Genomic DNA, 144,179 nt, shown 5'->3' on the forward strand with positions numbered 1-144,179 from the left:
TAAAGAACAGGATGTGGTGCCTCCTCTGCTTGTTCAGCATGAACATTTTGTGGTGGGTGCTGCAAATAAAGATGACTCAGACACAGTCTCCACCCCGGGTCACTCATAGTCCAGTGCAGTAGACCAAAGCTGTGAATGCTAAAGGGCAGACGATTGGCCCATTCAGGGAGAGTGGTAGAAGAGGGATCATTTATTTGAATAGCTGTGATGCTACCAGTCTGACAAAGGGGGAAGGTATCTTGAGAATAAGAAGCAATGGTTTCAAAACACAGAGGCAGAATGGATAGAATGGGGTGAATACAGTAAGGTGCAGAGTGTGTGATAAACATACTTGTCAGGTCTCAGATGAAAGTGACCAAGACCTACCTCCACTGTGATTAAGCCTATAAAGAAAGACATACATGAACACACAAATAAGGCAATGTGTTTTCTTATGCAGCTGAAAGGTACAAGAGGGGACCAAGTTATTAAAAATGTCTTCAGGTAATGGGATTTTCATATCTGGCTCTATTTTATTCCGTAATTTTCAGGAAGATGCTTCCCAAATAAAACAAGATAAACACCTGCATCTCCAAGTTATTCATCTATCAGGAGAGAAAACCAATGGAAGAAAGGGCAATTTCCCTCAGTATTCTCAGCAAAGCCCCAGGAAGAGATCTCAGTGGCCTTCAAGCCTGCCCTTTAAATACTCTCTAAGAGGTGTGACGTCCCTGATTGGTCAGGCCTGGGTTAGGTGACTTCCCTGCATCCTGAGGTTGAAGTCAGCCCCATATGAAGGAGATGCATGGAGCTGCAGGGATGGTGGTGAGAAGGGAGAAGGCGAATCTAAAGAAAAAAACAAAAATCAAGTGCTAATTTCAAAAGGGGGATTAACTGTGGTAAGAAAGAAAATAGAAACAAAGACAAGCAAGTCACAGTTGCCTACTGCAAGCAGACAGTTACTAAGTAATTTTTTGCTATCTTGTGTTTATATGCAATGAAATTTTTCCCAATGTGAGGCAGAGTCAGATAGAAATCTGCAGAGATGTATGTTCTAGAGGGAAAAGTAGGATGAATGCAGGGCAGGTAAATCGTGCTGCACAGTGCATGTGTGTTTGCATTGTTTCTGTTTCATTTTACTTTGCTTTGTTTTCTCTGTAATGAAAATAAAACATTGAAGCATTCACAGAAACAATGATGCCTTCTTGAAGGAGAACACTAGCTTGGCTCAGAAACCGGTTTTATTGCCCACCCATTGTTTACAACATTGTAAGTGTAGAAGAGGTGCAGAAAATATAAGGGTGCTCTTAAAATAACATTTGAAAGATTTTGTAATGTTTATAAATGGTATATAAATTTTCAACTCCACATTTTAAGAGGAAAAAAAAAGTGATAAATACTGGATGTCTTGGCCTGTTGGTTTGCTTATCTGTTTGTGGAAAGGCTGATGTAACCACCCGACTGTTCTTCCCGCCTGCTGCACAAACAAAATCAATTCACAGAGAGCAGGGCATTGCAGCAAAGAAAATGTAATTGACATGAGGCCAGCCATGCCACATGGGAGAGAGTTATTACTTAAATCAATCTCATCAAAGGCTGGTAGACTGGGGGTTTTTCAGAGCTGGTTTTGAGGCAGGAAAATAGGGTCTGGAGGCAGGCAACATAAGGCTGATTCACACTTCAGCTATAACAGGAAATATCCTCTCCATAGGGCGTATGCTGTAAATGACTTTGTAACTTTACTTCATCCTCCCCATTTACATAGGGCGTACCCAAAGCAACCAATGGAACAAAGAATTGGACAAAAAGCACAAACAAAGCAAGGAAGGAATGAAGGGTTTTATTGAAAGTGAAAGTACCCTCCACAGTGTGGGAGTGAGCCTGATCAGAGGGGCTCAAAGGCCCCGTTATAGAATTTTGGGGAGTTTAAATACCCCCAAGAACCTGGACACCCTCCATCATTAACATATTTTGGTGACCCAGGAAAGAGGAAGAGGTAAGCCCAAAATTTGGGATTTATTCTTCTCCTTTCTCCTTTTCTTTTCTACTCCATACAGGGGAATCTCTTTCTCTCTCCTTTCCTTTCCAACCTGGAACCCTTGGTGGGCAGCATCTAAACATGGAAGCAACTTCAGGTTTCTGGCCATGGTCAGTGAAACTAAGGGGTTTCCATGTGGAGAAGCCTGACCGCCACCATCCCGGTTCACTTAAGGCATGTGGATCTCTTTCATTTTTTTCCTCTTTCTTTTTCAGTCTTTCAATGGCTGTTTCCTAGTAGCTCCTTGGAAATTGAGGGCAATTGACTGGGGTCACTCCCTGGTATTGCCTGAAGGCCTAAGAATGAATAGGAATAATCGGCCTGCCCCGAAGGGGAAGGATCTTTTTTATGTGTTTTCGGTGTGTGGTCCCTTATCCCTGTATGTGGCACAGCTCAGAGCAAACTCGCACATGTTTCAGGTGACTTAAACCTTCTTTTCCTATGCTGAATTCTTCCCCTCCCCTATTCAACTGGCTAAGGGTGAAGGAAACGCACCCAGCCTCCAGTCCTATCATTAAAGTTCATGGAACAAGCAGCATGGAAAAGCATGACCTTATCAAATTATAAGGATGCTAAAAGTTGGGGATTACACCCAGGTACCAAAGGAAAGCTCTCAGTAGGCTCTGGAGGGAACACATGCAAAGTGGCACCTGGTGCCTACCTAAGGCCAGAGACATCTGGAGCTCTAAGATTAGACCCCACAAGTGGACGCTCCAGGGGATTCTTTAGACCTCAAACTCTCCAAAGAGGATGCTCCTGGCAGAGGTTCTGAGGTCTAGTAATAAGCCCTCCTTGGAATTTTCTCCTCACAGTTGCAATGCTGTTTGGCCCCAGAATTGCTTAGAATCTGAAGTTTACTGTCTAATTGTAAAGTGGGATGGAATTGCATGTATTCAGGCTTTTGTGCTGCTGTTCTAAGCAGAGAGCCTGGTTCTAGGCAGTGACACCCTCGTTTGGTACTGTTTGGCTCCAGTGCTCCTTGGAGTCTGGGTAGGTTTAGCCTTTAAAAATCAAACTATCTTGGAGACTGATTTACCCAAAATTTTGGTTGACAGCCTTCCTTGGATTATCTACTGGGGCAAAGTAAAACCTGCAAGCTTGTATTGCTATCTCACGGCCAAGGTTCCAAGCTATTGGCTCTTTGTTTATGTGTGTCTAGATGTGGTTATTTGTATATATACTTACTGTTATATATTGTGTCTTCCAAATTGGTTATAAGTAAAAGAATGCTCATAAATTAAGTAAAATGAGTCTGAGCAATTTTCAAGTTCATATAAGTATAACTTTACTAAACAAGCTGGCTTTACAATTATTGGTGGAATAAAAAGAGAAATGCCCTCAGAATTGTCAGCATGCATTTTGTCTGAATTTTATGTTTGTCTTTGCTAGATATTTTAAAACGTTAGCGTTAGTTCAAGCTGGGAGCTGCTAGGGGCGAGTCTGCCTCCCATTCTATTCAAAGTCTCACTGAGATAAATGCATATACGATTGCTTCCTTTGGAAAGGCTAATCAGAAAGTCAAAGGAATGCAACCATTTGTCTTCCACCCATGATCTGAAAGCCCCAAGCCCCCTCCTCTATTTGAGTTGTCCCACCTTTCTGGACCAAATCAAGGTTCATTTGGTAAATGTTGATTGATGTGTCCCTTGTTAAAAGTAAAAAATTGAGTACAGTGAGGAGGATAATTATTGTAAGCAAACGTTTTGTGTAAATTAAAATCGTAAAAGCTATTTTTAATGCTCATTTGATCTATGGGTCATTTCCAATCAAAAACGAGTTGTAATATGGAGAAACATGTTTCTAAAATTGTGGAATTATTCTTATCTATAAACACCCATATCTAATAGTTCAGAGTTTGCTTTTTAGGATTTCCCTAAAGTTTTAAGTTACTAAAAACGAAATTCTACGTAGCACGTAATTCTGTATACAAAATGTGCCAGAAAGGCTTATGTTATTAGTGGAAAAAAGAATAATTTTGTCTAATTCAGAAGTTGTATAAAAGTTAGTTCAAATTACAGATTTGAAAACATTATTTATGAATCAATGTAGTAAGGAATCATTAAGTAGGGGAGAAAGGAGTGGATAAAGTTTAAATAATAAAATATTCCTCAAAACCTGATAAAGAATTGGAAACATTTCATTAATTAACATTTTCATAGTTAAAACTCTTAGTGTTGATTAAGGTAAGAAGTATTGTAAAAATGCATCGGCAGTTTCGCAATTCTTTTTTCACTATAGTTAAGCATGAGGCTGAATTTAGCGTAAAACCAGTTTCCCCACACATGCTTGCATTGCTTCCCTCTATGTTTCCCATTTTCTGTGAACAGTGCTGGAGTACTTATTGGTCATGTACCTAAAGTGGATTTCTTGGTTGCACAGAACGTCTAATGATATTGGTGAACTTAAGGATATTGAATTGTATATCAGGAATAAAATATTCATTATGTGGGTTTGGGGGGGCCCTAGGTAACACTGCAGTTTCCGGGTAAGCTGAGTATGAAAATTTAGGGGTTTTGTTTTGTTTATTTGTTTTTGCTTCTAGTTTTCATTGGTTTCCTGTTTATTCTCCTTTGGCTTTGCTTGTGTGTCTCTCTATATAAACCCATGCTAGGGGAAGGCTTTTATTTGGTTCTGTGAATAGTTATTTTGTTTCCTATGTGTTTCTAGCAAGTCGTCATTCATTCCATTTATCTGGAATTCCTAAAGCTACCTTTGTTGGGCTACAGGAATTAATGGAGCACACCAGCTTTTTATCTTTAAACAAACTTTGGCTTTTAGGTTTCCTGATACTTCAAGTGTGTAGAGTGTACTCTCCCAAATAGAATCTGAGTCATATTTCTCTCTGTCTCTCTGCCTAATTTCTTCAAAATTTGTAAAGTGTTTGTGAATATTGATTCATGGCAATGTGTTTGTTTGCAAACAGTCAGGCAGGGTCACCAGGGCTGCTCAGGGAGAGAGAACCCAGAAACCCGGCCTGCAGACAGAAGGCTAAGAATTTCTTCCATCAGTCTCTGGCCTCTTTCTCTCTGTGCAAACTGGTGACTCTCCTCTGTGAAATTTTAAATTAATTGTGTCACATGAGTCCGTGTTAAGAGAGTCCACCAGCAGACTTTGCGTGAGCAACAAGGCTGTTTATTTCACTTGGGTGCAAGTGGGCTGAGTCTGAAAAGAGAGTCAGCAAAGGGAGATAGGAGAGGGGCAGTTTTATACGACTGGGGTAAGCAGTGGAAAGTTACAGTTAGAGGTGGTTATCTATTATCAGCAGAGGAGGGGGTCATAAGGTGCATGGTGGGGAGATCATAAGACTCTGTCCAGGAGAAGAATGTCACGAGGTCGATCCATCAGTTGGGGCAGGGCAGGAACAAATCATGATGGAATGTCATAAGGTTGGTCAATCAGTTAAGACAGCAGCTGGCTGTTTCATTTTTTTTGTAGTTTTGGGTTGCCCCAGACTTCTTGGCTCCTGCAGGCCATCTGGACGTATATGTTCAGGTCACAGGGGTTACAATGGCTGAGCTTCGGCTCAGAGGCCTGACATTCCTGTCTTTTTACTTATAAAATATGAAGTTATAAGAAAAGATAAAGAAAATATAAGTTTTACTGGGGATTATTGGGGTAGGGGCGATGTGTCTCGGGACTGCTTCAAGCGTGACCAGTGACTGCACAGACACCTTAAAGAAAATTTGATAGTGAGTTAAAAGGATTAGGAATTTAGGCTGTGGGGAGATCCTGGGGCAGAGGATGGTACTGTGGGGTTGTTAAAAGTAGCATTTATCATATAGAATGATTGGTGATGGTCTGAATGAGGTTTTGCATGAATTGAGAAACCAAACAGAAGACACAAGGCCTGAATAAGAGAAGGAAAAAAACAGATATAAAAGGACTAAGAATTGGGAGGACCCAGAACATCCAATGAGAGAGTGTCAAAAGGGGTTCAGCAAAATTATTTGATTGGTGGGTGACTTTTGGGGCTCTATCCTTGAGTTTTTTTTTTTTTTTAATGTTGTCACATACCAGGCCAGATTGATGTAGCTAAAAACAACACTCTTCATTTAAAAATATAGAGTCCTCCTTTTTCAGCAGTACGTCGAGGCCTATTCCTGTCTTCTTGTATTAATAATGAGAAAAACAAAACAAAATAGTAGTAAAGTGTTGGTGTCATGAGGGGAACAGGAAACTGTTTGGTCCTATTTGCAAATTGATTTTGGGGGGTGAGGAAAACTAGTGTACATGTGCCTGTCCAATTGATAGGTAGACACATGTAGGTGGAGGAGCCACAGAGGAAGGGGAGACTTTTGTAAGGCAAAACTGGAAATGTAAAGTGAAAAGATGGGCAGGAGCAGCAAAAGAGGTGCCTTGCACCCAGAATCTTAGGGATTTAGCGAGGGCAGCAGCCATTAGAAGTTGTAATGGGGATTGATGGGGCAACTGGGTGGGAGGGGGCGTTGATTTTTATGGCGTATGAGAAAGCGCATAGTGTCTACAAGCAACCTTTCATTGCTATTCATGGGGTTGGGTATAAGTAAACAAGAAAGGGGGCTGGGAGGAGAGTCTGAAGAACAAGGGGACGGTAGCCAAGGATGGAGTGAAATGCAGGGCAAATGTCTTAAAGGAAATGAGAGGTTCTTAGTGGCATACTAGTGGCTTGTTACCCACATGGAAGAAGTTACGAAAGGCTGATACAATGGAATGAGTCCTGTGAGGCTGGAAGGAGGAATTTTCAGTGGGAGAGTAAGTAGGAGTGACTGATGAGGAGGCGAAAAACTGGCCATCAGGGACAGAAGTAGGAATACTGGCTGCTGCTTTAGCTGTCTTATCAGCATAATTGTTGCCTTGAGTAATGGGGTCTGAGGCCCTTTGATGGCCTTTGCAGTGAAGGACTCCAGCTTCCTTTGGAAGTAAAGCAGCCTTGAGAAGAGTTTTTATTAAAGAGGCATTAATGATGGAGGACCCTTGTGTAGTAAGGAAACCTCTTTCAGCCCATATAACAGCATGGTGGTGCAGGATATGCAAGGCATATTTAAAGTCAGTATAAATATTGACATGCAGTCCTTTTGCAAGAGTGAGGACTCGAGTTAAGGCAATGAGTTCAGCTTGCTGAGAGGTAGTGGAGGGGGGTAGAGCAGTAGCCTCAATGATAGATGTGGCAGATACTATAGCATAGCCTGCCTTTGCTGGTGTGTGGTGATTAGGCCTGGTGGAACTGCCATCAATAAACCAAGTGTGATCAAGGTGAGGAACATGAAAGAAGGAAATATGAGGAAATGGAGTGAATGTCAGGTGGATCAGAGACATATAGTCATGGGGGTCAGGTGTGGTATCAGGAATCATGTAGGGGCCAGCCTGAAACAGTAAGGTCAAGTTGTTTAGACACAAAGGCTACAGGGCATGGTCCTGCCTCTTGTGTAAGAATTCTGACCACACAGCCCTGTACTTCGGCTGTGTGTCATGAAAAAGGGTTGGGATGAGTTAGGGAGAGCTAGTGTGGGAGTAGCTTCTAGTGCTGTTTTTAAGGAATGGGAAGAGGAGTGGGGAAAGGATTTAGGATCTATGGGGTCAGCTAGGTTTTCTTTTGTGGGTTTATATAATGGTTTAGTCAGGATGGCAAAACCAGGTATCCAAAGGCAAAAGTACCTAAACATGCCTAGAAAGGAAAGGAGTTGTTGCTTTGTAGAAGGGGTTGGGGTTTGGGAGATTAGCCAGACATAATCAGAGGGAGAGCATGTGTGTTTTTATGAAGAATTATGCCAAGATAGGTAACAGATGAGGAAGAAATTTGGGCTTTGGAGGGGGATACATGATATCCCTTTGAGAATAGATGTTGGAGGAGCAGGAGGGTGTCCTGTTGGGAAGATATGTAGGAGGGGCTATAGAGTAGAAAGTCATGAAAATATTGAATAAGATGAGAAGCAGACGCATGGAAAAAAAGTAAATCATGAGAAAGGGCTTGACTGAAGTAATGAGGGCTGTCCCTGAAGCCTTGCAGCAGTACAGCCCAGGTAAGTTGCTGAGACTGATGAGTGTCAGCATCAGTCCAAGTGAAAGTGAATAGAGGCTGGGATGAAGGATGCAAAGGAATAGTAAAGGAAGCATGTTTGAGATCCAGAACAGAATAATGGGTTGTGGAGGGAGGTATTGAGAATAGGAGAGTATATGGGTTTGGCACCACTGGGTGGATAGGCAAGACAATTTGGTTGATAAGGCACAGATCCTGGACCAGCCTGTAAGACTTGTCTGGTTTTTGGACAGGTAGGATAGGAGAGTTGTAAGGAGAGTTCGTAGGCTTTAAGAGGCCATGTTGTAACAGGTGGGTAATAACAGGCTTTAACCTTTTTAAAGCCTGCTGTGAGATGGAATATTGGCACTGAGTGGGGTAAGGGTGATTAGGTTTTAGTGGGATGATAAGGGGTGCCAAGGAGGGAGTAGAGGTATCCCATACTTGTGGATTAAGGTAGAGAGACACAAAGGGAGGATGTGAAGGAGGCTTTGAACTGGGGAAAAGGGTGGCAGTGAGGTTTGGCTGTAGCCCAGGAATAGTCAGGGAAGCAGATAATTTAATTAAAATGTCTTGACCTAATAAGGGAGCTGGGCAGGTGGGAATAACTAAAAAGGAGTGCATAAAAGAATGTTGTCCAAGTTGGCACTAAAGTTGGGGAGTTTTAAGAAATTTTGAAGCTTTGCTGTAAATACCACAATAGTTACGGGGACAAGGGAAACAGGCCCTTCAAAAGAAGGTAATGTGGAGTGGGTAGCCTCCATATAAGTTAAACACAGGTGCTGTCCTCCATGAGGCGGTGCTGTCTTCAGAGAATTTTCCTATTTCTGTCACCTGGGCTCATCCCTGCGTGCCCTGATCTGCCTGTCCATGTGCAGCTGCAGCACATGCTTGATGCCTGTCTAACCAGAGCATTCTCAGCCATTACACTGATCCAGTGTCACTGTGGGTGGAATGAGATGACAGACATCCTGCAGGTCACAGAAGCACCGTCGGGTAAAATAAAAGCAGCTTCTGCTCTTCCTCCTCCAGTAACTCATGTTTGACTCCCAAATTGAGAAATATGTGGGTGTTTTATTTCATTTTCAAGGTTTTTCTTAGGATTTGAAATCTCCTACCTAATAGTTACTGAAGTTTAAGAAAAGCAAAATACAAAACTGCCCCCAAATTTCTGTGCTGCTGTTAATGATCTCCCCTTAGGGTATGGTGCTCAGAAAACCAATGACTAATGATCAGACCAGTTCCTATCCTATCTTCAGGAACCATCTACATAGTTTCCATGTTGTGAGAAATGCCAAAACCCCATCTGTAATTCTGCTATGGGCTGCCTGGCGCTGATTCTTAATCTTGCAACCCCTCAGCTTGGCACAAGAGACAGCGTCCTATAGTTCACCTGCTGCCACTTGTGTAGGGAATAAAAATAGCAACAGGTCTTCCAGACTCCAGTGTCCAACACCACACATTTTTAACACCCCTTGCAGGGAATCCACCTCTCTCTCTCTCTCTCTCGCTCCTCTCTTTATCTCCCTCTATCAGTTCAAACTTTTGCACGTGTGTTGGCATCGTTCATGCTTCTGTTAAACCAGAGTATAGTTTTTCTTGTCCAGAGGTTTAGAAACAAAACAATTTGAGCTGCTAGAAGATAAGGTTATGACTTCCTGTTAGAGTTTATCCATTCTGAGATTCATTTTTACACTTCTGTGAAAGTGCTTTGATTGATCTCCAGAGCAAAGACACAGCAGTTCCTGATTTGAATGTTTCAGAACCGATTGAGAGCCCTGGTTCAGCCACTGGGATAAAGGCCAAGCAGTCAGAACTTGTTTTGCTTTCTTACAGGAGAAGGCTAACGTAGGTGGGTGTGGAGGCCACAAGGCAGGGATTACACTTCCTGAAACTGCAGACTTCCGGGAGGGGGTGTGAAAGCAAGCACAATAGTGAACACGAAAAGTTTACTGGTGTTGTTTGATTGAGACTTCGAAAGGTGAGACTGAAACACAGCACGACGAGTTCATAGGTTGCCATTTTTTTATTATTTCTTTTTTCTTTCAACAGATTTTCTTTTCTGTAGCAAAGTGACTGAAGTAAAGTGGATGTTAGGAGATGTCAAAATATGAGAAGAGCTGGAAATAAAGAAATAAAGAGGATCAGTTGTTCAAACATTATAAGCAGGATTTTCCATAAAAGAAAGAGGATAGATGAATTGATTTGTATTTTCATTGATTATTATAGTACCGCAGGTATCCATGGGCTTCTCTGATGGCCAAGAATATAAAACTACGCCAAATATCATGGTTTCTTCCATTTAAAGCCAGAAAAACACCTTTGGCAGAAACAAAATTAGAAGGTGGAAAGTTGCTGTTGGATTGAGATATAATTACCTTGGATGTCCAACAACTTGTGGCAATATCATCTAGTAAATCTAAGTCAACACCAATCTGTGGACTCAGAAGTTGCCCTTCTAGGCATACCCCCAAGATAACTTTGTTCTCCAAAAAAGAAAAAAAGTGATTTCTTCATAAGAGCCACATCTGGAAATAACAAACGTGCCCACAAATAAGAAAACAAATTAACACATCACAGTGTGTTCATACCATTGAATATTGCAATATAGCGAAAACTGAATATAGCAATAGAAATGAAGTATTTCTACAAAGAGCAATGTGCATAAATCTCCCAAACATCAGAAAAAGAGCAGGAGAAGCCAAACACAAAATAATCTGTAGTGAATTATCCCCTCCATATGAATTCCAAAAATACCTAAAACTATTGGAGATTAATTATCCTCGCCCCTTCTCTGAAGGGAGAGGTAGCAGTTGGGAATTCATGGGGAAGGCATGGGGAAACATTCTGATATTCTGTTCATATTCTATATTCTGAATAATTAAATATTTTGGAAGGAGTTACATAGGTGCATAGCATTATGCAAATCTTCATCTAGGTATAGTCTCAAGATTTGAGCATGTTAATATATGAATGTTATGCTTCAGTTAAAACAGTCCAGTTTCTTTTAATTCCCCTCAAATAACAATATTAATGATAACAGTTAGCAATTACTGAAACTTTATTATGATAAGAGTTTTGCATTAATTTCATCACTTTCTCCCTAGAATGAAGCCTATTGCATAGAAATTTTTAATTCCCAATTCACAGATTATAAAAACTAAGGTTTAGAGAGGCTGACCAAGGTTCCACAGCAGGTTAAGTAGCAAAGCCAGGACTGGAACCTAGTTTGCAGTGGAGCTGATCTGAAGGGAAGCAACTGGAAGAAAAGAAGATGCAACTAGTTGGTGTTACTCTACCTTCCTCCAGAAATGATGCAAATGTGTTTTCAGGAAGGCAGCATGTTTTATGTGTTCATGTGTGTTTATGTGTATGTGTGTGTATGCCTGCCTGTGTGTAAGCCTTCTATTGCCAACACTTTCTGCCTTGACTGTAGTCAAAAAAATGAAAACACATGTTCAATTTGACAAAGTCTATTTTGTGATACATCTCCTTTTTCTTAGAGCTGAGGACACAGGTGAGCCATGTGACCAATACATTCCCAACAAATTTTCCATGCAGAGATGAGTGATGGCCAGAAGCAGGAGACGTGCACACTGACCATGACCTTGACTGACTACCAGACCTCAATCTAAGCAGGATAAGTCTTGATCACCCAAGGGTTTGACAAAGGTAGCTTTTTAAGCACATCTTCTCCATAGGTTAGGTAAATAGGGATTATGTGGAGATGAATTATAGCAAGATGATTTTCAAATACTCAGATAAGCATAAGTTTCGATAAACGTATGTTTCACTCCAAAAGTCAGTTATATATTGGATTCTTAGGACATGTTTAAAGTAAATTATTAAATTGCCTTTATTGGTTTTCATCCCCGTGGTAGTATTTCAACTCCCAGAAAGATATGGAAGTCCTTGGGGAAGTCTGTGATTTTTACACTAAGCCAAGAGCACTTTTGGCACTTCATGAATAGGGATAGGGGATTCTGAATACACTAAAGTGAATGATCAGTCCCAGACAGTAATGTCAGCCCAAATATGTATCATACCTCCTCAGAGGATCTCTGCTACAGAGGCAATGAGGTACTCTGTTCTAGTTGGAAATGCCTTACTCCTGCAGGTGAAACTACTTAACAATCTCCTTATAACAGTGCAATTACATCCATCTATCTATACATAGATCATATATATATATATATATATATATATATATATATATTTCACTATATGCGTGTTTCCAATCTTCCTCCTACCCCAACTCAACATTCCTGCATGCCTTGCCAAGTTTCCAATGTTTTCTCACATTCCTGAATGTTCCTGCCTCAACAGATGTTCTTCTTTGTACTTTCTCAGAAGAGAATCAGGGGGAGAGAAGCAAAAATGGTCATGACAAGACGCATATTTGCAGAAGATAATTTTTCAAAAAGTTGGGAGCAGACCTGGAACAGCTGGGTAAGAAGGGTCAAAGTTAATCCCCTCTTCCAAAGAGCAAGCATATCAAGTTGTTGTCGGGAACCATGAGTATTAGCAGGTGCATGAAGAGAACTGATCCCAAGCTATGCATGTAGCCAATCCAACCAACTTTTTTCATACCTTTTGTTAGGGTAGATTCCTTAACATGCTAATCAGAGAGGGTACCCATCCTATTCAGGGAGACATGGTACAGAGAAGCTTCTTGAAGCACATAGTCATCAATCAGGCTTACACATATTTGCAGGAGAACACAGGTGCTATCTTACATTTTTAGCTCTAGTTTATGAATGAGTAAAGCAACAAGTGATTTATGTGTCCTGTCAAATAAGAACCCCCCAAAAATGCATAATCTTCTGGTATCTCATATAACTCCAGGCATATATTTTATGTATGATACTGGTGATAGTCCCTCTTTTGATTCTTTCATCTCTTTATAGCATTGGTTACCATAGAGACAAACATAACACTGCCCTGGGCAATGCTTATGGAAATGTATCAGTAAAAGTGAACATCAATTTATTAGGTAATGACTTTTCCTGTTTACACAATTAACTCCCAGAAGGTAGCCTGTTTATGAAACATACATAAATAAGCCACATGGGTGAAGTCACTGTTCACGTGCTCAAGCATTCAGATGGCTAGACAATTAAAAGCAAATGACCTGTGCTATTATTCAATATTGACTCTTCTAACAATTCATTATCTAGGCTGATGTATTTCTAGATCCCAATTACTCAGCAGCTAAATGTTTGAATTGTTTCATACTCAGCTTTCAATAACTGTGAAACATTTTCAGCCTCTCGTGTTTGAAACAGGCTATGAATTTTTGTTTGTGTTGCTATGGTGATCTATAGTGTCACCATTTTAATAACCACATCAAATGCAGGCATTAAGTAGCAATGTAATACCTCTACATAATTTAACATCAACTATAACAACCTGTGATATAATTGAAAATATTTCATAAGGAAATTTAAAGTAAATAGAAATAAATTACCCCAAGACTGAAACATAAATATTTGAGGAATGAGCATGAACACTGATGATAGAAAAATCCCTTTCTAATAATTGGTGCAAATCCATGCTTAGTTGTAACCAGACCAGTTTTTGTTTTCTATCTTGCAAATAGAGAAAATTAAACACATACAAATTATTAGGGCAGGAGGCATCAGGACCTTTTTCTACAGACTTCAGTGATGCATTTATAGTCATTAACTCTTGGATCATGGGTCATTAGTCTTTGGCAATACTGAAGACTGAAGTTGTATGGTAGATTCCTTAATGAGCTGATGAGAGGGAGACTCTTGTCATCCAAGGAGACATGGTACAAAGGAGATCCAGTGGCTTAAACTAGAAATGAGGTCGTTTCATATTTCCTTCACCATGTATGTTTTCCTCCTGCTTGATGAAGAGACTTGCCTGTCTCTTCACAGCCAATTCCCAAGTGAAGATGAGTTGGCAACTGGTCAGATGTGGGGCCCTGAAACATGGACCACAGAGTGGGTGAGCCAAGGTAGGAGATACAGAAGGTGAAGCAAGATGCTGAGAAGGAAAAGAATAAAATAATCTCCTGAAAAACAAACATACAAATCCCTTTCTCATTCCCAAGGGAACCATTAATTGGATTCAAGAGTCCTCTTTTCCTTGTACTTCAGAAAAGCTGACCTAATTGCCAGCTCCAAGATGCATAAACCCAGTATCCTGTTGATGACAATGTTTGGTCCAAGAGTAAACACATGTCCTGAGTTGCCTCAATCAGACTAAAGGAAGGCACCTCATAGTTTTTGATTAGGGAAATGATTATTTCTCTCTCCTTTTGACTCTCTGTGATCAAGTGAGCACATAGGTCAAACGAAAATTCTAGTGCAGAGCTCCCCAGTCCTGGTCTATGGCCTATCAGGAACTGGGCCACACACAGCAGGAGGTAAGCAGCAGGTGAGCCAGTGAAGCTTCATCTGTATTTACAGCCACTCCCCATCATTTGCATTACCTTCTGAGCTTCACCTCCTGTCAGAGCAGTGGCAGCATGAACCCGAATGTCAACTGCATATGCGAGGGATCTAGGTTGCACGCTCCTTATGAGAATTTAATGCATGATGACTGTTATGGTATCCCATCCCTCCCAAATGGGACTATCTAGGTGCAGGAAAACAAGCTCAGGGCTCCTACCAATTCTATATTATTGTGAGTGGTATACTTATTTCACTATATGTTACAACATAATAATAATAAAGTGTGCAATAAATATAATTTACTTGAATCATCCTGAATCCATCCCCCCAACCTGCCCCAGTCTGTGGAAAAATTATCTTCCATGAAACCAGTCCCTGGTGCCAAAAAGGTTGGGGACTGCTGTTCTAGTGGACACCTGAATAGAGAGAGAAAAAGAGCCCTATGTATTAAGGATTTGGTTGAACAGCTGAAGTGACTGAAGTTGGAGGATTTCCTTCTTTGGGCTTTGCAATGTGAGCTACTGATTTTTGTGTTATTTTAAATAGGTGCGAGGCAGCCTTCTCAAGATCTGTAGCTGGAAGCAGCATCTTGTCTGCTACAAGGCTACAGCAGTTGAGTAAAATATCCATGTTCCCTTGATTCAAGGAGCTTTCAGCTCTAGGGAAAACATGACATCTTCATGGTCTGGCCTTGAGCCTGAGGAGCACTGAGAAGTCACTCTAGGGAAGATGCTGTTCTGGAAGGGAAGCAGGACCCTAAAACACTTCAGTGCACTCCATAAAATGGCTGGGGCAAGTCAGATGTGTGGAGCTGACTTGGAGGCCCTCTCTGGAGTGTGGAGTTGACTTGGAGGCCCTCTCTGGAGTGCGGAGTTGACTTGGAGGCCCTCTCTGGAGGAGTGCAGAGTTGACTTGGAGGCCCTCTCTGGAGTGCGGAGCTGACTTGGAGGCCCTCTCTGGAGTGCGGAGTTGACTTGGAGGCCCTCTCTGGAGTGCGGAGTTGACTTGGAGGCCCTCTCTGGAGCACGGAGTTGACTTGGGGGCCCTCTCTGGAGTGCGGAGTTGACTTGGAGGCCCTCTCTGGAGTGCGGAGTTGACTTGGAGGCCCTCTCTGGAGTGTGGAGCTGACTTGGAGGCCCTCTCTGGAGGAGTGCGGAGTTGACTTGGAGGCCCTCTCTGGAGCGCGGAGTTGACTTGGAGGCCCTCTCTGGAGTGCGGAGCTGACTTGGAGGCCCTCTCTGGAGTGCGGAGCTGACTTGGAGGCCCTCTCTGGAGTGCGGAGCTGACTTGGAGGCCCTCTCTGGAGTGCGGAGCTGACTTGGAGGCCCTCTCTGGAGTGCGGAGTTGACTTGGAGGCCCTCTCTGGAGTGCGGAGTTGACTTGGAGGCCCTCTCTGGAGTGTGGAGTTGACTTGGAGGCCCTCTCTGGAGTGTGGAGTTGACTTGGAGGCCCTCTCTGGAGCGCGGAGTTGACTTGGAGGCTCTCTCTGGAGTGCGGAGTTGACTTGGAGGCCCTCTCTGGAGGACAACAAATGTGTTTCCTACATTATGACCCCTAAAAGAAAGACACATAGTGGCGATGTCAGTCAGTGTCCTTTTTGTGGTTTCCAGTAAACAGCAGACCTGGAACAGTAAACAGCTTAAGGCTAGTATTAATAAAGAACATTATTGCCACCCACAGGCCTGGAAGATAAACAAGACAAAGTGGTTCCTACTACCTGGAGACCCAGAAGGCTGCCAGGCAGGAGCTGTGACTGCAGCTCAAAGATGAAGCCAGTCTTTAGCAACTCCACACGGAGGAAGCCAGGAAAATAAATACTCAAATCAATCACAATTTCTTTTTCTGCTATTTCTTGTCCATGCTCTGAATTTTTCAAAATCGACTAGAAGCTGGAGAGCAAGGGAGACCTTTGGTGAATCTACTCTGAATACGGGGCACAGAGCAACGGGGGAGAGAGGTTATCAGGAGACACCCAGTTCAGGTGCCTGCCTCTTCTTCAGTAACAACTTCTGTTTCACTCAGCGTTCCTTTGTGCCCAGCTGAAAAACTGCATTCTCCATTCTCTTACATTTGCTGTGACTATGATGTGGAACTGGAACTAACCAAAAGGAAGAACAACAGAAGAGGTGCAAGAAGCAAGAGAGGGAAAGCAGCATGGTGGAACAGTGGCTGATAGTTTTCTGGTAGAATGCTATAAAAACATTTAATAATGAGTATGCTCCGTATCCAGTGAGTTTACTTATTTTTTAATTTTGATAATTAAGTATATAAGTGTTCCTTTTGTGCCAGGGAATGTATTATGGACCAAAGAGTAATGAAATAAAGATGCTATTTCACTTCCTGCACTCACGGAATATGTTAATGTGGAGAAAGGGAAGACAAACGATATCCATATATCTATATTTATATATCCTTCTGATAAAGATGATGCCAGTAAAGCAAAGCAGAATGATGCCAGTAAAGCAAAGCAAAGCAAAGCAGAATGAAATGCATGAAAATTGCCAATCTGTAAGTGACAGATCTAAATAGTCAGAAAGAGCCTCTTTTGAGGACAAATTGTTGGCAGGTAGCTGGAGAAGAGCAGAAATAACAGCTTTCCTGGGGCTACAGTTCCTTCTTGGAATGCTATCCACACATACACACTTTTTTCCCCCTTCTTTATGTGGATCAAATACAGATACAAAAAAAATGCAATACATCTTCAGACTTGAGAAATAAAAGTTCTCTTAGAGAAGTTCAGGTCCACATTCACAACATCCATAGAAATGAAATCCACATTGTTTAGTGCAAAGGGTTGGCTACTGGGAAAAGACTTGCCTGCCGTATCAGGAGAGCCTGTGGAATTTATCAAAGAGCATTGTTGCTTATCCTGTGGTTTCTTGTATTCACCAAAGCAATATATCACCAGACGACAGAAGTAAAACTCTTCTCTTCTTTTTTCTCTGTGGTTCACTTAATTGAGATAAAGCCTCCCAGTACAGCAGCCGGTGAGGTGTACTCTTTCCTAATAACCTGATGAAAGACACATGAAAAGATGGAACATGATTGGATCAATCCCTCATCCTGGAGCAAAGTCTAGCTGATTTCAGCAGGATTCACATACTATGGACAAGAAAAATAAGTACCTGAATTATAAGCACTGGAGATTCTGGTAGTGTTATCTAACATTATTACAACAATGGCTGCCTTATAGAATACATCACCATTGCAAGCCAGTTTGTTGCTGCATTAATTCACAAAACGGGCAATATTAAATACATGTAATATTAAATACAAATAATATTAAATACATACTTATTAGACATTTTTCAGGATTAAAAAAGGTACAAAGGTATGTTTATCATAGTGCCTGGCATAGCAAGAGTTTTCTAATTGTGATATTGTTGTTGTTAACATAACTTATTTAACCTACACGCATTGTTAAACACGTTTTTTTCCTGCCAAATGTAGGGTCTTGACAATTTTTTCATCAGAAGAGGTGAATTTTCAGAATATCAAAGTTGTTCAGGCCTTTGTAAATCAGTCTGCTTAAGGATTACTTACATATCATGGTCAATATTTGGGTATCTGAATCCAAATTGTGCTACTGATGTTTCACATACAGTTTAATACAAAACTTTAGACAAGTGAAATTTAACCAACTTTATATGAGGAAAGAACAATTCGTAAATAAGGCAGCACTCCAAATGAGAAGAGGTTTAGACAGCTCCGCTCAGCAGTCGTAAGCAGCAAATTTGTACAGGCTGAACAAGTAAGCAAAGGAGAAAAGTTACTTGATTGGCCTCACCTAAGTGGCTGCCTTATTTGAGCATCATGCAATGAGGCATTTGCCTTATTTGGGCATAGTCTTGCTAGTTGGAAGCCTGTGATTGGCTGAAATCTGGCTATCTGCTACAAAAAATTTACTCCTAATTTAGGTATGGGTTTATGTACTAAATCAGGCTGTGATTTATTATGTAGGAACTCAAAATACAGAAACAACCTCAGGTTGTCTTCCTGCTTACTTAACAGTGCTGACAGGTGTGAAAGAAAATAGAATCTCAAGACCCCAAACTCAGCACGCCAAAGGAAAGTGAAGCTGGGAAACGAAGTCATGCAATACTGCTTTCCTTTTGTTTCCAAACAGCTGTAATTTCACAATCCTGTGTCCTAGATTCATCCAGAAGCCAGGTTCCCATAAAAAAAGGTCACATATCTCCCCAGATGGCCTCCCTCACACATTGCTCCCAAGGAAATTCCTTGCCAGTTGCTGAATCTTCCAGGATACACAGCTCCTCCAGAAGTTAGCCCTAAACCAGTTCTGCTGAATCTCACCCTGACGATGTCAGTTACCAGCTTATCTTCATAGGACAAGGAGAATATTAAAAATCCACCATGGGCCTGTCCTAAGAGGAACTCATTATTGACTATTTCCTCTACTCCCTCTTTTCACATGTACAATGCAGATTTACTAGGGTAAACAGAGCTTCACAAGAATGTAAGCATCTGCCACTGCCTACCCTCCCTCACTTTTTTTCCTCTCCTACTTGCTGTTTCCCCTTTAAATACTGAGGTTCCCAAAACCCTCTTCGGAAAAAGCACAGGTCACAGATGCTCCCTGTGATCCCGTATTTTTTCCTAGACGTGACCTTGACCTTGGCTAAATAAGCCTCTATGGATTGAGGTCTGCCTCCTTCATGTTTTGAACACAGGGTTTGTCCAACACTAACTGAGAAGTTGGTGACTGAGGATACAGAAGACAGGACTAGCAATTCCCTTGAATAGGCAGGAGATGATAGCCTGCCCTGTGCACAAATGACTGGTGAATACGAGGGCTTACATAGGAACATGACCCTTTACCTATGGTAACGGGAGGAAAGCAGAGGTCACCACACAGAGCAGCAGGATTGACCTTGGCCACCTCTGCTGTCTCATAAAGTAAGCAAGGCCGTAGGGTAAAATTCACACAACTGAAGTCAGTGCATCCCCAGGTGTCTTCCTCCCCTAATATGGGGTGTTGCTCCTGTTGGCTTTTCTCTGCATGAGTCCTGATCTGGGTAACTTCAAGTCTTCTTGTGTGTTTTTTTTTTTTTTTTTGCCATTTTTTCCCCTTGAGACAGGGTCTTCCTCTGTTGCCCAGGCTGGCATGCAGTGGTGCAATCTTGGCTCACTGTAGCCTCCACTTCTTAGTCTCAATCAATCCTCCCACCTCAAACTCCCCAGTAATTGGTACTACCGGCCTGCACCATCATGCCCAGCTATTTTTTGTGTACGTGTGTGTGTATATACACACACACACACACATATATATATATACTTTTTTTTTTGGTAGGGAGTCTTGCTATGCTGCCCACGTTGGTCTTGAATTCTTGAGCTCAAGCAATTCACCTGCCTCAGCCTCCCAAAGTGCTGGGATTACAGGCATGAGCCACCGTCCCAGCTACCCAAGTCATCTTAAGAGACCCCCTACTTGGGGAACTTGACCACCATGGTTTGGCCTTTGGCCTGAGGTTCAGGGAGCTCCTAGGGACACCTCGGAAGGAACAGATCCTGCCCTCTGGGACTCGCGGGCTCTGGAGCTACCTCTGCTTCAGGCCCAGGTGCTGGGACTGGCGTGCTCCTAGGCAGGGAGAGGGGTAGCTGTAGTATACGAAGCCCGTTTCTCCTACCCACGCCTGGAGGCGTGGTTTCCGGGTCTGAATCCTGGTGCTCACGGCCTCGTAGTCTTTCCGCAAACTCCCAGCCCTCGAGAAGGGGAGGCTTCCAGGAGCGCGCCCAACTCCCACCAGGGGCCAGGTCTCCCTCCGGACGCCCTGCGACTCTAGGAGGCGGGTTTCTAGAATTCACGCTGGACGTGGCCCGCAGCTAGACTCCCTCCCGGGCTGAATCCACGGTGTTGTGCTGCTGGTCTACACGGCCACCAGCGTCCTCCCCGCCATGTCTCCACACCACGCCTGATTGGCAACCCGCGGGGCGACGACTTCGTCCGCGCGTCTCCTGGAGGTACTGGGCACATCCTCCAGGTCCTGAGGTTGCGACCTGGGGCTCCGGGTCCTGGGGTGCTGGGGACCGCCCAGCAGCCCCGTCCTCTTTGTCATCGTCCTGCGCTCGCCTGCAGCGCCGCCTACAGCTGCAGAGAGCAAGGCCGGGGACTATCCGGCGCGCAGGCGCACACGGCTGCCACCACGGCTAGCAGGGCGGGGGCGGGGCCTCATGCCGCGGTAGTTCGGGCGAGGCTGGAGGGCTCCCTTGCGCAGGCGCAGACGGTGAAGCTCACGTTTCTCGCGAAAGGGTGGTGGTGGCCCCGGGTGCGTGAGAGACGCCTGCGCACAGGCACAGACGGCGGGGGCAGGGTTGGGGGGGCGGTAGAGGCGACCTGGACGCAGGTCCCTGCTGCGGGTGAGTGGCCATAGGAGCATCTGGACCGTCGCTGAGGGGTTACAGCCATCCCTGAGGGGTTACAGTTGATAATCTCATTATTACAGTCTCTGAAAGTGTTTTTGTGTTTTTCTTTGTTTTGCTACAGATGTGGAAATGCTTCTTGTTCCAGTACATCACATTCCAGGGAACAAAGAATTCCTTTACAAAGCCGGGTGTCTTCATTTTCTTAGAAGAACCACTGCAACGGTAATGAAAGTTGGCTCTGCTGGAAAGGCAGGGGAGAGGGAAATGATAACAGAAGCAGCCGGCTGTGCCATTTCTTCCATTTGTGTCTTTTTTTCCCAGTAATTTGTGCCCACGGCCGAGTTTCGAGTCACCTGCTTGTTTACCTACTCGCGCGCACACACACACACATAAAATAGAGTAAACCCTACTGATAAATCAGAGTTCCCATCACAGATTGCCTTTCATTTCTAATTAATGGAGAATTCTAAAGAGGGAAAGCTGTGAGCTGGAAGCATTCCCTCAATAGCAAGTGCATACAAAATGTTTTTATTGCATGTAACTTATATGAAGGTGCCAACAGTAAGGCTTCATCAAGTTTTAGTTTATTTGTGGAAAACTGACTTCCAGTTTAAGCCATTTATTAATTCCGTGTTTCAGAGAAACTTGACCGAGCACTTGCCATGCTTCCCGCATCCTTCAAGGCAACAGGGTTATGGTCTTGAATAAGAGAGACAGAGTTCTCATCTCTAGACAGACTGGCAGTAAGCCCGAAAATAGATCAATACACAATATAATTTCAGATAGTGACTTTTTGCTGCAACGCCAAAAGTAAATCAAGGTGAGCAGATCGCGTATTTTTAGAGGGGGTGCTACTCGAGACAGAGACGTGAGGCTTATATCTTACTCATGCAACCTGCCTTTCGAATGGAGGTGGAGTGCTGTACTTTGCATTGTTCTCATCCCAGGACTGTCAGACATTACAGAACAAAGGAGAGAATTGGCAATACTTGCACTTAAAGCTTCACTTAAATACTAATACTTAAAGCTTCAGTCCAGAAATGACATTCACCACCCTTGCACATATTTCACTGGTCAAAACAAGTTGCAAAGCTAAACTGACCTTCAAATGAGGGAGAGCATGTAGAATCCCACCATGTGCCCCAAATAAGAGAAAGCTAGAATATGTATGAGCAGTCCTAATGATTATAACAAATGAAAGCATCTCCCCAAAATCACTGCCTGGAGAGGACAATATACTCTTCTCATTTCCCCTAAATTGAAAGGCAAACTGGTTATAAATACAGAATATTTCAGGATGGTGCAGCCACAGCGAAAAATGTAACTCGAAGGAGAGGGGTTGGGGTAGTGGTGGTGGTTCTGCACATTGAGTATTTATTTTCAGACTGCTACAACCTTTCTACGCCATGCTACTATAATTTGCATGTATAGTTATTCATGATCCTGTATGCTATGGAGGGCAACAAGATAGCATCCTAAGCAGTGGTTTACAGAGGAAGCAACTGTGAATTCCAGATGCAAAGTTTGGCGTGAAGCTGGGGTTGGGAAATATAATCAGAGCTCTCACAGTGATAAATGAGGTACATAATTTTATGTCTGTCACTGGATAGCTTTGAAATATTAACCATCAAAAACCTCTCTGAACTGTAAAGTTTTGCAAGCAGATATCTCTTCTGCGTAATGAAGGTGGAAAGAAAACAGTTACATCTGGAACAAAAGCATTGCTCATGAAGTGGAAGTGTAATTTTGTCTTGTGACAGTAATACAATATTGTCAAAAACTCAGATCTACATAAAAGGAAAAAAAGATCATCAGAAAAAGATAAAACGATTGTTCTTTCTTGTAATTGGACTAAAAGGTAACTGTTAAAGTAACGATATTAACAATACATTGGGTGATTATAGTTTTTGGATAAGTAAAGTCAGTAACAGCAATGTCATAAGGGATGGGAAGGAAGAATCAGTCGTATTATATTGGAAGATTTCTGTACTACATGTGAAATAGCATAATGATATTTGAAGGTGGACTTCGATTATTTGTGAATGTATATTGCAAACTCTAGGGCAAGCACACACAAAAATTAAAAAGAACTATAATTCACATACTAAGACCAAATAAAATATGGAATCAAATAAAATGCCCAATTAACACCAGAAAACGGGAGGGGAGGGGCCAAGATGGCCGACTGGAAGCAGATGCATTCGGAGGCTCCAAAAAAAAAAAAAAAAACCATAATAAGTGTGTGAATCCTTCGCTGGCAACCAAGGTATCCAGATTCTCTTATCAAAATTGACTAGAAGGGTGGCGTGACTCACGGAGAGAAGGAAGACCAGTGCGGCATGGCAGCCCACCTGAGAGCCACCACGACCCCCTACCCCCAGCCAAGGGAGGCAGTGGGTGAGCATGCCACCCAGCCTAGGAAACTGTGCTTTTCCCACGGAAGTGTGCAACCCACAGATTGGAAGATCCCACTCGCGAACCCACCCCACCAGGGCCTAGCCTGCCAACCCTGGAACACGCAGATTCTTACAGCCTCTCAGCTGGAATCTGCTTAAGCCTGAGGAACTCAACGCCTAAGGGGAGGGGTGACCAACACCTGCTTCAGCTGCCTGCTCCCTAAGCCTTTTAGCACCTTGGGGGAGGGGCAGCAGCCAGCACTGGGACTTGCAACTGCCTAACAAGCTAAGCTCCATGGGCAGGGGAAGGGCAGACCCATTTCCATAGCTCCAGGCTGGGTTTTCTTCCTGGTGGAGCCAAGGAGGCTGGATAGCTTGGTCCCAAGACTTATCCCCACAGCTCAATGCACCAGCTGTGCCAGTCTGTGGCCAGATTGGCTCTTCAGGTCTAACCCTGACCCATCCTTCTTCAGTGCTTCCCTGCAGGACCTCCAATAACTCCAGCCAGAGGATCTCCCTGGGTCTGAGCCCCTAGGGGGAGGGGTGGCCACAGTCTCTGCAGATCAGCAGACTTAGCCTCTCCTCCTGGTAGTTCTGAGGAATCTGGGCAGCCCAGACAAGTGGGCTCCCCCAGTGAAACACACCCTCTCCACCAAGGGACAAAGTGCTTCGTTAAATGGGTCCTGCTCCCTGTGTCACCCAACTGGGTGAGTCCCTCCAACAGGGGTTGTTAGACACCCCATACAGGAGCAATCCTACAGGCATCAGGTCGGTGCCCCTTAAGGTCAGAGGTCCCAGAAGAAGGAACAGGAACACATCTTAGCTGCTTTCCAGACTCCTTGAGTGGCATCTCCAGGCACAGGACTGAATCAGATGAATAAGACCTGAAGTGAACCCCCAGCAAATTGCAGCTGCCCTACAGGAGAGGGACCTGACTATTGAAAGAAAAACAAGTAGAAAGTGACAACAACAGCATCAACAACAAAAACAACAAAAAGGCCCCCACAAAACCCCATCCAAGGGTCAGCAGCCTCAAAAACCAAAACTAGACAAACTCATGAAGATGAGAAAGAATCAATGAAAAAATGCTGAAAAGCCAAAGGCCAGAGTGTCTCCTCTTCTCCAAATGAACCCAACATCTCTCCATCAAGGACACAGAACTGGACGGATGATCAGATGGATGAATTGACAGAAGTAGGATTCAGAAGATGGGTAATAAAAAAAACTATGATGAGCTTTCCTTTTATGAGCTAAAGGAGGATGTTCTAACCCAGAGCAAAGAAGCTAAGGACCTTGATAAAATGTTAGAAGAATTGCTAATGAGAATAACCAGTTTAGAAAGGAACATAAATGACCTGATGAAGCTGAAAAACACAGCACGAGAACTTTATGACGCATACACAAGTATCAACAGCTGAAATGGCCAAGTGGAAAAAAGAATATCAGAGTTTGAAGACCACCTTACTGAAATAAGACATGCAGACAAGAATAGAGAAAAAAAGAATGAAAAGGAATGAACAAAGTGTCCAGGAAATATGGGACTTCATAACAAGACTGAACCTACAGTTGATTGGAGTACCCGAAGGAGACAGGGAGAATGGAAACAATCTGGAAAACACACTTCAGGATATTATCCAGGAGAATTTCCCCAACCTAGCAAGACAGGACAACATGCAAATTCAGGAAATACAGAGAGCACCATTAAGACACTCCATGAGAAGATCAACTCCAGGACACATAATCATCAGATTTTTCAAGGTCAAAATGAAGGAAAAGTTGTTAAAGGCAGCCAGAGAGAAAGGCCAGGTCACCCACAAAAGGAAGCCTATCAGACTATCAATGGACCACTCTGCAGAAACTCTACAAGTCAGAAGAGATTGGGGGCCAGTATTCAACATTCTTAAAGAAAAGAGTTTTCAACCCAGAATTTCATTTCCAGACAAACTCAGCTTCCTAAATGAAAGAGAAATAAAGTCATTTCCAGACAAGAAAATCCTGAAGTATTTTGTTACCATCAGGCCTGCCCTGCAAGAACTCCTGAAAGAAACACTAAACATGGAAAGGAAAAATCGATACCAACCACTGCAAAAACACACAAAAATATAAAGACCAATGACACTGAAGAAACTACATCAACTAGTGTGCAAAATAACCAGCTAGCATCATGATGACAGGATCAAATTCACACATAACAATACTAATCTTAAATGTAAATAGGCTAAATGCCTCAATTAAAAGACACAGACTGGCAAATTGGATAAGGAGTCAAGACCCATTCGTGTCCTACATTCAGGAGACCCATCTTACATGCAAAGACACACAAAGGTTCAAAATAAAGGGATGGAAGGAAAATTTGACAAGCAAACGGAAACCAAGAAAAGCAGGGGTTGTGATCCTAGTCTCTGACAAAACAGACTTTAAACCAATAAAGATCAAAAAAGACAAAGAAGGGCATTATATAATACTAAAGGGAACAATTCAATAAGAAGAGCTCACTATTCTGAATATATATGCACCCAATTCCAGAGCACTGAGATTCATAAAACAAACTCTTAGAGACCTACAAAGAGACTTAGACTCCCACACAATAACAGTGGGAGACTGTAACACCCCACTGTCAGTATTAGACAGATCAATGAGGCAGAAAATTAACAAGGATATTCAGGACTTGAACCCAGCTCTGGATCAAGTGGACCTAGTAGATGTCTACAGAACTCTCTACCCTAAATCAACAGAATATACATTCTTCTCAGTGCCACATGGCACTTACTCTAAAATTGATCACAGAATTGGAAGTAAAACACTCCTCAGCAAATGCAAAAGATCTGAAATCATAACAAACAGTCTCTCAGATCACAGTACAATCAAATTAGAATTCAAGATTAAGAAACACTCAAAATCCACAATTTCATGGAAATTGAACAACCTGCTCCTGAATGACTCCTGGGTAAACAATGAAATTAAGGCAAAAATCAACAAGTTGTTTGCAACCAATGAGAACAAAGAGACAATGTACCAGAATCTCTGGGACACAGCTAAAGCAATGTTAAGAGGGAAATTTATAGCACTAAATGCCCACTTCAGAAAGCTAGAAACTTCTCAAATCGACACCCTAACATCACAATTAAAAGAGCTAGAGAGGCAAGAACAAACTAATCCAAAAGCTAGCAGAAGACAAGAAATAACTAAGATCAGAGAAGAATTGAAGAAGATAGAGACATGAAAAACCCTCCAAAAATTAATGAATCCAGGATCTGGGTTTTTGGAAAAGTTACGTAATAGATAGACCACTAGCTAGACTAATAAATAAGAAGAGAGAGAAGAATCAAATAGACACAATAAAAATGATAAAGGGGATATCACCACTGACCTCACAGAAATACAAACTACTATCAGAGAATAATATAAACACCTCTATACAAATAAACTAGAAAATCTAGAAGCAATGGATAAATTCCTGGACACAAACATCCTACCGAGACTAAACCAGGAAGAAACTGAATCCCTGAATAGGCCAATAACAAGGTCTGAGATTGAGGCAGTAATTAATAGCCTACCAACCAGAAAAATTTCAGGACCAGACGGATTCACAGCTGAATTCTTCCAGAAATACAAAAAGGAACTGGTACCATTTCTTCTGAAACTATTCCAAACAATTGAAAAGGAGGGACTTCTCCCAACTCATTTTATGAAGCAAGGATCGTCCTGATACCAAAACCTGGCAGAGACACAACAACAACAAAAAGAAAACTTCAGGCCAATATCCCTGATGAATATCCATGTGAAAGTCCTCAATAAAATACTGGCAAACCAAATCCAGCAGCACATCACAAAACTTATCCACCATGATCAAGTCAGCTTTATCCCTGGGATACAAGGTTGGTTCAACATAAATCAATAAATGTAACATAAACAAATCAATAAATGTAATCCATCATATAAACAGAACCAATGACAAAAATCACAAGATTATCCCAGTAGATGCAGAAAAGGCCTTTGATAAAATTCACCATCCCTTCATGCTTAATACTTTCAATAAACTGGGTATTGATGGAACATATCTCCAAATAATAAGATCTATTTATGACAAACCCACAACAAATATCAAATTGAATGGGCAAAAACTGGAAGCATTCTTTTTGAAAACCAGCACAAGACAAGGATGCCCTCTCTTACCACTCCTATTCAACATAGTATTGGAAGGTATGGCCAGGGCAGTCAGGTAAGAGACAGAAATAAAGGGTATTCAAACAGAAAGAGAGGAAGTCTGGTTGTCTTTTTTGCAGATGACATGATTTTATATTTAAAAAAAACCATCATCCCAGCCCAAAAACTTCTTGAACTGATAAGCAACTTCAGCAAAGTCTCAGGATACAAAATCAATGTGCAAAAATCACAAGCATTCCTTTACACCAATAATAGGCAAGCAGAGAGCCAAATCATGAATGAAATGTCATTCACAATTGCTAAAATGAGTGGAAAACACCTAGCAATACAACTAACAGGGGATGTGAAAGACCTCTTCAAAGAGAACTACAAACCACTGCTCAAGGAAATAAGAGAAGACACAAACAAATGGAAAAACATTCCATCCTCAAGGATGGGAAGAATCAATATTGTGAAAATGGCCATATTGGCTAAAGTAATTTATAGATTCAAAATTATTCTCATCAACCTACCATTGACATTCTTCAGAGAATTAGAAAAAAACTATTTTAAATTTAACATGAAATCAAAGAAGACCTCGTATGGCCAAGATAATCTGAAGCAAAAAGAACAAAGCTGGAGGCATCATGCTACTTGACCTCAAACTATACTACAAGGCTACAGTAACCAAAACAGCATGGTACTGGTACCAAAACAGACACATAGACCAATGGAGCACAACAGAGACCTCAGAAATAACACCACACATCTACAACCATCTTATATTCAACAAACCTGACAAAAACAAGCAATGAGGGAAAGGATCTCCTATTCAGTAAATGGTGCTGGGAAAACGGGATAGCTGTATACAGAAAACAGAAACTGGAACCCTTCCTTACACCTTATACAAAAATTTACTCAAGATGGATTAGAGACTTCGATGTTAAACCCCAAACCATAAAAACCCTAGAAGAAAACCTAGGCAATACCATTCAGGACATAGGCATGGGCAAAGGCGTCATGACAAAAATGCCAAAAGCATTTGCAACAAAAGTCAAAATTGACAAATGGAATCTAATTAAACTAAAGAGCTTCTTCACAGCAAAAGAAATTATCATCAGAGTGAGCAAGCAACTTAAAAGATTGGGAGAAAATTTTTGCAATCTAACCACCTGACCAAAATCTAGTAGCCAGAATTTACAAGGAACTTAAACATATTTACAGGAAAAAAAAGAAAAAAAAAAAAAACAAAAACAGCCCCATCAAAAAGTGGGCAAAGGATATGAACAGACACTTCTCAAAAGAAGACATTAGCATTATGCAGCCAAAAAAACATAAAAAAAAAGCTCAACATCACTGATTGTCAGAGAAATTCAAATCAAAACCACAATGGGATACCATCTCACGCCAATCAGAATGGCGATTATTAAAAAGTCAGGAAACAATAGATGCTGGAGAGGATGTGGAGAAATAGGAATGCTTTTACACTGTTGGTGGGAATGTCAATTAGTTCAACCATTGTGGAAGACAGTACAGTGATTCCTCAAGGATCTAGAACCAGAAATATCATTCGACCCAGCAATCCCATTACTGGGTATATACCCAATGGAATATAAATCATTCTGCTATAAAGACACATGCACATTTACTGCAGCACTATTTACAACAGCAAAGACATGGAACCAACCCAAATGCCCATCAATGATAGACTGGATAAAGAAAATGTGGTAAATATACACCATGAAATAATATGCAGTCATAAAAAGGAATGAGATCATGTCCTTTGCAGGGACATGGATGAAGCTGGAAGCCATTATCCTCAGCAAACTAACACAGGAACAGAAAACCAAACACTGCATGTTCTTATTCATAAGTGGAAGTTGAACATTGAGAACACGTGGACACAGAGAGGGGAATAACACACACCAGGGCCTGTGAGGGGAGGGAACCTAGAGGACAGGTCAATAGGTGCAGCAAACCACCATGGCACACATATACCTATGTAACAAACCTGCACGATCTGCACATGTATCCCATTTTTTTTTTTAGGAGAAACAAAGAAAAAGAACATTAATAAGCATATAGAATTAAAAGATAAAAATAAAACCAGAAAGGGCAGAGGAAAATGGAAAAGAAAAAAGGAACAAAGGAATAATAAACAGTAACAAACATGAAATATATACATATATATAAATATGAGTGTGGATGGTCAAAATATACTAATTAAAAAGAGACTATTATAAACACTCTACAAACAAACAATATTTGGCTATATATTATCTATAAGAAGTCTACTCTAAATATAGAGAATCAGAAAAGTAAAGAGATGGAGAAAGGCATACCATGGTAACAATAACAAAAAAAAAAAAGCTGCAGTATCTATATTAATTTCAGGAAAAGCAGACTTCCAGGAAAAGCAGACTTCAGAACAAGAAATACTATCATTGCTAAAGAGCAACATTACATACTGGTGAAAGCATGAGGAGTGAATGTATGCAAATCAGAAAATATTAGGAGTGCAGGCAATCACAGGATGAAAGGCAGAACATGCCAAAAAATTGAACCATATTACAAATATATGAAACAACCTCTCTGAAGCTTCAGCGATGGGGGTTACTGACCTAAATTACTTTGGAAGTTAGTGGAGTCTATAAAACTCAACAAAAGGTACTGCACAGAAACATTGTACTTTATTTGATAGAACTGTTTTTCACATAGGTTTGTGTTAACAATTGTAAAACCACTCTAATATGTATTCTGGAAATAAATATGTAAATGGACTATATACAGTGGGGTTCAGGTTTTTCACATTAAGAACTTACAGCTGAACAGGGAAGGATGCTGTAATGATCTATATGATAATAGTTTAGAGCTGAGAACATCAGTATGAAATAATATTTACTTTAACATAGATGTATCTGTGTAAGGTAGCATATGGATATATTTATAGATGCATGCATGTGGGTTAGTATATGCATATATATTTCCTTGCTCTGTCAGCTCAGAGGAAATAGAAACAACACCCCAATATGAATGAGCACACTGCAGCCCCAGTGTTGGTTTCTAACATCATATAAATAATGGAAACTAGTATCTTTGGAGAAATGTCTGACTTTATGACCAGAGTAGGAAATACGTATGATGATCCTGGAGCATCTCATATTAAGTAAGTAATGAAGAGCTTTAAAAAAATAATTGTGATGTCAATATGATGCAGAGCCAGTTGAGGGCTCCCAAGGGCCGGGCCTGGGACAATATGAGAAAGAAAGAAATAAAATAGTATTATAACCCAAATATGAAATTAACATCCAGGAGTGAACACTGGTAGAAATGACTGAATACATAACTGGGAAAGCATGGACAAATCTGTGCAGACGCATTCCATGTCATTTATATAGATAGCCAGTCTTCAAGGAGTGAGCATAACTTACTGCTCCTTAAACTTTGGGCTGTGTGTACTAATCTCCTTCCAAAGAGGAAAAGTATGGAAATCAGAAGGAAAGTAATTGTACAGTGGAGAATCACAACAAGCACTACTTTAGCCAAAGGATCAAGTTTAATAACATCAGTAGTGATAAGTCACATTGATGGTATATATCCTTGATATGATATGACAAGAATGGCACTTTACTGTGTGGTCTTTCTCCTCCAAACATGTAATTGCTGTCTAATCACAAGAAAAACATCAGAAGTATTTCAATGGAGGGACATTCCACAGACTACCCGACCATTTAAGGAATACCAGAATTTATTTTTTGTTGGTTAACTTTTAAGTTCAGGGGTACATTGTGCAGGTTTGTTACATAGGTAAACATGTGTCCTAGGAGTTTGTTCTACAGATTATTTTATCACCCAGGTATTAAGCCTAGTACCCATTAGTTATTTTTCCTTATCCTCTCCGTCCTCCCACCTTCCACCCTCTGATAGGCCCCAGTGTGTGTTGTTTCACTCTATATGTCCATGTGTTCTTATGATTTAGCTCCCACTTATAAGTGAGAGCATGCAGGATTTGGTGTTCTGTTCCTGTGTTATTCTGCTAAGGATAATGGTCTCCAGCTCCATCCATGTCCCTGCAAAGGACATGATCTTGTTCTTGTTTATGGATGCATAGTAGTCCACAGTGTATATGTACCAGATTTTCTTTATCCAGCCTGTCATCGATGGGCATTTAGGTTGATTCCATGTCTTTGCTATTGTGAATAGTGCTGGATATGAACATAAAAGTGCGGGTGTCTTTACAATATAATGATTTTGAACTAGAGAAAAGTATTTTAAAATTCATGATGAACTATAAAAGAGCCCAAATAGCCAGTGCAATCCTAAGCAAAAAGAACAAAGTTGGAGGCATCATGCTAACCAACTTCAAACTATACTACAGGGCTACAGTAACCAAAACAGCATGGTACTGGTATCAGAATTTCTTAAAAGTGTAGAGCTTATCAACTAAAAAAGAAAAGAAAAGTCTGAGAAATTGTTATAGGCAAGAGAAGGAGACATAACTAATGTGATATTCTGGATAGAATAATGGAACATGAAAAGGATATTAGGGAAAATCTGAGGAAATCTGAAAAGAGAATGGACTTTATTTAATGACAATGTACTTATATTTTATCATTCATTGTGGTAAGTATATCATGATAATGGAAGATGTAGTAGAGTAAGAGTGTATGGGAAAACTGTACCATCCAACCAACTTTCTGTAAATCTGAAACAGTTTGAAATTAAAAGATTTATATAAAGAACAATAAACTTTAAACTATCAAAAAAAGAAAAGAAAAATTAGAATCCTAATTAGAAAATAAGTTCAGGAAATGAAAGCCACTTGCTGTGTCTGATTATTTTCTCACAAAGCTTTTTGTTTGTTCATTTGTTTTTCTCAACTTACCATGTTTAAAATAATTACAGTGATATAACGTGAAGGTCAGGAGTTTCTGTGCTGCAGCCTGAATGTGCTGTAGAAGCAAGAAAATTGCAAGGTATCAGACCCTTTTCAGGCAGAAGTTTGTTTCTATCTAGTTGTTAAAAGGGGTTTTGATAATAGTGGAAAGCTTGATGCTATGTAACAAAGACCAGACGTGCCCTACATATACCCAGGTACTCCCCTACACTTCCCGGGGTCCTCTGATGGTAAGTTGGGGCCATCTGGCTATTCCTCACCTGTGGACTCAGCATGATTGATTTGCAGCAATCTTGGCTGAGGCAGGTAAGGACGGGCGCGCCTCCTGTGGATCACTGTTTCACTCTCTGCAATGAAGCTGGACTTACAGGAGAAGGCAATTTCACTGCCTTAAGGCAATAAGGTCTCAGGAGTTCCCTGTTGCAGCAACCGGCACTAATTACTCTAATGAAGAATGCCTCATACTGACTTTTCCCAAGTCATTGAGCACATTCTATCCAATACAGGTATGAAAAATGTGCAGGGAGTGGGAGCCAAAAATAGGATTTCTGAGCCAGAGCCTGTGACTGAGGTGAGAAAAGTAAAGGTTCCAGTCTTAAAATAGCCTGCACATTTCAGAATGACATTACTCCCAGCCCCAAGGAGGAACACAGCTCCCCCTGTGAGGAGTGATGAATTATGACCATGTGGAGATGCATATTTCATAAGTCCTTCTACGTTTATGAATGGTGGCTGAACTGTAAATATAGCTGGAGCCAGGGTCTGACATTTCACACATATTAAATTAAAAACAATGACTCCTTCTTTAGCTTTTTACTTCTAAGTAAAATAAAATATCATGTAATCCTAGCACTTTGGGAGGCCGAGGCCGGTCGCTCATCTGAGGTCAGCAGTTTGAGACCAGCCTGACCCACATGGTGAAACCCCATCTCTAGTAAAAATACAAAATTAGCTGAGCGTGGTGGTGCATGCCTATAATCCCAGCTGCTCAGGAAGCTGAGGCAGGAGAATAGCTTGAACCCGGGAGGTGGAGGCTGCAGTGAGCTGAGATCATGCCAATGCACGGCAGCCTGGGCAACAAGAGCAAAACTCGGTCTCAAAAAAATATAATAAAATATCAGGGATTTCAGAACAGTTGTTTTCTTATTCTTTCAGGTAAGGCATGTATTTAGTTGCTACTATGTGACGGGGGGACTGCGTAAAACACTGACAATTCAGGTTTAAATAAGAGACATTCTTATTCCTCAAGGAGTTCATATTTTAAGAGACTGAGTAACACATAAGTAATTTGGATGTACGATGTCCAGTGCTACAATAGAGGTCTGCATAGGGTGCTAGGAAACAGAAGAGGCAGACTTAGCACAGGAAAGAGGTTCAGAAAAAGTTTTCAGAAGAGATAATGACACTGGCAAAAAGAATGGAAGAGGAATTCGAGGTTGAAGATGTGTGAGCAAGAACAAACATTTGAAAAATTTTACTATGTAGGGACATGATTATCACATAAGTCACTTATGTAAGTATTACTATATGTGATAGACTACTTTAACTTTTCTTCCATGTGTTAAGTTGTTCAATTACATTTCGTTTGGTATCACGAGACTACAAAGTACAAGGGTAGGAACAGCATGAGATCATATTTAGTGGTACTGATCACAGGTAAAATTACACTTTAGTGATGAGGAAATATATGTGAAGTTAAAGTTAGAAAACAATATGCGTTTGATTAAAGGGCTTCTAAGAACACACTCTTGTGATATGTATATTGGGAAACAGGCTGTTATTTAAGTAGGATGTATTATACCTGGAATTCTAATCACATACCTCTCATCAAGGAGTGTACTTCCATTTTAGACTGGGATGTCATATATTTTAAAGCTCAGAATCATTTTAAGAAATACCATGGCTTGCCGGGTGCGGTGGCTCACGCCTGTAATCCCAGCACTTCGAGAGGCTGAGATGGGCGGATCACGAGGTCAGGAGATCAAGACCATCCTGGCTAACATGGTGAAACCCCGTCTCTACTAAAAATACAAAAAAATTAGCCGGGTGTGGTGGCGGGCACCTGTAGTCCCAGCTACTTGGGAGGCTGAGGCAGGAGAATAGCGTAAACCCAGGAGGCGGAGCTTGCAGTGAGCCAAGATGGTGCCACTGCACTCCAGCCTGGGGGACAGAGCAAGACTCCGTCTCAAAAAAAAAAAAAAAAGAAAGAAAGAAATACCATGGCTCATGTGATTAAAAGCTAAACTTGTATTAAAATTATTTTTTAGATTTTTAAAACATAAGATGTAGAATTGGAACCTTTGATAATACCTTTGACATATAAAGAATCTAAACAAATGAACAAGTAACAAGAATGGATAATGGACTGAAGAAGAAGCATAAACAAGCACTACAGAAATGAAAGATGTTCAAGCTTACCAAATATCAAATATGTGTGAATTTTAATGACAAAATCACTATATGTTAGCTACATTCATACATACGTAGAAATACAATCATAGTCAAAAGTGTGAAATACATCAAGAGACCAACATACACAGATGCTGCTAGTGAGGTCCTGAGTTAGTTCAAATGTTTTCTAAGACATTTTTACAACACATATCAAAAACTTCGGAAAATAGATGACCTTTAACAGAAGTCTCAGTTATTGACATTGCCTCCAAGGAATTAATCACATATTGTTTTTAAGAACTTCAGTTCAAATATTTTCACATCTGCATTGTTTATAATAGTGTAAAATTGGGGATAACCTAAAGATCTAACAATAAATGGTATTTTAGTCACATGCTGCAAATTAGAAGCCCAAAAGATAATTATAGCCTGCAGACACTATTTGTTTATACAACTCAATGATTTAAATTAATTTTGACTGGTTGCAAATACTTATATTTGCAAATGCCCATCCCTCTACATTTTGTGTGTGTGGTAAGAGGCACCCGATTTTATTTAGTGAAGACTTCTCCCCTATTCTCAGTCCATGTGATTCAGGTGATCTCTATGTCCAGACTCAGGGACGGATCATGGAACCCAGATATGACTAGTCAGATGGTTCGCACAGTTACGGATATTATCACTGGATGGGTTCAGATTGGTCTAAGCAGAGTAAATCTTAGTATTGTTTTTTTCTGGAGCCATGAGAAAGAGATGATATCTTTTCTGTAAAATGTTGTAAGTGGATGGTATGTCCTGAATGTTGAAGGCCACATCACATGGACTCACCCAGCCTAGCAGAAGATGGAATGAAGACAGGGAGGAAAACTGAGTCACAAAGCCACAGGTTCTAGGCAAGCCTGCGGTCAGCCAGTTCAGACCCTGGTCTTTTCCATGATGTGAGTCAACAAGCAACAACCTGTAGTATCTGTTTTTCCTTTTTCAGTTAAAACATGTGGAATTGGAATTTATGTTACTTGTATCTGTAGAATGTTCGAAGTGAGAGAGAAAAAAAAAAAACAAAATGAAACAGAAACGTCCACCAGGGAACAAAATCCCCCTCTCTCTCACCTTCGTTACTTCTTTACAAAGCCACGCTGAAGCCTGCCCTTCCTGGCAATTGGCACCAATGACTGTATTTTCCATTTCTTTTTAAATCTATTGACTTACCTGACAATACGAAGGTGGAGAAGACTCTAAGGGGAAGTCATTGCTGTAGTATTGCAGAAAAAGATCAGTGCATTTGGAATTTCTGAACCCTCAGAGATAATGATTCCAGCAGCCTGCAGAGATTTCTGAAATGCATAAATACAAACCGCAGCAAACCATGGCCCACCCAACAGGGAAGGGCCGAGTCTTCAGCGCAGAGTTTTAACTGGAAATGAGCAGAGAGAAATATATTCTAGTGCCATGTCTTTATTGAAATGGAAGGGTGATTTAGCTGGGCACGGTGACTCACGCCTGTAAGCCCAACAATTTGGGAGGCTGAAGTGGGCAGATCATTTGAGGTTACGAGTTCTAGACCAGCCTGGCTGACATGGCAAAACCCCATCTGTACTAAAAATACAAAAATTGGGCCGGGTGCGGTGGCTCAAGCCTGTAATCCCAGCACTTTGGGAGGCCAAGACGGGCAGATCACAAGGTCAGGAGATCGAGACCATCCTGGCTAACATGGTGAAACCCCATCTCTACTAAAAAAAAATACAAAAAACTAGCCGGGCGAGGTGGCGGGAGCCTGTAGTCCCAGCTACTCGGGAGGCTGAGGCAGGAGAATGGCGTGATGAACCCGGGAGGCGGAGCTTGCAGTGAGCTGAGATCCGGCCACTGCACTCCAGCCTGGGCGACAGAGCGAGACTCCATCTCAAAAAAAAAAAAAAAAAAAAATTATCTGGATGTGGTGCAGGCAGCTGTAATCCCAGCTACTCTGGAGACTGAGGCCAGGAATCGCTTAAACACAAGAGGCAGAGGTTGCAGTGAGACGAGATTGCACCACTGCACTCTGGCCTGGGTGACAGAGTGAGACTCCATTTCAAATAATAATAATAATAATAATAATAAGTGATTTAGTAACATTGTATTAACAGTTCACAAAAGGGCATTGGGAATACAGAGAAACTTTAATAATCGCCACAAAACACAGACAACTGGAGATAAAATGAGTGCATACAATGATCTATTGGGGATTTGCATTCTTTCTCTTCTCTCTCTCTCTCTCTCCCTCCCTCTCTCTTTCACTGTCTCTCTCTCTTCCATTCAATAGAGACAACCATCTTAAGTAACACCTGGCTCTTACTGAGAAAAAAAAATCTGCTTGTTTTCTCTTTCATAAAACATTTAGTTAGTAAAGTCCAAGCAATTTTATCTGGTCCCCTTCAGATAAAAAAGAATATGCTACTTACCTGCCCATAACTTCATCCTCTCTCTATCCTCTGTCTCTCCAGCAGGGCAGCTCTGTTCTGAGACTTTGGTGGTCAACAGCAACCCGACATCCTATGCTAATTAGGTACAGCCCCAAGACTGGCCATCCTTGGTTGGCTATGGAAATGCTGACTCCATGAGCCTAGAGACTGGACTTTTCCCCAGAAAATAATAAAAACTGTATTTGTCTTTACATATTTTATTTGTTCCTGTACGTTGATCATTGATCCACCTCTGAGCTGAGGAAAGGGAAGCTGCTTTTTTATTTTTCTTTGAAACTGTGTCTCACTCTGTCCCCAGGCTGGAGTGCAGTGGTGCAATCTCGGCTCACTGCAACCTCCGCCTCCCAGGTTCAAGTGATTCTCTTGCCTCAGCCTCCCGAGTAGCTGGAACTACAAGCATGCACCACTACGCCCTGCTAATTTTTGTATTTTTAGGAGAGACAGGGTTTCACCATGTTGGCCAGGATGGTCTTGATCTCCTGACCTTGTGATCCTCCTGCCTCGGCCTCCCAATGTGCTGGGATTACAGGCGTGAGCCACTGCGCCTGGCTGGGAAGCTGCCTTTAGTCACCTGTATTCCTAAATGGCTGAGATTAGATGAGGACACCAGTGTTGACTCATCCAGTTCCTTCACTCAACTTTGACTTCTGTGAGGGCAGCATGGAACACTTTAGACAGAAAAAGAGGTAGAAATGAGTAGTAAACTTCACCTGTAGGAGAAACTTTTCTTATTTTTCTTCTATGACTCCAATGTTGTTTTTAAAATAAAAAAGATAGATTTCATTTGCATTAAAACAGATCCAGCGAATGCTTAGGCCTGCAGCCAGTGGCTCTTGGTAGGTCTGGTTCTCTGGATGAACACGTAGTAACTAATTTATTATTGCAGGAAATCCACTTCCCACCTTTGTTTCAGAAGCAGAAATATTCTTTATTGTACTGTGTTGGGGTCTGCAGTGGCTGTTCATGCTAACTTGTGCTTACTTGCAAATAAGTTTGTGTATGTTTTAGGCATCACCAGGCATTTGAAGATTCAACCTTGTCACTGAAAGAGAGATTTTATTTTAACCCTATTGTGAGCCTTTCAGGCCTTAGGTGCACGGAGGATTTACCTGGAGAAAGTCATGGGGAAGGAGCTGGCCCCGGCTCTGAGGGCTCCTGTTTTTGTAGGTTCCTCACCAGCCTACGGAGTTATAGCCTGAATCCTGCCTGGCGTCCTAGAGACGCATAAACACCCATAATGCCTCTCTAGTGGGCTCTTCTTAGACTCGGGGAGGATCTCATTTCAGTGGTGCTTGAGGAGTCTCAGTTTTCCCTTGCTCTGTAATGAAGGCTTGGAAATGTTCCCTATTACATCACAAATCCCCACTCCTCCTTAGTGGACTTTGATTCCTGAAGTAACTTGCATGTGCCTGAAACTGTGGAATGTCGTCTCATGCGACAATTAGATAGAAAGGCTAGCATTTGTTTACTCTTTGTGCATGTAATTGTGCTGCCAACCTTTCCTTAGAGTTGTATCTTGTTAATATATTGTCGGTTGGATTTTGGCATCATTCTCAGGTTTTGGCAGAATTGAAATAGTCATTAGCTAGCTTTCCCCATTCAAATAAGACTGCAGAAAAAGGAAGGACGAAATGTGAGTAAATCAAAGAGCTTTTCCTTTTCTCCGATTTTGTTGACGGCAATTCCCATCTCTTGGTTCAGCTGTCTTTCTCATTAGTGGATCCTGATGAAATTATGGAAGAAATGGAAGAGCTCTTGATACTCCTATATAGACCAATGAAAACAAGTCATTCCTAGGTGGTTTCTCAACACAGATTGCCGGATCCTTTAAAATCTGTGTTTCTCTCGCTCAGAGAGGAAACTGAGATCATCCTTCTCATTGTCATCAAAATACAGCAGGCAGAGGGTGCCGCCCACTCATCTGGGTGCTTTGACTGAAGTCCTAGAGGCCCTGCAGCCTCAGCAGCACTTGCAGACCTGCAAGGTTTCTCAGGGTTATTTCCTGGTAGAACATATTTCTCTTTCCAAGGCATTTCTTTGACTTATTCATAAATTTAACAGGTATCTACTGACTTGTGTCTGTGGCTTGGCCTTGTACAGGGGTTAGAGTCAAAAGTCAACCTCTGTGCTGCCCTCATGGAAGTCAAAGTCCAATGTAGGAGCTGGACGAATCAAGGGTGGTACCCTCATGCTCCTTTTTTTGGATGGAGATGTTTTGCAAAAACAGCTCCTTTCAACACGTGCCCTGCCCAGAGAGTACCTACACCATCTCATGTCAGACCTAGACAGGTAGCCTCTTTGTTACATCTTCTGTCTTCTCTCTCCATAACTCATCACCAGTCTGGATGGAAGGGAGGTGAGACAAAGCAGGAGAAGAGAAGTCCCCTCCCTTCTCCCACAGCATGTCCAGAGGGGTAAGAGAGATTCTGGGTATGCAGGTTGTTAATCCAGGATGGCTTATTTAAACAGTAAACAAGAACATACACAAAACAAACAAAATGAAAACTTTCATTGGACTTCTGTTGAAAATCCAGGGAGACTATTATGTCTCAGGATCCCACATTTCTATGGGGTGACCCCTGGCTAGAGCTGTCGCCCCCTTAGACAGAGCAGTTACTCCTCCTGTCACTGCAGCCCACTCTGCTGCTCTGGGTTCTGTCATGAGCTGGATTGTGTGTGCTCATAATACGTATATTCAACTTCTCACCTTCGGGACATCAGAATGCAACTGTATGTGGAGATAGGGTCTTTAGAGCAGTCATAATTTAGTAAAAATGAGGTTGTTATGGTAGGTCCTAATCCAACCTGACTGGTGTCTTTATAAGAAGCGGAGATTAGGACCAGACACTGGTGGCTCACACCTGTAACCCCAGCAGTTTGGGAGGCTGAGGCCAGTGCATCACCCTGAGATCAGGCGTTTGAGACCAGCCTGGCCAACATGGTGAAACCCCATCTCTACTAAAAATCCAAAAAAAAAAAAAAAAAAAAGCTGGGTGTGATGGCAGGTGCCTGTAAACTCTGGAGGCTGAGGCAGGAGAATCACTTGAACCTCGGAGGCGGAGGTTGTAGTGAGCCGAGATTGCACCACTGCACTCCAGCCCAGACAACAGAGTGAGACTCCATCTCAAAAAAAAAAAAAAAAGAAAAAGAAAAAGAAAAAGGAAGGAAAAGGAGATTAGAGCACAGACACTGAGTAGGCTGTGTGAGGACACAGGGAGGAGACGGCCACCTACAAGCCGAGGAGAGAGGCCTCAGAAGAAAGCCACCCTACAGACACCTTGATCTCAGATCTTCCAGCCTCCAGAACTGTGAGGAAATGCATTTGTGCTGTTGAAGCCACCCAGTCTGTGGGGCTTTGTTACGGCAGTTTGAGCAAATTAATGTGAATTTCCATTGCTATGCCTCTTCCTTTTGACCCATGTATCTGATCTTCCTGGTGACTGTAGGCCATTTGAATGTGTGCTCTTTGATTTGAACTCATTTTTCATTAGTTTAATATACAAAGTTGTGCAAGACACAAGTGTAGTAGGGCCTCCTAAAAAAGGTCCATATGCTAATCCCTGGAGCTGGTGAACATGTTACTTTGTGAAAAGGGACTTTGCAGATGTGATTCAGTGCCTTGAATTGGGAGATTACCCAAAATTATCTGTGTGAGTCCCGTGTAATCATGTTTTCTAATAAGGAGAAGGATTGAGGGTCAGAGTCAGAGGAGAGGCGACCACAACAGCAGAGGTTGGAGTGTCAGGATTGCTGGCAGAGGGACCTAAGGAAAGGACTGCAGGTGGCCTCTGGAAACTGGAAAAGACAGCTAGGAGTAGGCCGTCCTCTGGAGCCTCCAACAGGAACACGGAGCCAGGAGTAGACGTTCCCCTGGAGCCTGCAACAGGAACACAGCCCTGCTGATAGCTTCATTTCAGCCACACAGACCAATTTCTAGACTCTGACCTCTAAAAGTATAAGACAGCAAACTGATATTGTTTTAAGCCACCTTGCTTATTTATTTGTGAACATGGGCATCACTGACTCGTCCCACTTGGATGTATACTGCACAAGGCAGGCATCTTGCCTATCTTGATTCACGCTGTGTCTGTGGCACCTAGAACGGTGCCTGGCACACACAATTACAAAAACAAAACAAAACAAACACAAAATGTTCAGTAAAGTCCTGCTAAGCAAATTACTCATCCACATTCCCCAGCCATGGAGTAGAGTTGACACCTCCATCAGGCCATTCTACTCACTGGGAAGACCCCATGACTTGCACCTTTGCCTGAGGTTGGATGCAGAACCCTGTGGGTAGGAAAACAGACTGATGCTGTTGAGTGAATAATAATTAACTGAGTTCCATGTTTATTCGTTTACAACACAGTAGGCTCTAAGTTAAGCATCTCTGTTATTTTGTCTCATTTACTTCTCAGGACAGTCCTACAATATAGGGACTTTGATCATCTCCAGTGTGTCTAGGAGACAGGCTCACTAGTGAGGAGTGATGCAGCCCAGGAATCACAGTGGTGAGTAATATTCAAAGTGCAAGACATTGCCTGCATGTGGTCTGTGTGCATCTCCATGACCGTGTTGTATATGGCAGCTGCTGTGGGGTAGAAACCCCCTTGTGGTTTCGGAGTCCCAAGAGCTGAGTTTAATATTCTACATCACTGCTGTGATACAGAGTCTGATACCATTTTTAATGGTTGGCCCCTGACCCCTTTCAAGCCCCACCCCTCACCTGCCCCGGTAAGAAAATCCAGCATCACCTCCCTCAGCACTGTAGGGAGTTGAGCCATGCAAGCCAGGACCTGTGCACTGGAGCCCACCCAGCCAGCCTCCCATTAGCAATCAGAGGCAAGGCTGCCCTCCCTCTATCCGCCACCCTATGCCTCACTCAAGCCATGGGCTCCATTGGTACCAGGAACAATCCTGCTGTCCCCCAAAAGTCCCATTTTGTGACTAATAAACCGTTATATACATTTTAGGTGCATTTTTGGATCAACAATCTCAACGCTGCTCTCAGTATCCTAACCCATGTGGGGAGCAACTGGGGACAGGTAGGTCTGCCTTCCACCAGAAAACCACAGATCAGCTACTTCATATCTGAGTTACCTTGCAACGAGTGTCACTAACCCACACCTTACTTTCCTGGATTGTAAAATGGTGAGAATGAAATTCCCTACCATAGAAGCTCCCAGGGAAAAACCCTCTTTGAAGCATTGCATATAGGGTAAATAGGGTATCTATTAGTGATTCTACTAGTGATGGCAGAGAAGAAACTCATATTTAGAATTTTATTTTTTTACTCCATAAAGCCATGGGAAACAGATGAGAACAATTTGGGCTCTTGCCAAATGAGGTTGAAAAAGAACTAACTGTCCTGACATGTCATCATGGCTATGGTTATTTAGGTCCAGTGCTCACTGAAGGACTGATGAGTTATGCTGAACCTCCTTGAGGGCAGAAAATCTACATAAATTACTTGGAATTATTTTGCACAAGAGACTTGTTTCTTCTTTTCTATTGATTGATTTAAGCATTTATGTCAAGATGTCTCATGAATATTTTCTTTGTACTTTGGGTTACCCAAAAATATTTTATTTATTTTGTTGCATGACTTTGTCTAGCATTGGCTGCTGAGAGCTCTTTCAGTTTGTACCTTTGCATACCCCCAACAATGATTCTTTTTTCTTTTGAGGACTTTTTTACTTTCTCGTACAAGATGCTCCAGCCTCATTTTGTGTATTCTCTGTCTCAGTTCTAGAATCAGTCATTTTCCCAGGAAACCGGGGTTCTTTTCATGGGAGAATGGTATTAGAAGTCAACATCTGGATTCCAGGTGGGCTTGCTTCTAAATAGGCAGACCTTCTTTTTCTGTAATGGAGTTACATCACACACGCATTGCATCAATTGTGTGTGTGTGTGTGTGTCTGAGAAAGAGAAAGACAGAGAGAGAGAGATCAGACAGTGCTGGGTATTGCTCTACTAAAGTAGCTCATGTGAGATGTACAGCAAATGCTTCCTCAACTTGTCAAGCCATTATCAAATAACTCCTACATATTAGTTTTCTATGCTGCCTAAAATCTTACCATAAATTTAGAGGCTTACAATTTATAAGCTCATGGTTCTGGGGGCCAGAAGTCAAGGCACACATGACCAGGTTCTCTGTTCGGTCTCACAAGGCTGACATCTAGGTGTTGATGTGATGGGGCTCTTTTAATCTTTTTTTTTTTTTTTTTTTAATTTTAAGTTTTTTCAGTCATCCCTGTGTCTCTGGTAATGGTACAGGACTTATGTCTATATATTATGTGACAGCTTAGACAGTGCCGAGGATTCAGTCTTTGCCTTGATGAGAAAGCATCTACCTCCTGGGCTTTCTTGCAGTCATTTCTTGCCCATTTTTCTTATGAAAAATATTTGGCTGCTCCAGTCACTGCACTTGATGAGATTAAAGTCTGTAGCTGTCTCAGGCGCAACTAACTAAAAACACATCATGACGTCTTTCTCCAAAGACATTTTTAGAACAAATTATTGAAGCCTTGGCACCCCTCCATGTCATTCCCTGGGAAAGGCAGCAGGACTCTGTTCCTGTCCTGGGACATACCAGGTGAAGGCTGAGGATTGTTGAGGGAAGATAGATGGCTGAAAGTGGGGCCCTTCTCAGCAACACACACTCCCATATTTCCATGTCTTATTTCCCTTTTAACTGCCCTTCCTTTGTGAAGCAATAAATATCCCCTGGTCTTACTGGAATGAGAGAAGGATAACCTTATGGGCTTTAGTGCCACAAAATGCATTAGTTGTCGTGTCAAAATGAAATCACTTATAATGAGCAGAGAAAAACAAGGAAGTGACTATTGGTATGATATATAGACAAGGAAGACCTTTGTATCATACAAGCTAAAGAATAAACCATAAAAAATAGCTACAAAACAGTTTAAAATATCTGTTTATCACATTAGACCAAAATCAAAACTAAAATGTAAATGACATGTTGGGGAAACTATTTTCAAACTTTCTAACAAAGAATGAGTATGCCTAAGGCAGGGAATTTATAAATTAATCAAGGTAAAAGCAAATGCATCAAATAAATAGATAAAGGTCATTAACAGGCAAGTCAAAATGGAAAAAGTAAGGCAGTCAACATTTGAGAAAAAATACTCAGCTTCATTAGTTCTGTAATGAATATAAAATAGGAACGAGGAATAGTTACTGTTTTGTTGCTCAAACTGGAAAGTGGCTTTTAATACAACTCTCCTTTCTTCAGGTCATGTTGAGTTGGTCACTTTAGGAGTGGTACTGTATATGAATATCACTTTTCTTAAGGACACATTGGGAATTAGAATTGAAAGGCTTGTAAGTGAATATGCCATCTGACTCAGCAACTTCAGTGCTGGACACTTACTTGAAGCAAATTATCAGAGCTCCACAACAAGGATAGAGGCCACCAGGGAGATAGTGAGTTCCCATTTCAGAAAATGTGCAAGCGTGAGGGACAATTGATGAGGCTATTGATGATACCGGGAGAGGGTTGGGTTAGATGAGTCAATAGTAAGGTCATTCCAAGTTTCAAATGTTCTGACTCAACCACTCTCTCATCAGAACAAAGTGTTTGGAAGAACATAAAGATATGGAAAGTTTTACATTATTATTATGATCAAAATAGCAGCAACACACTTGCTATGTGCCAGATGTTGTTTGAAGCACTTCAAAGGTATTTGCTTATGTAAGTTTTATGGCACCGTGAGAGGTGAGTATTAACATCCTTATTTTATAGATAAGCAAAGTAAGGGACAGAGAAATAAAGTCACATTCTTCAGGCCACACGGGAAATAAATAGAAAAGCCAAGGTGTCAGCCCAGACAGTTGCTCTGTGCCACACACAATCTTAGGTCTTATGCCAGCCTGCCTCCTATTTGTTAGTTCTGCTGTAATTCAAGGTCTGAATAATTGTTTTTTCTTCAAAATAGGATATGGAAAGTCACCAGGTCTGTACCACACTTTACAGTGTATAAAACACTTTCACCCAGAGTTATCTTATTTGATGCTTTCAAATAAGACATTGGAGTTGTCCCAGGATAAGAACGTCTCCACACTAGGGGAAAATGAAGTTCCAAGGAGTCGTGATTTGTCTTTCTTTAGTTCACAGTGAGGTAGAGGAGATGCTCTCTTGTTAAAACCTTCCATGTCACCCAATGGCATACAGGGTGATCAATACATTTGCTTTATTCACTTTGAGGCTGGTGCTTCCAATAAGGGAACCATAGGGCATTCAAAGCCTGGACTTGGACCTACATGAGCTGTTTATCCATGGGGCTTTTAAAATTGCACCTGCAATACTTCTCAGCCACAAAGGTGACATAAATACTTGTGTTTGCTTCTCATCCACACAAACCCTGCACTATCCTTCTCAATTTCCGGAAAGTAAGGTTCTGCATGCTTGCTTCAGTTGTCTGTTGTAATGTAACAAACCACCTCTAACCATAGTAATGTGAAAGAACAATCATTTTAGTTCCTCATGATTCTTTGGGTGAGAATTTGCTCAGGGGAGAGGGGATATGGACCATCTTTGAGCCATAATAATGGGAGCCATGGCTGTGATCATACAAAGGACTGGGATGACTTAGCTGGTTTCATGTCTGGGGTCTCAATTTGCCCTGTCCACTGGGTTCCTCGGTTGTCCACCATGTGGCCTCCCTACCAGGCTAGCTTAGGCTTTCTCCCTGCATGGCAGCCTCAGTGTGAGTTGACTTCTTACCTAGTGGCTGACTTCTCCTCTAGAGGAACCAGAAGCTGTAGGTATCAGAAAAGCTGGCTTGGAGCTGGTACAGTCTCCCTCCTATTGTATTCTACAGTCATGGCACATTCCAGGCCAGCCAGACTCTAGGAAGGAGAAAGACACTGTGTGTTTATAAGTGGAAGAAATGTCATGAATATCAAAGCCCTGAAAAATAGATTTTTCATTAAAACTTTCATATGTGCAAGTAACAGACATTTAAAAAATTGCAAAATGTAAACAGCTGAAACTATTTTTTTCTGTCTTATGCCATTCCTGTTTGTCCTTCTAAATAGCAACTATATCTACACACCCACATATATTTAGATTTTTCCTCTTTCACACAAATTGGAACCTATCGTATCTGTTCTTCCACACTTTCCTTTTCTTCTATTACCATAGTATTTCCGAATGCACACACATGTAACTACTCATACTGATACAGGTGATCCTTGACCAATGCAGGGGTCAGAAGCACCAACTCCCCACATGGCAGTAAATCTGCATGTAATTTTCAACTCTTTAAAACCTAGCCTTCTGTTGACCGACAGCCTTACTGATAATATCCACAGTTGATTAACACATAAATACACTGGTATATATGTATATTTTATGGATTCATGACATACCTAACTTTTTCTCATTTTGTTTTGCTATTTATTGGTGACGTGGCTTGTGAGTTTTTCCAGGTTGCTGAAAATCTCCAAATCATTTTGTAATATATTTATTGAAAAAAACTCACTTGTCAGTGGACCTGCACAGGGCAAAGCCGTGTGTTGTCTTAAGGTCACCTTTGTCTATGTAAATATAATTTTATAACATACAAATACACATACATATTTAAATGTATGTACCCATAAATACACACATGTATAAATACATTTGCTTATGTAAACACATTGTTAGGACACACACAAAAAGGAAACAATTGTTTGGGCGAGGAACTAAGGGGCCAAATGACAGGAGTGGTAGAACAATGTTCATTTTACATCCTTTTCGACATGTTAACTTTGAGCCTTGTGATATATTAATACATCTATTTTCATATTTATCAGCATTTTAAGTATAAAATATAGCTCAGAAACATTTTCTGGTAAGCTTTGGGAAGTGGCTTTTTAACTGCTGAATAATATGTCATTTAATGGGCACACCGTCATTGACCAAACTGTGTCCTCACATCCTTAACAGCAACATTAAAATTTTTTTATTACCGAATGTGTCTTATGGACCAACTCCTAAGTCACTAAATATAATTTAGAGGAAGAAATCTATTTGTATACATTATTGATATAAGTATGTATTTGTTTGTGTGTGAATAATGTAGCTCCTGGCCAACAGTATCAAACATTTTTAACGTCAAATCAATGTTTATGGACCTGTCTGGTGATACAGCGTAATGGCAATGACAGAAGAGCCGGATCATTTTTTAATATAATCCCAGGTCTCTTTGAAAATTGAAAACACTTTTTCAATTAAAGAGTTGTCAACAGGCCTTGTGGCTTGGCTGGAATGAAAGTGCTCAGTTGTAAATTTATTTTAAACTCCTGCCGAAAGCCTATGAACTGAGATAATTAAATAGGCTAACAGGAAACGGTAATCCCAAACAAGGCAGTGGGATGCAGGCACAAGACCACCTGATGTGCCTAAGGCTTCCCTCTCTATTTAGGCACAGACAGGTGGAAGAGAATTAAAATTGAGCCCCCAGAAAAGAACCCTTGGGAAGGGCTTTATCTTGTTTTGTTTCTTCTGTTGTCCAATAAGTAGATATCTGCTGTTTATGGCTTCCTTTCCTTTCCTCTTCAGATGACACCACTCTAATGTTCTACTAAGAATGTCTTTCCTCCTCTAAGCAGCGCCTGTAAATAGTGGGTGATTCTTCGCCACCTCCCTGCTTCAGGAGTGAGCTTGTGACAGACCTGGCCAGTCAGCAGATTCTCTCCTGCTGATAAGACCGATTAGGTCAGAGATGGGCACGTGCCCTAAGTTTACCCAGTGAGGCTCAGCATGAGCCTTCTATTGGGATTGTTGGGAAGAATGTGGCACCTCTCTGTTGGGGTGGTGGAGCTGTGTCAGTGAAGATACGCAGCTCCTAAACATCACCAATGGAGAGGGTGTGCTTGAGAATGAAGCCCATACAAGGAAAGACACACTGAGAGAGGAGACAAGCTTGCTGATAGTCTAATCAAAGAACCAAGGGATGCGCTAACCCTAGTCTTCCCAGTGACAACAGATTCATTCTGATTGATTCATTAATCAACTGTGAGCTGATTAATAGTTGATGAATTACCACGTGTTGCTGAAGGCATTCGAGTGGTGTTCCTGCTATTTTTAACCAGAGTCCTGTTGGATACAGTATGCACAACTGTGAGCCCTCATCTCCTCTGTCTACCTCTAGGTACAGAACAGAGGGCGAGGAGGCAGCGGGGCTGAGCCCCATCCCTGTGCGTACTGTTTTTGCCTTACTGCAGATAGCACTGCCTCGTTCTGGTCTGTGGCTTTTGTCTCTGGAGACAGAATCCTTGGCCCCCAGCAGTATCTACATCCTAATCCATGGGACCTGTCTCCTGGCACAAGAGACTTTGCAGGTGTGCTGAAGGTAAGGATTTCAAGATGGGGAAATTATTATGGATTATCCAAGCAAGTGCTAAATATAATCAAAATAGGGAGACAGGAGGATGAGAAACAAGACACATATATGACAGTGGATGCAGAGGTGAAAGGAAGGGAGAGGGAGAAAGAAGAAGAGAGGGAGACATTTGACTCTGCTGGCCTTGAAGATGGAGGAAGTTACTCTGAGCCAAGGAATGGAGATAGCCTCTAGAAGCCGGAAGAGGCAAGAAAAGAATTTCTCTCCTGGAGCCCTGGCAGGGATGCTGCCCTGCTGACACCTTCATTTTGAGAATTATGACCTCCAGCATGATAGAGCAATAAATGTGTTTTAAGCCACTGTGGTTGCGGTCATTTGTATAGCAGTGATAAGAAACTAATATCATCTCCTAATCATTCTTTCTGGGCCATCTGTGTCTCCCTTTAAATTACTCTCCTCTCTGCCACAAAATCCTTTCTGAGACAGAGCTCAGGTCATGTCACACCCAGCCCAATGTTCCCCATTGCATATAGAATAAGATTGGACCTACTGGCATGGCATTTCACGATCTTTACCATCAGTTCCAACTCAGCTTCCCCCTCTTGCCTTCCTTCAGTCTCTCCCATATACTGTGTCTCTGAAAGCTGCAGCATCTCAGTATTTCCTGAGCAGCCCTCGTCATTGTTTGCATGATTGTTTCCTCCAGTCTGTGCATCTGTTCTCTCTCCTTGCATCTCTAAAATCTGTATATCTTTCAGGGCCTGATTTTCATGGCGCTGCATGCATGAATCTTTTCCCAATATTCCTATCTAGTGAAAAAAAATTTTCAATAATTTTGTGTCTCTCTTGCCATTCTTTTTGACTTTTATCTTCTATTGCTGTAATTTATATATGTCAGCTTTCTTTCCTGTTACATAGGAGCAGGGTCTTTTTATTTCTCAGAATGCCTAGCAAATACTATGTGTTAAGTATGTGTTTCTGGAATCTGCTTGTTCATCAGAGTTTCGTAAGGCATGGAAATATAGGTCAGATGCCCCCATGAGCCAGGAGGGTGACACACAACAATGAATGAAGTGAACTTGTGAGCTTGTGGAAGACAATACTGAGTGGTGACTACTGGTCAACTGGAAAGCTAGGGTCCCTTCTAAGAGGAGCAGCTGCTTCTGTGCTCTATTAGAGACACACGACACTGTTGGTACCATTTTTAACGGTTCAGTGAAAGTCTAGCATCCGGAATTCTAAGTAAAACGTCCTTGTGGCTGGAGCAGCCTAGCCTGTGAAATGCTTTGAGTGACTTATTCCCCTGTGGAGATCCACGAATGCATGGATTCATTAGTGAATGGGAGCTTGACTGGCCTTTTAAAAGCACATCTCTCAGTTTGGACAGCACAGCCCTTCCAGGTGGCACCTTGAGATTTGTATTTGCAGGCAACTTGGGATGACTCATCTTGAAATGACCTCAGTTGTCATTTATCACAGCCAGAAGTTTAAATATATACCTAATTGCACTGATGGTGATTATGATTCCTGGATAAAATATTTGGATGTCCTTACAAGCAAAAAAAATTTTGGAAAAAGCATGGAAGGTTCATGTAGATGAGAGGGGCAGTGTGGGTGGGTGAATTTGCAGGCTCAAAACTCATTCTTCTGTCCTCAGAATGTTATCAGAACTTGACCATCATCCAAGTAGAGAAACTACCAGGAGAAGATCAGAGGGATCAGCTCACAATTATCCAGCACCTATAAAATTCAAGACACTGTTTTCATACATTTGCTCTTATTTAATGGGTGTGCAAAGGATCCCATTATTTTCGGTTTGAAATTGTGCTCATGTAAACCTTCAGTTCTAATTTTAACAGTATGATCTTTGTGGAAGAAAGGAGTCTAATGACGTCGAGCCAAGCTGTGGGTCAACTGTGTGTGTGTGTGTGTGTGTGTGTGTGTGTGTGTGTGTCCAGGCATTCATGCATTGGCAGAAAGAAAGAAGTAGAAAATAGAAGTCTACAATAATAAACATTGTTTTCTCCATTGGTGAAACTATATCCACTTTTAATCTCACTCTGTTTAACTAAACAATGTTAATATTTTAAAATTTTATTTGGGAGCAGTTCTGTGAACCAAAATCTAGATAAAAATGCAGAATGTCCCAAATCAAAAGAACTAGAATGTTCCATAGAAGTGGAAACTGGCTTGAGTTAGTGAGACATTGCTCTTTTCTTTTAACTAAAATGGTTGGAAGGGAAAATGGTGCAGTAGATGAAGGTGTAGTCTTCCAAATGAGACACTCCTGGTTTTGCTTTTGACCTTGAACAAGTAGTTGGTATATTTTAGCTTCCATTTCTTTATCTATAAAATGGGATAATAATACTAATATATAATGTATAGGGCGATTCTGAAGATTAAGTGCATAAAGTGTTCAAAGTAGGTGCTCAAAATGTAGATATTAAGACATATTGCAATATTACTATAATGCATTGTGGAACAAAGTGAAAACAAGACATATTTAGAAAAACATTGTTTCTTTCCATATGCAAAAAAATCATAAATCACTCACTGATTTATTTTGGGTTAAAGTAACTTTGATTTGGACGTGTGAATGATGTAATCTATGCAGAGAAATGAAGCAAAAGCTCAAGAAAGCATCTGGATTGTTTTTTCTTGGTTTCTTTGTATTTTCTTTGTTTCCTAATCTTTGCCTCACCTGTTCTTAGGGTGAGAGCTGAGTTGTCAAAAGAAAGACAACAAAATTTCTAGAAGTCTAAATGTCTCCAGGCATTGTTCTGTAATAACAGTCATTGCTAAAAGTGGAGGTCTCCTGCAGTAGCAGTGTGGGCGGGTGTCATCAGAGAAGGCTTGCTAGGATTTCAGACACAAAGCCGCCCTGCTGCCAGGCGAAACCCCAGGCTGAGAGCAAGAGCAGAAGCCGGGTCTCCGCAGTATTGTTTTGTTTTGGTTGTTGGTCTTTTAAATTTTTTTCTTTTTTACCTCTCTAATGAGGAAAAGAGTTGGATTAATAAAAATATTCAAAAAGAAATGATGTACAAAAATCCTAATTGTACATTTTTGCCCAGATTCACTTATTGTTAATGTTTAGCTCAATTTGATTCCTATGTGTCCTTCCTCTCCTCTTCCTTCCCTCCCTTTCCCCCAGTTTCCCTGTAATGATATAGGTTCATTTGTTTTAGCCTGCTTGAAATGTTGTTTTTCCCTTCATCATTCCTATAGATTTAATTTTACTTTGGAATACATATGACATTAACTTTAATTTTTGAGTATGTATGATGTTCCTTCTACCTCATTCTCTCCACTTCTCCTAGGTAATCAGCTCATTTTCTGGTTTATTCTTTCTCGAGATGGTTAATTTTATGTGTCAGCTTGACTGTGCTAAGGGATCCCCAGATAGCTGGTAAACATTATGCTGGGTACATGTGCGAAGATATTTCCAGAAGAAATTTGCATTCGAATCAGCAGACTAAGAAAAGTTGCCCTCATCAATGGGGGTGATATTACATAATCCACTGAGGGCCTAGACAGAACAAAAAGATGGAGGAAGCATGAATTCAGTCTTTTTGAGTTGGAAGATCTTTGTTCTATTCTTGGACATTGGAACTCCTAGTATTGGTCCTTTGGACTCAGACAGAGTCTCTCACCAGCAGATACGTGTTGCATCTGCACCCTGACCTCCTTCTGCCTCCCAGCCCTTTGGCCTCAGATTGAAAGTTACACTATCTTCTCCCCTAGTTCCCAGGCCTTCAGCCCCACTGAACCTTAACTACACCTCTGACTTCCCTGGTTCTCCAGCTTTCAGATGGGACTTAACCTCCAAAACTGTATGAGCCAATTCCCATAATAAATCTCCTCTTAAATATCCAGATATAGGCTGGGCGTGGTGGCTCACGCCTGTAATCCCAGCACTTTGGGAGGCCGAGGCAGTCAGATCACCTGAGGTCTGGTGTTCAGCCTGACCAACATGGAGAAACCCCATCTCTACTAAAATACAAAATCAGCCAGGTGTGGTGGCACATACCTGTAATCCCAGTGACTCGATAGGCTGAGGCAGGAGAATCACTTGAACCCAGGAGGATGGAGGTGGAGGTGAGCCGAGATCATGCCATTGCACTCCAGCTTGGGCAACAAGAGTGTAACTCCATCTCAAAAATAAAATAAAATAAAATAAATAAAATAAAATAAAATAAAATAAAATAATCCAGATATATCCTGTTGATTGTGCTTCTCTGGAGAGCCCTAATACATTTCTGTAATTATTTCTGTAAATATATGCAGATATATGCACATTCTCCTATTTTTTCTTTTACATAAAATGTAGCATGCTATATGTTCTTTTTAATATATTTTTTAATGTGGTAAAATGCATAACAAAATGTATCATTTTAATTATTTTTAAGTGTACAGTTCTGTGGCAATAACTACATTCACATTGTTTGCAACCATCATCCCCATCCATTTTCAGAACCTTTTCATCATTCCGGATTGAAACACTGTACTCATTAAACAATAGCACCCCATTCCTCCCTTCTCCCCAGCCCCCGAAAAACTGCCATTGTGTTCTGTCTCCAGGAATTTGCTTATTCTAGGTACCTCATATGCGCATAATCATACAATATGTGTCCTTTTGTGTCTGGCTTATGTCAATTAGCATAATGTCCTTAAGCTACCACCATGTTGTAGCATTTGTCATAATACTGTTTCCTTTTAAAGCTGAATAATTTATAACCTCTTTTGCACTTACCTTTTAAATTGTTTTAAAGTTAACATCTCCTGGACAGCATTCTATATGAGTTCATTAAAAAAGTAAAAAGTCTGCATGTTTTTTAACAGGTGCAGAATACCCAACCGCAGTAGATAGCCCAGTTTATTCAACTGCTCTCCTATACTTGAATATTTAGGCAGTTTCTAATATCTTGCAATTACAAATCATGCTGCAATGCATAATCTGTACAGATGTATTTTTTGTATGATTAGATGCATGTCTTTAGGATGAATTCCTAGAAGTGGCATTTCTAGGCCAAAACATAAGTGCATACATAGTTCTATTAGAAACTGCCAATTACTCTTTCTCTGGAGTTAAGTAATTTGCATTCTTGATACCAGTGTTGGAGAGTTTTTTTTTTCCCCTGACAACCTTGTCAAAAGAGTCTACTGTCAAGCTTTTGGCTTTTTGTCAATCTGATGGGTAGAATATATCTCAGAATAATTTTTATTTTAATTTTTCCTAGTATGTGTGAAGTTAACATACAGTTAAGAGATATTTTTTCACTTTCTGAGTTGTCCAGTCATCATTTTTGCAAAATTTTCTACAGCATGTTACATTTTTTTCTCGTTATTTAAAATGTCTTTATGATTTTGAAGTTTGTAGTATATGTCATCAATATATTTTTCCTGTTTATTATTTGTCTTTTTATGTTCCTCATAATGGATTATTTTTGCCATGAAAGTAAATATATATATATATATACACACACACACACATATACATATATGTAGTCAAGTTTTTAATTTTTCAGTTACATATGGAACTTGGTCATAGTGAAAAGATTTTACCTAGACCCAGATGATATAGGAATTCACCCTTTTCTTCTTTCCATTTCAGTCTAATCCATTTGGAGGATTATCTGGTGCATGGTGTAAGGAATGGATATAATTATAACTCTTTGAACAAATAACTATAATTTATTCTAACACCATTTATTTAAAAGTCTCTATTTTGCCCCCATGAATTGAATACCGTGGTAACCACATACTAGATATTTATATGCAGTTATGGCTATTTTGAGACTCCCTGTCCTGTCCCATTGATCAGGCTGTCCCTGCGCCAGCTCCTCACTGCCCTCTTTGATTTAGTACCTGGCATGACTAGTTCCCTTCCAGACTTGCATTTCAGTACTTTCCTGGTTATTCTGGTTTATTTCTTTTGCTGTATAAATTTTAATATCAGCTTGTATAGCTCCAAGAAAATGTTCATTACAATTTTTATTGGGGTCACATTAAAGTTATACATTAAGTCAGAAAGAATTGAAACATCAATGATGTAAAGATGCCCTACCTAGAACAAGGAAGAACATAGCTATTCTTCAGGAGAGTTTTATACTTTTCTGCTTGTTGGCTTCAAACATTTCTGGTGCATTTATTCTTAAATGTATTGTTTGTTTCTTGTTGCTGTAATAAATGAGATCCATGGATTCATTTTATCTTCTAACTGGTGAATATTTGTGTCTATAAATGTTATTGATTTTTGTATGTTAATGTTGTACATTGTTCTCTTGCTGAAATCCTTTAGTGTTTATGTTAGTTTTATCATTGATCCTCTAGATGTATGATCAGGTTCTCTGCCTATGGAGTTTTATATCTTCGTCTCAGTCTTTATGTACAAATTATTTCCTTTTGTCTAATTGCCCTAACTAGTTCCTCAAGAACACTGTGAAATAATAGTGAAAATTGTTCACATTCTTGCTTTGTTAATGATCCTAGTGGAGGTCCTTCTAGGGTCCCCTCATTATGTAAACTTTTGGCTTTTAATATTGAAGTCTATGGCGGGGCGCGGTGGCTCACGCCTGTAATCCCAGCACTTCGGTAGGCCAAGGCGGATGGATCACGAGGTCAGGAGTTCAAGACCAGCCAAGCCAACGTGGTGAAACCCCGTCTCTACTAAAAATACAAAAATTAGCCGGGCGTGGTGGCAGGCACCTGTAGTCCCAGCTACTCGGGAGGCTGAGGCAGGAGAATCGTTTGAACCCGGGAGGTGGAGATTGCAGTGAGCCAAGGTCATACCACTGCACTCCAGCCTGCGTGACAGAGTGAGACTCCGTCTAAAAAAAAAAAAGAAAAGAAAGGAAAAAAATTGAAGTCTATACCCACTGTTTTTATTTTCTCAACATTTTTTTGGTCAATGATGTGTGTTTTTCAGCATTTATTAAGAGAACCATTCTCTCTTTCTTCTACTCCTCCCACACCTACCCTTCCATCAGCCTGTCCATCAGTTTCACACCTTCCAGGGGTTGAATAAGAGAGAAAAGAGGGAGGGGACAGTAAAGATCCTAGAAGTATCATTAACTTCCCAAGCTGGCTTTACTTTCTAGCCTTAGTAGAGGTTGCCTCTTTCTCTTATGGGTACTTTCACATATTTGTCAGATTACCTGCTGGACCCCAGTGATAATTCCTCTGGTTTAGGAATAATTTGCTTTTACTGCCCCCTAATTCCTCGCCTACTTCTATTCATCCTGCCAGCCACCCCACATAGATGCTTACTCACAAAGTCTCCAGGTTGCTTTTACATTCTGCATGAGTAGGGGGACATCCATTGCAGTTTTCCCAAAACTGTCTCAGGCAATTTCTGGTGTCTTGGCATAATTATTAATATTCTCCTGTTCACTTTCAAAAGTCTCTCTATGAGGGCAATAAGAGACCTGGCTTCCCTAGACCTGGCCACACCTGGAGCACAGGCATACATGGCCTTCTTAGTTTTGGGGCACTCTGAGCACCCAGGTCTCTCCTCACAGGGCAGCCCCCAGACAGCCCTGCCACCAGACAGGTGACTAGGCCTCCTTAAGACCTGCATATTTCTGGGGCAGGGCTCATCTCACAATCCGTGATGTCTTCCTGTTTTGAGCTCTTTAAGTGGTCTGCCAGGCAGCAAATAAAGTACGTAGCATCTCCCCTTTCTCCTCACCTTAGGAACTACAGATCTCATCGAAGAGTTGTTTGTTGTTGTTGTTGTTGTTGTTTGTTTTACAGTCTCCTCCATTTTTTTACAATAGCGTCTGGATTTTGGCCCCTAGATTGCGCCTATCTTCACAGCAGGCTGGGACGCATTAGCATTTAAAAGCATACCAGAGCAGATTCAAATTTTTACACATCCAGCTGTTTCAAACATAGCCCACATAAGCTGGTATTTAACCATTTAGAGCCATCCAGCTTTTTTTTTTTTTTTATACTTTAAGTTCTAGGGTACATGTGCACAACATCTCGTCCAGCTTTGTATACTCTGCAAAACTGCATCCAACATCTGCTAGCCATAGATAAGCCAAACTCAGGAGCTCTAAAGCCCCCCAAATGGCTCTTGCCTTTTGGAGGGCTCTGACCCAGAGACTCCCTGCTGTGCTACAGGACAACATCACCCGGACAGATGAGTCTCCCCTAACCCAGGAGTTCCCTTCTCCTCCTTTTTATCTGGGTGATGGGCCACATACCGCAACCTCAGGAGCAGCTAGTGCTGTGAGGGACTTCCTCTGTCTGTCACTGTGCTAGAGAGAGAGAGTTCAGCGGATCACCACGGGTGCACTCCTGCCACCTGCTGGTAATAGCTCCTCTCTTTTGAAACCCATGTTCCCTCCTCCTGCCTCTTTTTATGTTTTTAAAAAGGTTAAAGGGCATTAGGAATGATTGAACAAGTTTTCAGATATTCCTGTGAAAATGTGCATTTTGGTCTGTTACTTTATTTTGAAAATCCTGATGTTTGGCCCAAACGTCCTGCTCCCCCTGTGCTGAGCATCTTCCATCGAGAGTATTGCAACATCACAAGTGCATTTATTAGCTGGAATGAATACTTAATCCGTGGGTGAGGTGTTACCCTGGGATCTCATTTAATACTCACAACAAGGAAATCTATGAACATGTACTTAAGTTCTAAAGGTGTTAAAGGAAAAGAAATAAATCCTGAAAGCAGGCTGAGACCCCTGGGAATTTTTACCATCACTCATTGACAGCTAAAGATTTGATAGTGATGGGAAAGGAAGAATGGTTTGATTTTTCAAATGTTTGCTGATAGCTTTTCTGTTTTCTTTGTTGTATCTTGGTAACTTTCATCCCTTATGAGGCATAGTTATTACAGAGAACATCTTATGTATGCAACAAAACCCTGTGGACCATATACTTTAGAGTTATTCTAAGAGGTTTTCAAGGGCAATTTTGCTATGTGCTGTCTTCCACTTGTATTCTGAATTTAGAAAATTTGTGTAAGGTACGAAAGTAGGAAACATGCCAGAAAAGAGAAAAAAGAAAGTAAAATGGTGTACCTGTGCCCAGAGGACGTCTGTGCTGAGAGGGGAGCTGGGCTGTCATTGCAGTTTTGTTCTAATACCATTGTCTAAAATGACTCATTGTTCTTGGCTCACATGAAGATGTCAGTGTGCTGAGAGGTAAGGAGCGGGAAGACAGTGATACGAGATGAAAGAATAAGTCAGGTCATGCCCCGAGGCCTGGGAGCTTGTGGCCGGTGTTTGAATTTTGTTCTAATCAAAAGGAGAAGGCTCTGGAGGGTTTTAAGAGGAGGAGAGATGATGCTTGATTTATTTTTCTAAGTGATCCCTCCAGCAGCTCCAGGGATAATGTATTGTGGGACTTAAATCAGTGATCAGATGGATGTATTGAAAACCATGAAGGGCTGGGCGCGGTGGTTCACCCTTGTAATGCCAGCACTTTGGGAGGCCGAGGCGGGTGGATTGGGGGATCAGGAGATCGAGACCATCCTGGCTAACACTGTGAAACCCCGTCTCTACTAAAAACACAAAAAATTAGCTGGGCGTGGTGGCGGGCGCCTGTAGTCCCAGCTACTCGGGAGGCTGAGGCAGGAGAATGGCGTGAACCCGGGAGGCGGAGCTTGCAGTGAGCCAAGATCGTGCCACTGCACTCCAGCCTGGGTGACAGAGCGAGACTCTGTCTCAAAAAAAAAAAAAAAAAATCATGGAAGACAGTTGAGAGATGTGGACTCAAGTAAAGTCAAGATAAGTGTTTTTAAGCTTTGCCTTCCGTTCCCCTTCTTAACCTGTGGACAGCCAGGCACTGCTGTGATGAATGTAAATTTTAAGCACTAATGTTCTGATAAGATATGTACACTAATCAGCACTGTAGAATTGAAGTTCAGGTCTTCAGGTAGAAGTAATTGAAGGCTTCATTCAACCCCCAAACTATCATTCTGACTGCCAGGCAAATTACACTATCAGACTGAAAGAAAGCTCCACAAGCCAATTGCTAGAGTCGTGAATCTCTACACAGTTATTAGACTCACAATGAAACCTCATGAGAAAAAACATATGAATGTGGCTCCAAAAAAGTTGCCTGGTTTCTATTTACTTTTCATTGTCCAAATAAAATACTGTCTCTGAAATGGGTGAAGAAACTGAAATAAATATGTTGGTTTGGCCCTGGCTGCCCACCTACTACACTATCACACACACACATGCAACATGAGCATAAAAGGATTCTGGAAACAGCATAGACAAAACTCAGCAATGCCAAAGTCTCAGTAACAAACCCCGATCCCCAGAGATACCTCAGCATGGGAAAAGGCACAGAAAAGAAGGCAATGTTGATTCTTAAGCAAGTGGTGCAAATGAGTCCCAAAAATGCAGAGATTTCTCCAAACTTCCTGGAAATTCCTGCTACAAACCGGTCTTTTAGGATAGCAGGTCTGCAATCTGGGTCAGTTTCCTACTCTCAGAACTTTTCCTTCGGGTATGTTCTTGTTTCATTTATTCATGCAGCAGCGTGGAGAGAATCTTTCCCCTTTGAACTTGAGCCCCTTGGACTGTGCCTTTCAGAGAGCAAAGCCTGCACCTCCTCTTCACAGCAGGCTATTTTAATGTGTCTGGCATTTCACATTACAGTGTCTTGTTAATGTTTTTCTGGATGTGTTCTTCTAGGTGTAGCTGTCACCTGCTAAATAGTTTGAAAGCTATTAGCAGAAAGAATATGCAATTCTAACAGGTGCACAAGCGGTGAGCCTGGGGGTTAAATGTATTAGAGTCAGAATCTCACACTGTTCATGAAGCACATTTGCGCTTTCTCAGGCAATGTACGTTGGTGACTGACTGGCAAATTGGAAGTTGGATAAGAGTATTTAGAACAAAACATGTGATAGTTAAGCTGTCTCTGAAATTCAACCTGTGAAAATATCCACTGGGGGCCATTAGAATTTCTAAATTGGGAAAATGTGGCAATGTAATTGCACAGAAGCTTTGAATTAGGTGAATTATCAGATGATCCCAAAGGTAAAAGTGCTACTACAGTGATGATCAGGAGACTCAAAAAAGTGTTTTCTCTCTGTGCAAAAATCATGTTATTGGGATCGAGGGGTATATCAAAACATTAAAAAATTCATTTAGACATGTTAACATAGATATTTTTAAAAATTCATTTAGACATGTTAACAGATATTAGTTGTATTTGCTTACTGTGTAGATAGGTAAGATTCTTTTTATAGGTTTGCTAAGACCACTCAGTAATAAAGAATTATCTGATTTTATAAAATGTATAGTTTTCATACAATATTATCTCATATTCTGCTCTAATTTAGTAGCATTTCAATTTCTTCAAAGACCTGAAATGCTAACATTCCCCAACTCAGATTAAAAATATCTTGTTTCAGCCTGGTGTGGTGGCTCATGCTTGCAATCCCAGTACTCCGTGAGATTTAGGTGAGTGGATCGCTTGAGCTCAGGAGTTCAAGACTAGCCTGGGTAACATGGCAATACCTTGTCTCTACAAATAATACAAAAATTAGCCGGACATGATGGTACGTGCCTGTAGTCTCTGCCACCCGGGAAGCTGAGGTGGGAGGATTGCTTGAGCGTGGGAAATCAAGGCTGCAGTGAGCCATGATCACAGGTCCTGCACTCCAGCCTGGGAGACCCTGTCTCAAAAAAATTAATTAATTAATTAAAAATCTCTGTTTCATTGTGGAATTTCAGTAGAACCTTAAGAGTGAAATGGGCCAGGCGTGGTGGCTTACGCTTGTAATCCCAGCACTTTGGGAGGTCAAGGCAGGCGAATCACCTGAGGTTGGGAGTTCAAGACCAGCCTGACCAACATGGAGAAACCCCATCTCTACTAAAAATACAAAATTAGCCAGGTATGGTGGTGCATGCCTGTAATCCCAGCTACTCGGGAGGCTGAGGCAGGAGAATCACTTGAACCTGGGAGGTGGAGGTTGCAGTGAGCCAAGATCATGTCATTGCACTCCAGCCTGGACAGAAAGAGCGAAACTCCATCTCAAAAAAAAAAAAAAAAAAAAAAAAAAAAAAGTGAAATGACTTTCCTCACTCCCATTCCATCATCATCCTCCACTTTCCCTCCCATCCACTACAATTTTTTCCACCTTAAATAAGGAAAAAGTCTTTCTAATATTAAACTCCTTTCTCTGCAGAGAACCAGCACTTCAGAGCGATACAGCCCAATCTCATTTTCTTGCCAAAATAATTCAATCATTGCTGCTGATTTTTTTTTTTTTTCAATTTCATTGATGACCCAAAGCCTAGGGGAATCACGACCTGGCTCGAGGTCATTTTTAAGGGTTGAATTGTCCCCCCGCAAAAGACGTGTGGAGGTCCTAACGCCTAGTATCTGTGACTGTCACCTTATTTGGAAATAGGATGTTTACAGATGTCAAGTTAGGATGAGGTCATGAGGATGAGCCTTAATCCAATATGACAGGTGTCCTTATAAGAAGAGGGAAATTGGATACAGAGATAGAGATACACAGAGGGTAGACCATGTAAAGACACTGAGAGAAGACCACCATATGGTGATGACGAAGGCAGGATGACAGTGATGCAGCCACAAGTGAAGGAACTCCTGGAGCTACCCTAAGGTGGGAGAGGCGAAGAGGAGCCCTCCCTAGAGGAGCCCTCCTTAGAGGCTTCGATGGAAGCATGACAACTGCCTACACTTCAATTTTGCACTTCCAGACTCTAGAACTTCTGTAGTTTAAGCCATCCAGTTTGTGACTCTTGGTTATGGCAGTTCTAGGGAACCAACGCAGGCATAAAACCAGTAAGTGGTCGAGAAGTAAATAACACGTGGATTCATATAACCCCAAAGCCTGAGTCTCACTTGCTGAACAACTCTGCCTTTTTGTTGAACATGCTCCCATCAAGACTTCCTACACGCATTCACTGTGATGGTTAGATGTGGGGTCTTCAAAACAGGCCAAAATGTGATGTCTGTACTCCACTGCCTTATAGGCAGGTTAGAAAACTAATAGTAAATCCAGAAAATGTTTGTTGAATATTGTAAAAATTATATCAATGCCTATATAGAATTTTTTCAAGTATATTTTAAAATTCTTTTGAAATTTTCAGCAACTGGAGACCCTAAGTACATGCAAAGGGAAATCTACTTTTTTTTTTTTGCTTGAGACAGGGTCTCACTGTGTCGCCCAGGCTGGAGTGCTCACTGCAACTCTGCCTCCCAGGTTCAAAGGATTCTTATGCCTCAGTCTCTAGAGTAGCTGGGATTATCGGCATGTGCCACCACATCGGGCTAATTTCTGTTTTCTTAGTGGGTTTTGCCATGTTGGCCAAGCTGGTCTCAAACTCCTGACCTTAAGTGATCCACTCACCTCGGCCTCCCAAAGTGCTAGGATTATAGGAGTGAGCCACCATGCTTGGCCTGGAAATCATTGTAAATACAGCTTTTCCTTAAACCAATAACAATTTTAAAAGTCCTAACTTTAAGTTCATCGGTATATGTTAATTCTTATCTCTTAGTAGATTGGGAAGTCACTGAAGCATTGAGTTTGCTGTAATACACAGTGATTATAAATTAGTACTGGTTAATAACTTGAAATTTGGTTGTTTATAATTGTATTTCCAATAAAACAAGTTGTAAAGAACATATATTGCATATTATTTTAGAATCCAGTGTTTACATAGTTCGTTCAAGGTGTTTTCACACAGCTGTCTGATGTGGTATCCCAATAGCCCCCATAAGTGCCTGTGATCTAATAGGTGCTTAAGAAGTATTTGCTCCATGAATTAATTCTGGTTCATCATCTTTTAGGGTGATTGAAATAATAATGTAATACTCATAGATTTACCAAAGTGAGTACCATTTCAAGTCCTCTTTATTTTTTTGATTAGGTCCATGTTTTCATCTTGTATTATTTTTTCTTCTACTAATGGAGTTATCATTTCTTGTAGTGAAGCCTTCCAGTAATCAATTCCTTCAGCTTTTGGCTTTTGTAAATCTCAAAACGTCCTTTTGTGTTAAAAAAAAAAATAAGTATATATGAGTGCACACAGAATTCTAGCTTGGCTATTTTTTTCTTTCTTTCTTTCATGTGAAAATGGTGTCCTGCTATCTTCCCATTTGCGTTGCTTTTGACAAGAAACATGTTGCAACTCTCAGAGTTCTTCCTCACTATATAACCTTTTTTTTTACTTTGTTTTTAAGATTTTTTTCTTTGTAAACTGTTTTGGACAATTTGGTTATAGTATTTCTTTGTGTATTTTTTATGGTTCTTGGGCCTGGGTTTTATTAAGCTTCTTAAATCTGTGTGTTTATCATTTCATTACATTATTCATTCAAATGTTTTTTGTGCCTCTTTATTTGGGGAACTCCAGTTACACAATTATTAGGACTGCTTCTCCTAACCACAGTGCATTCTGTTCTTTTTTGTTTTTGCTTTCATCTCTCTCCCTCTCTCTCTGGTTAAGCATGGTTAGTTTTTTATTAATTTGTCATCATATTCACTAATATCTTCTTCTGTTGCTTACCATACGCAACATAATTGTTCATTTCACACAATCTATACTAGATATATATACACACACATATGTATATATACCTATATATATATATGTATATTTGAGATGTAGTCTCACTCTGTCGCCAGGCTGGAGTGCAGTGGTGCAGTCTCAGTTCACTGCAACCTCCACCTCCCGGGTTCAAGCAATTCTCCTGCCTCAGCCTCTTGAGTAGCTTGGACTACAGACGCCCGACTAATTTTTTTATTTTTAGTAGAGACCGGGTTTCACCGTATTGGCTAGGATGGTCTCCATCTCTTGACCTCGTGATCCTCCTGCCTCAGCCTCCCAAAGTGCTGGGATTGCAGGTGTGAGTCACTGCACCTGAAGTCATCTATACAATTTTAACTTGTATCTTTTTTTTTTTTTTTTTTTTTTTTGAGACTGAGTCTTGCTCTGTCACCAGGCTGGAGTGCAGTGGCGCCATCTCGACTCACTGCAACCTCTGGCTCCCGGGTTCAAGCAATTCCCCTGCCTCAGCCTTCCAAGTAGCTGGGACCACCGGCATGTGCCACAACATCTGGCTACCTTTGTGTATTTTAGGAGCAAAGGGGTTTCACCATGTTGGCCAAGATGGTCTCGATCTCCTGACCTCATGATCCGCCCACCTCAGCCTCCCTAAGTGCTGGGATTACAGGAGTGAGCCACCAGTCCCGGCCAACTTGTGTCCTTTTTATGTTTTGTCTCCATGCCACATTTTAACACTTCTCTCCACTTTCTGTATATACTGAATGACTATTATAATGTCTCTTTCTTCTAAACGTAACATATGTGTCAGTTTTAGATGTTTCGATTGAAGTTTCTTCTCATTATAGGCATGCCTCGTAATTTTTGATTGGATGCAAGATATTTTGAAATGTATCCTTTTGGGGGATATATACATATATATGCTATGTAAAATTATGTAATTTATATAGATATTTAGTTTTGTTGTGGAACACAATTAAGGTATTTGAAATAATTTAATCCTTTTGGGTAAGGCTTTTAAGATTCATTGGACAGAAATAGAGCAGCATTAATTGAAAGCTAAGAATTCATTGTAATTCAGTAAGAAGTGAAGACCTTTTAAGGAGTATCCTACCTTATTTCTCATTGAATTATGAGGTCTCTGTGTTTAGGTGATGGACCAACCATGCTAAGCTTGCATGTGGCATCATGGTGCTGTCCTCTGGAATTCTTCCACATCATGTTTCCCCTGGCCACAGTCAGTTTCTGCATCACTGTGCAGATTAACAGCTGGCTGAACAGCTGGAGGGGCCTCCGGAGATTTCTCTGTGGATCTCTCTCCTCTCCAGCTCTCTGCAGTCAGATGGCTCCTCTCTGAGTTCCTCTCCCCCCACCCCACCTTTCTGTGGCCTGAAAACTTTCTCAAGGCAGTACATGTGGAGAAATTTGGGAGTTTACTTCATTATTTTCCCTTCTCTCATAAATCACTAATTTTTGCCTATATCTATGTATTTAAAACTGTTGTATATATTTGTCCAGTTTTTTTTTTCCTGAAGGAGGGTGAACCATTTCCTACTACTTCCTCCAGAGAAAGCTCTTGCCTATATTTTACTTGGAAAAAAAAATTAAGTTGCATCTCACTGTAGAACACACACATAGACTCACACACACTCACATACACACATACATACTTTTTTTTTTTTCATTTAGTTTCCTAGTTAATCATTCCAGATGCATTCTTTCGGTTTGGTGCCTCAACATATCATTATGACCATTAATTGTGCTTCGTATGTTACATAGTACCAGTTTGGAAAGATGAAAATTACATATTTTATCTGCCCTTTGAAAATTCTTTAACTAGTTCTAAAAGTCATTTTTTATATATTTAATACCTAAGATTAAAAGGACTACATATGCAAAATAAGTAAGGTGAAATAAAATATTTAAATGCATTCTTAAAATACCAGGGTGAAAATGCAGGCTATAAAATAGACAGTTTTTCAAGTAAAATTCTGACACTATAAAGAGGGCATCTGGCATACATTTGGATGTGAGCTAGGATAACACTTTAATTCTTCTTTGTATCACCTGCAACAGTTATCATAAATTGATGATCTTACATTCCCATTCATTTCTTTTTTTATGTATTTTTTAATGTTTTTCCTTTTATTAATAATTTAAAAAATTGCATCACTGGATAGATTACATGGAACATTCCCATTTATTTCTAAGTTTTTTAAAAGGAGGAACTGGTTTTTCTAAAATCTCTTTAACCTTATTGTCTAGGTCAGGATGTAGACCATAAAAGTCATCAATAATATTTGTTGACTGGATATACCAATAAGTAAATTCAGGGGCAGTCTATTCAAATATGTTGTTTTAAGCATCCTCCCAAAACACTAACCACTAATTACCAGAGAAATCTGTCATTAACATCACCAGTTGAAGGCAGCTTCTTCAACTAATTTGAGCAGGAAAACACTCCTATTTCCTATATTACCTCTTAATTGATTCAAAAACAGCATCCCAGGAAACAATTATTCATAAATCAACATTAGTATGTGACACACAAATATAAGGAGGAATTATAACACAGCATTTAATTAAAAAAAAAAAGAGTACCAAGTTGGAAACAAACATTTCCAAGTATTCTTATAAGAAATTCACAGATAGCAGAAGAGGATGTTCAGAGTTAGATAAGAAACACTACCTGTAAGACAATTCTTGGAATTTGGTTAGTAGAAAAAAATGTATCCACTCTGTCTCTAGGCAAGTAATTGATTTTTTGGCAAATCTATTGTAGAACTAATTTTTAAAGACATAGCTTGACAAGAATGACTTCTGTTTGAAACAAATCCCTTATGAATCTTTTTTGCTCCCTCACCCCCAAAAAACGAAAGGCAATTCAGAAGTCTGATCTAATCTCCAATAAATGTATTTTGTGCTTAATAGAGTTGTAAGTATAGTAACAATGAGCTTGACTTTAGACTCGTGTAACACACTGTGAGTAATAAGAAGTGGGCAATTTGGGGAATAAATGCTATGGACAGAGACAGGAGTCTGTACTCCCAGTGCTTCCCCAAAAATTTAATCAGTGTTCAGTGTCCCTGCTAAGGTAGAAACGAGAATTTTTGAAAGGAGTTTATTCTGAATTCCCATTCCTATTATCCAACAAAATATACTTATTCTCTTAACACTCCTAGTTTGTCATTTATTGATAGCCAGTGCTTAAGATGGCAGAGAGTACAGAAAATGAATTAAATTCCCTAGTCCATCAGATTAAGTCACTCCACTGCTCAAAAGCAACCCAATGGCCTCCCACTGACCTCATCATAGAAGCCCCACTTTTCACCATGGCCTTTGGGAGTCTTCCTCATTTAGCCCCAATTAAATCACCTCAATCCCCATTCTCTCCCCATTCTCATTTTGTTCCACACTGGCCTTCGTTCTGTTCCTCAGGCAGGCTGGGTTTCTTCTTAACTCAGGCACTTTGGGGTGATCATTCATTTGTCTTGGCATGATCTTCCATTCCACCGTTGCTTGCCTCTTGGTCTTCATTTGGGTGTCAGCTCGAATACTCGCTCTCTGGGAAAATTTACCATGACCACTCATATTCCCTACCCACCACGTTGCATTCCTCCATACCCACCTGCACTATTGCCACATAGTATTTGTCTTTTTCCAAAATTATTATAACACTTGTGTCTGTCTCTTCCAGCAAAACTGAGTTTAATCTGTCCTGGTCAGCACAGAAGTTTCAGAACTTAGAATACTGCTGGCCCATAGTAGACCCTCCAGCAGCATTTGTGAGAATGATATGAAGAAAAGGCAAATAACCATTAAGAACAGAATTGATAAATTGTGGTATAATCATATAAAAAACACTCTGTAACAACAAGAATAAATTATCCATAACTACATGTACCACAATGCTATGCAAAGGAAGCCAGGCACAAAGCAATATATGCTGCAAATCTTTTGCATGTCACAAAATGGTGAAGAAATTAAAAAAAAATAGTATATACTGTATGACTCCACTTACATAAAATGCAAACACAAGCAAAATTAATTTGTGTTGTTTGCAGTCAGGATGGTGAGTCCCTTTGAGAGGATAGGAACAGGAAGGAGCATGGATCAGCCCGGTCCTCAGTTGTCTCCTGAGCTGGAGCTGGCAGACCTGGTGTGATCACTTTGTGAGTAAGCCTCAAGCTTTCTACACCTGTTATACTTTAATTAATTTGGCCTGAATTCAATATTGCATTTGCTACTTAAGCTTTAGATACTTTTTTTCCATTTGGCACATTTGTGATGTCCAAGTTTTTCATATATATATAAAATTGCATATACACACACATTTTATATGTGTATATATAAATATAAAATATATAAAAATTATGTAAGTATATAATTTTATATGTAATGTATGAAATGTTTATATGAATGCATATATACAAATAACATATAAGCAAAATCCATAGTACATGTATATTTAATAATGATATTAATTCATTTCTATGTAAAACATAAATACATAAAATATATAGGCTGGGTGTGGTGGTGGCTCTTGCTTGTAAGCACTTGAGGCCAGGAGTTTGAGACTAGCCTCGGCAATAGTGAGATCTCATCTCTAGAAAAAAATTTAAAAATTAGCTAGGTGTGGAGGCGAATGCCTATAGTTCCAGCTACCAGGGAGGCTGAGGTGGGAGAATGGCTAGAGCTCAGGGGGTGGAGGCTGCAGGGAGCCATGATCGCACCACTGCACTCCAGTCTGGGTGACAGAACAATGCCCTGTTTCAAAATAGAAACAGATGATAGATGGAAGGATGTATGGATGGATAGATAGATAGATAGATAGATAGATAGATAGATAGATAGATGGATAGATAGACAGATACAGACAAATAATAGATGACTGGCTAGCTAGCTAGATACAGGCAGATAAGAATTCTATGTCCTCTGGAAAACATGCTTTTTGTTTTTATTTCATGATGATAGAGTAATTATGCTCTTGGAATTATGATTGTCCTTTTACTGAGGGAAACTCAGGTGTGTCGGGTGCTGGGTTGGAAGAAATTGGAACGGTTTCGCCCTCTCTCCAGGTCTCTGGGGGACAGGACATCCTAGTGATGCTGCTCCATTCTGTTAGGAGCCCTCAGTGTCCTGCAGAGACTGACTCTGAGCCAGTCTTCAGGGTGGGAGGCCCCTCCCAATGGAGCCGTCAGCCATAAAGCCACAGGCTTCAAGAAGCCTGTGGTGTTAATCTGGAACCAAGTGTGAACATTAGAGAAGGAAATTCTTGCCCAGGGCAATATGGGTGGGTGTGGAGAAATGGGTCACTCTTAGCATACAATTATGTAAGCAAATATGTGAAACCCCAGCAATGCTACTCCTCCAAATTATCCCAAGTATATTTGGATTCAAATATTCAAAAAATATTCAAAGACTACGAACAATGCAATTATCAAATATATATATACAATAGCAAGAACAGTAATTAGTCTAAATGTACGCAATAGGAAACTAGATACACAAAATAGAATGGATTCATATGATGAAATTCAATAAATGCGTTAAAACAGATGTATAGAAAAGTGTTTAATTCACAGGAGGGTTCATGAGTTATTGTTGAATGGAAACAGGACACAATGCAACATGTCCACCCTGATAATTACAGGTACATATTTATAAGAAATAACAAGCATAGAAGAATATACGGTAAAAATGGTTCTTCTTGGTGAGTGTATAATTGATATTGAAATATTTACTTCTCTTTTTATTTTGTAAATTTTTGACAACGATGGTACCTTTTATATTCACAAAAGAGTATATGAAACTTATTATTTTTGTAATAAAGTATTTGCAACTATTGATCTGAGGCCACAATTAAACTGTAGGTAATTCAAAAAACATTTTAGCTTGAAATATCTTTTTTTTTTAATTTATTCTTTTTGCATTTATACAAGCACTCTTCCCTTTATGGTCTATTTGAAAAATAGAGTATTGACTCTACGCCATGTTAATTCTATTTCTATTTTATTATTTATTTATTTATTTTTTGTTTGAGATGGAGTTTCACTTTTGTTATCCAGGATGGAGTGCAATGGCATGATCTCGGCTCACCACAACCTCCATCTCCCGGGTTCAAGAGATTCTCCTGCCTCAGCCTCCCAAGCAGCTCAGATTACAGGTGCATGCCACCACGCTCAGCTAATTTTTTGTATTATTAGTAGAGGCGGGGTTTCGCCATGTTGGCCAGGCTGGTCTCGAACTCCTGACCTTAGGTGATCCACCCGCCTCAGCCTCCCAAAGTGCTGGGATTACAGACGTGAGCCACCACGCCCGGCTTTCTATTTTGTTATTGCTATGTAAGAATAACTTACACATTTGACAGTAAAATATACCAGTGGTTAAGTTGACTTACCATGGCACCGATCAATTATTTAAAACAATAATAAAAACTAAAATTTCCTGGCCCCAATGAAGGGAAAGTCACCAGCTGCTGGAGCACTGGATAAAAGCCTACTGAAGCGTGTAATTAAGAGATATTCCAAAATTCAGAAACACATCTAGATTTGTCAGTCCATCCAGAAACCAATTTGGTCCCAATGAGTCATACAGAATGACAGTGTCTTAATTTTGGTTTTGCAACCAAACCCCAAGGTTACAGGTAGGCCTGAGCCAGGCAGGAGAAGGCTCTCCCCTCACCCACTAGAAATGTCCGGGGATGGTTGGGCACTTGTCAAATTTGCTCTCTCAAAATGATCATTCGGGCCAGTCGCAGTGGCTCACGCCTGTAATCCCAGCACTTTGGGAGGCTGAGGCGGGTGGATCACCTGAGGTCCAGAGTTCGAGACCAGCCTGGCCAACATGGTGAAACCCCGTCTCTACTAAAAATACAAAAATTAGCCAGGCATGGTGGCACATGCCTGTAATCCCAGCTACTTGGGAGGCTGAGGCAGGAGAATCGCTTGAAGGTAGGAGGCAGAGGTTGCAGTGAGCCAAAATCGCGCCATTGCACTCCAGCCTGGGCGACAAGAGTAAAACTCCATCTAAAATAAATAAATAAATAAAATTTAAAAAGATAATCCAGCAGCCAGGGAGAGACAATGTCCTGATGGTCCACACCTGTTAACATTTAAATTGTTAATTGAATGCAGGTCCCAAGGAGATACAACTTCCTGGGCATGCATATTAGAGACAACAATGGCAGAGTATGCTCTTCTGGGTACACTCCACTGAAAAAAAGGAAGAAACCCTCTGATGGGAATGCGTGTAACTGCCTGCACACACTGCGCATGCTCAGTTCCCAAGGGTAAGGAGGGCTCTGAGCATGCCAACAGCCCACCCTGTGGGCGGAATCATGGGAAGGAGACCGGTTTATGAAAGTCCTAGGATCCCAATTAAATGGGGCACTTGACCTTCTCTCTTAAACCTTCCCATGCCCACTTGGGTCTCTTCCAAGGGCACCTTCCTTTCTTCCTTTTCCAAAGCCTTTAAAATAAACTTCCATTCCTGCTCTGGAACTTGCCTCGGTCTCTTTCCCCGCTTTATGCCCCGCAGTCAAATTCTCTCTTCTGAGGAGGCAAGGACCGAAGTTGCTGTGGACCCATAAGGATAGGCTGCCGGTAACTTGGGATGACTCGGATCTCTGCCACTAGTAACACCATTGCTATTTATTTCCTCCCTGAAGAAAAGATATAAATCACACTGTTCATAATGTTGCATTCTCCCTAATGGAAATTATTTGAAACCTAAGTACGTATTTTTCATTGCTAGAAAGGGGTTAATTAATACAGTGGCTGGATCACAGTTACCAATATCATGTTTCAAGAATCTTGGGAAGTCTGTTATAGTTGAGTGTACTTTTATAAAATCCCAAGTCAAGCTTTTAAACTGAGTCCCACTATCTGGTCAGTGGAAAATAAAGTCTTATTTGTGGTTTTTGGCTTTTCTTCCTGTTATCTGTGGTCCCTGAAACCACTCTAGCAAAGGGCACCTGAGTGGAGGAGGCTCATGGGTTAGTAGCATTGATAATGATGGAGCAAAATGGATTGACATGCATCACCCAAAATTCTTACCTTCAGCTGTCAGATGACAGACAAAGAACCTTGAACACAGTAATTGCCTTTTTCTACTCAGAGCTTCAGTAACATTTTTTCTAACATAGAAAGTAGAAATTGGCATGCTAGTTTGAGATTTTTATATAAAAGGTCATCTGTCCACAGCAAAGCAAACCTCAGTGCGTGGAGGTGATAATTACCTTCTGGCACTGCAGCCTCCTGAGATTGGCTCAGGCAGGCTTTTATTTTCACTTCCTTGAAATTCAAGGCACAGTAACACGTGGGGCCTCTGAACTTAAACACCTGGTTTCCTAATCTATGTTATAACCCAGGCAGGGGAAATGGTTACTTACTCTTAAATGTGGAATTTTTATCTCAGAGACGGAGCCAGCAAAATGTTATTTATGTTTTTCAACTTGGGATGCTCCATGATTGAGTCAGGAAAATGCCTTTTTATAGAAGAGGGAATAAAGGACGCAAGTCATTGTGTCTCCTTTTCATAAAAGGACTTCAGATGACTTTCCTTAAGCAAAGTAGTTTAAATCTAAACATGGACAAGATTTCACACAAAAAAGTGACATTTTCTCCCTCCTTGCTCCTGACCTTAATAAAATAATTTCTTATGCGCATTTATTTCTGCAAATAAAGAACTAGTTATGGAGAAGTCCTCAGGCACAAGGCATCTGTAGGATCCTGTCTATAGGAAGCATCTTACAAGGAAAGCTGAGACACGAGCATTGCCCTGAATAGACAATCTCTGTGAGCCTCCTTTCCATCATCTCTAAAGAGGATAATGGAATCCCCTGACTCTGTCTCGCGTGAGCTAGGTATAAAGGCACAATAGAGCAGGCTTAGTTTTATGTTTTCATTGATTGTGGCTCTTGTCCCAACTGCCTTCCCCACCCAGCATTGACTAATTGTAATGAATGAGAAACATCTCACATTTGTTTAAAATATTGCAACCCTTACATGGTGCCTTTAAATTTTGCAGGTGTGAATTATTTTTTCACAGAACAAAGTCTAAGGGCAGTCTGGACAGCATCTGTGTTTTGATGCAGGTTTGTACCTGTGTAGTGTAATATAGAGTTGCAGGGAAGACGCCCGTGGACCTACGGTGGCAGTTTCACCTGGAACAGGAGTTGCTGTGTTGAATTCTCTCTTAGGGAAAGTCTAAAATGAAGCTATTGGGTTGTCCAGCATCTGTCACCAGACACAGCCCAGTCAATGGAATATTAATCAAGCATTCATAGACGAAACAAACACGCTGACCATGATTTTCCACGATTTTGAAAATGTTTGTTATAAGTCTAATGAACAGTGAAAATAATATGGAAGAAGATAGGTGGTAGACTTTCAGTAAATATGAACAATAGACTTGACAATTAAGGATCCTAAAACTTCTCTAATCTTCTGTAAAAATTATTTTTAAATCTTTGGAGTTGAGTGTGTGTTGTGTGGGGAGTTTGTGGCGGGGATTGATGGTAACTCATCAGTACACTTAGTGAATCATGACTATGACTTTGATCATCCTACTGTAGAGTGTAGAGGAGATAAACCCAAGGTTGTGCTGCTTGTTTTAGAAGCTGAACTAATAGGAAAATAGAATTTATCTGTCTTGGTCTTTCCTCTGTGCCCAGAATAGTGCCTGTCATGTAATATGTGCTTAATAAACATTCAGTGACTTAAATAACTAAAAGTTCTTTAAACCCATTATTATGAGTCCATCTATTGATGAGGCTGTTTCCTCAGCATTTCCATCTTCATCTTCTGGGCACCCTCACATCAACTTCATACGTGCCTGAGTCTCATTTCTTTTTTGTGACAAAAGCTGCTTTAAAAAATAATTGAATATGCCAGTGAAAGATGAGTGTTTAGGAAGTGGAGGAGGTTGTGTGACTGGATGTCAGTGGCCATCCAGGGAAGGCATGTCTCACCAAGTTGGCGAGCCCTGCCAGAATTACCTGTGGACCAGAAGTGAGTGTGGATGGATCCGTTACATTTTATCCCATGAAATGGGGAGGCCTGTGAAATAATTCATAGGTTGCCTTCTGCTGAGGGAATGCAAACATCTGCCTTTATCTAGATTGAGAAGGGTGAATAAGCAGATCTTGGTGGAAAGCTACTGTTTTCTTTAGAATCTAAACTTGAGATACAATGGATCTGTTCTCTACTAATAATTATTACTTAGATTGTGTCTGGAGTTTTCCACCCTGCCTTCCACTGGATGGAATCTATTTTCATGTATTCTCCAAACTGTGACCCAGGATTCTTACTACCTCTTTCCTTCCCTTCCTTGTTTCCTCCACTTTCTTCTTTTCCGTCTTTCTCTAATCCTTCTCCTCCTATTCTTTACCCAATTATGTTGTATGATGTCTAAGCATCCCAAACTGCATTGATTTAGGTCATTGCAGGTTTAATGTGTCTTCTTCAAACAATATTTTTTTTGTCATTGTCACTCAAAGTCAGTCTCTGAGAGCTCAGTAACACAAAAGACATTGTAAGAACTCTCATGTAAGATACCCTCCCTTTTATCAGACAGAAATATGGTGTTGGTGAAAATCTCTCAGCATATATGTTAGCTTACATGATAGCTACCACATGCCAACAAGGTTGGACCAATAAAGTGATAGAGCTTATTGAGAGTTCATGTATCTATCTAGTGGCTCCCAAACCTTTGTGATTTGAGTTACTTGGAAAGCGTGTGCAGCGCACAGATTTGTACCTACTGCACCAGAATCCCCTGGAAGTTGATAACTGCAAAAAGTTCTCAGATGAAGCCAGTGCTTAGCCAGAGTTAGGGATCACTGTCTGTGTTACAAAGGACTGAATTTTCCCAGAAGAGGGTGCTATTTTCCCTCAATGATAGACGTTGCTACTTCCGACCTTGCAACTCACCACAAGGTTTTCCTGCTGGTGGTCAGGTCAGCTCTCTGCTTCAGACAAATTATACTTCCCTGAAAATAGATCCTAGAACAATCACTTCAAGCATGCTACTCATCATGTGAGAAATGGTGGAGCTCCACTGTAAGAATGAACCAATGGAGGCAAGGTATTTATATCAAAAAGAAGCAATTAATTGCTCAGGGTAATCCCAGCAATCAAAACTAGGTTCCAATAAAGCTGCAGACAATTGAGGATGCCTGTGAAAATCATTTTATTCTACCTCTTCCATCTCAAGTGGTTTCCTGATATATCTTGATTGACATCCCAGGAGTGTTTAATACATGCAGATGTGCTCTTTTACCTAAAATACCAGAATGTATTTCATTGTTTGCCTAGCTAATACTGTTGTAAAAAAAAAAAAATAGAAAAAAAAAAACATTTTGAGTAGCATAATACAAACCTCACAGATAAATCCAGAGGATTTTTATAAAATGCCAAGCTTGAAAAGATTTAATTATATTGTTATGACTAATTGCATAATGCAATACTGTGAGTATAGTACTTATTGTTTTGAGGAGTTTTTTTTTTTTCTTCCTTTCTACATATACTATTTTAGGAGCAGTTATAGGCTTATAGAAAAGTTGAGTAGGACGTAAAGAAAGTTTCCATAGACTCCCTCACCCCTCCCAGGTCCCCCTATTTTTAACGTCATGCATTGATGTGGTACATTTGTTAACAATGGGGGAGCCAATAATCATACATTATTATTAATTAAAGTCTGTCGTTACAGTAGGCTTCCCTCTTTGTGTTGTACGTTCTACAGGTTTTGACGACTACATAATGTCATGTATCTACCACTGTAACATGATACAGAATAGTTTCACTGCCCTAAAAATTCCCTGTGTCCCATTGGTTTATCCCTCCCTGCCCCCAACCCTGGGAACCACTAGTCATTTGGCCTTCAGTTTTGCCTTTTGAAGAATGCCATGTAGTTGGAATCAGACAGTATACAGCCTTTCAGATTGACTCATTTTACTTAGCAACATGCATCTAAGTTTCCTCTGTATCTTTTTGTGGTCTGAAAACTCATTCTTATTGCTAAATGATATTCAATTGTGTGGGTGCGACATAGTTCGTTTCTGTGGAATGGCTTAGGTCTTTGAACATAGTATGGAATAATGCAGATCATGAGAGTAAGTTTTCTTTCCAAAATAGAATAAAAAATGCTTTTTGATGTCCTTTATACTCTGCTTCATCCTCTCATCTGCAAGCTGTCCCTTACACCCCAATAAGTTCAGATTAGTTTAAATTAAACTCGTTGGAGGTTTCTGCCTCCATAATTGAACACAAAGAAGACAAAATAATGCAGAGATGCATTCAAATAGGGGAATTTTTATTTGTGGAGATTTAGAAAACGACAGTTCTCAGAAAACATAAGTTGTGCTATGATGGGTCAGTTTAGGGTAGATTAACCCTCCCATTTAGAACAACTGAATTAATTAACTGATAAAATACGAAAGGAAATCAGGTTTGTTTAAAGCATTGCAAAGCTATCTGTTTCATCAGGTTTTGAGGAACATTGTCCCTAGGAGAGAAAGGAAGCACTTTAAGATGAGCCCAGCCTTTGATTCTGCCTTGTCATTGAGATATTTACTGACTCATAAGCAGTCAAGAGTAGAAACCTGAGATGCTAAATAGAAAGTGATACTAAAATGCAGCAAATGCCAGCAGAGCTTTTACTGATCTTACAGTTCCGGGAAGGCTGAATGTATGGTTAAGGCTAGCCAGCCTATCAGTTAGGAAGGAAATATGGAAAAGTGAACCTGGCAATCTTTAAACACCTTTGGCTCTCGAGATATTTCCTTATTTGTTTTTTTTTTTTTTTTTTTTTTGAGACGGAGTCTTGCTCTGTCGCCCAGGCTGGAGTGCGGTGGCCGGATCTCAGCTCACTGCAAGCTCCGCCTCCCAGGTTCACGCCATTCTCCTGCCTCAGCCTCCCGAGTAGCTGGGACTACAGGCGCCCGCCACCTCGCCCAGCTAGTTTTTTTTTTTTTCTATTTTTAGTAGAGACGGGGTTTCACCGTGTTAGCCAGGATGGTCTCGATCTCCTGACCTCGTGATCCGCCCGCCTCGGCCTCCCAAAGTGCTGGGATTACAGGCTTGAGCCACCGCGCCCGGCCTTATTTGTAATAAATAAAGACCAAGAGGCAAAAGAATCAAATAGGAAGCAGCAGTTAGGAGGCTGCAGAGACAGCCGAGCCTCTGCAATCCCTAAATGTGGAAGGAAAAACAGCTGGGTTCAGAACTCAACAAGAAACATAGGCCCCGGTAAATTGACTCAAGCTTTATACTGAAAGATTGCATCCTATAAGCAAGAAACAATAATCCCACAAGACTTACAAAAACTGAACACAAGCCTCAAGTCTTCTTAATCAGTTAATAGAAAAACAAATGCAGCCTGCGTACATACACACTAACTCCTTCCCAAAAGCTAAGCTCACGCAATGCCGTTTCAAAAAAAAAATGTCTTATTAAAGATTTGTTTTAAAAACTATCAGGTTCACCAAAGGAAATTACCAAACACAAGAAAAATAAAATATTATTTAAAAACCCTCATAAACATATTCCGTAAAATAGATGGTAAGATGAAAAATGTTAACAGAAAAGAACACTCTATACAATTATTCAAATGAAATTCTGTTACTAAAATATACACGATTTGAATTAATAAACAAATATGTGGGCTTAACAGCGTATTTGGCAAAACCGTAGGAATACAGGCCAGTGGAAAATGGTCAGATGGAAGAATAAACAGAGAGGAATCAAACATAAAAACATAGTTTAAATGGACATTAAACATATAAAAACATTTTTGGAATAGACAAATGGCCTGACAAATGTGTGTAATCAGTGTCAAAATTAGAAAAGAGAATAGAGAAGAATATTAGAGGAGATTCTGAGAGTCTCCCGAAACTAATTAAATAAATTTTGCTTCAATTTTAATAAATTCTACAATGGCAGGGAAAATAAATACAAAGAACTTGGCAGCTAGGCTAATCAGAATAAAAATGTGGAAAGAAAAAAACAGAAGAAAGAAAAATAAACATTTTATTAAAAAACAAGAGTGTCTTACAACAGTCTTCCACAAATATACCCAGGCTTAGAAAGCTTCCAGATAGTAGAAAAAAAAAAAAATACATCAATGTCACATCAATTCTTACACGGTAAAAGAGGAAAAACCTACACAGTTTCTCTATTGTCCAGCATAACCTTGGTGCCAAAACATGGCAAAAACACTATAAAAAGAGTTACAGGGCCAGGGGCAGTGGCTCACGCCTGTAATGCCTGCACTTTGGGAGACCGAGGTGGGCAAATCACCTGAGCTCAGGAGTTCGAGACCAGCCTGGCCAACATGGTAAAACCCCATCTCTGCTAAAGGCACAAATAAAAAATTGGCCGGGCATGGTGGCGCACACCTGTAGTCCCAGCTCCTCGGGACAGGAGGCTGAGGCATGAGAACTGCTTAAGCCTGGGAGAGGGTGGTCACAGTAAGCTGAGATTGTGCCATTGCACTTTAGCCTGGGCAACAGAATAAGTTGGCTTTATTATAGAAATGGTAGGTTAGTTTATGTTTAAAAAACCTGTCAATATAATCACTACAGTAACAGAATTAAGCAAACAAATAGAACATGATTCTTTCACTGAAGGAGAAAAGAATTTAATAAAATTTAACCCAGTATGATCAGTTACTCAGAGCTATCTGGGAACAGAAGGAAATTTCATTAAATGTATAAAAAACTTGTTCAAAACATATGAAACAAAATCTGACTCAATTGAGGAAATATCGAAATTGTTCTGGCTGTTATGAGGAATGAGAGAAGGATGCCTGATATCACCACTTTACTCAGTATTTTCCCAGATTTATAAGAACTAACAGGTATAACAATTGGAAAGAAAGAGATAACTCTGCCACTACTTGCAGATTGCAAGAGAGACTGTATCCAAAATCTCAATAATGTTTGATAAAAGCACAGTGAGGGGGTGGTGCCAACATGCATCCCACCAGAGTTGCTAAAACGAAGAGATTACAAATTCCAAGTGGTGGTGATGACAGAGCCACTGGAACTCTCATATACAGCTGGTGGGTTCTGGAAAGCTCTCTGTCAGCATCTACTATGGCCCAAAATAAGCATGCACCATGACTCAGAAAGTCAACTCTTTAGTGGAATTTGACTCCACTTTACAAAAATGCTTACACATGTGAATCAAAAGACAGGTACCATTCATAAGTGAATGTTTTGACTACATGCACAAAACCATGCACAAAAGACATGTACAAAAACATTCATAGTGAATATTGTGACTATATGTACAAAACCATTCATTTGCAACGTTCACTAGAGCCCCAAGCAAGAAACAACCCAATGTCCAGTAATGAGAGGGAGCATTCATAACATGAGATACGGTTCTATCATGCGAAGTATTGAACTACTGTCACCTGCAATACTTAGAAGAATTTTGAAAAAGTAACCTTGAACAAAAGAGGCCTGGTAACCATGAGTGCACACTGCGGGTTACTGTTTGCATAAAGGTAATGGCAAGCCAAGTTACTTGGTGCTAGAAGTCAGAATAGTCATTACTCTTCTGGAGATACTTGCTGGGGGACTTGGTTTGTTCTTATAATGTTTCCTGGTCTTGGTGGTGGATTTATGGTTGGGTTTGCTTGTATAAATTTATCATAGTACGTATATAATTTGATTTATGTACCTGTCTGAAAAACATATCTTGTTTCAATAAAAAAGATGATACTTAAATATTCCTGGGCTCTATCCAGCCCAATTAAATTAGAATCTTCCGGGATGGGGGATAACTGTATTTTAAAATCTCCATAGGTGTCTATATGTGAATCCAGGTGTGAGGTGCACCTCTGTTTTGATCACTTGTGACGATGGCCCTCAAACTTGGTATGTATCAAATCATCCGGGAACTTGGTGAGACTGTGGGACCCTGAGCCTCAACCTGCTTCAAAGAGGGGAGGCATGCATATTTTTTTGTTAGTTTTCAAGGTGATTCTGATACTATATACAGAAGTTTGAGAAGCACTTCTCCAGAGCCTAACATCCAGGACTCTGATTCTCAAATTAGTTGCACACTGTCATTACCTGGGAGGCTTTTAAAACACAGAAAACAAAAACCACTGTTGCCTCTTCCCACCCCTAGAGATTCGGACAATTGTTACGGAGTTTGGTCTGGGAACCAGAATTCTTAACCTCTCCACAAGGTGTTTCTAATATATAGCAAAGTTTGAGAATCACTGATCCAGGAGAAAAGTCTCTTTTCTGCACGTGTCTGCGTTTCTGTTTTAACATCATAGAACATTAAAAAAGAAAAAAATTGTACGAAAAAATCAAATAAAAAACACTCTACACATTTGGTAGTTGATAAATATCTTTGACTGATTGAATTTTTTTTCTCAAGATCTGCTGAGTTGCTGATAGTTTCTCAAAAACTGTACATGCATAATAAAAAAATTTAAAGAAGCCTATCTATTTATTAGGAAGCCTAATATATGTATTAAGATAAAGCAGAATTGGAAGATGATTTTTATTCCAGCCTGTCTTCCTAGTAGTTTTCAACTATCTTTTGTTTGTTTCAAATGCCATCACCTGTATTTTTCCAGAACACAAACGTGTGTTCCAGAGCTCGGTTTTCCAGCTGAGTGTGGCTTACAGTGATGAAGCAGTGACTCCCCGTGTACTCCCTGTTAATACTAAAGACATCCAGGAAACAACCATGGTCATACTGAGGTTGGAGGCAGGACTGGACTCAGGAGGTGGGGCTTGGACACTGGACCAAATTGAGGACTAGCTCAAACAGGTCCAGGTGGAGGCACCTTTCCGTAAGACACGCCCACCAGTGTGCCTGTGTCAGTTTACCACTGCCATGGCAACACCCTGAAGTTACTGTCCCTTTCTATGGTAATGACACACCCAGAAGTTACCACCTGTTTTCTAGACATTTCTGTGTAATCTGTCCCTTAATTTTCATTTAATTAAAATGGGTACAAATATGACTGCGGAGCTGCCTCTGAGCTGATATTCTGAGCACACTGCCTAGGGGGAGCCCTGTTCTGCAAGGAGCAAAATCTCTGCTGCTTCAGTAAATGTTGCTGTCTCACACCACTGGCTCACCCTTGAATTATTTCTGGGTGAAGCCGATAACCTTCCTGGGCTAAGCCCCAATTTTGGGGCTTGCCTGCCTGCATCAATTCTCGCCATTATTTTCTTATTTCTCCCATTGCCTGGGCTCCAAATCAGCTAATTATGAAAATAAAATATGATTTCCTTCCCCCAGAAAATGCTCCAGTGCCAGAGTACACTCCAGTGCCAGAGGAGAAATAGGCTGAGAGCATTGTTAGCTAAGTATATCATGCATCTCTGAGGCTAAAGATAGATCTTTCAGCTTGGAATTCGTCATTGCTGACTAATAGTTCACGCCATGGATACCTTAGTATCTTCACTGGAAATGATTTGAAAGAACCCATTTGTGCCTCCTGGTCTGGTTCCCCAACTAGAGTTCTGGGTGGTGAGCTTCACTGGGGTGGAACTCTGGTGTTGTTCTTGCATTAAAGACACAATCTTCCATTTGTCACGCAGATGTCACAAACCCACGTCATGGTTAGGCATGGTTTTCATGGGAGCAGGCAAAAATAATTCCACATCATCAGGACAGAGTAAGCCTGTGTGCTCTGGCAATATTCCCTATGGGGGTGATCAATTTTTAACAGGCTGTAGGGTTGATGTTTACATTTGAGCTCTTGACCAATCTCTGAGTGTCAAAATGCTTTTCTGCACAATAATCATTGAGAAAATGGACGTTGAAACCATATTCCTGGGACCTGTGTTCTGGCTACTCATTCACTGTGTGAACTGTCTCTTTCTCGCTTTTCCCGTCTCTGTCTGTCTCAGTTTCCTCAACTTTAAAATGGGAATAAAAGCAGATATTTACCAAGGAGAGCAGTCATGAAAATCAAATGAGTCCATACATGGTAAGCACTTAACAACAGGATCTGGCATGTAGTAAACACTCAGTTGTCAGTTATTATTAAAATCATTATCTAGCTTAATTCATGGCATATAGTAGACTTAAAAAATACTGATGTTGACTTACCATGTTAGTGTCTGTTCACAGCTACACTTTCTAGAAGTTGAATAAGTGAACAGATACTGACCCAAAGTCTATTCCCCTTCCTTTCGGTAACAAGGACTGTGTGCTCTTTGGAGATGAAACTCTCTATACATAGGTGGAAAAGGCCAGGGGAAAATCATGTGATCCAAATAGATCACTGGGATTCTTTCTTCCCAAGCTTGAACATCAAAGGCTTGAACAAAGTTATTCATGAAATGGAAAAAAAATCCATTTAAACAAATTAATTCCTGAAGCATTGATTCCTGTGAACCATTCCTGGCTCTCCGTGTATATCCATGTACTCCCTCATGGCTGTTAAATAGATCTGTTTATTGTTGATGTCTGGGCTCAGCTTCTGTTGCAAAAGAAAGACAGGAAGAAAGAGTGAGAGAGAGAGAGAGACTGAGAGAATGAAATAAAGGAAGAAAAAAGGAAGGAAAGAGAAAGAAGAAATAAAAAAAGAATAAAGAAAGGCAGAGAGAAAGAAAGAGAAAAAAGAAAGAAAGAAGAAGAAAAGGAAGGAAGGAAGGAGAGAAAGAAAGAAAGAGAAAGAAAAGAAAGAAGAAAGAAAGAAAGAAAGAAAGAAAGAGAGAGAGAGAGAGAGAGAAAGAAAGAAAGAGAAAGAGAAAAAGACTGAGAAAGACTGAAGGAAGGAAGAAAGAGGCGAGAGGGAGAGATAGAGGAAGGAAGGAAGGAAGGAAGGAAGGAAGGAAGGAAGGAAGGAAGGAAGGAAGGAAGGAAGGAAGGAAGGAAGGAAGGAAGAGCTTCCCACACACATTCGAAAGAAGACTCACTGATAGCCTTGGGTTACGGACTATAGATGGAAGTAAACGAGCTTTTCCCAAAATTGTGACTAAAATTAATCTTGAATGGCTAAACGGAGCATTGCTCTGTAGACCTCATGATGTTAACATTTCACCATTTATAATTTTTTTAGTGGTTTTGGAACTACATTTCCCCCCCAAAAAAGCATTATCCTGTATCTTCTTCAGCGTCCCCTGGTGGACACAGCTGCAAAAGCGAAGCCTGTTTGCCAAGCGACTAGCTAAGGGGTCAGTTCCTGTTCCTCAGGTGGAGAAAAGCCAGGGGGCTGCAGCTGTGGCGAGTTCTCAGTACAGCTCTAATAGAGCAGAGAGAGAGGTGACAGGGAACAGTCTACTTCAATTGCACTGGACATGTGAAGTGTTTTTTCCCACTGTGATTCTTTACTGAAGTTTGATTTCTCTTATTGATTAAAAGCATAATGAAATACCAAGAAACAAACACCAAATGCAGAACAGCTTTTAATTCTGAAAGGAAAAAAGCAAACTGCAATTTGGAAGCATGAAAAGGGTCTTTAACAGCCTCGGTGCTTTTTATTACATTTTCCTTGAGCTAAGTGTTGAATACATATTTGCTCGTTATATTATTTTTATATCTTTTTGTATGTTGATAATTTTTAATAACTTTTTCTTACCATGGAATGGGAAAACAAAGAGAGACTTTTATTGGCTAAGTAGTGAATAAAACAATAATTTCTAGGTGGATGATCTTTTCAATTTCTGTTAAATGAGTAACACAATTGTAAATGAACACCATTTTATTAGATGAAACACTCAATCTCACCAAACATATTCTTATTACAATTTCCAAAATTTATTTATTAATGTTATGTGTGACTGGGATTAACGACAGCTTCAATTTTTGCTCAGAGTTTTTTACTTGATCCGAAGCACAGAATTGTAAAAAAAAAATTCAAGCACTGTTTTTCACACATCCCTTGAAAACGTGAATGGGCAGGAAGGAAGGGAGATCAATACATGTTATTTCTTCCCCATCCTCTATGAAAGTGGTGAAGAGAAACATCAATCATCCCTGCCAGTGAAAATTGGACTCTAAGTGTCCAATTTTTTTTGCCTAAGCCAAAAAATAACTTTGAAAGTAAATTATATTCCTTGCTTTACAGCTGAGTAACCTACTGAGGATTTGTAATTACATACAGCACCATTTTAAAAGACGGAGTAGACTTCTGAGTTGAGTTACTATGTTCTGGTAATCTTGTCTAAAATAGCTTCCACAAGAACCTAAATTTTATCAAAAAATACTTAACAACATCTTTTTCACAAATGAGTTTATTCAGACTGAACGCAAACACCTTGAAGGAATGCTTTGCATTTAGTGTATGGAAAGGCATATACCTGAGATCATTGAGCAAAATGCAAAGAGCCCTAATAGAAATGTTTGTATCTGCCTAGACCTCAGGGCCTCCAATTTGTTGCCCAGAGAAGAATTAGTCCCATAAGCACCCTTATTAGGGAAGAGAAACCGGCCAAAGGCTGAACAATAGACACTATACGAGTAGTGAGGTGGTCACAGGAATTAAACATGGATCTGTATCTATACTAGCTTTGAAATATAGTGATCAATAACAGCAGTCCAGGCGGCGGGACAACCATGAATAACACAGATTCATCAAAACTCAGTGTGCTGTATTTACTTCCCGTGCTGGGGAAACAAATATTTTAAAAGAGAGAGAGAAAGAGAGAGAGAAGGAAGGAGAGGAGGGGAGGAGGAAAGAAAGGAAGAACAAATATACTTTTGAGCATTTCGTTGCCAAATAAATGCACAAAAGTATGTTTATTTCAAATGTTATTAATCACCATAGATTTTCCTGTGAAACTCCTTAAATTGGTTTTCTGGTGCTGTTGTAAGAAATCACCACAATCTTCATGACCAAAAATAATACAAATTGATTATCTTACAGTTCTGTAGGCGAGAAGCCATCCATGAGTTTCTTTGCCCTAAAATCAAAGTGTCAGAAGGCCTGTGAAACTTATGGAGGATTCAAGGGAGAATGACTTTTGTGTGTGTGTTTTTCAGCTTCTACAAGTTGCCTGCATTTCGTGGCTTGTGGTCCTGTCCACCTTCAAAGCCAGCGACAGACACTGAAATCCTTATATTTCTTCACTCTGACCCAACTCTGCACCCTCTCCTGTCCACGTTATTTTAATTTTCTTTCAAAGAGTTATTTGACCATGGTGATTATGCTAAGTTCACCCAGATAATTCAGGATAATCTTCCTGTTTAGTATCAGCTGATTAGCAGGTTTTAGGAATACCAAAATTGTTAGAAATACATAATTGTGCCACGAAGAAAAGTCAGCACGGAAACCAAAGATCTCCCAGGAAGGCCATCTTCTTTCTACAGAAAGGATGCTCAGTCGCAGATGGAACAATGGCAAGAACACACCTGAAGAAAGGAAAAGCAGACATATTTATCCCTTATGCATTCGGGTCGTCCTTACTGCTGTGTCCTGCATCCACTGGCTGGAGCGGGACCTCAGTCTTAAACTGATATCCGATTTGCTAATAGCCTAAAACTTTCCTACATAGGTAAGTGCAAGAAAGAACAAAGGAGAGGAAGTTTCTTAGGAAAGGTTTAAGGAAGCAATGACATTTCGAAATGAGGAAGGGGCATAGGATGTGAGCTGGAACGTGACTGTGAGCATGTCCTACAGTTACATAGGATAGGGCTTAACAAAGAGTTATTAGCACAAAGCAAGGAGGCTTGAAGAAAGTCAGTCTTTAAAAGAACTCATTCTTCCTAACAATTATGATTTATTCTTTAACAAGAAGGGGAACATTGAAGAGGAAACTTTTTACTTTCTATAGCAGGCTTAATTCCATCTCCCTTAATTTCCCCCTTGATGTGTAACAAAATATATTAGTATATTCTGGGGATTAAAACTTGGACAGATATGGAGTACATTATTCTGCCAGCATACTTCCCTAATGCATTTATTTCCATTGCAATACCCACAACTTGTCACCTTTTTTCCGCTGAGCATTTGATCTTAGCCCAAATACTAGGGAGTCTTCCTGAGTGCAAACCAATGCCTCTTCTCACTCGGAAGAGAACGCTAGCGTCAAGGTGGAGCAGAAGTCACTGTCGGAATGAAACACAGTGAAGGCTTTTCTATGACTATTTTAAAATAAGTTTTTGTTTGTGACCTCTAGCAGCAAAACAATCCCCTGACCTTTATGACTAGTCATGGAATTTTCACCATTGGAAATTAACGTTCTTAGAGTTCTGCCGCTCAAAAAATAATTGCTTTTAAATTGCTCCAGGGAAATGTCTTTCTTTTGTGAATGCCTCATTAAGATTTTATCAATTCTGCTTTTATTTTTTTTCTTTTTACATTTAAATATAAGGATTCCTTAGGCATTTTCAATAAAAGTTAATGAGTTATACGAAATCTGGTTGTAAAGTGAAATTTCTTATGTTGAATGCTATTTCCTCATGGAGTTCTCCTTTATGAAGGTAGAATTACAATGTGGTTCTTCTCCTTAGCACCAAAAATACAGAAATATAAAGGACAGCCTCAATGAAATGTTATTCTTGGAGTATCAGTATGGTGCATCAGTATAAGTTTTTTTCAATATTAAATGAATAAGTCTCTTTACTGATACATCCTTTCCTTACGTTCTAAATTGTACTTGACAGAGAATAACTCTTAGTTAAAAGCTAATATATTTCTGAAACAATCTAATTGTTACGTTTTATTAAATAATAATAATGTAATAATTTATATAAAAACTTCAGGTGGGGCCGGGCGTGGTGGCTCAAGCCTGTAATCCCAGCACTTTGGGAGGCCGAGACGGGCGGATCACGAGGTCAGGAGATCAAGACCATCCTGGCTAACATGGTGAAACCCCGTCTCTACTAAAAATACAAAAAACTAGCCGGGCGACCTAGCGGGCGCCTGTAGTCCCAGCTACTCGGGAGGCTGAGACAGGAGAATGGCGTAAACCCGGGAGGCGGAGCTTGCAGTGAGCTGAGACCCGGCCACTGCACTCCAGCCTGGGCGACAGAGCGAGACTCAGTCTCAAAAAAAAAAAAAAAACTTCAGGTGGAAGTGAGATCTATTTTTTATTGTATAAAATGACCAAATTGATATTAAAAGTCTAAAATTTTCAGAGGGCAGATGCTTTGTTTAACAATTCATCTTGTAGACTAGTTAGCATGGCTCAAAACTTAAAGTCCTAGATAGACACTTTTTGTGGAAATAAAATATTTCAGGCTCTTTAGTTTTAAAAAATTATTCGATGACTCATGAAGATTTTATATGAATGTCTTCTTTGTCCCAAGAACACTATGTTTCTCTACAATATAGCCAATAAAAATTATATTAATTGTTATAATAACTTTATTTAGTAGAAATCACATCTTTATTTTGCATATCATGATTCTGAGATAGTGAAAGCTTCAAACACTTGTCCAAAATTATTCAATTGTATATGCAGAACTGGATTTAAACAGGAATCATTTTAATTGTGTGAATTAGTTTCCATATATTAATATATCTTGCATATTTTTATGTCTTTTAATGCATTTCTCAAATAAGAAACAATAACTGCAACTATTATTTTTGCCTGACTAACCTTAGAAATGTTTTAAATAAATTGTGTTTGTTATGTCTCATATGCTTCCCTGGTAGAAAGTTCTAATGACCGTTTGTTCCATCCATTTTCTTAGAAAACATCATCTAAGTCCCATAATTGAGGGTTTTGTTTTCTGTAAGAGTGATTTTAAAAGACACTTGGAATATTAGAATTTATCAATAAGAATATACACTGAGGCCGGGCGCGGTGGCTCAAGCCTGTAATCCCAGCACTTTGGGAGGCCGAGACGGGCGGATCACGAGGTCAGGAGATCGAGACCATCCTGGCTAACACGGTGAAACCCCGTCTCTACTAAAAATACAAAAACTAGCCGGGCGAGGTGGCGGGCGCCTGTAGTCCCAGCTACTCGGGAGGCTGAGGCAGGAGAATGGCGTAAACCCGGGAGGCGGAGCTTGCAGTGAGCTGAGATCAGGCCACTGCACTCCAGCCCGGGCGACAGAGCGAGACTCCGCCTCAAAAAAAAAAAAAAAAAAAAAAAAAAAAAAAAAAAAAAAAAAAAAAAAAAAAAAAAAAAAAAAGAATATACACTGAGACCAGAAAACAAATTTTAAAAATGAAATACTCATTTTATGAATGAAATTTTCTAGGCTAAACCTAAGAATCTGTTAGAATTTTAAAATTCACCAATAAATTTATAGAAATAAAACATAATAATCTGAAATCAGTGGGGAAAAATAAAAATTGAATATAGGAAACTTGATGAAGCCTTTAGAAGGCAGGGAAGGAGGACCAGGTAAATATCTAATTAGCATTGCCTCTCTAAAAGTCCAGGTCTGCTTTTAAGATAGCATCTTTCAAACTACAGGTCACAGCATACCAGTGGTGTGAAATAAAGTTAATGGGCTGAAACCAAGATTTATTTTGTAAATCAGATGGAATATGCTATATCAGAATAAAAGATAACAGAACCAAACAGAATAGAATGGAATGGAAAATATTTGACAGCATTGCAGCAGGTAAGGAGGGGAAATGTACATTTGAGAAATTTTGCTTTAGTATATGTGAGTGTACACATGGCTGTGTGCACATATGTATTGGCCAAGGTGTAAAATGTATTTATGTGAGTTTTGGTTGAAACATTTGAAATCTACTTCTTTAGAGCTTATAACTGTAACACTTGATGTTCATATTAACAACAGAGAAAACCTAAGTATCGGGTGATATGGGTGAAGAAATAATACAGATCCTTGTTATTGAAGATTAAAACACAATAAAAATAGCAACATCCACAACATCAATAACAATAATAGGCCAAGCATGGTGGCTCACACCTGTAATGCTAGCACTTTGGGAGGCCGAGGCAGTCAGATCACCAGAGTTCAAGACCAGCCTGGCCAACATGGTGAAACCCCATCTCTACTAAAAATACAAAAGTTAGTAGGGCTTGGTGACAGGTGCCTATAATCCCAGCTACTTGGGAGGTTGAGACAGGAGGATCACTTGAATCCAGGGGGCAGAGGTTGCCCTGAGCGGAGATTGTGCGACTTCACTCCAGCCTGGGCAAAAGAGCAAAACTCCTTCTCAGAAATAATAATGATACTAATAATAAACATATAAAATTATCATGTGACAGAATTCCAAGTGCTTTACATTTATTTACACTAAATTCTCACCACTCAACTGTATGAAGTTTTATCATCCCAATTTTAGAGTAAACTTAAGCAAAAGGAAGCTAGCAAGTTGGGGAACCAGATTCAAAAACTGGGAGCAAGTCTGTTACCACCCCATGCGCCTTTGCACTGTTCCTTCCTGACCTCATGGAGACTGAAGGTGAGTTTGCTTTGGAAAGCAATGAAAGAAAATAGAAATTGCTTTGACAATCTTATTAGCATGTGATTTATTGATATCAAGGATCTGTAGTTTGCAAAGTTAGGCCTCAGATCAGGAGAACGGGTGTTTTCTTAGAGAGCAGCAGTTCCAATACCTGCCAGTAGCTTCCTGGAGTAATAGGCAGAGAAGAGTTCCCAAATGCTGGGCTGACCAAGTGGAAAAAGCAAAATGCTGCAAGTGACTGGAAATGTCTGCACAGGATATGAGAGAAGAGACTCGCTTAGCAGGTAATTGCCATTTATCCATCTATTCATTCGTTTAATAAATGCATTTTGAGGTCCCAGTCTGGGACTGATACAGTGGCATTGTGATACATCTCTGACCCCAAGGGGCAAAGTCGCTGTTCTTCTGAGGCTTATATTCAATTAGGGAAAGCTGGTTGATGAAACAAATACATAAACAAAGATGGAATAACTTTTTCAGAAATGATCGTGCTCTGAAGGAACGAGACACAGAAAAAAACATACAAATTACTCATAACTAGAGGGGGAAGAGTTGCTGTTTTAGTTAGGATGGTCAGGAAAGTTCTTTCTGTGAAAACAATATTTTAGCAGAGACTTCAATGAAGCAAAGGCACAAGAGAATATGTTCCAGGCACAGGGAAAACCGACTGCAGATGTTTTTGGTGTCTTTAGTGTGACGCTTTGCAAATGCTCCTGTCTTGGACCTGTTCAGTTTATGCTTCTAGTTTTAACTGTTAAATTGGGGCTGGAAGGCTGGGCACTGACATGCCAGCAGTAGTCATCCTGAGGGAGTGGGATAGTGGGGAAAGAGGAACCCCTTTCATTTTATGGTTGTGTTATTGGTGAATAATACTACATATACATTTTTATTATATTTAATTATTTTCCAACTATCACATCATGCCTGTATATTAGATGCATTAAATTATTTACTTTTTTCTGTTCATTGCATACGCACTACCTTGGACTCAGTGCAATGAGTCATGGGACTGGCCGAGCAGATACTTACCAGACTTGTTTTCCTGTGACCAACAGGAAACATTTTTGGGCAATTTTTTTTTTTTAAGGAAAAAAAAGCTATTGATTTTTTTGCAAACAAGCACTTGTGTTTCCACGTTTTGGTGAGTTAGGTAAAATCATCGTAAACGAATGGACCCTGAATCCCTTGCTCCTGCCCTGATTTTCTGATGTGGTTGCCATGGAAACACAGGCACATTCAGGAGCTCTGCAGAGGTTCCAAGTTATGAGATAAGATAAATACGACTAATAGTGGATGGGCTGGTGCAGGTGACACCTGTAAACTGGGTCTTGCAGGATGGTAAGTGCCATCCATCACTTTGGAGGAGGCACTGGAGTATCAGCAATCCTGCATCAGTGGCAAGGCAGAGGCTGAGACCCCTTCCAGGAGGAGAACCCATGCTTTTCCCTTTGCACCTAGGTTCAAAGAGGACACGGTGAATGAGAGCACTGCCCCAGAGATGCCATGCAGTGACCAGTTTCATAAACCAGGATATTACAAAGCACAGATAGCTCTGAGATGGAACAGTGCTTTTGGAAGTTCATAAAAAATGGAATTGTTTGAAAACCTGATAATACGAATGTTGCATCATGGATCACTTTTGTAAATTTTTCTTCAAAACAATCTGTGTTTTTTTTCCTGTCTGCTACTAGTATTATTTTCCAATTTGAACCCACATTGTCTTTTTTTTTATTTGCCTCTATAATTTTGATAAGGTGTTTTTAAAAAATTGACATTGATCTTTCTACCAGTAAAAAAGAAAGACTATGGTCATTTTCAGGGAGAGTTAATAAAGCTTCAAAGTACTGGAATGAGAGAATGAAGCAATCATCTCTCTCATCAGGCATCTCCAAAACAGAACTAATGCCCAGGTATAATTTTAGTGATGACTGAAACCTGAACGAATTGACAATTTCAGTTTAATTTATGTAATAAAAGGTTTTTAAGCATCCAGAACTCAAATAGATATTCATTATACATTTTATATTTCAATTCCAGTTTTTATTATTTTAAAACATTTTATTTTCTCCACTTAATAAAAGGATACAGGGGCAGAAGTACAATCAGTTGTCATCAGTTAAAAAGGCAATTAGAATAGCGGAAACCAGGCCAAGTGCAGTGGCTTATGCCTTTAATCCTGGAACTTGAATCACTTGAGCTCAGGAGTTTGAGACCAGCCTGGGCAACATGACAAGACCTTGTCTCTACAAAAGAATACAAAAATTAGCTTGGCATTGTGGTGCACACCTATAGTCCCAGCTATTCAGGAGGTTGAGATGGGAGAAAAACCAGAGCATGGGAGGTCCAGGCTACAGTGTGCCATGATCACACCACTGCACTAAAGCCTGGGCAACAGAGCAAGACCCAGCTTGGTGACAGAGCAAGACAAGACCCTGCCTCAAAAATAATAAATAAATAAATAAATAAATAAACAAACAAATAAGCAGGGGAAACTGGATGCAGGGAATATGGAAATTATCTGCACCAAAATCCAACTCAGTTTACCAAATCTAACTCTTCAACATCAAGTATGCCAACTGGATATAAATGCATTCACAACTGTAGTTTGCAAACAGTGTCTCTGAATGTGCCTCTACTTGACTTTATTTGACTCTAGATTCTGGGTTTTGAAAAGATAAACCTAACGTAATGGGGAATCAGCATTTTTGGCTCCTTTTAGGAAGCCATGGGCACAGCTACTTGAAGAAGGTGACTCTGCTATGACATGAATTAGAAAACGTGGCATTGCAGGTTTTGAGTTGTTGTTCCTGCACCACTTTATCGGAAACAAACCATTAAAATCTAAAATGGCATTTTCTCCAATTCCAGGAGTGTTTCAGCTGAGAAAAAAATGCTAATGTTAATCACGGAAGAATTTCACTGCCTTTCACTAGGCCCTGGTTTAAGGACCACTTTAGATGTCCAATAAAATGTTTCTTGCAGATGTTAATGAAAAACCTTCTGTTGAAGATGGAAAAGTTACTTGATGTGTTTTATTGCCCTAAAATCAAAGTGAAAATTAGCTTCTTATAGACTCATTGAAGGAGCTGAAATAAACATGTAGTTCCAAACGCTGTGACTGTATTTGGAATGAGATGATTGAGAAAGTATGTTTTTCTTTTTCAGATGTGTGTCCAATACTGATTCTGAGACTCTCTGCTCAGAATTAACCTTTGAGAGGCTGGGAGACATATGCATCAGTCTAACTAAACCAGAGAAATGTGAAAAGCAAACAAATAAATAAAAAATAAAAATAAAAGAGTTAATGAGCTAGGGATTGAATGGAAGAAAATGTTCACTGCAATTGCAGGGAGAGAACTTTTTTTTTTTTAGTTTGATGGATGTATTTGCAGAGAACCAAATCTGCCACTGAGAACAACTACAGAAGCTGAATTTAAAAATAATAATGTTTTGGCCAGGCATGGTGGCTCGTGCCTGCAATTCCAGCACTTTGTGAGGTCAAGGTGGGTGGATCACGAGGTCAAGAGATTGAGACCAGCCTGGCCAACATGGTGAAACCCTGTCTCTACTAAAAATACAAAAATTAGCCAGGCATGGTGGCGGGCGCCTGTAGTCCCAGCTTCTCGGGAGGCTGAGGCAGGAGAATTGCTTGAACCCAGGAGGTGGAGGTTGCAGTGAGCCGAGATTGTGCCACTGCACTCCACCCTGGGTGACAGAGCGAGACTCTGTCTCAAATAATAATAACAATAATAGTGTTTCAAGGTGTCAGGAAGATAAAAATGCAGCTAAGATTCAGACAAGATCTTTTGAAAAGAAAAACTCATTGATATGAAGCCCAAACTCTTCTCCTTGAAGCATTTTCTCAAAGTGACTATAAGAGGGAAGGACCCTGAGGCCAAGCAGCTCAGCCTAAAGTGACAGCTCAGCAGAGCTTCTGGAAGCCTCAGAGGATTGAGAGATGGGAATTGGTGTTCAGACCTCCCAAGGCCACCAACTCCTGACAGACAGTGATCCCGGAGACAAGAAGAATATAGGGCATAAGTCAAAATCGAATCTCTGCCTGTAAGACATCTGCCATCTCTTAAACTCACCAGTGTAAGGTGGTAAGAACACAACCAGAAAGCAGCCTCTATAAGGCTGAGAAGCTGAGCTTAGGTTGTGCTTATAACATGGTCAAACATTAGTGTTGAGGCCTACTCAGAAGTTGGGCCTTTATGCAAATAACCTGGGCTCTCTATTGGGAGTACTGAATGGCCATGGCCTAGGGTTATCAGCGAACCAGAAATAACAAAGACAAAAATGAATATCGGGTTCAAGCTCAGATTCCATCACCTGTTGGATGTAAGACCCCAGATCAACTCAATCCATGGTTGGACGAAGGTTAACTGTACCCAATCTAACTGCAGGTCAAAGCTAAAATAAAATCTCTCTGGAAAAATATGACACCCAGAGTCTCAATATTTTTATATAAATGTTCAAAATTTTATTAAAGGATGTAAGAACACCAAAGTACTTCTGATATACTAGACCAAGAGAAAAAACAATCAATAGAAGCAGATTCAAGGGTTATAATAATTTTTATTTTGTAAATATTGATTTAAGAAACATGATTAACATGTTTGACAAAATATGAATTATAGAGTAAAAGTAAAATGGAAATTCTAGAACTGAGAACATAACTGCCAAGTGCTCCATAATCTTTCCAATTATCTTTTACCTTGATTTAGATTTTCTCCAAAGGATTAAAGTGAGATTAGTAAACCAGGAAACCTCTAAGATCATTAAACCCCAGGATCTTTGACATTTGCCAGTCACTGGGTCTTTGAGACAGACACACGTTAGTCTATGTAAAGTGTTATTCAGAATCAGTTTCTCTTCCAGTCTAGTTCTGGCCTCTGGTTGCAGACCAATTTTAGTAAATTCACATACATGTCAATAACTCAGTCATGCCTTAGTGAAATCAATGAGGTTAATCAGAATTCTGCACATACTACACTGTGGTGAGCACTGCTTAATACCATCCAAATTACAGCAAGCAATCGGGATGGGAGTTCAGAAAGGGAATGACCATACAGGTTAGTGTGGTGAGACTTGAGCTTTCTTGGCTAGCATCATGGACAATCACTCTGTGAAGGAATCATTAATTTGAGTGTTCCTATTTCCTATCACATGCAGATTCTGGGGGAAATTCTTTCATCTCTCCTCTCCTGCCTCTTCTTTTACAGTGTGGAAATACTTGCCCAAATCAAACAAAACTAACAAAACAAAAGTAGCCAATCTCATGAAGCTCGTGTTCTATATATATAGGAAGGCCTCTGTGTTGGACTTCTAGTCCATAAAACTGTGAGAGGATACATTTGTGTTCTCTTAAGCATCTATGTCTACAGTAATTTTTTAAAGCAGCCATAGGAAACCACAATGTGCCATCTACTTCGTAAGATTAAAAAATGAATCATGTATATTTATTTTTCTTTTTCCTTCTCCTGCCACTCTTTATTTTTTTTCCTTGAGACTGTCTCTGTTGCCCAGGCTGGTATGCAGTGGCGTGATCTCAGCTCACTGCAACCTTCACCTCCCAGATTCAAGCAATTCTCCTGCCTCAGCCTCCCAAGTAGCTGGAATTACAGGCACACACCACCACACTAGGCTAATTTTTGTATTTTTAGTAAAGACAGGGTTTCTCTGTATTGACCACACTGGTTTTGAACTCCTAACTTCAAGTGATCTACCAACCTTGGCCTCCCAAAGTGCTGGGATTACAGGCATAAACCACCACGCCCGGCCAAATCATGTGTCTTAGAAGCGTGCCTGGCACATAATAAATTCTCCATCATCGTTAGCCATATAATTCATTGCAAAGTTGAGAAGTAAATGAGACAAAATCCCTAAAAGCCCTTGGTACAGAGCCTAGAGCCTAGCACACAGAAGGTGCCTGATCAACGGTGTTTATTGTTATTTAAAAAGAGATCTTACTTGTGAGCTATAAGAGAGCATGTGGCTTTGTGCAGAGAAATCTTAGGACCCTCTGTCTTGTTTCTTTGCTTTCATAAAAATATTGAGATATCTAACTTAGCTGAGAAGCAACTATACACTTAAAGAAGTGTACTAAAAATGAAGTAATTTTTTGAAATTAAAACAAAAAAAGAGATGAAACAGAGGTCAGATTGCTCTTAATGCACACTTCCCTGACCTTGGGCTGTTTCCTGAAAGCTTCAGGAGCTTTTTCTTCTTGAAACATTTGAATGTGTCCCTTTTATATCAGTAATAGCGGCATTAATGGAGGCGGTCTGGGCAGGCAGGAGCAGGCTGGGTGACGTGAGTCCTGGCCTTGTCAAATAGTGTCACTCTATGGAAAGGCAGCATTAAATTTCTGAATATCAAGTCAAGCAGTGTGTCCGACCTGGAAACGTTTTGCCTTACCACAGCTAAATAATTAAATTCTGTCACGGCTCAACGTGTTGCTTAAAGTTAACACATCAGGATTTACATTATTCTTAGCCACAGGCACATTTTCCATCAGTTTTAAAACCCTCACAATAACTAGACTGTCCTGTCCAGCCAGCCCTTGTGCACACAATTTTCGAAGCATATCAGCTCCTCGAAACAAATGTATTTAGTCAGAATAATATGTCTGTCGCCAAGCAAAGATGAATCATGATTTAATGGAGCTTGAAATTACTTTAGTCTGTAAAGCTCAGCGGGAAGATGGGTTTCACCTGCCTGCCCTGTCCATTGTTTACGCCTCCAACGTGACTAGCAGACATGCTCAGGGCTGAAACTAGGAAACCAGGTAATACTCATCTGTTACGTAACAGGCCTTCCCTTTTTCCCCTCCTTTGTAGCACTGACCATGGGTTCAATTAAAACAGAATTTGTGCAATTTTCCAGGGGCCGCATCAACAGAGAAGTGACAAAAACAAATGACTAAATCAGGTCGACTGCAGCACGGGAGGGTTTGTGCAAATCGGAACATGGTGATTTATAAATACCACTTGAAAATTTGACATATACCCATTTTATAGATAAATAGAGATACCTGAAAAGAACAACTGCTACTCACAGAATATTAGGACCGTAATTCACACCTAGGGTAATTTCCTAAAGTACAAAATGTCTTTCACGGTCTGAAATATTCATGGCATACCATACCTATAACTCATGGGACAGTATAAGACTTTGCCAAGCTGACTCCAATTTAGCAATACTTCATGCTTTTTAAAAATGATATAAAAAGGAAAGGGAAATGGGGAGCCTACTTAATATAGCCAGCTTTCTGATGACACCTAGAAGCACTAGTTCCCATAGGAATGGGACATTTTATTTCTGTGTTTGTTTTGTTATCGTAAAGCATCATTTTTGTCCTACTTCCATATGTTATGGGAAGATTTCCACTCATCTTAGACTTTCTGAACTCTCTTATTTAGGGAACCACTTGAATATATTTTGTTGAAAAACATACAAAGCTTTGGGTATGGTGAAAATTGGTTTAGCAAAACAGTTAAGTTATATCTTGAAAGAAATAAAGGAGAACTGGTGGATTTCAAGTTGCAGCTTCTAGGAACAGAGATGAGAGATGGAAGAGCAGGGAAGAGAGAGGAAGGGGAGGGAATGGATGGAAGGAGAGAGTGGGGAGAAAGAGCCCTTCTTACAGTCTGCACCTTAACTTTCTAAGTTACTTCCTGCTTCCCCCTCACCCTGCCTGCTAACAAAGGAGACACAGTCGTACCCTATTATCAAGATTTTTATTGTATTTCCTCTTCTGTTTTAGACCCTTTCTCTACCCTTTCATCCTTAAAGTAAATCTGTGACACCTGCATTGCTTAAGCATCTCCTTTAGGTGATTAAATGAGATCAGGGTGGTGTCTATTATGACATAAACAAAACAAAACGGGACTCTGATGGGAGGTACAGGAACCCAGACATGGAGGGAGAGGTAGGGGTAGGAACAAGAGCAGGCAGCTTCCTTCCTCCCAGGCGCAGAAGCGAAGGGAGACTGTGGTGCTGACATCCCCACTGTGTAAGGTGAGCTGAAGCCCTGTGTTTGGACACAGAAGAGAAAGAGAATCCGAGGGATACCAGAGGCAGGGCATCTGGTTTACCCACAATATCGGTTAAATAAACATCGTACTGATTTTTACCATTAAAACTGGGTACCAAAAGAGCCATTTATTGGAGACACTGTTTATCTGTTTACAATGCCTGTATGTCCTCGAAAATAATGTGATTTCTCCTTAAACGCCTGGTTGGAGAATGTCCCCAAAGGTAGCATCCTGTATCTCCATGGCTTGATTAGAGGCCTTAAGTTCCAGGTGTCCTTTAATTTCACTGCTCTGCGTTTTGCTCTCATGACCAAAGGGAACTGTCACAGTAATCCTATCACTATATATTTTCTGAGATGATATGAAGGAGGAATACTTTAATAAGACCCTGAGTAGAGTGGGGCGTAATACCTAAGACCTAAGTAGAGTGGGGTTCAGTGTCATCTTACACATCTTCTGAAATATCTAGAGGAGAACAAACAAGTATAAATAAAAAGCAGAACCCTTTTTCCCCAACCACCTGGGACATCTGGCTAGTAAAAGCCAATGATTTGTGGCGCCATACGTTTTTTTCTTTCCTAGTGGCCTAGGAAAGAAGCTCAACAATTGTCATTACATTTGAATGTTGATGTCAACTTGTCCCTAAGAATGAAGGGCCTTGAAGCAATTAGGCAAAATACAGTCACACACAAGATTCTGTCCTGCTTCTGGGTTGTAGGAACCACTCCAACTGCCATCTAACTCCTGGGGCAAGTTCAACGAGGTACTGGCTACCTGAAGGAGCCGCCCCAGGCAAAACACAGATGAGGATAATAACGTTCCACGTGGAGGAACCTACAGGGAGAAGAAGAAGAGTCCTGCTTCAGCTTTGCCAAAGAATGGGGTCTCTTCTTATGGCAGCCACAAGCAGCCAGCAGCGGTGGTGTTGAAATGGGAAAGGTCCCCGTCTCCCTCGTAGAGCGTGCGATGGGGTGCGCCCGCTTCTTCAGTGCCCCCTTGCTCAGACCTCCAGTGGCGCATATAAACGGGCAGGTGGTGGGGCTCCCACCCCACGGCAGTGTCTAGGGGTGGATGTGTACGGCTGAAGCCCCAGAGGGCGTGTGTTCCAGGGTGCTCTCTTAGTTCACCGTCTATAGGCGGCTTGTGTTAACCAGCTCAGTTGGACCCTCTACCTTGTCATAACGACAGAGGGCTTTCTGTCTCCCGGCTCTCGCCTGGGTGTACCGGAAGAACCGGATCACACGTGGGCTTGGAGGATGACTGCAAAGTTGTATTGAGTGGAAGTTAACTCTCTGCTGATGGGGGAGTCAGAAAGGAGATGGTTTTCCCCTGGAGTTGGACCGCTGGGTGCCCGGGCCGTCCTCCTACTGCCCAGGTCAAACTCCACCTCATCCCACCGGTCGATGGCCCGCCGGGGAGCCGGCGGACGAGCCAGGGCCTGCAGGTGTGTTCTTCTGCTGGCGGGCTCGCCATGACCAGCCGCTTGTGTCTTCCACCGATGCGTTACTCTCGCCTTCCAGCAGCTTCTGTCTCTGCCGTGCTAGGGTCATGGATTTTTATAGGCCCAGGGTGCGGGCGTGGCGGGCCAGGAAGGTCTTGGAACAGCAGGAGTGCCTGTCCTCACCTAGGTCCCCGGGGCTAGAGGCCTAGCCAGGGACCCCGCCCTCTTCTACCCAGCGCTTTCCTTCCCGCTTCCGTATCATTTAAAGGGACCGTGCTCTTCCTTTCCCAGCACTCCCGCGTGAGTGTTAAACGGCCAGCAGGAATTATCCACTACAGAAGCGGAAGGGGGAGAATGGAAATGGCCGCAGGCAGCTCTCCTCCCCTAGACAGCTCGGGGCGCAGCGGAATGAGCACAGTCTGCCCAACTAGTGCGGAGGACTTCAGTCCCCTCTGCTGTATATTGGCTTTAGGACTCAAGTTGTCCATCTTTACATAGAGGAAGGCGTTTCCCAGAATTGCCACAATCAAAAAAGTAGGTGAGAGCACTTAGGAAAACTGTGCACGGAGATCAGCTGCTGATATGTAAATACTGCTGAAGCTGCTTATTCAAGGTAATCTAAATTCCTCCCCCACTTCCGCCTTTTTTTTTTTTTTTTTTTTTTTTTTTGAGAAGGAGTTTCGCTGTTGTTGCCCAGGCTGGAGTGCAATGGCGTGATCTCGGCTCACGGCAATCTCTGCCTCCCGGGTGCCTCAGCCTCCTGAGTAACTGGGATTACAGGCATGCACCACCACGGCCGGCTAATTTTGTATTTTTAGTAGAGACGGGGTTTCTCCATGTTGGTCAGTCTGGTCTCGAACTCCTGACCTCAGTTGATCCGCCCACCTTAGCCTCCCAAAGTGCTGGGATAACAGACGTGAGCTTTCAAGGCTTCTGTGCCTTGGAAGACAATTCCACGCGTGGCCCTAAATTTCCATTTTTAAAAGTGGACTCAAACTCTGCTTTCTTATCAGAAGACTTTTTTTTTTTTAAGATTCTAATCCTTTTGTAAGCTCTGTCCCTTTTTTGAGCTTTAAAAGCTGTCAGCTTTTAAAGGAGGAAACAAGACCCCAAACATGAAATACTGGTGATTGTTAGTAACTCTTTCAGTGGTTGATGGCCAAAAAAAGAAAAAAGGAAGTGTTTCTTTAATCTATGGATTTTATTAACCTTCCCTACATCAATGCCCCAACAACTGCAATGACTGAAAAATATCTGTTCTGTTATGAACTAGCCAATCTACTTTGGAAATAGGTAACGTCCTCAGGACCTGGGGAAAATGTTTGAGACAGAGGACAGGCTGGCCTTATTATATGTATCACTGTGAAAATGAACTGCAATTTATATTTCACACTCACCCATTACTCTCATGGCCCAGATACGTATTTGTACTAACCCAGAGATGATATAGGGGTAGTTGGAATATGCTTCTGGATTTATTAATTTCAACTTGAAGCCATATTTAAAAAATTAATTATCAGGAAATAGATGAAATAGCTAATAAGCATATGAATAAACTGTGAATGTTTTTTTTTTAAATGCTAGATAAGAGCAATGAATGACCTGTCCTCTGTAATTGTAATTCTCAGAAAACCAAAACTCCTGGTTTTCCAAAACAACTGGAAATAAGATGGACAAAAATTAATGAAATCAAAAAACTAACATATACAACAAGCCCCCATGACACAAATTTACTTATAGAACAAACCCGCACATATGCCTGTGAACTTAAAGTTAATTTTTAAAAAAGGGGGTGCCGGGGCTGGGCGTGGTGGCTCACACCTGTAATCTCAGCATTTTGGGAGGCTGAGTGGTGGGCAGATCACTTGAGGTCAGGAGTTGCAGACCAGCCTGGCCAACATGGTGAAACCCCATCTCTATCCAAAATATGAAAATTAGCCAGGCGGGGTGACAGCGCATGCCTGTAATCTCAGCTACTCGGGAGGCTGAGGCAGGAGAATCCCTTGAATGCTGGAGGCAGAGGTTGCAGTGAGCTGAGATCTCACCACTGCACCCCAGCCTGGGCGACAGAGTGAGAGCCTGTGTTGGAAACAAACAAACAAACAAACAACTAAAATCTTTATAAGTCCAAATGAGAACTAAGATATGAAGAGGAACTCCACGTCAGGCTCTAGAGGATTAAGAAGACCCTACTAGATCATCACAGCGTTTTAGTATTTATTTATGTATTTATTTGAGATGGAGTTTTGCTCCGTTGCCCAGGCTGGAGTGCAGTGGCACAATCTTGGCTCACTGAAACCTCCACCTCCCAGGTTCAAGCAATTCTTCTGCCTCAGCCTCCCAAGTAGCTGGAACTATAGGCACCTGCCACCACACCCAGGTAATTTTTGTATTTTTAGTAGAGATGGGGTTTCGACATATTGGCCAGGCTGGTCTCAAACTCCTGAGTTCAACTGATCCGCCCTCCTCGGCCTCCCAAAGTGCTGTGATTACAGGCGTGAGCCGCCATGCCGGGCCAATCATCACAGATTCTGTGCCTTGAAAGACAATTCCAGAAAATGTGTGTGGGAAGCTCAGAGACTGAAGATGCCTTCGTCAGCTGTGCAAGACAACAGAACAAAGGTTGCAGGCTAGGAAGGGACTTGATTGGGGTCTCGGGTGTGTACCCCACACTTTTTTATCCAGACCAGGAAAGCCTGCCTTTTGGTACTAAGAATGAGGAAGAATTAGATCCCTTTGTTAGACTGTCCTGACTTTAAACTTCTCCTGGGTGCTGCTTTTACTTTTTGAAATAAGGACGACCTCTGTCTGGTGACTTTTCCTATCAAAATGTCAGCAGTGGTATTTATTATACTATTTAGTTTCATTAGTCACCATTAATTGTTTCAAGTGCTTTTTCAAAGTCATTAGCTGAAATCCTCCAGCTCATTCAGTGATGCTTTCAATTAATCCACTTAAAAAGCTCTTTGTATCACAACCCATATGTGCTTGTTAATGGGCGATTAGTGGGTAGTCTCCAATATTTTCTTCTTGAGACGATTCACTACTAAGCAGGGGTGGGGATCATTTGTACACAACCCGAATGGATTATGTAAGTTCCTCTTCTAAGTAGTAGGAATCATAAAGATTTAACGGCCATTTTTCCATCTAAGGCTTCCCATGTTTTAAGGGAAAAAGAAGTTTGTATAGCTGTGGCATATTTAGTCTTTATAAAAACTAACTACAGTCTTCATGCACAGAGTTGGGGAAAACACCATGAACACTGAACAGAAAAAAAAAAAAAAATAGAAATAGCCCCGTGTACCACTTTGGAATATTCTTGCACAAACGTGAAATCCATCTTTTACTGAAATCTGTGCTCATCATGCTTTCATTCTCCAATAGCAGTCCCTTTGCTATCCAAGGTTATTTGGACAGAAATCAGAACTGGTGAGTTCCATGGGGGTGGCCAGACATGGAGCAATTGGAACTGAGGTGGACAGGGAAAGGGCTGAGCTGACAGTGGGTCAGTCAGGTAGGAAGCCAGGCTCACAGAAGCCCAGCAGGAAGCTGAATACGAAGCTGACCTGCAGAGCTGAGTAGCTGAGTATCCAGCTTCTGGAAGGAAGAACACACTACCTAAATTGAGTTTCTCTTTCCCTCACTTACAGGGGAATTATTAACCTCCCCATACCTCCATTTCTTCATCCTCAAAATGGGGATAATAGTTTATCCATCTCACTGATTGGTTGGAACAATTGCATGAGATAATGTGTGCTTGGCACCTTCCACGCAGGCCCATCTGATCAGTGAACATGGGACCTGGTGCCAACCCCAGGGCCTCTGCACTGGGTCACCTGCTTAGGGTCTCATCTTCCAGGTCTTTCCATGGCTGACTCTTCATTCAGATTTCCCTTCTTAGGGAGACCTTGCCCAGAATCTTTAGAAACTGTTGTCTGGAGTTTATTTTTGTAATAATATTCACCAGTATCTGAAATATCATTAGTTTATTTGCTTATTGCAGTCTCCTCACCCCTAGAATGACCTCCCCTGAGGATCGGGACCATGTTTGTCTAATTTCAGCTCAACCATCCCAGCATTGAGCATTGTGCTGTCACGACACAGTTCCCAAATCAAGCAGAAATTCCATGTGAGTGCATAAGTGGATCTGTGACTGCTGGGTGATGGATCAGCAGGGTGCAGGGCCAGGTATCAGCAGCTCCAACAAGGAGAACAGTACACTGAAGGAAACTGCTAGGTTGATGCAAGAGTAACTGCAGTTTTTGCTGTTAAAAGTAATGGCAAGGCCGGGTGCAGTGGCTCGCATCTGTAATCCCAGCACTTTGGGACGCTGAAGCCGGTGGATTACTTGCCGTGAGGAGTTTGAGATCTGCCTGGCCAACATGGTGAAACCCCATTTCTACTAAAAAGACAAAGATTAGCTGGGTGTGGTGGTGCATGCCTATAATCCCAGCTACTAGGAGGCTGAGGCAGGAGAATGGCTTGGACTCGGGATGCAGAGGTTGCAGTGAGCCAAGATGACACCATTCAACTCCAGCCTGAGGGACAGAGGGAGACTCGGTCTCTAAATAAATAAATAAATAAATAGGCCTGGCTTGGTGACTCACGCCTGTGATCCCAGCACTTTGGGAGGCTGAGGTGGGTAGATCACCTGAGGTCAGGAGTTCGAGACCAGCCTGGACAACATGGTGAAACCCTGTCTCTACTAAAACTACAAAAAATTAGCCAGGCATGGTGGTGCAGCACCTGTAAGCCCAGCTACTCGGGAGGCTGAGGCAGGAGAATCACTTGAACCCAGGCGGCGGAGGTTGCAGTGAGCCGAGATCACGCCATTGTGCTCTACCCTGGGCAACAAGAGTGAAACTCCATCTCAAAATAATAATAATAACAATAATAATAATAAAAAATAATGGCAAAAACCACAATTACTTTTGCACTAACCTAATACTTATAGAATCTCTCCTTTTCTTTTATCCATCAGAATTTTTGGGAAACTTTCTTATTTTTAGGCTGCTGTGTCAAACCCCTTTTGTCCTGGCAGGCCTGCCGTATCTTCCCGGGAGGAAAGCACTGCCGGTTTCCTACGGCTAAGGGTCCGAGGCTGTGGGGAAGACAGTGTCAGGATAGTAAATATAAGGTGTGGCTGTCAGCCTATCTCTGTTTGTGTGCTTAGTGAAGGCAGAGCGAAGGACAATAGTGCATTTGTGCCTTCCTTTTGAAACTGACTTTAGGAGAGAATGAATGGTGATAGCGACAGTAGCCACTTCAGCAGTAGCAGTAGCAGCAACACTGCAGAGCTTCCCTGGGCCTGGTGCTGTTTCTATATAATATCTCATTGCTTCTCATGATGGCTCAGAGAGGTAACTACCATTATTATCCCCATGTTACAGTTGAAGAAATAGGCTCCCCAAACTTCTGAACCTTCCCCAAGGTCATGCCATGGATAAAAACCAAGGTCAGGACTCTGAAGTCAGGCCACCGAACTCCAGAACTTCCACCCATGAAGAGTGTTCCAAAGAGCCAGCTCAAATTGAACAAATAAAATCAATGGGATAAGTAGAAGGACTCATGTAAAGAAGGAAGTATATGAAAAACATGCATGTTTGTGCTCTTCTGATTGATTGATTGATCGATTGATTTAAAGGAATCGTGGAGACTAGAGACGGTGGGAATAGGAACAGTCTAAGCCCTGTGCGAAGGTAATAAATACTATTTTTTTCCCTTAGTAGTTTCCAGTCAGGAATATACTATCATCATGAGCAAATATGATGTTTTTGTTTTTATTTCACAAGAGAAGGCAGAAACCTAGAATTTGATATGACGTTTTCACCCCACTCCTCATTTTAAGTAGGTAATGAAGTTTTTTTAAACTTTGAACAGGCCAACACCAAAGGATTGAGACACCAATCATGGGGGGCTAATCTGGCCTCGAGCTATCAGTTTAAATCTGTAGTTTAGGGGATTGGTTTAGGATTTGGGCTATACTGAATTATCCCAGGAGGGCTGTCTGTTTTCTGTGTGTACAGTAAGGACTGCGGGGGCGGGGGGGGCTTGCTTCTGACCAAGCTTGGAAACCCACTTCATGAAGGTCATAGGAGTCTGCTTTTACATTCAGGACATGGACTTCACATCTGAACCTAGAGGCGGATGTGGGAGAATGAACTTGTAAAATTGGCCGTGAGGCACAGCACGTGAAACCTCCTGGCACATTAAGGGCATTAGCAGTCTAAGAGGATGGATGTTTTTCCCCACTCCGCTAATGGCTCTGCATTGTGAGGAATGTAAACCAAGGCTTTGACTTACGAATTCAAGAATGAAGACTAATGATAGGGAAAAGGTAATTGTAACCCTTCCTTCTACCTTCCTCCTTCCTGCAGGCAGCTCCCTCACTGTTGCGGGGTGTCTTTCCCATTAAGCAAATGAGCGTTCCATGTGCAAATGGTGTCCTGGGATCTGGGCGAGATGATCCCTGTCTGGATACATTTTAATATTGCCTGTGTTATTTCACATCCTTAAACATACTCTCGGAAATGTGTTTAGCAATCTAACAGAATTGAAATCAAGTTTAATGTAAAATTACAATGATTTTCTATAGGTCAAAAGGGTGCAATTAAATGTGTCTTTACTATGTTGTTAAAAATCAAGTTACTACTATCCTCTGCCTGTTCGATTAAATGATAACATACTCAACGTATGTAAATGATGCAGTTTCATCATGAAGGAATTGAGTCAAATTGAGCGACCGTGTGTTTTCAGTGAATGAGATCTATGAATCGATGAAGGCAAGAACTGTTCTCAGTAACAAATAGAGTCTTACTGTCTTTGAAGAAAATTGCATGCTTTTGCGTTGCCTTCAAATTAGGCTTTGTTATTGTTGCCATTTTTTTTCTGTTTAATCAACTACAAAGTTTAAAACTCCAAAATGGCAGGTATCATACTTGTTCTATAAAGCAATACCTTCCCTGAATCTTGTGCCCATAGCTAGCTCAAATCCATATGTCATTACATACTCCAAGTAGTTAGTATTCTGGGTACTAATATTTAAAATTTCTAAACGTCTTGGTGTTTTTAATGATGATTAATACGGCAGAACTACCATCAGCTTGGAGATTAGCGTGGTGTGTTCTCATCTTCCGTACATCTTGGATAAATCACTTCTCGTAGACGGTAAAATGAAGCCGTTAGAGCTTACTGGTGCCCCTAGGTAGACGGCGTGTGCCTCAGCTGCAATGAGAGGTGATTTTAGGTGGCACCAGCCTCCATATTAAATGGTATTAAACCATATGGTAAAAAACCATTTCCCATTATAATTCTCCTTTAGTGTGCCTGGATGCACGAAGCAGAAAATCTATTTGGTAAAGGTGTAGGGGTGTGTGTGTGTGTGTTTTTAAAACTTTTTAAACCCCCTTTTTAACAAAGGGAGAGCCCATTTCGGCTCAGGGATGAGTATCTAGCTGGAATTTTTACTATGTTTATTTATTTCTATTGAATTTGCTTTTATGGCTAGAGATAGTAACTTTTCTGTTTGCACTGCAAAAAGGACATGAGTCTTTAAAATCTAGTGACCTTCCTGTCTGTCTCTTGCTGTAGTCCTAGGCTGTCTCAGCATGTGAACAACTATAGCCTCTAGGCTAGGCAAGAAATTATAGCTGAAGATGGAAACCGAAAAGCTGAGATAACAGTTGAATAAAGAAACTTACATGGCCAAATGACCTTTCACCTATGGTGGAAATCATGTTTGTGACGGAAGGTTGTTTATAACCTCAACTTTGTGAAAACTAACTTGCATCTTGTGGCATCAGTGACTTTTTTCTGTATCTTCAATGCCAAATAAGTGACCTGACTTCACTTGTTGGTCACCAAGCAGCCCACTCCTTGAACTGGCTTTATACCTACAGGCCTCTGTGTAATTTCCTGGTGACTCAGGCAGATCTATACCTAAAAGGCAATAAAAATGTGTGTTTTTCCCATGATTCTCTTTACATGGAGAGAAAAAAGTCCTTTGTCTGTAATTCTCATTAGTCATTGATTACTCACAAGGGGCGGGAAGGAACAGAGACCCAGTAACAGTAGGGAGAAAACTCCTAAGCATGTTCCCTGGGGAAATACAGTAAGAGAAAATTCCCTGGTGAGCTTTTTGCACAACGCATTGCACTGAGAATTCTAAAGCTAGAAAGAATCTTTCGATGGAATTAATTGCACATGATTTTTTAACTAGATGGAAATTGACTAGCATATTATAGCTCCCTTATTACATTTAAGTGCACTCAGCGTATACTGTACAAATGCCACAGATAAACCATCTGCCTCTGCTAGGGCTTTTATTCATTATAAATATTCTTTGTACAACCTGCACTGCCGTCTACCCAGGGGCTTCCCACATGCTTCCTTCTACTGAGTTCCCTGGGGGGAGATGGTGCTGGTGGGTATTTAAGAACATTGCATCTGGCCAAGCAAATGCACTGTTAAAAAAAAAAAAAAAAAGCAACAAGAAGACAGAGGAAAAAACAAACACAATCCCTAAATCTCTACAAAGACTGTTTTCAATGCATTGTGGCTGCTTTCATTACGTTTCCAGTACAAATAAAAAAAGTTGACAAAGCTGTTAAGAAAATAGCATGTGTTTCTTCTTTCCTGAGGTTGTTTCTATGTTCACATCATCCAGACCCACCTTCCTAATCATAGAAGAAGTAATGATATGTTACAGAAACAATGATTGGTATTGTGGAAATAGACTTTTAACAAGTATGTGATGAGCAGGTGGTGCTATTTTTTTTTTTTTTTTTTTTTTTTTTTTTGAGACAGAGTCTCGCTCTGTCGCCCGGGCTGGAGTGCAGTGGCCGGATCTCAGCTCACTGCAAGCTCCGCCTCCCGGGTTTACGCCATTCTCCTGCCTCAGCCTCCCGAGTAGCTGGGACTACAGGCGCCGGCCACCTCGCCCGGCTAATTTTTTGTATTTTTTAGTAGAGACGGGGTTTCACCATGTTAGCCAGGATGGTCTCGATCTTCTGACCTCGTGATCCGCCCGTCTCGGCCTCCCAAAGCGCTGGGATTACAGGCTTGAGCCACCGCGCCCGGCCGGTGCTATTTTTTGACTCTGGTAAAAATTAATTTTAATAAAAAGCTGTGCAAACCAAAACTGAAGACATGTGATTGGCATTCCCATTCAACAATGGGTTGAGCTTTCAGGCTTCTGAAAGAGTTGTTTTTTTAAAAGCTTTGTCTGTCTTTTCTTTCCTGTTTTGGACAGAGGATTTCTTCTTTCCACCATTCCGGAAGTCCCAACAAATCGTGATTATAATTTTAAAACTGGAATAAAAACTCTCATTTGAATAAAAAGGAATACATATTATCAGGATTTGAAAGAACCAGGATAGCTGAAGAAGAAGGCTTATCTTTTATTCATTGCATATATCTTGCATGAGGCTATTTTACTAGTTTGAGTTAAGATACTTATTTTATGTACTTGTGGGAATGTTCGGGCTCTGGTAATTTAGTGACATTTTGCAAAAACCTAATTTTGCAGGGACTTCGACAAACTAACTGTTCTGGTTCCTTTCTTAATTTCCCAATCTCAGATGAGCTCTAAGTCCTGTTGCCACAGGCCTGTGGTCCTCATACGAGTCCAGCCTGTTTCCAGCTGCTGCTCAACACAGTCCCACTCAGCACAGTGTGCACTAAGGCACCTCAGTGGGTAAAGGGAACAGAGGTTACTGTTGTGCTTTTGACCCTGTGCATCTGTTCACCTCTCCTCTGAGTGCATATCTCCTGACCAGAATCAGAAGACGAAAATGTTTTTCTTACTCAGATGCCTGAAAACTCGAAGGCAACAAATGAGTTCTCAGTACTCTAGGTCAGCAGTCCCCACCTTTTTGGTATCAGGGACCAGTTTTGTGAAAGACAATTTTTCCATGGACAGGGAATGGTTTGGGGATGATTCAAGTGCATTTACATTCATCGTGCACTTTATTTCTACTGTGATTATATAGTCAGCATAATGTAGAATCAGTGTGAACCCTGAGCTTGTTTTCCTGCAGCTAAATGGTCCCATCTGGGGGTGATGGGAGACAGTGACAGATCATCAGGCATTAGATTCTCATAAGAAGCACACAATCTGGATCTCTCATATGCAAGCAGAGTTCACAATAGGGTTCGGACTCCTGTGAGAATCTATTGCCACTGCTGATCTGACGGGAGGCAGAGCTCAGGTGGTAATGAGAGCAATGGGGAGTGGCTGTAAATACAGATAAAGCTTTGTGTCATGCTTGCCTGTCACTAACCTCCTGCTGTGTGGCCCAGATCCTAACAGGCCACAGACTGGTACTGGTCCATGACCCAGAAGTTGGGGACCCCTGCTTTAGGTTTTTCGATGATTCTTGGTTTACACACTGAGCATGGCTTCACAGATGTAGAAAACTGGAGAAATCAACCCATAGAAGTTTGTCTGATCCACAGAAAAGCAAATAAGCATCAACTATAGTCTGGTAGAATTCAACTTCTGCTTATCTTGATAGAGGAATTCAGGTCTCCAGATTGGAGAGAGGATACATTTCTGTTGTTTTAAACTGCCAAATGTGGCTATGTGCATGGCAGCCCTCGGAAAGGCATTCAACAGCTGGTGCTGGTACAAATGTTTGCAAATCAGTGGAAACCTAAGATGTGTTGCAATACTCAAATCTGTTTTCTGAGAATCCTTTTATATATATACATGTGTAATGTATATATACACAGTTTATATATATTACAGTATACACATATATTGTATATAGTAATTATATATTACATAATATATATTATTATATATAGCATATATATAATGTCTACCTTTGAATTGTATTGTTAAGAATAATGACATCCTATAATATCTTTTTTGTCAAGTTCAGGGGCCAATGATTTATAAACCAAAGAGAATGAATACACAAACATAAGGTAAAAGTTCTCCCTGACTCTATGGCTGCTTTAACGTGCTCCAAAATCGTGCTTTTGAGGTTTTTATTGTTTAAATTGCTTTCGAAGTAGCATTTTAGCCTTTATCTTAACACAACTAATCATTAAAAATTCAAAGACACATTCATGATATCTTTATTGTGATAAAAGTAAATTAGATGAAATAACTTATTAACTTCTCTTTTTAGGAAAAGATGGCCACTTTATATTTTGTTCCTTTTTCGTACTCCCTATTTCTTTAAAGTTTACCCCATGCTCACTGCATTTCCAGGTAGGCAAGATAGTTAAGGAAGTTCAGAAGGAATAGTTTGTTCATAAGAGCTTTATTGAAATATAATTCACACACCATAATATTCATCATTTAAAAGTGTATAGTTCTTATCCTTCACCTGCTTTTTGATGGGGTTGTTTGATTTTTTCTTGTAAATCTGTTTAGGTTCTTTGTAGATTCTGGATATTAGCCCTTTGTCAGATGGGTAGATTGCAAAAATTTTCTCCCATTCTGTAGGTTGCCTGTTCACTCTGATGGTAGTTTCTTTTGCTGTGCAGAAGCTCTTTAGTTTAATTAGATCCCATTTGTCAATTTTGGCTTTTGTTGCCATTGCTTTTGGTGTTTTAGACATGAAGTCCTTGCCCATGCCTATGTCCTGAATGGTATTGCCTAGGTTTTCTTCTAGGGTTTTTATGGTTTTAGGTCTAACATTTAAGTCTTTAATCCATCTTGAATTAATTTTTGTATAAGATGTAAGAAAGGGATCCAGTTTTAGCTTTCTACATATGGCTAGCCAGTTTTCCCAGCACCATTTATTAAACAGGGAATCCTTTCCCTGTTTCTGTTTTTTGTCAGGTTTGTCAAAGATCAGATGGTTATAGATGTGTGGTATTATTTCTGAGGCCTCTGTTCTGTTCCATTGGTCTATATCTCTGTTTTAGTACCGGTATCATGCTGTTTTGCTTACTGTAGCCTTGTAGTATAGTTTGAAGTCAGGTAGTGTGATGCCTCCAGCTTTGTTCTTTTGGCTTAGGATTGTCTTGGCAATGCAGGCTCTTTTTTGGTTCCATATGAACTTTAAAGTAGTTATTTCCAATTCTGTGAAGAAAGTCATTAGTAGCTTGATGGGGATGGCATTGAATCTATAAATTACCTTGGGCAGTATGGCCATTTTCACAATATTGGTTCTTCCTATCCATGAGCAAGAAGACATTTATGCAGCCAACGGACACATGAAAAAATGTTCATCATCACTGGCCATCAGAGAAATGCAAATCAAAACCACAGTGAGATACCATCTCACACCAGTTAGAATGGCAATCATTAAAAAGTCAGGAAACAACAGGTGCTGGAGAGGATGTGGAGAAAAAAGAACACTTTTACACTGTTGGTGGGACTGCAAACTAGTTCAACCATTGTGGAAGACAGTGTGGCTATACCTCAAGGATCTAGAACTAGAAACACCATTTGACCCAGCCATCCCATTACTGGGTATATTCCCAAAGGATTATAAATAAAGACACACGCACACGTATGTTTATTGTGGCACTATTCGCAATAGCAAAGACTTGGAACCAACCCAAATATCCATCAATGATACACTGGATTTGGCACATATACACCATGGAATACTATGCAGCCATAAAAAAGGATGAGTTCATGTCCTTTATAGGGACATGGATGAAGCTGGAAACCATCATTCTGAGCAAACTATCACTAGGACAGAAAACCAAACACTGCATGTTCTCACTCATAGGTGGGAATTGAACAAGGAGAACACTTGGACACAGGATGGGGAAAATCACATACCTGGGCCTGTCATGGAGCAGGGGAAGCGGGGAGGGATAGCATTAAGAGATATACCTAATGTAAATGACGAGTTAATGGGTGCAGCCCACTAACAAGGCACATGTATACATATGTAACAAACCTGCGCATTGTGCACATGTACCCTAGAACTTAAAGTATAATAAAAAAGTGTATAGTTCCGTGGTTTTTGTGTTCAAAGAGTTGTGCAACCATCACATCTATCTAATTCCAGATGATTTCATCACCCCAAAGGGAACTCTGTATCTGCAAACATCTCATTCCCCATTCTTCCTTTTCTCACCCCTGGCATCACTAATCTGCTTTTTGTCTGTATGGATTTGCCTATTCTGGACATTGTATATATATAGCATTATACAATGTGTGACCTTTGTATCTGGCTTGTTAGCACAGTGTTTTCAAGGTACATCCACGTGCTCTCCTGTAGGAGCCTTTCTTAGCCTCATACAAATTACATTTGTTAAATTGAAACTTCTTTTAGTATCAATACTATGCAAATGCTACAACTATGGCTGACTTTAAACTACTAACCTAACATCACAGAATATGGGGCTAGGAAGATAATGTGCTTCACGTTAGCACATGGTCTTATAGGATTCCCAGTGTACAGATACATTAGTCACAAACAATCTCTAGACCCTTGGCAGTAATTTGATGTGCTAAAAGTAATTAGAATGGGAGGAGTTTTGAATGTTTCTTACTTTTTTTTTTTTTTGAGACGGAGTCTCGCTCTGTCGCCCAAACTGGAGTGCAGTGGCCGGATCTCAGCTCACTGCAAGCTCCGCCTTTCGGGTTCACGCCATTCTCCTGCCTCAGCCTCCCGAGTAGCTGGGACTACAGGCGCCCGCCACCTCGCCCGGCTAGTTTTTTGTATTTTTTAGTAGAGACGGGGTTTCACCGGGTTAGCCAGGATGGTCTCGATCTCCTGACCTTGTGATCCGCCTGTCTTGGCCTCCAAAAGTGCTGGGATTACAGGCTTGAGCCACCACGCCCGGCCTGTTTCTTACTTTTTAAATGTGATTTATATAATTATAACTTGATAACCATTAATTTCTAATAATTGCTGGCTTTAATGACTGGCTCACAGATTTCCTGAAAATTTAACAATTGACAGTCATATGCTGGAAGGAGCTGCCTCCTCATACCATCAGTAGAGCCGGGATTGGACTACAGAATGTCTTCCTTCAGAGACTGAGCATGCAGCCTCTGGCCACCTACCTTACAGAACTGTCTACTATGGTTTCACACTTGCATCCATGACTATAACATATGGTTGGTTCCTTCCTCCTGGAAATCCCCCTTCCTGCCCACTACAGTAGGTGGATCCTTCTCCAACAGGTCTTCCCTGACCATCCCCAGCTTGCCAAGTGCTGCCAAACACACATGGCAACTGCCATTTCTGGAGAAGATGACTTGTCTGTAATCCAAGACATTCCATTTCCATGAGATTTTTCTTTATGTGACTTCAGGACAAGGAACATTTTGATAATTTCATTTAATATTTTAATACTATTTGCATTTAATATTTTAATACTATTTAAAAATATTTTAATACTATTTAATTACTGTATAAAATCCTACTTATAAATTAAATATTACATGTTTTGCCTAGTAATAAAAGTCATTACTTTCAATGGCAAAAACCACAATTACTTTTGTACCAACCTACTACTTATAAAACATACAGTATAAAATAGGTTATATAAATGCATATCATATTTTGTGTTATAATATAATATATACTTAATCTTATAGTAAATCCCACACATTAAATTATAAGGTCCTTACTATGGTCCAAACATTATAATTTAGACCATATAATTTAATGTATAAGATTTAATGTATAGGATTTAATAAACCATATTGGCTCATGTAATCAACATTAGAATTCTGTTGGAAAGATATTTTTCCGTCATCCCCTTTTGTGTATGAGGAAACCGAGGCTGAGAGAGTTAAAGAGCATGTACAAGGTCCCCCTAATATAAGGTTTGGAATCTACATTAAAGGTAAGAACTCTCTGAGTCTCCTGTGTGCAATGGTCAGTCTGGTTGGAGGGCAAGGTGCATCCTAGAAATGTCACTGTATTATCTGGTTTAGTGCATCCTTGAAGCATTACCATATTATCTGGTTTAATGCACCCTAAAGTGTTACCATATTACCTGGTTTAATGCATCCTCAAAGTGTTACCATACTGTCTGATTTAATGCACCCTAGAAGTGTTTCCATATGATCTGATTTAATGCATGCCAGAAGTGTCACCACATCATCTGGTTTAATGGTACGTCTTGCGGCTACAATATACGTCGGTGGGTGAATTTTCTTAGGGTCTGTGCGAATTTATTTTTATGACCTTGAGTTTATGTCCGTGAATAGAATTGTTTTTTGTCTCTGAAGTATACCATTAAAATAATATATTGGAACATATTTTGATTTTGTTTTAGTTAGATCTTGGATTTTATTAATTTTATTTTATAAATCTTGGATTTTATTAATTCTCATCTAGGATTTTTGCATAAATTGTTATTATAGATTTTAACAAAGATGGGTTTTATTTTCTGTGTCTTTATCTTTTCTTTTTTCTTTTTTTTCCTTGTTGCCCTATTCATCTTTTTTTAGGCTTTTGGTTTCGTTTTCTTTTCTTCCTTTTTCTTTTCTTTTTTTTTTTTTTTTTTTTGAGTCGAAGTCTCACTCTTGTCCCCCAGGCACAATCTCAGCTCACTGCAACCTCTGCCTCCCGGGTTCAAGCGATTCTCCTGCCTCAGCGCTGCCCCCTCATCCGCCCCCAAGTATCTGGGATTACAGGCACCTGCTACCACAGCCGGCTAATTTTTGTATTTTTAGTATGGACGGGGTTTCACCATGTTGTCCAGGCTGGTCTAGAACTCCTGACCTCAAGTGATCCACCCGCCTCGGCCTCCCAAAGTGCTAGGATTACAGGAGTGAGTCACTGAGTCCCACCTTAGTTTCATTTTCTTTCCACTATTGTAAAGGATATGTTGGCTGATGGCCTGGGTATTTTAAAAATCATACATATCTATAATCCCCAAAGCATTATTTTTTTTTTATTTATGTGCAAATCTCTACCAGTTTAAATATTCCTTTCAGAACAGAATTCCATTTACTACAGAGCTCGCTGCCAGCCTGTGCCTGTACATTTATAATTATGACAAATTATGTAGCTCTCTGAGGGCCAGCACAACATCCTCATTCCAGATAACGTCTGTCACTCTCACTGTTAAAGAAAATTACTCTCCAAGAAATTTACAAATCTTTTATTGTGGAATTCTTAAAATACCATTTGTAAGTACTTTAAAAAGTTGGTTTTAAAGATTCAGAGACATGTGCATATCTCTGTAACACAGCAGTTAAAACCCAGGCGATAAAGGTTCATCCTGGCATATCACATTGCGTCCATCTGACTGTGGGTCTCCTCGCAATGAGGATAGTAATAGCACCCACTTCTTAGGGAGGTCGTGAAGAATAAATAGATTCAAACATGTAAATTAGTCAGAACAGCATTTGCCACACTGCAAGTGATTGGTACCATTATTACTTTCTGTCAGATAATTGTGCCTGGTTATAAATTTGCTAAGAGGCTTGCAAGAGATAAATGAATGGTGTAAATCACCAAAAGGTAGGATTGCTTATTATAGCTAATAATCAGCATAGATATTCCTTGTCTAATGTACAAATACATAAAGGGAAATAAAATGGTCTCCCTGACCCTGGTGTAATCACTTCCAAGCAGTGATGATAATTCTGGAAGTAATTAAGAGTTGATGAGGCTAACTACCAGTCAGTGAAGTGTACTTTCCCATCAGGAAACATGATAAATATGTAGTCATTTTTATTCCATAGTTCTGGCTCCCCCAAAGGCAAAGGAGATGGCATTTGTCCAGCTTAAGTTTCACTATGTGGTTTTAGGAAGTTAACATTAGCTGACATTGCTACTACCCTTATCAGAAAATTGCTCTTTTGGAATTTAAGAAAATCTCTATGAAGAGGTGCAAAGATTAGCAGCAGATGATGAGAACTGACTCCAGTCTGGGTCAGAGTCCAAGGAGGGTATCAATTTTCCTTTACTTTACTGCTATAATCTGATCCCAAGCAGTAAAGCAAACTCAAGCGATTTTCTGAGAACCATCATAGGACAATTTTAACTCCATGAATTTAATCTGTCAGATTATATATTTTAGAGCATATTTATTTGATATCATTCCAGATGTTTCCTTGGCTAAACATTCTTAAATTACTGTGGCAACAATCTATAAGTTAATTATTTGCTAATATCGTCCTATTAGTTTGGAACTTCAAGGCTCCTGACCAGCTGAAGAAAAGGTGATCATCAAAAACATGAACCATGAGAGAGTGGCAAGAAGTTAGGAAAGTACTATTGGTAATGAGATTATCAAGCAGGCTTTGTTGTACCAAAGGTTTATCTCACCTGAGGTTATGTCTTTCCAACTAAGTTCATGATAGGAGAACATATTGTTCATAACAATAGTTCGTAGAAATTGACCCATACACATATCAGCCCATCACACAGAACTAGATGTTTTGTAATTTTTTTGACTCAAAATTCGTAAGCCAGCATTAGAAAGAGAGATTGGTATCTATCTTAAGCTATGTATAGGGATGATTGCAGCATATAGCCCCAAGGCCATACTGACAGCAAGGTCTTATTTCAGGTGGGAAGCTCTATTCTCTCCCTGTAGTAGTCTGTTTTCACACTGCTGATAAAGATGTACCTGAAACTGGGTAATGTATAAAGGAAAGAGGTTTAATGGACTCACAGTTCCACATGGCTGGGAAACCTCACAATCACGGTGGAAGGCGAAAGGCACACCTTACATAGTGGCAGGCAAGAGAGAAAGAGAACCAAATGAACGGGGAAACCCCTTGTAAAACCATCAGATCTTGTGAGACGTATTCACTACCACAAGAACAGTATGGAGGACAACTGCCCCCATGATTCAGTTATCTCCCACCAGGTCTCTCCCACAACACGTGGGAATTATGGGAGCAACAATTCAAGATGAGATTTGGGTGAGGACACAGCCAAACCATATCACTCCCCCATTGCGTATCTTAATTTACTGGCCCAACATTATTCTTCGAGAATTGCCCACTTCTCCCTCATTTCTGTATTTTTTCCACACACATATAGACAAATACTTAGATACACACACACACACACACCACCCTTATAAAATTAACATCTTTCTGAACATATGGCCGTAGCTTTTTATCACACTAACATTATTGAAATCTTCCTCTATCTCTCGCTCGCTCACTCTGTGTATGTATAAATACCAAGAAATGTAATGGGGAAATATATTTAAAACCACTAACATTTTTAATATCTGCAAGGTTGAGATTCAGGAGAGTTAGGCAGATATGATATGGAGAGGGGATTTCCATTTGTTATTTAACCTGTACATTCTGTGCTTTGTTGCAAACATATATTGTTTTGGTAGTTTAAATAAATACTTTTGATAACTAAAATAACACGTGTCCTAAGTCAAATAATTTCTTGCTCCCAATTTAGCTCCATGAATTTGAAACAAAGAAGCTAAGTTTGAAATCTATTAGACAATTGGCAACGTAGAACACTGAATCATGCTGCATCCTGATGCATCTTTGTAGAGTTTGAAGTGCTTTCTCCTTTATAAATGATTTTGTGCTGCACAAGTAGATGCTCATGGATACTTGACAGAAATGTCCAGACCTCTGCAGCACATCGTGTATAAAAGGGACAAGGGAGGCTGAGGCGGGTGGATCACCTGAGGTCAGGAGTTCGAGACCAGCCTGGCTAACATGGTGAAAACCTGTTTCTACTAAAAATACACACACACACACACACACACACACACACCCAGGCATAGTGGTGCACCCCTGTAATTCTTCTGCTGAGGCAGAAGAATTCCTTGAACCTGGAAGGCGGAGGTTACAGTGAGCCAAGATTGCGCCATTGCATTCCAGCTTGGGCAATAAGAGTAAAACTCCGTCTCAAAAAAAAAAAAAAAAAAAAAAAAAGATAAAAGACTGTGCTCCAGTTTCTTCTAGGAGTTAAACACAGGAAATGGTCTGCTTGCCTGCTGGTTTCAGGCAGTGCCTACCTGCCTGGGGACTATAAGTCACGCTGTGTGAGGCTCCTGGTGAGCACATGGGATGCCCAGGGACCTTCAGAAGCAATTCATATTTCTAACTATTTTAGCAACTCATTCCATGAGACATTTATTGGTAGCAAGAACTTGTTTAGAGACTTTCACAGAGCAGAGACAGACAAGTGCATAAACATGAATAATTATCTGCAAGAGATAATTGACGACGTAGATCTCACAGGTGGAAAAGGACAAAGCCTTTTTTCCGTGTTTGATCCCCTGTCGTCGTGATGAAAGTGACTTGTTTCATGCAGTTGATAACACACCTCGGATTCATCTTCATTAGTGTTCCTTTTAGCAGGATCTACCTGCTCCACGTTTGACAGTTTTTATTCTGGTAGGCTTTCAATTAAACTCCATAGATAAAAGGTATTTTTCCTTCAAAGACATGTAAAATCATCTTTCACTAATGAGTAGATTTGAATGACATAGTTTCACAAGACTGTATCCGACTGCAATGAAAACCGTTAGAAGTTTCTTCTTTTCAGTCACTGATTGCCGTGTTCCGTAAACAGAATGATTTTTATTTTTAATATATAGTGGTAAATACAGTCTACAAATTCAGGGTCTGAAAAAAGAAATAAGCCAAACTTTGAAATGTGTTCACAGAAGTGTAAAAGAATGAATAAAAGCAGAAAGTCAAGTTCTTTCCATGTTTGTAGCTCATGGAAAAGCTACCTTTTGTCCTGGTCACATGTACTGCCACAGTGTGTTTTGTGGTGACTGTTTCCAAGGCCCCCCCAGGATTGCAGGAGACATAGCTTGGGGAGGAGGGAGTGGGGCGGAAGGAAGGGTGAGGCCGGCTTTGCCCTTGACACACTGGCCCCCTGGTCATTCTGATGGTATGGGAACCCAGTAGGCCTCAGTTTTCTTGGCTAAATTAAATTTTTCCCGAACTAAAATAGAATAAGAATCCTGTACAACATGCTTTTGGGCCAAACTTTCATTTAAAATAAGTCAGGATGGATACAAAACATACATACATACACACATATACACAATTTTGTAAATACTTATATTGTAAATACTTGTATTTCACATACATACCTATATTTATATAACTATATATTGTATATACACCTATATTTCACATATATAGAAAGAGATAGATATAGATATACACGCATTTGTGTGGCAGGATAAATATAAAGAGAAAGAACAGGATGGAAATATTTTGTGGATATAGACATAGATATAGATAGCTCCTGGCCCTGGCTGTCTCCTCTTCCCTGCACTCTCCTGCCCAACATATGTATACACACACACATATATGTATTTATGTATACACACACATATAGACATATATGTACATGCACACACACATAGGTATATATAGTACATCTTCACTTAAAATCATTCATATGTTAATAGATCCTTAGAAACTATAACTTTAAGTGAAAAGATGTGTGATAGGTCCTCAGGTCCTCAGACAACGTCCTTTCCTTCAACATTATCTGGTTATAATGTTGATGAGGAAAAAAATGGGCTCTGTCTTATGTCTTTCTCTTAAAGTCACAGTTTCCAAGAGCCTGTTGCTGACCTTAAGTGAGAAATTATACATCCTGCCACTCTTTCTTTTTTACTTCTCATACTTACACCATTTACATTTAAAGTAATTACTGATATGTCAGGGTTTCGTTCTGCTTTTTTTAAATTTGTTTTTTCTCTCTGCTGCTTGTTCTTCTGTGTCTTTTCTTGTCCTCATGTGGGATGCATGAAAAGTTTTTAGAATTCCGTCTTTTATTATCTTATTGAGCACATTGCATTGTATGGTTTTCTTGGTAGATGCTGTAGTTATTGTGTGTGTGTGTGTGTGTGTGTGTGTGTGTGTGTATAAAAATAGAAAGTCTAGTTTCCTCAATGTTTGTAACTCATGAAAGTTCAGTCCTGGTCACATGCATTGTCACTGCACTTTGTGGGTTCTCTTTTCAAGGTACCATGTTACTATATGGTCACACACACACACACACACACGGTATCAGAGGATGCAGATATAGACATGGTACCCCTTTGAATGAAGCATACATACCTTACTTCCATTTCTGTCCCTTTGCTCTCCTCACTTTTCAAATATAATTTTCTTACATCATTTCCTCTGCATACATTGATCACCACAATAGATAATAAGTTTTGCTTCAATCCTAAAATATGATTAAAGACACTCAGGAGGTGAAAGATAGTGTATGTTATTTGCTTCCATTTTTATATATAATTCTGTTTTCTTTCTTTCTGAGGGTCAACATTTTCTTCTGCCACCATTTTAGTTTGTTTGGGGAGGTCCCCATTACTCATCTTTCAGGGTATATCTTGTAGTAACATATTCTCATAGTTACATTTTAACAGAAAATGATTTTTTTGTCTCTTCATTTCTGAAGGATTATTTCACCAGATATAGGATTTTGGTTTTAGGTGTTTTTATCTTTAAGTATTTGAACAATGTTGCCCCACTTTCTTCTCATTTCTGTCATTTCAGATGAGAAATTCATTGTCCTTCGAATTGGTATTTCTTAATAAATAATGTATTTTTTTTTCTGTTTTTAATCTTTTCTTGTTGCTTTCAGTTTTTGGAAGTTTAATTATGGCATGTCTTGGTGTGGCTTTCTTTGGGTTTATCTCATTTGAAATAGTCTCAGCTTCTTGAATCTGTAGGCTGATGTCTTTTTGCCAAATTTGGGAAGTTTCTAGACGTTATTTCTTTGAAAAGCATTTCAGTCCTACACTTTTTTCTCTCTCTTTCTGTGACTCTAATGACATAAAACTTAAGCCTTTTTTTATTGGTCCGCAGATCCTGAATGCTCTGTTCATTTTTTTTTCATTAACTTCTTCTCTTTCATTCGAATCAAGTAAATTTGATACATCTTCCTCCTGTTCCACTTAATCTCTTCTATCTCCACTCTACTATTGAGCCTATCCAGCTAGTTTTTTTTTTTTTTTTTTTTTTTTATTTTTTATTTTTCAGTTCTATAATACCCATTTGGTCTTTTAAAATAACTTCCACTTTACTGAGATTTTGTGATTTTTTCATTTGTCTCAAGAGAGTTGTAATTTCTTGTTAAAGTATGTTTAATGATGGCTGCTTTCAAATTCTTGTCAAATAACTCTCACATCTGATTCATCTCAGTATTTGTATCTGTGCTTATTTTTTCCTCCAACTGCAGATTCCCTGGTTCCTGGTATGTTGACTGATTTTTCAACTGTATCCTGAAAATGGTTATTGTTCTGTAAAAGACACTGCGTCCTATTTAAGCCTTTTTTTTAGCAGGCATTAGGCTTGCTTAGGGTTGGCGTATGTCTAGCGTATATTTTCGGTATGTGGTTTGAGTGACAGTTTAGTTTTCAGAGCCCTTTTAGCACTTCTCTGTTCTGCTTTATTCTTCTGGTGCTGCCAGGCTCCCACTCGATCCTGGCTGGTGCCGCCTGCAGCTACAGAAAGTGCTTTCCTGGACCACCTTCCATGGGGTGGCAGATGATGCTGGTCCTTGGTCTCCTGATGCCCTTGAATGCAGCACCAGGTGCGGATCAGCCTCCGTGGCCTTCATTGTTGCCACAGTGGGTGGGTCAGCTGGCTGGTGCTATGGTGTGTAGCATTGGTTGAGGGGGTTCCCTGGTGCTCTGATATGCTGCAGGCAGATTAGCCAGCAAATGCCCCAGGTGTGCAGCAGCTGTCTGCTGGCTGCCCTTTACCCCAGTTCTATAGCCAGAGAAAGCCGCTTTTCTTGGAATATTTTGCTGATGCCTATTGGGGGTGTCCAGATGGTAATCCTCTCTGGTGCCCGCCTGCGAGATGTGTGAGAAGTAAAAGTAAAACCAAGAGACTTCCCCACTTTGTTGTTCAAGTCTTGAGCTCCCCAGCTAGTCTGCCTTCTTTCTTCCACAGAGTCCTTCCATTGCTCTCTGTTGAGTTATAGCTAGGATTGTTAGTCATATTTATGAGTGAAGAGCCGGGAGAAAAAGCATATACACCACCCTGTGTTGGTACCAGAAGTTTATATTAGCGCTTATTTATTTATTTATTTATTTATTTATTTATTTATTGAGATGGAGTCTCACTCTGTCGTCCAGGCTGCAGTGCAATGGTATGGTCTCGGCTCACTGAAACCTCTGCCTCCTGGGCTCAACTGATTCTCCTGCCTCAGCCTCCGGAGTAGCTGGGATTACAGGCACCTGCTACCATGCCCGGCTAATTTTTTTTTTTTTTTTTTTTTTTTGTATTTTTAGTAGAGACAGTGTTTCACCATGTTGGCCAGGCTGGTCTCGAACTCCTGACCTCGTGATCCACCTGCCTCAGTCTCCCAAAGTGCTGGGATTACAGGCGTGAGTCACCGTGCCCGGCCATAGCACATCTCTTAAAAGGCTACAGTGTTTCATCCCTTTTTTTCTATTAACACACTTCATTTTTAATATTAACTCAAGGTGACACAACTAGCAAAAGAGACGGGGTCTCCACACCTGTGCCTCCTGACTGCTGTCATTCATTGTGAATTAACATATATGTTCCATTACCCTGGAACAAAACTAGCAGAGCTTCTCAATTCTTGTTAAAAAATAATAGCTTTCCTTTCAGAGAGAAAAGGATGATGTTTACACAAAAATGGACAGGCTTTAGAATAAATATTTATCTGGCAGGAGAAGGAACCTAGATGTATCAGATTATCTTAAGAAAATCATGCGGCCGGGCGCGGTGGCTCAAGCCTGTAATCCCAGCACTTTGGGAGGCCGAGACGGGCGGATCACGAGGTCAGGAGATCGAGACCATCCTGGCTAACATGGTGAAACCCCGTACATGGTGAAACCCCGTCTCTACTAAAAATACAAAAAAAACTAGCCGGGCGAGGTGGCGGGAGCCTGTAGTCCCAGCTACTTGGGAGGCTGAGACAGGAGAATGGCGTGAACCCGGGAGGCGGAGCCTGCAGTGAGCTGAGATCCGGCAACTGCACTCCAGCCTGGGCGACAGAGCGAGACTCCGCCTCAAAAAAAAAAAAAAAAAAGAAAATCATGCATAGCTGTTAGAATCAGCTTTGACTAAACGAGGATAATATGATGAATAGCAAACATAATATATGCAAATAACTTCGCATTATAAATACCTATTGTTTTCACTTTCCATAAACTGTGGTAATCAAAATAAAAATGATAAACTGATGGGGGGAAACGTGGGGGTTGGGAAGCTGAGGGAGGGCATTCGGGTTTGGCTCCGTCAAATTATGTACCCTTTTATTATCCAAGTTAATGGTATTGTGTTTATAAGCATTTGTGCCCTAATTCATTTCCCCAGGCTGCAAACAATTTCCTTGTGCTCAACCAGATTCATCAGTCCTCCTAGTAGATAATCCTGCTTCACAGTTTGTTCCCAAATGAGTTTAGTATGAATGGAGCTTCCAGTCTGAAACCATACACATCTTCCTCATCCTTACATCTCTGCCAAAGCCCTGTCCTGCAGACTCCAACCCTTCCAGTCCATCTCACGGTGGATACTCCCAGGCAGTTCACATAGCTTCATTTATGGCATATAGCATAGTTACCAGATGAAGTACAGGAAACCCCAGTTAAATATGAGTATAAGATAAATAGTGAATAATTTGAAAGTATAGTGTGTCTCAAATATTCTATGGAACATACTTCTACTAAAAAATATACATTATTTATCCGGTATTCAAATTTAACACCATGCACTTTTATTTGCACAGTCTGACAATCCTCTATTGAGGTCATCATGTTTCCACCTTCCAAAACATATCTGTCAGAAAATACACATTTTTACTCTAGCTGAAGATGACTAGTTTAAGGAAAGCTGCGGTAAAACTTAAACGCTATCTTCCTTAATTCCTTTACTTTACACTGAGCACATCAAAAACACAGTCTAATGTGGCCACTAAATCAATGCAATAAGAAAACGCGAAGCATTATTGTCACATTTACTGTCCAATACTGTTTCTGTGAATTAAGAAAATGCACACAATATTACAACGTATTTTGCAATAAGATGTGTCAGGGTCAAGCACATGTCACAAATCTATCCGAGTGGTGTTTGTACAGGATAGAAAGAGATGAAGAAGATATTTGTATTGAAGGGGGAAATGAAATGCAACCATAACAGAGACACATACAAACCCTTGATGTTTCTGTGCCATGAGATGAGGAGTATAATTACATCAAATCTCTGCACTCGTATCCAGACAAGAAAAGAAGACAAAATAAAGAAACAAGTCCTTGAAAGAAACACAGCATTTCTATCCAGTGAGGAATATGAAGATATACCGGAATACATTTGTGGCCCGTCAGCACTGCTGGTCTGAGAAGCACTGCCATCGTGTTCACAAACTTTGGAATAGGTTCATTTGAGCTTCCCTAGTTCTGCCACACACTCTCCAGACAACCTGGGACAAGTTTCTGAGCCTCGGTTTCCATATCTGTAAAAGGGGAATAAGAATGCTCATCCCCCAGGATTTCTGTGAGAGTTAAATGAGATAATGTATGAAACTGCCTTGATATAAGACCTGACAGATCAACGCATGTATGATAAATGGTTTACTATTATTGTTAGAGAAATGGGATATGATATTATTATCTAGATTTCTAATGTGTCTTCCAAACTACAATCTAAATGTTATGAGTAAATCAAGGATGTTTTAAGTTTTTTTCTGCCTCTCTTCTCTCCCCACCTCTCAATAAACACTTATGCATGATTAATTGTAATTGAGTAAGGAGAACAGATTTAGATGAGAACCATGAAGAATCGTTTTTAAAAGACAGAGAGACTCTACGAAGTGCTGTCATGGGTTTTAAGTTTAGAGACAAGAAGTGCTGACTGTGATATGGGTGACAAATTAAGGAACCGACAGGAGCCAGATTCTTCAAAATTAGCCACTTTTTGATCCATCTTTTTTCTTCTCATTTTTATTATGACGTAGATATAGAAACTATTTGTTTTCTTTTTTGTCTATAAAAACATCAGGGGTCCAACCACAGCAATATATAGAAAGGAACACTGAAGCTAGCTTCAGGGAGGCAAAAGGGAGTGGTGGGGCTTGCAGTAACCTAGTGTGGGTATCAGCACACACCCTGTTGAAAGAGAGCAGCTGGCTTCCTCAGGCGGGAAGGCAGGGCTGGTGTTGCCCGAGCTTCCTGTTTTTGATAAAATGATAGGAATACATGTATTTGTGTTGAATCTCCCAATTTTAAAACAGTGACTCAAAAATATCTAAAGCAGTGTGTGAGTAAAATAAAAAAGAGTCCCATGCCTGCAAGACAAAATTGGGAACATCGGGCTGTTGGTGTGTATACTTTTTCTTTAAGTCACAAAAGAATGATTATCTTGTCCACTACTTTTGTTTCAGATGAGAAAACCTGAGACCCAGACGAGGGAAACCGCTTTCCACGGTTCATCGTGAACAACTGGCCAGGATGGGACAGAAGCCCATACATAGCTTCATTCCAGCCTTCATTCTCAGAACAAAAAGAAGGCCGTGGCCTGGGCTGCACCTGAGCCTGGCTTCAGCGTAGGAGGGATTCTGGCTCCTGACGATGACCTCAAGGTTAGAATGAATGCCGAAGATGCCTTTTCTGTGTGTGCTTTCCTTTTTTAAATAAAATCCAAATTGCTTTTATTTCATGAAGAGCAACTACATTTCCAGGTTGCTTTAGTCTTCTAGGGATCCTTGGCCAGACCTACCCTGTGTTAGGTTCCTTATCTGTAAAACGGGGAGGGTCTCACGAACTCACAGGTGTGGTATGAGGACTGAATCGATCACCTGCAGTGGCGATCCTAACCTCCAACTTTCCCTAAGAAACAATTCCACTTTATGCATAAAAATTAATGCTTGTAACATGTGTTTATCCAAAATAAGACCAACAAAAGATGATTCTCCTCCGATAGTGCAAACTAATAAATAAGACACATTTTGAGGTTTATTCTAATTAATAAAAGCATTATATCCATTAAAGAGTCGTAACTTAATTCTATCTTCTTAAAAGAAGTAGCTTACATTGTTCATAATTGTGTTAAATGTTAACACTTGCATCATGAGTTACTTCAGAGAAAGGGTAATAAGCCCCATGTGGCTCTCTGCCTCTCTTTGTTAAAAGGCAATCACAGAAACAGGCACACATGCGTTTAAAAGCCTCAGAAAAAGATCTTTCTTGTAGAATTAACATTGGTCTTCAATAGCTTGTCCCACTTTTGCATTCTTGTTCACAGATGAAATAGTTGTTCTCCATTGTAAGGCAAAACCACTTTGAGGACTCAGAGTTCAATCCTGTTGCTATTCTCAGAATTCACTTCTAGTGATACGGTATTTTTTCTTTGTAATTTCATTACAAAAAAAAATGTTTGTAGGCTACTTCTGAGCCATAAGCTTTGATTACTTTAATGATCACACAACATATTCTGGAAGCATGTTTTCTAAGTGCATCCTGGTGTGTGAGTATTTAATTATATTACATGAAATAATTGATAGCTAAGAAGAAGACAAGGTTAACTTTGGTAAGGGAAAATGTGAAAATTGCCCTCTAATTCTTTTCTAATGAAAGCGTGTGTGTGTGTGTGTGTGTGTGTGTATGTGTAAAATAATAGTAACATATATAACACAACAACATATTCCCTAAACATTTTGTGTCAAGTACTGTGTTAGGCAGTGAACTCCAAATTTGACCAAGACGCAGACTTTGTCCTGAGATTCTTAGAATCTCCAAGGGAGGACATGGCACCTGTGGAAGTCATCGTTTTGATCATTTTGCAAGGTGGACACTGGTCAGGATAATGACGGAGATGTAGATCTGATGTCCAGAATCTCAGGAGTGTGAACGTCTGTTTCTCCACCATAAAACAGGAAACGTCATTCCTGGGGAAGAACACCAATGAACAGGCACCTCCTTAGAGAGATGGTGCATTTATAACCAGGAAGAAAGGAAACAAAAGTTCAATATGAGAACAATCTTCACAAATGGGAAGAAGAGAGATCTTGGCTGATTTTACCTCTGTAATTATGGCAAAGGGACAACTGAATGGGTGGAAAGGCAACATGCAGTCCTTCCTTTGGAGTAAGGTTATTAATTTTGGTTTTATCTCTGTATCTCATTTACACAGGGTTCAGGAAACATTTTGTGATGACAGCTGTATTAGATTCCTAGGGGCTACATAATAAAGTACCATCAACTACTTGGCTTAACACAACAGAAATTCTTGTCTCGCAGTTCTGGAGCCTGGAAATCTAGAACCAAGGTGCCACAGGGTTGCTCTCTACTGGAGACTCTGAGAGAAAGTCTATTCCAGGCCTCTGTCTGAGATTCTGATAGTTTCCCACACACTTTGGTGACCCTTGACATTATTCTAGTCACTGCTTCAGTCTTCACCTGATGGTATCCCTGTGAGTTTATCTCTGTTTTCTCTCATTATACAAACACCAGTCATATTGAACAAGGGGCCCATCCTGCTCCAGTATGACTTCATCTCAACCCAATTACATCTGCAGAGACCCTATTTCCAAATAAGGTTGCACTTCACATGTATCAAGATTTAGGACTTCAACACATCTCTTAGGGAGACAAAATTCAGTGCATCAAATTGTACTTAAAATAAATATTTTACGTGGGCTCAATTATATATAAGTAGCCTGAAGAGTCCCATAGACAAGCATATAAACATGAATGGATTTCCAAAATACAGTGTTAAGTAGAAAATGTTAAGAAAAAAAATGACTAAGAATAAGAGCACAATACTATTTATTTATATGGAAGCTGTGTCACCAGCTAATTACTATATATCTTTCAGGAATAAACATTTTTAAGCACAAATATCAAATAGATTAGTGTAGTACCTATGGGGAAAAAAGAATGGTGGGTGGGGGTGGGGATGAGATGAGTGGTTTAAAACAATGGCCCCAGATTACTTGAAATTTGTCCCATTTAGGTGTAGGTTCTACATCTCTTCCTCTTGAGTTCGAGTGGGTTTTCGACGGTTTCAGCCATTAAAGTATGGCAGAAGTGATGCCTTCAGCATATTTGGTTCTCTTAGGACTCTTGCCCTGGAGGAAGCTAGCTGACACATGAGAAGAAGCCATGTGCAAATACACAGTCAACAGCCCCAGCTGAGCTACAAGTTGACAGGTGGCATCAGCTGCAGCCGTGTGAGTGCACCATCTTAGACTTGCAGCTCAGTTGAGCCTTCAGATGACTGCAGCCCCAGCTGATAGCTTATTTTAATTGCATGAGATCCCGCACAAAACTACTGAGCTGATACCTTGATCTATAAAATTAGGAGTAAAATCATAGTTATAGGCTGGGGGTAGTGGCTCATGCCTGTAATCCCAGCACTTTGGGAGGATGAGGCCAGGTGGATCAAAAAGTCAGCTGTTCAAGACCAGCCTGACCAACATGGTGAAACCCCATCTCTACTAATAATAGAAAAATTAGTCGGGCATGGTGGCATGCACCTATAATCCCAGCTACTTGGGAGTAAATTGCTTGAACCCGGGAGGTGGAGGTTGTGGTGAACTGAGATTGTGCCACTGCACTCCAACCTGGGTGACAGAGTGAGACTCCATCTCAAAAAAAAAAATTCATAGTTGTGTTAAGTTGCTAAGTATTGGAATCATTTGTTAATACAGCAATTCTTAACTAGAACATAAACAGAAACAATGAAATTAAACAAAAAGGGAGGCCTTGAATGGGTGAATATTGATAATGTTCTATTATACAGCGGGCAGTATATTGGAGTGAAGGTGACTGAGACAGGGAGTGACCGGGAATATGTGTTGACAAAGAGAGCACGGGATTGTCCAGAGACGGCAACTTATTCGAACTCCATAGAGCAGTAAACACATCAGAGGAAACCTACTGTGAGCTAAATTCAGCTTCCAAGGCCCAGGGTTTGTTCTCAAACTCTGACCTAGGTACATACTTATCCAGCTCCCCCATCCCTAAATCAAAGCAGACACACAAGTGCTTGGCATATGCTAATAGGTGAACATGGATTTTAAGATAAACCCCATCTTGAAGCACTCAAAAATATCAGGCAGACAACCCCCTATTTCCAATGAAAAGATTAATAAAACTGCTAGTGTAAATATTTAGATCTTAGAAATCTAGGTACGATAATAAAACATTGATTTTATAGTTTTAGCTCTATATAGTTTTAAGACACATGTTATACAAAATAACACAGGAATGTAGATATAAATTTCCACTTAATTAAAGGAATAATTTTATTCATATTGTCTTGGCTCACGTATTAGACTGCAGTGCTTTCTTCATCACTCATGGAGTTATCTGACTGGGTGCTCAGAATCCATCATATTCACTTCTGTCTATGTGTTTTAAGAGAAAAATACATATATATCTATTATTTTCAATACAAGTACAGTGTGTGTATATATACACACACATATACATATACATATATGTCTGTGTATATGTATATATGTGTATATGTATGTATGCATACATATATACATATATGTATACAAAATGTAGATATACACATACATATGTATACATATCTTTATTGAAATTACATATATATACACATATTTATATATGTAGGTATATGTGTGTGTGTATATATATACTGTGCTTGTTTTGAAAATAAACCAAACTACTTGTGTCAACGTGCATTGCTTTAAGGTCTTTTTGGTTGTTGTTGTGTAATGTTATATTGGCAGCTACTTACCGCATTGTGTTTTCATGGGATCTTAAAACTGCAGGTAGGAAACTAAACTTCATGGTCTACCAGCTTGTAAGAATAATTAAAAAATTGTTACCACACGCCTTCATCCCTTTTTTCACTAGCTGCATGAGTAGACTTCTTTTAGAATCTAAAATTAGCACCAAAAGAAGTTGTTTCTGGCTGATTGGTCTCCCCTAGACGTACTTTGTGTTAAAAAAAAAATGTGATTGGGAGGTCAGCACATAACATGCACTATTTTTCTCAGTGTTAATGTGAGGGAAAGCTTTATTTTGTATTTAGGCATATAGGGGAATTGTCACCCTCCCTTACAATAAACATTAGCATGCTCTGTGTCTTTACATTGCACAGAGAACCCTGGACTCAGCAAACTCTCTTCTGTTATGATGCCAACCCACCATGTTTATGTCCTGTGAGTTCACAGACCTCTAAAGGCATCTGTCATCCAAGGTAGAGGGTGAAAAGGTGATGCTGAGGAGGACCCTGATTGTCAGCGGTCTACCTCTGCTTTCACTAAAGAGCCACTCACGTCTTGGTATCAGACGGCCTAGGTGGAAGTCACTATGAAATACCCACATGCACATGGCTAACTTATTCTGATAAGCGTTGTGTTGCCAGAAGACAAGTTGGTGCCTAAATATATACAACAGACTTAGAGGTAATCTGTAATTCATGGTGAAGTTCAACTCCTATTTTAATTTTTCCCTGAAATGTACAAATTCCCATATCATATGTCTAACTCCCTTCTGAACCATGACGAGAAGATAATTTCACTTCAATTCCATCCATTCATTTCTTTCTATTTTCCCACACTCATCCACTCTGTAAATGAATAATTACCAAACGTAAGAGAGTAATGATGCATGCACTATTTGGCTTAGAGGCTCAAAAATGGCAGGCACAAATAATTATTTTGATAAACATCAATGAACAATTTTATGCTTTAATTATTGGCTCAAATGAAGTAGAGGTCACTGCTTGCTCATTCTGTCTTCCCCACACCCTCTAAATCACCTGTCAGTTTAAAGTACATTTTAGGAGATTCAAAGCAAGACAAGTGACTTTCGTAGCACGGCTCTGGTTACATCTCTCAGTGATGTGGAAATTTTGTGCCCTTGTTTCTTAGGAAAGCTCTTCTCTAAACTGATCTAGCCAGATGCAGAGATTTGCATGAGAACGTCCAATAGATAGACAAATGGGAAAGAGTGACAGGGATCAAGGATGAAAATGGAGATTTCTCTGCTGCTGGGAAACATTGGCGTCTTCTTACTACTATCAATTCAGCATGAAGGGAGAAATGGGTGTTTGCTCTGCCATCTTGTTGAAATGCCCATAGTGGGTAAAACAAACTCCACCCTCCTTCATTCCATAGGTCAGAGCTAAAAGCTGCATTGGCCACTATAGTGGCTTTGTGAATGGCAGAGCTGTCATGGACCAAAGTGGAATCTGGAGAGAACAGTGTGTAAAGTGTTGTGGGAAATTCTAATTAGAATCAGACGGAGGTGTCTTTGGTTTGTTTATCTGTGGTTGCTGTTATTGTGGTTTGTTCTGTTTTAATGGAATTCTAATGTACATGGGCACAGACAGATGCACAGTTAGAAAAAGAAGCAAAACAGGAAGGTAAAACTGAATGACTCCCTAAGCTCTTATTGATAGAAGTATGGGCATGATGGTAGGTGGCTGTTATGCCATTGGTCTTGAAGGCTACTCATGCCGTCATGTCTTGCCTTAAAAGACAACTCTATTTTCTCTGCTCTAAGTAGTAGAGCCATTGTATCTCCTTGTGGCCACAGATAGTATTATACATACTCACAGATAGTATTATACGTACTCTAATTTCAAGATCTGTAATTTAGTTGATCAAAATATTAGGTTTTACCAAAAGTACAAATATTCCCAGGCAATGCAGAAGAGCCATGCCTGGGAATATTTATTAATGATTATTTATTGGTACAGTTTTAGGATAACACTAAATTACTCTTTTGATAAAACTGTTCTTTTAAAATAACTCTTTCTTCTGTAATTAGAAAAAAAATCAAGTTAAAGGCACAAATGAACATTTTTCCCTAAGTGCTAGGAATCAAACATTTGTTTTAGGTGAAATGAGTTTTAAAGTAATTGTCAGTCATTCAACTAAAAGTGAAAGCAGTCAGACAACTAGAAATCTGGATTAGCTTCAGATTGAGTTGGAGTCAACTTTATTTTCATATCTCGTGGCTCAGTTTGATATGCATGATATTTGAAAATGATAAAGTCCAAATATATAAATTCTTGATGCAATTCTCAAATACAAGCTAGAGACTCAAAGACAAGACTTAAAACTGTGTCTTATTTATCTGAGTTTTCCTAGCACAGAACACACAGACTTCATAGTGTTGTTGGCTAAATGAATGGTACACAGACACCAAGGTCCATGAAAAAAGTAAGCAAAAGGCAGAAATATTTTGGCACATGTGAGAAAGCATTGAGGTGGATGAGGCTTGGAGCCACAGGTGCTAAACCCAGGTGTGTGACTAACTCACCACTTACCTTAGGTAATGTCCCTTTACTAATCTAAGTTTCAATTACAGCCTTTACAGATTAGGAATGGACTCCTGCACCCTGCAGAACCCTGGCTTCCTGTCACTGTTATGATGCTAACACACAAGGATGAACATGTGGACCTGCGGTGAAGATTTGAACTGAGCTGTGTGTGTTTTCCTGTCTCTGTTCCTCTTGCTATACCAAAAACCAGAGCTCATTTCCCTTGCTGTTGTTTCCGCTTTTTACTGATCAATTAAGAAAGCATTGATTGAGTACTGACTGTATGCAATGGAACAGTGGAAATGTGCTCTAGGATTCAGGGGTGATAATGGCAGCAGATATTCATTATGAAAGCGACCCCAGTGAAGACAGCAGTTTCTGGCTTCATGGAGATCATAGCCTGGCGATATGATAGAGACATGTCCACCCATCCATCCACCCATCCTGCGAGCACTGGCTGAACAGACTGTGTTGAATGAAACAATGGAATCATGTCACCAGGTTGACCCCTCCCCAGATGCTCTACAGCTGACCCCTCCCCAGATGCTGACCCCTCCCCAAATGCTCTACAGCTGACCCCTCCCCAGATGCTCTACAGCTGACCCCTCCCCAGATGCTCTACAGCTGACCCCTCCCCAGATGCTCTACAGCTGACCCCTCCCCAGATGCTCTACAGCTGACCCCTCCCCAGATGCTCTACAGCTGACCCCTCCCCAGATGCTCTACAGCTGACCCTCCCCAGATGCTCTACAGCTGACCCCTCCCCAGATGCTCTACAGCTGACCCCTCCCCAGATGCTCTACAGCTGACCCCTCCCCAGATGCTCTACAGCTGACCCCTCCCCAGATGCTCTACAGCTGACCCCTCCCCAGATGCTCTACAGCTGACCCCTCCCCAGATGCTCTACAGCTGACCCCTCCCCAGATGCTCTACAGCTGCATTCCTGAACCCTTATCTAGGCGCCACAGCAAGGTCACCAGACTTGCTACACTGAGCAAACCCTGAATACAGCCCTCCAGGCGGCCCAGGGGAGGTCAGGAGAAATGTGGATAAACTTAAGTCACACCCTCTTGCAAATTCCTCCGGTCACGCGATGATATGTGGTCAAGTAAACTGATGAACAACCCCAGGGTCTCTCTCCTCAATATAAACCCCTCACTTTGTAAGCACAGGGCTGCCTCCTCTGACTGTGGTGAAGGAGCCCGGCAGGTTAGTAAACTTACTTGCCTTACCTTGGGTCTCTCTCGTCCTTTCTCTCCGCTAACCTTATACCATTTATTTCTTCTTACAGCAATCATTAAACACAACGGGACGGTGGAAACTGCTCTTACACATTTTGGGTGCTAGTAACAGCAGATTTTAATTAGGGAGGCCACTGTAATGGGAAAAAGAGATCCCGGCCTGTTGAACATCAGAGACATCAGTGAGAAAGACACGTTTATTCATTTGTTCATACTCAAAAATTGCTTGGCCACCCACTATGTTTTTGTTATTTTATGGGGCATGGTCAATACAGATATAAATGAGATGTCCTGAAGGAAGTCATATTCTGTGTTGTTGTTGTTGTTGTTGTTGTGACAGTTTCACTCTTGTCACCCAGGCTGGAGTGCAGTGGAATGATGGTGGCTCACTGCAACCTCCACTTCCTGGGGTCAAGCGATTCTCCTGCCTCAGCCTCCCGAGTAGCTGGGAATATAGGCGCCTGCCACCACACCCAGTTAATTTTTGTATTTTTAGTAGAGACAGTTTTCACCATGTTGGCCAGGCTGGTCTTGACCTCAGGTGATCCACCACATTGGCGTCCTAAAGTGCTGGGATTTCAGGTGTGAGCCACTGGGATTTCAGGTGTGAGCCACTGCACCTGGCCGGAATTCATATTCTTGTAGAAAAGACAGACAATGTAGACGGCTCCCACAGAGGCAGCAAGAATCATGATAGAGTTTGCATAGGCTGCTCTGGGAACACAAAGAAAGGCAAGTCCTTATGCAGCCCTGAGCAGGTTGAAGAACTGGAGAGTGTCATGAGGTTTCCTAGAAGAAATGAGGTCCAAAGTAATCATTAAACATTAGCAAGCATAGCCTGAAGAATTTTGAGCAGGGTGCTGCCAGCAGGGGCATCAGCATGTGAAAAGACTCAAAGGGGAGACAACACAGCATGTTTAGGAGTCTGCACCTGAGCTTCCTGTATTTGGGGACCTGGACGTGGGACATAATGGGGAGATATTTGGCTACATATGTAGGTACAGGTGAGATAAGGCGGATCTTTGAGGCCATGCTAAGAAATGGGGAATGGATAAGTGGTATGGGCAGGGAAGTACCTAAGCAGAAGGGGTATTACTGAGGAAAGAGAGAGACCCTCTTATATTTTATATTGTTTTATACTCAGGACCTGTTTTAAGAAAAAAAACAAGGAAGTAAAACCAAAGACAGGCAACCGAGCGCCAGGCCCAAAACCAGGCCTGGGCCTGCCTGGCCTAAACCCAGTAGTTAAAAATCAACTCATAACTCAGAAACGGATGTTATTCATAGATTTCAGGCATTGTATAGAACAACATTGTGAAACTCCCTGCCCTGTTCTGTTTCACTCTGACCACCTGTGCATGGAGCCCCTGTCATGTACCCCTGCTTGCTCAAATCAATCATGACCCTTTCATGTGAAATCTTTAGTGCTGTGAACCCTTAAAAGGGATAGAAATTGTGCACTCGAGGAGCTCGGATTTTGAGGCAGTAGCTTGCCGATGCTCCCAGCTGAATAAAGCCCTTCCTGCTACAACTTGGTATCTGAGAGGTTTTGTCTGTGGCTCCTCCTGCTACTTTACAATGGTTTTTCCAGTTGCAGTGCAGAAAATTGATTACATAAAAGGAAAGGTTGATATTGGTGAATCTAATAATGGGAGATCTCTGTGTGCAGAAAAGGCCCGGAATTTGGTCATTCCTTGGGGCTGTCATATAAAAGGAAACAAAGGAAGAAAAAGAAAAGAAAAAGAAAGAAGGGAAAGAGGAAGGAAGGAAAGAAGAAAAGAAGAAAAGAAGGAAGGAGGGAAGAAAAGAAGAAAGGAGGGAAGAAAATAAAAGGAAGGAAAGAAGGAGAAAGCGAAAGAAAGAAAGAAAGAAAAAGAAAGAAAGAGAAAGAAAGAAAGAGCGAGGGAGGGAAGGAAGGAAGGAAAAGAAAAAAGAAAAGAAAAGGAAAGAAAAGAAAAAGTAAACCAAAAATAAAATTCTAACTGCCCTGGCCACCCACCCCCCTCCCCCAACTCTCGAACTCCCCCCACCCCCTCTGGCCCCAGGACTTCCTCCTCAGCCAGGGGTATTTTAAAATGTAACCAAGAGACTGGTTCAGCCCATGACCAGAAGTAGAGGGACAGGCCTCATTATATCTCTTTGGCATTAACATCAACACAGACTTTAAGTCTGATAACAAACATTTTACAACCTATTCTCTTTGAATTCTGCTACCTGAAGGCTTCCTAGCAAATAAGAACTAGGGTCTCCACAGTTCTTTATCTTAACCCAGACATTCCTCTCTATTGATCCTAGGCCTTTAGATAAACTCAAGGAATTGTCAACCAGAAAACTTTTAAATCTACCTGTAAACTGAAAGCCATCTCCCTGCCCCACCTCCCTTGGAGTTGTCCTGCCTCTCTGGACTGAACCAGTGTATTTCTTAAATGTATTTGAATGACACCTTATGTCTCCCTAAAATATATAGAACCAACCCGCGCCCCAGCTGCTTTGGCCACACGTTATCAGGACCTCCGGTGGGCTGTGTCATGCACCACAGTCACTCTGACTTGGCTCAGAATAAATCTATTCAATTATTTCACAGAGTTTGACTCTTTTCATTGACAAAAGACAAGAAAGAAAGAAAGAGAGAGTGAGAGAAAAAAAGAAGGAAGGAAGGAAGGAGGGAGAAGGGAAAGAAAGAAAGAATGGAAGAAAAGAAAGAAAGAAAAGAAAGAGAAAGAAAGAAAAAGAAAGAAAGAAAGAAAGAAGAGAAAGAAGAAAAAGAAAGAAGGAAAGAAAGAGGAAGGGAGAGAAAAGCAGAAGAAGAAAGGAAGGAAGAAGAAAGGAAAAAGAAAGAAAGAGAAAGAAAGAAAGAAAGAAAAAGAAAGAAAGAAAGGGAGGGAGGGAGGGAGAGAGTGAGAGAGAGAGAAAGAAAGAAGAGAAAGAAGAAAAAGAAGGAAAGAAAGAGGAAGGGAGAGAAAAGAAGAAGAAAGGAAGGAAGAAGAAAGGAAAGAAAGAAAGAGAAAGAAAGAAAGAAAGAAAGAAAGAAAGAAAGAAAGAAAGAAAGAAAGAAAGAAAGAACGCACTTATCTGATTCCATATCTTTGAAATTGTCAATTGTGCTGAGATAAACACACGTGCAGGTGTCTTTTTGATATAATGACTTCTTTTCCTTCAGGTAGATACCTGGCAGTGGAATTGCTGGATTGAATGGATGATCTACTTTTAATTTTTTGAGGAATATCCATAAACTGTTTTTCATACGGGTTGTACTAATTTATATTCCCACCAGCAGTGTACGAGCATATCCTTTTAACCACATTTGTGCCAACATCTATTGTTATCTGACTTTTTAATAATGGCCATTCTGGCTGGGGTAAGGTGATATCTCACTGTGATTTTAATTTGCATTTTCCTGATGATTAGTGATGTTGAGCATTTTTTTTTTTTCGTATTTTTTGGCCATTTGTATACCTTGTTTTGAGAAATGTCTTTTCATGCCATTTGCCCAGTTTTAATGGGATTTTTCTTTCTTGCTGATTTGATTGAGTTTCTTGTAGATTCTGGATGTTAGTCCATTGTCAGATGCATAATTTGCAAATAACCCTCTTTGTACATTTTAAAAACAATTAATTTTAGTCATTCTCCCAATCTCCCTCTCCCCACAAAATAAAAACAAATCAGTTAAGCTTGACACAGAATTTCGGCAGGATTTATAAGCTCTTATTCCACAGTGGAGCATGTGGAATACTTTCCAATGTAAAGTGTCTTGGGGAACATTTTCTCTTCTCTGTTCCATCAGTGTCTCTCTGCGCATTTATCGCCTCATTACTAGGAAAAAAAGTCTGGGGTCTGATGTTTGGGAAATTTTATGGCTCAGAGAGCAGGCCAAGTAGCAAACATGTTCCATTCCCCTTTCTTGCCCCTCTGATTCAATCAGGATGTGAGGATGCAAAACAAGAGAATGAGGCTTCCAACCGTTTACTAGGTGGTTACATATTCATTCTGTCTGTCTCCTGGAAGCTTTACCAGCGTCTGGACAGGAACCATCTACTCCAAGCTGTGAGAGTTCCTTAAATGCCAGGCAATGGACTATGCATTTTAAGTATCATCTCATTGAATCATTTCCAGACCCTGATGAAGTATTATTATCCCCACTTAGCATTTGAATGCTAAAGAAAACAAATTCCCAAAGGACTAAGTCTACCTAAAGGCAGTAGACCTGTTGGATTACCGTTTGGACTCGGAATTAAGACAGAACTGGATTGACTCTCATCTCTCTCATTTCCTGGCACTGTGACCATTAGTACGTTACTGAAATTGTTTGAGCCTCCATATCTCATCTGTAAAACAGAGACGAGAAGAACATGGTTAAGGTCAGTTGTTCTGTACCCTGCCTGGAAGAATATTGGTTGTTGCTTATGGTTAGTGGCGGGGGAAAAATAATAGAAGAAGAAGAGGAGTTGTTATAGCACCAAAGAAGGGGGGCTGAGCTGAGATGAGCTGAGTAGAACTTGGCTGGCTTCACTGGTTTTTTTTTTTTTTCACCAGTTTGGGGTCAAGGAGACAGCTTGCACATTTGGTGAATTGATTATGTATTAGGTTTATTCGTTTCTTTTTTTTTAATCTAATATTTTATTTCTTTTTTTATTATTATTATACTTTAAGTTCTAGGGTACATGTGCATAACGTGCAGGTTTGTTACATATGCATACATGTGCCATGTTGGTGTGCTGCACCCATCAACTTGTCAGCACCCATCAACTCGTCATTTACATCAGGTATAACTCCCAGTGCAATCCCTCCCCCCTCCCCATGATAGGCCCTGGTGTGTGATGTTCCCCTTCCCGAGTCCAAGTGATCTCATTGTTCAGTTCCCACCTATGAGTGAGAACATGCGGTGTTTGGTTTTCTGTTCTTGGGTTTATTAGTTTCTTGTGGCTGCTGTAACAAATAACCACAACCTTGGTGGCTTAAAACAAAAGGGATTTGTGATCTCAGTTCTGGAGGGGCCAAAATCACATACTGCCAAGGCTGTGTTCTCTCCAGGGTTCTAGGCGGGGATTTGTTTTTCACCTCTTCCAGCTTCTGTTGGCTGCTGGCACACTTTGATTTACAGCTGCATGGCTCTATGGTCTGCCTCTGTGGTCACCGTCTCCTCTGTCTACATCAAATCTCTCTATCTTCCCCTGTCTTCTAAGTCCACATTGAAGGACACTATGATTTCATACAAGGCCCATCCAGATAATCCAGGGTTGCCTCACCCTCTCAAGATCCTTAACTTAGTGACGTCTGCAAAGACCATTTTCTATGTAAGGTAAAATGAGTAATATTGTACATTGGATAATATGCAGATTCCCAGAATTAGGACCTGATATTTCTGTCGGTCATTATTCAGCCTGATACACAGCAGGAATCGGCAAATAAGTAAATGCATTGGGAAAAAATGAAAGCCAGGTCTCTGAATAACAGAGATATAAACATGGAAGGGAAGAAACCTATAATAAACTTTGGGTTGTTGAACTGGAATGGGATCTGCCAGTATGAACACATACACATAATTTTTAATATAGATATACATCTATGTAAATGGGCATGTGTGTGTGTTTGTGTGTTTGTGTGTGTAGATATACGCACAGACTTGCGTATATTTCTTGTTTACTGGCAGGACCTAGAAACACTGACATTTCAATAGCAATAAAAATACCTAGTACCCAGTTCATGGTTTCTAAATAAGGGCCTCTTTCAAATGAAAGGCTTCTAAAAGAGATGATTGATTCCCAAGGTGGGATAATCAATTTAGAACATGAACCGGAGCCATCTTATTGTGCCAGAAAGTCAGGAAATGCCGAAAACATAGTAAGAACATAGAGATGAAGTTGATGGGATATGTTGGCCAGGGGCACTTTGAACACCAAAATTAATAATGATAGTAATAGTATAGAACTTTTGATTTTTTTGTGTGAGACAGGGTGTTACTCTGTCACCCAGGCTGGAGTGCAGTGGCACCATCTCCGTACATCGCAACCTCCACCTCCTGGGTTCAAGCAATTCTCCTGCCTCAGCCTCCCAAGTAGCTGGGACTAGAGGTACACACAACCATGCTTGGCTAATTTTTGGTGTTTTTAGTACAGACGGGGTTTCACCATGTTGGCCAGATCTTGGGTCTTGAATTCCAGACCTCAGATGATCTGCCTGCCTTGGCCTCCCAAAGTGCTGGGATTACAGGCATGAGCCACTGTGCCAAGCCAGTCATGGTATATAAGTTTTTGAATAAGCAGAATTTCTGCTATAAATAAGGAATTAATAAATAAATAAGGAGAAAATAAAGCTTTTTAATAGTGGAATGCTAACAGGTAAATGTAGAAAGATTACTGATGGAACTGGGAAAATAACTGTTTGGCTAACAAATTAATAATTGAAGAAGACTAGAATCATCAATGCATGTTAAAATTAACAGGTGAATATTTGATGAGAAATAGGATATTTATGTAATTTAAAATTATCTTCCTATAGGATACTTGTTAATTACTACTTCATTAATGAGTACAAAATATTTCCTTAATTATCCTCTTAATGGAGAAACTTGGCAGACAACAATTCTACGCAGGAAATAAAAATGAGCAACTCCCATAATGGGAGAGCTGGTAAAAGTTATTGCTATGATGGAATGCGCTGTCACGACTTCCGTGCTATATACTACATTGGGAAGAATACAACCCTATTTTCCATTTCTGACAATGATGGGAAAACTAAATCTAATTACAAGAAGACATCAGAAAAGTCTGAATGGAGGGATATTCTGCAAAGTACTTGTCCTCTGTTCTTAAAAGTATCAAGGTCATGAAATAGAGAAAGGACTGAAGTTCCTTATTTACGGAAACTAAAGGGATGTGATGACAAAAGGTGATTCATGATCTTGACTTCCATGATCCTGGACCAGAAAAGAAAGGCGCATGTTTATAGCAGGTTTATAGCAGTGCAATTCACTATTGCAAAAACATGGAACCAACACAAATGCCCATCAATCAACGAGTATATATATACACTATATATATACACATACAAAGAAATACACACACACACACACACCCCTACATACATACAATGAAATACTATTTGGCAATAAAAAGGAATGAATTAATGGCATTTGCAGCAACCTGGATGGGATTGGAGACTATTATTCCAAGTGAAGTAACTCAGGAATGGAAAACCAATCATCATATGTTCTCACTCATAGGTGGGAGCTAAGCTATGAGAATGCAAAGACGTAGGAATGACACAATGGACTTTGGGGACTCAGAGGGAAAGGGTGGGAAGGGGGTGAGGGATAAAAGACCACAAATTTGGTTCAGTGTATACTGCTCAGGTGATGGGTGCACCAAAATCTCACGAATTACCACTAAAGAACTTAACTCATGTAACCAAACACCACTTGTTCTCCAATAACCTATGAAAATAAAAAAAAATTTAAAAAGGTTAAATTAAAAAAATCCTGTGCTTAATGAAAATAAAAGAAAAGAAAGAAGGAAGAGAGACTTGTTTATTTTGCTTAATTGTTGGTGTTGCCTATAAAACACACTGGAGGTGCTGGAGGTAAAGTTGTAATGGAGTCTGTTGATTAGACAGAAGTATTGTATCAGTGTTAATTTTTTATTTTGATGGTTGTAGTGTGGCTATATAAGAAAGTGTATTTCCTTCTTAAATAAGAATAGACATTGAGATATTAGGGGTAATGAAGCATAATTTCTGCAATTTACTCTCAAATGACTCAGAGGGAAAAACAATGCACATAGAGAGTACCTATATTAGAAAGAGAAAAAATGAGAAGGCAGACGGCGTCAACTGTTAACATTTAAGTCATTTGGGTGAAAATGACTCATGCATATTTTTACTGTTATAACTTTTCATATGTTTAAAATTGTTTTTTAAAAGGAAAAATAGGAACAAGTTCACAGTTGCTTAGAGTATCACTTGGATTCCAATTCATGCCTGTCTTCCTCCAAAGTCTGTACTGTGAATTTTTTTTATTTAACCTTTTTAATTATTTTTTATTTTCATAGGTTATTGGAGAATAAATGGTGTTTGGTTACGTGAGTAAGTTCTCTAGTGGTGATTTGTGAGATTTGGGTGCACCCATTACCCGAGCAGTATACATTCCACCAAATTTGTGGTCTTTCAGCTCTCCCACTCTCGCCCAGTAACTGGGGGTGGGACAATATTGGTACTCAGCTTTTGATGTCTTCCTGACATTTATTCAACCTATATTTATGGTGCACATATTTGGCCAATATGTCCCAATAACAGCAATGAATAGAAAGACATCAGTTCCACTCTTAAAAGCTTCTATTCCAGCTGCAGAAGAAAACAAAAACAAAAACGAAAATCCCTAACCAAAGCACCAAGCAAAGCAAAACAAAAACACAAAATAAAAAGGAAAATTAAAAACATGATAAGAAGATAAAAACATCATGAAGCTATTCGTTTTACTGAAGGTTTGCAGAAGGCGTCTCATAAAAAGTGATGATTAAATTGACTTCTAATTGACACAAAAGACGACTGCAAGAAAATCTGGTCCATCCTCCCTTCTGGCGAGAGGCAGAAGCAAGTGCAGGGACCATGCAGCAGAGCCAAGCTTGGCTACACTCAGAGCACACAGCCCCATGGCAGGCATGGAGAGAGTGCCAGAGAGAGTGGATGGAGGGAGGCAGGATAGGAAGGCACAGCTCACATTGGGCCTTGTGGGTGTTTGGATGTTTTCCTGGTGGAGTTAAGAAGCAATTGGAAGACTTTGAGGAGAGGAGCAACATGATCTGAATTGTTTTTGAAAATCATTCTGAATTCTTTGTAGAAAATAAACTCCATTACATTGGTTAATTCATTGTTCATCTCCAGGTCTCAGTTTCTGCATCACTAAAATGAAAGGGGTGGAGGAGCTGAAGCCTCCTCTCCCTGACAGCACAGATCTTACAGAATGTAATGATCACCTTGAACCTGAAGGCCTCTTCTCCTCCCGGTACTGCCCCCACTTACTCACGGCTGCACCTACACTTCCCTGCCCTTCCAAGATCCTGATCTCTGTGGCTGGGCTCCCTGCAGGTCCAGCTGAAGACACAGGTGCAGGTTGTCGTGAGCTCAGCCATTGGTTTGTCTTTGGAATAAAGGAAGGAAGTAATGATTGCAGCTCAAAGTGCAGTGGCTTCTTGACCCACAAACAGCCCCCTTCTGGAGTCATCCTAGAGCAGGGTTCCTCTGTCATTTACTGCAAGCTTCATTGGGAAATTCCTTATGATTGCTGCATAAAATATACTGTCTCGGTAACGTTGTTCAGTTATACAAGATGAAGCATTAGGGAAACCCCACGCTCCTACTATAGCCAGATACACTGCCCAAAGAAACAGGAAAGAGAAGCATTAAGTTTATCATGATGAGATTATTCAGTGGAGAAAGAGGGAGAATCCCCCTCAACCAATTAACAACAAATCTTGCTTCTGATGATGCCCTAGCACTCTTGATACCTCTCAAAGAGAAATTGTTACCATATCACAATGGTACTTTTTTTTTTTTTGAGACAGGGTCTGACTCTGTCACCCAGGCTGGAGTGCAGAGGCATGATCATGGCTCAGTGCAGCCTCCCCAGCTCAGCAATCCTCCCTCCTCAGCCTCCTGAGTAGCTGGGGCCACAGTTGCCTGCCACCATGCCAAGCTAATTTTTATATTTTTAGTAGAGACAGGTTCTCACTCTTTTGCTCAGGCTGGTTTGGAGCTCCTGAGCTCAAGCAATCCTCCTGTCTCAACCTCCCAAAGTGCTGGGATTATAGGCGTGAGCCACTGTGCCCAGCCAATGGTACCTGTTCTAAACAAGGAAGTTGCTCAATGGTTCGATTCACTAGCCTCTTCTCTCCCTACCTATACTTGCTCTCTGGGCAAACTCATTCTGGAGATGGTTTAGATACAATTGTAAATATAAATAAATAAATTAATAAATAGCACTGAGTTTCCACTTTTGGAAAGATGGAATTGACTTACGTTATTCTTCCCTACGAGTACAACTAAAAACCCTAGACATATCTATTGAAAAAAAAAAAAAAAAAAAAAACAAATAAACAACATGAGAAGGCTGTGAAAAGTGGAGAGAAGGTAAACTGACCAAGAACCACAGGACCCAAGAAACAACTTCGTTTTCAGTCACGTGGGTTTTACATTTGCTTCACTGATCCCAGATTTGGAGCTGAAGAAGTAAGCAGCACCCCACATCTGCTTCTGTGAAAAGATTTCACTCTCAGATGCTCATGTTACCTTTCCCCACTTTCTGGGCCTCTTTCTTGTCAGGAGCAGCTTAATTTTAATAGGAAAGAAATGGCAAATCCATGCTCCACAAATCTCAGTGACAACTGACTATTACTCTTGAAGATACAGGCTTTTCTTATATTTGGGTGATAGATGCAGCTCCAAAAGCAATTTAATATCCCTGAACTTGGGATTCACAGATGGGATAAGAGGGTGGGAGATATGGAAGCTTCTATGCTCAGAGCCATTTTTTAATTTACTATGTGTCATAAACCACAAATGCAGAGGGGAGAAGTGTATATTGCTGTGCTATTATATGTATGCATTAATACACATGTGTGTCTAATTGTGTGCAGAGCTCAGTGATTAGAGTTCAATTCCCTGAGTGCAAATCTCAGTTGTATCACTGTCTTAGTCTGTTTTGTGTTGCTACAACAGCATACCTGAGAGTCTGTAATTTATTTTAAAAGTACGTTTATTTAGCTCGTGGTTCTGCAGGCTGGGTCATTCAAGGGCATGGCCCTGGCTCTGGTGAGGGCTTTCTTGCTGCCTCACACCTTGGTACAGAAGAGGGTCAAAGACAAAGCAGGCCACCTGGCTTTATAACAACTCTTTCTCCTGGGACCTAGTCCACTTCCATGAGAACTAATCCAGACTCAAAAGAGCTGGGAGGACAGCACCAAGACATTCATGAGGGATCTGCCCTCATAACCCAAACACTTCCCATCACCTTGTGTTGCAACCCTTACCACCATTGCACTCCTCCCTGCGCAGGTCTGTTCCCAGTGCATTTGGTATATACTCCTGAATCACATCAATAAAGAGTATGTGTCTGTGGGCTGTATGAAAGTCTTCTTTTGAGAAGTGTCTGTTCATATCCTTTGCCCACTTTTTGATGGGGTTGTTTGTTTTATTCTTGTAAATTTGTTTGAGTTCTTTGTAGGTTCTGGATATTAGCCCTTTGTCAGATGAGTAGATTGCAAAAATTTTCTCCCATTCTGTAGGTTGCCTGTTCACTCTGATGGTAGTTTCTTTTGCTGTGCAGAAGCTCTTTAGTTTAATTAGATCCCATTTGTCAAGTTTGGCTTTTGTTGCCATAGCTTTTGGTGTTTTAGACATGAAGTCCTTGCCCACGCCTATGAAAAAATGCTCATCATCACTGGCCATCAGAGAAATGCAAATCAAAACCACAGTGAGATACCATCTTACACCAGTTAGAATGTCAATCATTAAAAAATCAGAAAACAACAGGTGCTGGGGAGGATGTGGAGAAATAGGAACACCTTTACACTGTTAGTGGTACTGTAAAGTAGTTCAACCATTGTGGAAGACAGTGTGACGATTCCTCAAGGATCTAGAACTAGAAATACCATTTGATCCTGCCATCCCATTACTGGGTATATAGCCAAAGGATTATAAATCATGCTGCTATAAAGACGCTTGCACACGTATGTTTATTGCAATACTATTCACAATAGCAAAGACTTGGAATCAACCCAAATGTCCATCAGTGACAGATTGGATTAAGAAAATGTGGCACAAATATACCATGGAACACTATGCAGCCGTAAAAAAGGATGAGTTTGTGTCCTTTGTAGGGACATGGATGCAGCTGGAAACCATCATTCTCAGCAAACTATTACAAGAACAGAAAACCAAACACCACATCTTCTTACTCATAGGTGGGAATTGAACAATGAGATCACTTGGACACAGGAAGGGGAACATCACACACTGGAGCCTATTGTGAGAGAGGGGAGGGGC

General features: G+C 40.6%; 1 long non-coding RNA gene across 2 annotated transcripts; it reads left to right on the top strand.

The window, feature by feature from the left end:
• The first annotated feature begins 1,851 nt into the window (after positions 1-1,851).
• On the top strand, positions 1,852-79,255 carry LOC115900073. 2 transcript variants are annotated; one of them, XR_004059753.1, is made up of 6 exons: positions 1,852-1,975; positions 12,339-12,461; positions 20,940-21,040; positions 41,526-41,618; positions 42,081-42,152; positions 78,780-79,255. It is a non-coding gene; the product is annotated as an uncharacterized LOC115900073 (long non-coding RNA). The 2 variants fall into 2 exon arrangements; XR_004059754.1 differs by lacking the exon at positions 78,780-79,255 and adding an exon at positions 42,854-43,300.
• Positions 79,256-144,179: the final 64,924 nt, after the last annotated feature.

The sequence above is a fragment of the Rhinopithecus roxellana genome, chromosome 10 (genome assembly GCF_007565055.1).
Source record: "Rhinopithecus roxellana isolate Shanxi Qingling chromosome 10, ASM756505v1, whole genome shotgun sequence".
Taxonomy (NCBI): Eukaryota; Metazoa; Chordata; class Mammalia; order Primates; family Cercopithecidae; genus Rhinopithecus; species Rhinopithecus roxellana.